Genomic DNA, 132,449 nt, shown 5'->3' on the forward strand with positions numbered 1-132,449 from the left:
CCTTCCTTGGAGCCCATCTAGGCCCCAGGTCACCCTGGGGAGGGCGTGAGTCCGGTTGAGACATCATGGCTGGACAGTGAGAGGGCACTTCCCCGCCACAGCTTTTCCAGCCTCAGCTGGCCTCTGGCCCCTGCCACCATGTCTGGTCCCCTCTGCTGCTGCCTGGTCTCCTGCAGAGTGTGGATGATGACAGTCCACTGCAGAGAGCGGCAGGTGATGCTCTGCTTCCCCAGTCCTGGCTGAGATGGCACAGGAAGCCACCTGGCAGCCCAGGGGGGCTGAGGGGGCCTGGCTCTGGGGCCAGGGGACGAAGCCTGCCTGCCAGCCGCTGCGTTCTGGCCCAGCACTGCCCGAGGCCTTCCTCAGTCCCACCAGCTCAGAGGCTCCTTGTGGGCGTGTCCCCGCCCCGCACTCCAGGCTTGGCCTCTAGTCCTGGCCTAGTACAGCGGCAGCCTCTGCCCCAGCGCACTCCTGGGCGGGCTGGTCCCCACAGCCCTCCTGTTCTCCCTGTGCAGCTCTGAGCATTCCCAGCTCTCCTGAGCCCTGCTGGGGGCCTGCTCCACACTTCCTGGGGGGGCCCCTCCACTCACAGTCCTCCAGACACTCTCACCTGCAGCTCTCAGTGCCGGGGGCTCCCCTCAGTCCTGCTGGGCCCAAGCGAGGCTGTCCTCACCTGGAGCAGCCTTCTGGGTTCCGGCTGTCCTTCAATCCCCCTGTCAAGCTGGTGCCTGGTCCTGGGGCTCCCTGGGTCCCAGCCAGGCCCCCAGGCACAGAGGTCTCTGCTGCCCTGGTGCGCTGCACCAGACGAGGCAGGTGAGTGCCCAGCCTGCAAGAAACGCCCTGTCCCCTAGTTCTGCTGGCTCTCATTTCTCCCCTGGCCCCCACAGCCCTTTTCCACTCAGAGGCCAGACAGAGCCTCCAGCCCTTCTCTAGTGGTCACTGGTCTTGTTCATGTCCAGCCTGCTCAGGCCTCTGTCCCTTCTTCCTTGGCCTGGAACCTTGTTCCATGTCCTCTGGTGGGTGTCCACCTGATCTAGCCCGACCGTGAGCTCTCACCAGACCTCAGAGCTCTGTGCACCTTGTGACCTTTGACCCCAGAAGCTGACACACTTTCTTCCTGGATTTCTCCTCCTCCGGTGACCGGGGCTCAGCGTGGTTCACTCCCCAGGGTACCCGGAGCTGTCACACTTGTATCATAGCCCCCCAGAACCTCAGCCCAGAGTGCCCCAAAGCCAGGGGACAGAGGTCACAACCTTCCTGCCCCTGCCAGGGAAGCTTCTCTTGAAGGGCCATGGCCCTGGCCAGGCCAGAATCAAGGGTGCAAGGACAGTGGCCAGGCCCTGGCTGTGAGGCTGTGAGGCCCAGGGATGGGCTGAGCACCCTCCTCAGCTGGAGGGAAGGGCTGGGCCTTGCTCAACCTTCCGGTGGCCTGGAACCACAGCCGGCTCCCTGTGACTCAGCATGAGAACTTGGGGAACTGCTGGGGCACGCGGGCATGGTGGTGGCCAGGGGGCTGGGGGCCTCTGATAGCAACACCAGCTGGTGGGCTGACGTCTCCAGCTGGGGGGCAAAGTCCAGTCCTGGTTCTGCAAGGGGCCCTGCTGAGCCCCTCAGCTCCCCGACCTGTTTTCTCATCTTTACCTGAAGAGGGTGGGCTTCACGGTCTCCAGGGATATGACTGCAGTGCGAGAAGGCCACAGGTCCCTCGAGATGCCCCTCATCACAAGTCATCTACTGCTCAGGCTGCTCTCTGTGTACTGGACAGGACAGCAGAGGAAGGTGGATGCCACCACCATGGTCATTCTCTTTCTAGAACAAGATGGCCAGCTTCTCAGAGAGCACTGGGCACCTGGCTCTGCTTTCAGCTCCTGACCTCTGGGAAGTAGCCCACTGCCCAAGGCTCCTACTGGGCTGCTTCTGATGCTGCATCGGGCTACCCAGTTCCCTCTGCCTAAGACCAGTCCTCCTTGTCCTTTCCAGGGCCTCTTCCTTAGGCCCCCAGCCTCCAGGCCAGTAGACCCAGGCTGAGGGCCCTGTTCCTGGGCAGCCCTGGCCCTTAGGAGGCAAGATACCATTTGGCTGGCCATCTGGAGACTGGCACATGTTGGAGGCATGTGGCAGACATCTTCCCCTGACCCCTCACCTAATCTACATCTTTGTCCCCGTCTGTAAAGTGCAGGTGACAGTATGTACCGGAATGAGATTATGGCTCTTCCACTACGTTCCCCTTGCCCTGGGACTCAGCAGGGAATTTGCCCAAGTGTCTGTGCCCACTCCTTGTTCCTTCTGGAATGGCCCCAGGGAACAGGGGACAGCCTGACCACACATCCCCTTTCCTCTCTCAGCTTGCCTCCTGCCCCCAGGGCCTGGGAGGCCAGCAGATGGAGCAGTTGCCCAGATGCCTGTCTCAGGCCTTTCCCAAATCCTTGCAGGTTGGTGTCCAGGCAGGGCCCCCACCCAACCTTCTGAGCAGATCACTATGGTTTTTGGACCTTAGGTGAGGCCTGGAGCCTGAAGCTAACAACCTTCGGGGAGCCTGGGGGTGAGGTCAGCCTATAGCAAAAATCAGAGGAAGGTGCTGAGTCCTAGTGGTCAGTTAGGATCAGGCCTCCTTGAGCAACCCCCCTGGTGCAGCTGCACCCCAGGGGCATTCTCTGATAAGTGTCCAGTAAGCAGCTTGTATTTGGGGATCTGAGAGCCCTGGCCCATGCCTGGTTTTTTGGCCTGCCTCTTGCTCTCCCTTGTTTATGCCGCCTGGCAACTAAGGCCTGCCTTTCGTGTGTTCTGCCTCTGTGCTGGGCTGGACAGGGCCCTGGAGCCAGGGACACTGCCAGGAGCAGGACAGCCAGCCCCCACCAGGACCTGCCCCACGAGCTGTGCACAGGAGTGTGGGGAGGGGCGGGTCCCAGCTGCACCACTCACTGGGCCAGGCAGCGTCCCTCAGTCTGAGCCACTCTGCTTTGGCCTCTGTGATGAGGGCAATGGAGGGGGGCCTCTAGTCCCAGTGTCACCTCAGGGAAAGCAGTCACAAGTCAGGCACAAATCCTCAAATGTGACCTTACTTGGGAACAGGATCATAATGGTGTAGGATGGTCCAGCGTAACTGGTGTCCTGAGCAGAGCAGAGTGTGAAGAGGACCACGGAGGCCACGTAGTAGCCACCGCAGAGGTTAGAGTGAGGTGGCCGCAGCTGAGGACACAAGGATAGCCACGACCCAGGAGCTAGAAGAGACAGAGGACCCTCTCCTGGACCCCTTGGAGGGAGCCTGGCCTGCTGGCATTCTGAACTCTGCAAAAATAAATACCCATTAAAAATGGTTCAGGGGGCCAGGCCCAATGGCACACACCTGTAATCCCAGCGGCTCAGGAGGCTGAGACAGGAGGGTTGCAGTTCAAAGCCAGCCTCAGCAATGGCAAGGCACGAAGCAAACTCAGTGAGACCCTGTCTCTAAAAAAAATTCAAAACAGGGCTGGGATGTGGCTCAGTGGTCGAGTGCTGAATTCAATCCCTGGTACAAAAAAAAAGGTTCAGGGCCTTGTTATGGCGGTCCCAGGACCCCAGTGCATGTCCTGTCCCTTTCTTCTTGGACCCTGATGGTGCTGGGCTCCAGATGACATAAATGCAGTCTTTGTCAACCAGATCCTGGCCACTAGCACCAAGAGCTGTGTTCAGGGAGAGTGCAGCTGGGGAGGGAGGTGTGGGTGTGTGAGGGCTGAAGAAGGACCTCTTCAGGCCGAGGTGTCCAGGACAAAGAACAGCCTCAGCCAGGTGTGGTGGCTCACGCCTATAATCCCAGTGGCTCGGGAGGCTGAGGCAGGAGGGTCACAGATTCAAAGCCAGCCCCGGCAACTTATCAAGGTGCTAAGTAACTCAGTAAGACCCTGTCTCTAAATAAAATATAAAAAGGGGCCTGGGGATGTGGCTCAGTGGCACCCCTGGGTTTAATCCTAGGTACCAATAAATGAATGAATGAATAAATAAGTGAAGAACAGTCTCTGCCTTGAAGAGGTGCTGACAGGCAGAGGCTTGGTGTCCCTGGAGGCTACAGGGTGTGGGCAGGTGAGTGCCACATACCCTCAAGCTGGTATTGGAAGGAACTTGGGTGCAGGGGTTGCCTAGGTGGGGAGTATGGCTGAGGGAGGCCTGGCCTTAGCCCAAGCTGTCCTGGCTGAGTTGCTCTGGGATTAGAACTTAGGCTGTGGGCCCCACGGCTCCCTACTCCTGACCCTGGAAGAACAATGATGCTGAAATTGTCCACCATACAGTTCCAAGCATGGTTGCCTATGATGTACTGTCTCAGCGCAGGCTGCCATGGCCACATGCTGCATGTGACAGACACTTCCCAGTCCTGGAGCTGGGCCTCTGAGAGCAGGGGCAGGCAGTGCTGCTTTGTCTGGAGGCCTCTCTGCTCTGCTTGCAGATGGCACCTTCTCCCTGAGCCTCATCTGTCCTTCCTGTGTCCCTCCTGTGGCCTCTTCCTCTTCTTGTAAGGAGGCCTGTCCTATCCTCCTGGATCAGGGTCTCTCCCTGTGACCCCACCTCCTGATACAGTCCCACTGGGGTTATGGCTTCAACTTGTAACATTCTTAAAAAAATTGATGTGGGAGGCCATCACACTGACTGACCAGCATTTTCCTTCCCTGATCAGTTGAGGCTCTGTTGGTCACTTCCAAGTGATCTGGCCACATCAACGTGGCCTTAGTTTTGGCTGCCCCAATCTTGGAAGTCGCAAAATGTCACAAAAAGTGTCTTAATGCATGGGTGTGCCTTCCTGCAGCCTATGGGTCGAGCTGTGCTCACCTGTTCCTTTGTGACATTAACCCTTTGCCCTGTTTGGGATAGAATGTTCCATGGAAACCCCCTTTGTGTGTCCCCTTCTCTTGCTCTGCCTTTGGGTGTGGCCTACCTAGATGTCAGTCAACCTGCTGACAGCAGACTTCAGGAAGCTAGACTCAGCCCCCTGAAACCTGACCCCTTGCCTCATTTGAATAGCTTCTCCTCAATAAAAGGGGTCAGCACCTGCTTGCTCTCTCTTTCTGCAGATTCTTAAAGTCAGAGGACCCCCAAAGAAAAAGGTATCTCTGTCTCTTGTGTGGTTATTTCGCGCAGCCCAGTTCCCCTGGAGTGACCCTGAGTGTTTTTGTCGCCGAGAATGTGACAATTTTAGTTGTTAAAATTTTAGTTAAATAAATTTTATTTTCATGTGGTGCTGAGGATCAAACCCAGTGCCTCACACATGCTAGGCAAGTGCTCTGCCACTGAGCCACAACTCCATCCCCTTCAACATATAACTTTTGGGGGACACAATGTGGTCCATGGCACATGGTTTCTGGTAGATGCCCACTTTATAGGTGAGGAAGCCGAGACACGCACACCACCTCCTGAGGCACCCAGCTCAGGCAGGCTCCCCTCAACTTTCATGGACTTGGAGGCTCCAACTCAACCTGCCACCCCCAACGGAAGCACCCAGGAGCAGGGCTAGATCGGGCAGAGGCAGGGGGTGTGGGCATCTTTGTGGATGCTGGAGCTGACCCCTGGGACGCACAACCCCTGCAGGGCCCTGCCTCCCAACAGAACAAGCTCTAATCCAGCCAGAGACAGACCCAGGGAGAAGCAGAGGGTAAGGGCAGAGGATAAGGGTTAGAGCAGAGGAGCCAGAGAGGGGTCCCAGCTAGGGCCCCATGTATGAGCCCAGAGAATGGGGACAGCAAGGAGGGAAAGCACCTAATGGAGGGTGGGGGGAGGGCTACGGGATGCAGGTGCGATTTAGGGATGACACCATGTTGCCCTATGCAAAAGAGCTGGCTCTGTCTCAGGGCCAGGACTCGGTGTACCCATCTGCAGAAGGATAAGAACAGATACACCTTTGGAGGATTTGAATGATTGGGGAAGACGAAACCTGGGGTGACAGGAGCCTGCCACGAGCCCTTGGTCTGGGCTCTTCCCACTAACCCAACCCCTACTCCATCCCCAGTTCTCCAACCCAGCCCACAGGCACCAAGAACCTGGGGGACATTCTCCCCATACCTGGGGCATCTGGCTGAACCCGTGGCAGTGTGGGATCCCAGGCAGCCCTTCGGGGAGGGCTTGGTGTGGCTCCTGCCCCCAGGCAGGAGGAGAACAGGGCCTTAACCAGCCCTCTTTCCGCAGGTCCCCACGCGCAGCCTCCCACACCCCCCATGGGCAGTCCTGGCTCCCGACAGCCCTGTCCCGTGCTGCCGCCCTGGCCCTCCACGGGAGCCCAAGGCTCCCTACCCCACTACGTGCAGTCCCCGTGTGCAGCCCGAGGCTCCCCACCGCCCCTCCTGTGTCACCGGCAGCCCCGGCCGCCCAAGCCACCCAAGCAGGCTAAAATCCACACTTCGGGACCCTCGACCCCTGGCGGGAGAGGCGGCTCTGGCGGTCCTCAGACGCGCCCTGCTGGGTGAGGAAGCCGGGGACTACGCGTGCGAGCCCTGGCGCACTGATCCCCCCACCTGGGGGTCGCGTCCACTGTCGCCGCCGAGGCTCGGCTCCCCTCTGCGCCCGCGAGGAGGGCCGAGCGAATGAAGACCGGAACCCGGCGCCGCGGCTCCCGTTTCCGGCCGGCGGGACCCGAGCGCCGCATCCAGCGCACCCGGACCGCGGCGGACGGACTCGGGTCGCTATGGCGACGCAGCCCGCCCGGAAGACGCCGAGCGGGAGATCAGGAGCGCGGGTCCCGGGGTGCGGCGGAGTGCGGCGGCCTGGACGAAGCGCGGCGAGGGCGGGCGAGCCCGGCGTAAGTTGCTGCCGGCCGGCAGGAGAGCGGCGCGGGGCCCGCCGGGTTTTCCCTGGTGGAGCTCGGGCCGCGCTGGGGCGAGACTCTCCCCACCGGGTGGTGCGTCCGCGCAGGGGTGGCGGGTTCCTCCCTGCAGGGGCGCGAGGTCCCCGCAGGGCTGGTAGGTTCCCCGCCTCCGGGGGTGCCCAGCGGCAGCCCGTGGTGCCCGGGCTGCCCCGTTCCTCGTGTGCCGGGACTTCCTGGGTTGTCAGTGCCTCCTGTGGGGACGCTGCGAGCTGTGTGTCCTGCTTCTTCCCGGGCCGCTGACCTCAGCACCTGCGAGTGTTTCCTGGAGTGACTGGTGTCCTTTACCCTTTGCATTCTGCTACTTCGGGCAGGGAAAGCAGCGCCTCGGGAGTTCACAGAATCACACTGCTCCGCTTCTTTCCGACAGAATTCCGAGCAGTGGCCACGCGTCTTTATGTGGGATCGGGATCACAGTGGGGAGACATTGATCACGGCCACCGGTGTTAGGGCACCTGGACTTGCCGTCCCCCACCCACAGGGTTCGTGTAGGCACTTGAGGGTCCTCCCTGAGGACCACAGGTGGAGGGACCTCAGCATGTCCTCCGGAGGACCTCAGCGGCAGGCGGGGACTGATCCTGGGGAGGTGGGAGGCCAGTGGCATCCACACAGGGATGGCCCTAGAGTCTTCTTTCTTACCCTGAGGTACACTTCACATCCAAGAAATTTCTGTTAAACTCTGCAGGAAACGCTGGGTTTCCTGGTCGTTCTGAAGAGCCACTGTTATTCCAGAGTTCTCCCTGGGATTTCTTCACTGCAGCTTCAGGGTCCCTGATCCAAGATGGCAGAGATGGAGTACCTGCCCACACTGCCCTCCTGGAGCTGGGGAGAGTCAGGAGTGTAGAAATGTGTTTGCGCTTCTACTTCTGGCAGCCTCAGACCTGAAATAATTATTAATGTGGCATTTGAAAAATAATTAAAAAAATTTAAGTCCTACATGGACACAATATGTTTTTTTTTTTTTTTTATGTGATGCTGAGAACGGAACCCAGTACCTCACATGTGCTAGGCAAGCGCTCTACCACTGAGCCAACAACTTCAGTCTGACAATTAATTTTTTAATTTCTTGCTTCTGCATTTATTAGTTGAAATTCTATAAGAAAGAAACTTCCCTTTTTGTATTTTTCTGTTTATTTCACTATTTTTGATGTTAGGATGGATGTTTTTATTTTTTGTTTCATGGATTATAATCTATTGCTGGCATTTATTCTAGATTGAGGCTTTAGAACCCCTTCTGTGGTTTCTGTGTCCATAGAGCATGTCCCCAAATCTTGGAGCACTTCCTGACTTTCTGGCATCACAGTCTGTCTCAGGCTCATCCTGTGTCCTTGATGTAGCTCAGAGTGCATGATTTCTGTAGGGATCCCTGGCTCCATTTGGTATATGCATGGGTCTCTGTGTGTACTGAGAACTGAGTTCACGCTGAAGCTGGTCTGTTACCACATGACTCATTCTGCTTCTCCTTACCTCTCACAGTTTGGTTCCTATTTTCTTAATATACTTACTGATTTATTCAGTCCTGGGATATACATAAAGTAGTTTCAGAATTTCTAATCCATATTCCTGTGAAAACCAGAGCTACTTACTATAGAATATAACATTTGTGTGCAGTTTTCATTTTTATGAAATGTATAGCCAAAATATAGAAGATATAATCAAAATATTTTTTCCAAAGTTGTTTTACAGTTTGCATTATTTAATTTTAATAATGTTAGATTCGGTTGTTTCTATTTCATTTAAAATCTATACAGATTTTAAGTTTCATGTTTTTTTTTTTTACCTGAAATATTTATGTGGTTCTAAAAGCCCATATAGTATTAAGTTCTTAACTCCAAGATTCAACTTCTTCTACCTCTTCTCCTCCTCCTCCTCCTCCTCCTCCTTCTTGTTTTATACAGCATATCTTTATTTTTATGTGGTGCTGAGGATGGAACCCAGTGCCTCACACCTTCTAGGAAAGTGCTCTGCCGCTGAGCCCCAGCCCCAGCCCCTTCTTTTTCATTTTATTTCTCATTTACTCACTTTTTCTTTTCTGGCAAATATAGATTCAAAGAAAACAGTGCAGCATGCCCCTCACAGGGGTGGTAATCCCTCCTCTAGTAGGTGCAGGGAGAAGAAGGGACTGGGAACCAAGTATCCCCCTGAAGGGCACATCCTCAGCCCCAGGGACCTAATTCCTCCAACTGGACCCTACTTCCCAGTTTCTTCCACTTCCCAGCAGCCTGTTGATCTATGAATCCATCAGTGGATTAATCCAGTGATGGGAGCCTCATGATCCAGTGCCTCCCCAATCCCCACCTCTGAACACTGCTGCACTGGGGACCCAGCCTTCATCACGGCAGCCTCTGCAGCCTTCCAGATTCCTCCACAGTGAGCACTTGGCAGCCAGGTGTGGTGGTCGCACCTGCAGTCCCAGCAGCTTGGAGGATCTTGAGTTCAAAGCCATCCTTGGTGACTTAGCAACACCTTGTCTCCAAATGAAATTTTTAAAAAGGCTGGGGATGTAGCTCATTGGTAGAGCAAATGTAATGCCCTGGATTTCATCTCTAGTGCTGCAAAAATAAATAGAAGAGGCGCTCGGCCCTGGGTCCCACTCCCTGCCCTGGTGATGATTTTGGCCCTGTGATGACTTACATGGCGCTATCCCGTAGACTCTTGCTACCTGGAAGAGCCAACCACCAAGCCTCTTCCTGGGTTGCTCCCATGCGCTGTGTTGGCTCTCCTGATGAAACTCCAGGCTCAGGGACAGCCCACCTGGCCCTGCCAGGGACCTCCCTGGGTTGGAGAGTTCTGGGGCTATTGCACATGCCACTCCACAGTGGCATCATCTTGGTGCTAGGGCATGTGCCAGCCTAGGGGTGACTGGACTGAGATTTTCTTTGCTGTATTTGCTAAGGAGGCTTATCTTTCAAATGGGGCCTCTGTTGCCTACACATCATTTTGGGGCCTGCAAGTTTCCCATGTGTGAGAAGTCATGGTTTTCACAAAGAATCATTTCCATCTTCCTAAAGCCAGAAATTTCTAAGAGCTTTTCAGACTCAACAGGAATACTTACAACATTCCAATTAAATTAAAGAGGGTTCAGAAGCACATTTGTTTTAGGCCGGGCGCTATGGAGGTTCGCAAGATCCAGGCCAGCCTCTGCAACTTAGTGAGGCCCTGTCTCAAAATGTAATAAGATTTTAAAAGGATTGGGGATGTAGCTCAGTGGTCGAGCACTTCTGGATTCAATCTCAGTACAGAAAGAAAAAGGCTTAGTGTTTTAAAAATGAGAAAAACCAGAGCGATGAGATGCAGGTCCTGTGTGTTTGCCTCTGACCCTGCTGGTTCTAAGACCATGTGCACCACTGGTGAAGTCCAGTTGACAGGGGTTCCCCGTCTCTGGAGGTTTCTTCTCTAGTTCCCCAGAAAACTCTGTGTAGTCCCTATTGAAAACCAAGTGCTTTCTGGGAACATCTGCTGGTTGGTTGACAGATTGGATCCAAACTGAATGGGTGATGTTTAAAGCCAGTTCATTTCAGCCTAGGCTTAGGGCTCTCCTTTGGAGATGTCTGCACAGAAGCAGGGCAGGCTGTCTGATGGGTAAGGAGGAAGAAGCACGGCACATCGGCTTCTTGCACTTGGGCCCTGAGCTCAGGGGGTCTCAAGCAGCTGGTTGATGGGGCTGGCAGAAGCTGGCTTCTTACCGGTGGATTGCACTCTCCTGTGGCCTGCAGACGCCCAGGGTCAAGATGATGCCACTGGCAGTACTTATTTTTTTTTAAATATTTTATTAGTTGTTGATGGACCTTGATTTATTTATATGTGGTGCTGAGGATCGGACCCAGTGCCTCACACATGCCAGGCCAGCGCTCTACCGCTGAGCCCCAGGCCAGTCCCTGGCAGTACTTATTGAGCTGCTCCTTCCTCTGTGTGGGTCACAGAGTCCTGGAGACAACACAGGGCAGAGGGAAGAATGGGCCTGGCCCCAGCGAGTTGAGGAGACCTCAGGGGAAGGAGTATCCCCAGTAAGAGGACCCAGGGCCTTTTAGTCAGAGCAACCTGTGTACAGAATAAAAATGTAAGCCCCGGGCTTGCTGGGAGCAGAGCTGACCGGGCAGGCAGGACTGCCCTCGGGTCTTTGTATGCTGTACCAAGGAGATTGGACTTGGTCAGAAGACAGCCAGGAGCAGAGGCCCAGCAGAACTGGATACCATGACCTGGTGTCCATACTGGAGGAGTGGCTTCTGTGGGTGGCCACCTGCATGTTGAATCGAGGAGCCTGACAGGAGCCTGGCGCAGGACAGGGCGCCTCGGGTGGTCCTCAGGAGGTGAGGCCTCAATCTGAGTCGTGGTGCTGTGGGATGACTCGGGAGACTGCCATGCCAGCCGCTCCTGTGCCTGTGCTGCTGGACTCCTGCACTGGCCCTGCACACGTGCTCCGCAGAGCGGTCACCAGGCGGAGCTGGGCAGACTGGCCAGCCAGGGCTGCTGCGCTACACTGGTCTGGGTTGGAAGGCCATGCGGCTGAGGGCAGCTGCAGCTCGGATGCAGTGGGGGCTTTCCTGGCTCTGCCTAGGCTCTGAGGGAGTGCGGTAGTGTGGGCAGAGCCCCGGGGTGGGTGGGAAGCCCTGGGCAGGTGTGTTTTAAAAAGATCCCTTTGGTAGCCACAAAAAGGTGAATGGCTCGTTCAGGTCTGAGCAAGAAGAGTGGGGGCTGAGGTGTGGGTGTGGTAAGTGCGGCAGGATGACCAAGCCCTTGGACAGGCCAGGGGAACTGAGAGGCGGAGGAAGGCGGAGGGTGGGTGCTGCTCAGGGGGTTGGTAGGGTCCCAGGAGCTGCGCTGGGCGGGCGTCTGGCAGCTCTGCAGCCCAGGGAGGCTGTGCCTGTGAGCGAGAGCTGCCCTGGCTGCCCAGCCTGGGTGGGAAAGTGCCTCTCCAGACCCCTGAGGCGCCCTGGCACCTCTGGTGATCATGGCCTGCTGACCTGCGCCTTCTGGGGGGCCTGTGTGTCTGCGGCCCCTCCCGCCCTCCTTACGGTCCGTGTCGCCAGCACTCGGCCTTCCTGGGCCCTGGGCCCTCTCCTTCTGCACAGCTGGCTCGCTCTCCTGCAGAGGGGCCCTAGATGGGCTGGGCCCTCGTTTTGCTCCCACAGCGACACCCTGTCCACATCCCACCAGGCCGGAAGTGCCCGTGCCTGTCCTCCACTGGACTGGAAGCACTTGGAGGCCATGCAGGCCCCTGTGCGCACACCAGAAAAGAGTGCCACTGGGTGTTTGTGTCCAGACAGAGTTCTCTCTGCTCAGGACCCCTGAAGGTTTGGAGCCACTAGTACCAGTTGTGAGAAACTGTCCTGTCTGCCACACGGGTGCCAGGGACCCCTATCTAGGAGGACAGTGAGGATGCTGTGCAGCCCCCACATCCCTGACCACTCCACTGCTGCCACCCAGGTTGAGCTGTCACTGCAGGGACCCCGGGCTCAAAGCCCTAAATAGTCCCTTACTATGTCCTCTCCAGGGAAATCTGTTCAGCTGCCCTTTGTGGCTCTTTGGTTACAAGGGGGACCTCCACAAAAAGTCTCCAGTTCTGATCGCGTTGCGGAGAATTGCCCTTCTTCTTTCTCATGACAGGTGCAGGAGGACAGTAGGTGGTCTCCACAGCCTTCAGAGGGTGGCTTTCTGGCTCCTGGGTCTCCGCGAGGTGTTCCCTTTCTGACTTGCTGCTCTAAACACTGTGGTCTGAGCTCGGAGAAGCCCAGGTGTTCCCACTGTCCACGGGGCACCCCCATTTCCTCGGTGAAATTGATAAAGCCCTTGTTTGATCAGTCCTGATGGTGGCGAAGGAAAGGACATGTGAGGACACAGGGAGATGGCGACTGTCTGCAAGCCAGAAAGAGAGGACTCACTCTGCCAGCACCTGATCATGGATCTCTAGCCTCAGAAATGTGACAGTAAAGTTCTGTTGTTTAAGCCCAAAAAAAAAAAATCGTGATGGTGGGTGCGGGCGAGTCTCCAGGTGCCCTGCCACCCTCAGGCCCTCAGGGTGAATGTGGTAGCAGGTCCTTGGCAGGTACAGAGACGAGAGGAAGAGGGTTTTAGAGACTTGGTGGCAGTTTGGCAAAATAGTTTTATGTTGTTGAATCTAATATTTTAAAAAATCGGACGCTAGCCAGATGTGTTACTGATTTTTGTTGTTTGTTCTTGTTACCTGTCACCTCAGGAGTGAAATGAACTTCGTGTCTCTAAAAGTCGTCTTTGTGCTGATTTCCAGGTCCCTTCTGGCCGAGTGCTGGAGTCCGTGTCCACACACACCACCCTGAGGTTCTCTGTGGCTGTTTGGCTGTTTGTTTGTTTGTTTTAATCTCCTTTAGATGTATGGACCTTTATTCTATTCGTTTATTTGCATGCGGGGCTGAGGCTCGAGCCCAGTGCCTCACACATGCTAGGCGAGCGCTCCACCCCGAGCCCCAGCCCGTTGGGGTTTGTGTCTGAGTGTCAGCTTTACTCGACCGGGCAGCGGGAGGCACTGGCCTGGGTTGCCAGCTCTCCGACTCTCCTGGGCTCCTCTGGCTCGCTGCCCGCCTGACCAGGAAGGCCTTCTGTGAATATGTCCTCATCACTTAGCTGAGAGGACCCGAGGCAGTGTTTTTAAGAAGCTGGCCCTTGCACTCTTTGAGACTGCCAGTCACCTTGCTCTGCTGGCCCTTCTGCAGTGAGAGGTCCATCAAATCAGGCGCTGTCACCGCCGTGTGCACCAGAGCTCTGCACCCTGCCTGCACACCCAGCCATGGTACCCAGGTGGGGTGCTGAGGACCTGTGTCCTGAGTCCTTTCCTTTAAGTGGCCTCAGGCCAGCAATGGGAGTCAAACCAGGAAGTCCCCAGCTCAGCAGGTTGGTGTGTCAGAAGCCACCCCTGTCTGTTGGGTGCGGGCGAGTCTCCAGGTGCTCTGCCAAGGAGCAGGCCCTCAGGGTGAATGTGGTAGCAGGTCCTTGGCAGGTACAGAGACGAGAGGAAGAGGGTTTTACAGACTTGGTAGCAGTTTGGCAAAATAGTTTTATGTTGTTGAATCTAGTATTTTAAAAAATCGGATGTTACCTGCTAGGCCAGGTAACCTAGCAAGACCTTGTCACAAAAACAAAGTGGACTTCTATAGCATGAACGTTTTTATTGTATTTTTTTGGTACCGGGGATTGAACCCAGGGGCACTTAGCCACTGAGCCACATGCCCAGCCCTTTTTAAATTTTTTATTTAGATATAGTGTCTCACTACACTTAACTGTCATGTATATCTAAAAGCAACAACAACAACAAAATGATATGCTATTCGTGTGTGTAAAAGAAAAAAAGAAATAGGGCCTCATTGAGGCTGACTTGGAACCTTCGATCCTCCTGCCTCAGCCTCCTGAGCCCCTGGGATTACAGGTGCCACCACACCTGGCCTCTTTTCTTTCTTTGCATCATTTTTTCCCCAGCATTTTATTTCTTGTTTTACCAAAATGTCAGGCCACATTGGATAGGAAATAAAAGAACAGAGATTCACTACCCTGCAGCTCAGGCCCCCAGCAACAGAGCACAGGTCGGGCAGGGAGCTGGTGCTCAGAGTCGCTGCAGCCCGGTTTCTCCACAGACAAGTGAAGTGCACACTTCACAGAGCTCCTAAGAGCCCTGCTCTCAGGGGTGTGCAAACCTTGAGATTCCCAACTTTCCTCCCTCTTCCTCTTCTGGGTTCACTGCCTCACCCCTGTTATAGGGAGGGGAGGATGGAAGCCCAGGCTGCAGGACACACCGGTCCTTGATGTCTAAGTCCAGCGCTGACAATGGCCTTGGGGCTCCCGTGCTTCAGAACCTGTGCATGACCAGACAGCTAATACCTGACCCAGAGCTTCGTCTGGCTGTGCTGACCGGGGCTCGGGGAGCACAGAGGGCATCGGGGAAGGAAAGCTGGGTCCCTTATGGCTCGCGGGCCCTGCTCCTTCTCTTTGCTGCAGCTGCTGTCATGCTGCCGTTGTGCTCAGAGAAGACCCTGAGCGAGATGCTGAGCCGCAAGGAGGAGGAGTGGCGGGTGCTGCAGGCCCGTCACTCCCAGATGCAGGAGGCAGCTCTGCAGGGTGCACAGAAGCAGCTGGAAGAGGCCCAGGGGAAGCTGCGTCGCCTGCAGGAGGACTTCCTTTACAACCTGCGGGTGCTGGAGGAGCGGGACCTGGAGCTGCAGCACTATGACGCTGCGCTTGCCCAGGCCAGGGGCCAGGAGGAGGCCCGGCAGGCAGAGGTGAGCGCGCTGAAGGTGCAGGTGGCCAGGCTGGAGCAGGAGCTGGCCAGAGAGGCCAGGCGCGCGCAGGAGCTGCAGCAGCAGCAGCAGCGGAGGGCGCAGGAGCACCGCCAGGAGCTGGAGCGCGTCCACAGGTGAGCCCCGCTGCGCCCGCCCGCACCCCGCCCCGAGCTGAGACCCCGGTTCAGGGCTCGGGCCTCAGTGGCCAGTGCCTGATGCGCAAAGGCAGGTAGGACAGGGCCTGGAAGGCCTCTTTCTGGGTTTTCACGCGGCTCTGAAGTTACCCAGGATCTGGTTCAGATACTCAGAACTTGATTCACTAACTAGAGGTCAGTGCTATTTTAATGAATCATTTAAGTCTATGATTAATGTGAAATAGATATTAATTTCGAAACTCAAGGAGCTGCTGGGCGTGGTGGCACACGCTGTGACCCCGGCAACTCCGGAGGCTGAGGCAGGAGGCTCCCAGGCTTGAAGCCACCTGGGCAACTTAGCAAGACCCTGTCTCAGAAGGAAAAATAGAAAAAAAAAAAAGCTGGGGTGTGGCCCGGGCTGAAGTGCCCCTCGGTTTAATTCTCACACCAAAAACGAATTGAACGAATGGGTAGAAGTGCTCTGCTCTTCTGTGACGTGTCCCTCCAGAGCTGGGATTCCAGGCCCAGTCCCACGCTGCCCTTCCCACCCTGGTGTCCCACTAGCATGAGTGGTAGGCCTTGTCACTGTCCCGCAGGTCCCTAGGCCTCTACTCGTTTTGTTTCTTCAAGTTTATTTTCTTTCCTTTGTTGAGATGAGGTGATTCCAAGTTCACTCGTTCTGTCCTCTGTCATATTCATTCTGCTCCTGAACTCACCCAGGGAATCATTTATCTTGGTCGTTGTACTTTTTGGTTGTCAAATTTCCATTGAATTCTTTTGTTATATCTGTTTCTCTGCTGAGATTTTCTGTGTTTTTCTTTTTTTTTTTTTTTTGATTGCTTGTTCACACCGGTGTCATCTTGGTGTTGGCCACTGGGTTTTTTTTAGGGGGGGGCGGTTTTGGTATCAGGGATTGAGCTCAGGGGCACCGGACCACCTAGCCACACCCCCAGCCCTGTTTTGTGTTTTATTTACAGGCAGGTCTCACTGAGTTGCTTAGCGCCTCGCTTTTGCTGAGGCTGGCTTTGAGCTTATAACCCTCCTGCCTCAGCCTCCCGAGCCACTGGGATTGCAGGCGTGGCCACCGTGCCTGGCGGTGTCCGCCACCGTGCCTGGCAGTGTTGGCCACTGTTGACAAAGACTTTGCCTGAGTCCTGGAAGTCAAGGGATTTGGGGTTTCCATGTTTTGCTTTCTCTCTTGCTGGCGGTCACCTGGCCAGGTGGAGTAGAGGTCCTGCTACCTCTGCCCACTGTATCCCTGTGCAAATGTGAAGCACCAGCTGCATGCGCAGGGGTGCCTGTGAGCACGTGTGGTGTGGTCTCTCAGTGCTGTGTCTGGTTACCACAGTGACAAGAACGGCGAGATCAGCCACCAGCGGGAGCAGTATGAGAATCTCAAGTGGAGGCTGGAGAGGAAGCTCGAGGAACTGGACGGCGAGCTTGCTCTGCAGAGACAGGTAGTGCCTGCTGCCCCGCTGCCCACTGCAAACCTGGGCTGCACAGGGTTCCCAGGCAGAGAGCCTGGTTCTGCCCACCGGAGGACTTCCCTTGACCACTGTCCTTCACGGACATCCCAGAGATGTCCTTATGCTGTGGCTGTCCACTTTCAGGTCATGCAGACCATCTATTGACCAGGTGCAAGCCATCCTTTTCTGGGTCGAGGGCTGATAGAGACGCCCCTGAGCCAGAGGTGCAGGCTGGGAGAGAGAAGGCAGGGCTCAGACGTGGGAGCGATGGGCATTTGGGCCGCTCCTTCCCATAACTGCCCTGTGTCTTCAGCTTGCTGGGGCCTGACCATGTGGACACCATTTCTGTTTGATGATGGTCTGTTAGTGCACGGGCCAAGCTTTCTGGCTCAGAAGGTCAGTTCGAGTGTTCGGCTCTGTGAGTCCCAGTAGCAAGCCAAGAGCTCTCTCGGAAGGAGAGCCTTTGTCTGTGGATGGCAGCAGGCCCCACTCCCCAGCCCTCAAGGCAGAGGCTGCCAAAGCCCCTGGCAGCACCCGTGTCTGCCACTCCCCTCAGGCCCCAGTGCGAGGGCTGGACACTAGGCCCAGGTGGCAGAGCCACCTCTCTTGTTCAGAGCCTTCTCCTGCTCTGGCCTCACTCAAAATGGTGACTTCAGGCTGCTCAGTAAGTGGGCAGAGTGACACTTCCAGTGGGGAGTAGGTGGCCTCAGATCTGAAGAGGTGCACTGGGCCTTCTGCCTCTTCCTTGGATGTGGGGGAAGCAGACGCAGCGACACAGCCTCCACCTGGGAAGGGGCAGCTTGGCGTGCCCCCAGGCCCCCGCAGTTCAGAGGTGCAGGCCCTGGAACTCCACTCTTCTGCCTCCCACTGGGTCCTGCAGCACAGTGCCGCCAGGGGGATGGGCCAGTGCGTCTTCAGGGAGGGGACGGTTGCCAGTTTCTGTTCTCGAGACTGAAAGGCTCAGGGGTCACTCTAGTTAAACTGGGCTCACTGGGCTGCACGAAATAACCACACAAGAGACACAAAGACCTTTTTCTTTGGGGTTGCTGTGATGGCTCCTCTGACCTTAAGGGTCCGCAGAAAGAGAGAGAGAGAGAGAGAGAGAGAGAGAGAGAGAGAGAGAGCATATACTGACCCCTTTTATTGAGGAGAAGCTATTCAAATGAGGCAAGGGGTCAGGTTTCAGGGGGCACAGTCTATCTTCATGATGTCCACTGTCAGCAGGTTGACTGACACCTGGGTAGGCCACACCCAAGGGCACAGTAAGAGGAGGGGACACACACAAGGCACTTCCATGGAAGATTCTATCCTAAACAGGGCAAGGGGTTATATTACAAAGGAACAGGTGAGTGTAGCTCCACCCATGGGGCTCTAGCAAGACACACCCATTTCTGTGACCGAGCGCCTCAGCACCCAGCTGGGGAGTGTAACTCAGTCACCGGTAAGGTTGGCCTCCCACAGACGGTGGCTGAGCGCTCTGGAGAGCCACATGCCCTCAGGTAGGAGGCCTGAAATGTGTGGTTAAGAGAAGACGGGTTGTGACTTGTGAGTTACAGGGTTCCTCAGTGGTGCCACGGTCACCTCCAAAGAAGCTCCATCCAGGGCTGGTTCCCACTGGCAGGCGGGCAGGCAGGCAGGCGCTGCCCCCTGGCATTTGGCTTCCCAGGCTGCCCACCTGCAGAAGAAACGCTTAGGCCAAGCAGGCACATTCTGGTGGTCTCTTACAGACCCCTACATAGTTCCTATCCCTTGAGGTGGCAGCCCGTCCCTGGAAGCAGGAAAAGGGGACGCGCTGACACATGCAGGGGGTCTCTCCTGGGTAGTGTCAGCCCAGGGCGGCTCTGGGGTGGCCTGTGATGACGCCCCACCGTCAGTCTCCACTATCAAGTGGGGGTCTCCCATGCTGGCCAGCCTGCCATGCTGTCTCTGACCTCAGAAGCTCTTGGTGTGGTCATGGGTGGGTCAGGGTGGAATTTATCCAGTGAGGATGACGGTTCTTGTCCTCAACTCTGAAGTGAGGTGGTGGTACTGGGAGGTCTGTCACCTTGGTCATACATGCAAGCTGCGGTCTCTGGAGGAAGGAAGTCTTTGCCCGTTGGTCAGTCGCAGGCGAGGAGCCACTGGAGGAGGCACCAGATGATTACTGATTTATTCATTCATATAACAAGCTTTTTTTGCTTTTTAAACACAAACTACATGCCTGGAGGTCTCCCATGTTCTGGAGTTGAGTGTGAACCCCTGGACGTGCCTGGACTCACCTGTCTTCACAGAGCAGGCTGACACTGAAGTGTAGGTGACCCCCTGAGCCTCTGCAGCATCTGTCGCCCTGGCCTGGCCAACGGCATTGCCTTCTGCGGACACAGGGAAGGCTCAGGAGTGCCAAGGTGGGGTGGCACACAACTTCTGAACAGGGCAGTCAGAAAGGCCCCCTGAGAGCTGCAGGGTGGCTCAGGGGGAGGGAGGCAGGCGCTTCCAAGCTGGGACCTCGAAGGGAGCCGTCAAGCCCAGGAGCACGGAGGTGGAGGCAGGCCTGCAGGCCTCAGGCCTTTGTGAGGATGACCTGAGAAGTTGCTGGTTTGAGCAGAGCAGTGTGAGTCGCCCAGCTCAAGGACAGCAGGCTGCGGCAGAAGTAGCTGGTGGGGTGCTGGGAGGGCCCAGGGGATGGGGCCGTGCTGGCAAGGACAGGGTGCACCAACAGGGGAAACCAGGGGACGTCGCACAAGTTGGGCTGAGTGGCGGTGCCAGAGCCTGGTCAGACAGGCTGGTGTGGCGTCCCAGGAGAGGACCGTGCAGGGAGCAGCTTGAGGTGGGCTGGGATGGCCCACAAGGGGAGCCTGGCTGTGGTTCTGTCTGGGCCGGGGAGGCACAGTGGTGTGGGTCTCCTGCACCCTAGTGGCCACAGCCTGTCTGTCCAGATGTGGCCCCTGTGTGTGGGCCCTTGCAGGAGCTAGGACTGTTTCCTGCCCGTTTCACTTGGCTCAGGTACACTCAGGGTGTACTGCTGCTGGCGCAGGGTTGCCCCTGCGTTGCCAGGTGGTCATGTGCATCCTGCCTGCCAGGGCAGAGGGTACTTAGCACGGTGGGAGCAGACAGAAGCCTCCCTCCAGGGCACTGAGTTTGGTGGGAGTGGGAGGTCCTCAGGGAGGCTCGGTGGGCAAGCTCTTGAGGGTCCCTGTGCTCTCAGTCTCAGTCCTTGAGCAGCGAGTGCTCCATCTACACCCAGGGCCTTCCCTCTGCGCCGAGCAAAACCCAGCGAAAGGGCACAGTAGCCATGTCGCAGTGTCTGAGTCCCTGCTCTGATGTCCTAAGGGTGCCTGGCGCTGGGTAATGTGTGAGGAAATGAGGTTCCCTTGGCTCACGATTGACGTGGCTGGAGGCTCCACAGCCTGACACTGGCATCTGGAGAAGCCCTCTGGCTGGTCACAACATGTTGGCAAAATCAACAGGGGACATGAGCAGAAGGGGCATGTGGTCAACCGGGAAGCAAGAGACCAGGGCAGGCCAGGCTTGTCCTCTACAAAGGACCTGTAGGAGCCAGTCCCTGCCTGTGAGAGCTGTGGCAGCCCTCTGAGGGCCCCAGGCACTCATCATCCAGAGGCCACCCCAGTGCTGCCGCAGTGCGGCTCAGGCTTCCAGCACATGGGTGAGTGGGGGCAGGCCACATTCAGACTGTACACCCTCCCGGCACTGGCCTTTGAGTTGTTCGTGCAAACACTTGTGTCCCAGTGCGCTGTGGCAGGAGGTCCAGGCGGTGGCCATGGCCCACCAGTGCTCCCCCATGGGCCCCTGACTTCTCAGTGGCAGCTGAGGGCTGTGTCCACCTACCCTGACCTAGATGTGCTGGCCCCGCTGTCCTTTCAGTGTGAGTCCTTTTTGTTTCAGGAACTGCTGCTGGAATTCGAGTCTGAAATGCAGAAGAGGGAGCATGAGTTCCGACTGCAGGCTGATGGCATGAGCAGTGTGGTGTTGTCCCATGAGCTCAAGGTACTGCACCTCTGCCTGGGAAAGCTGTCCTCATCAGCAGGGATACCTCTTCCTGAGTGGCGGGCGACTTCTGCCCTGCGAGCCAGACAGCTCACTCAAAGACTGCAGCAGGCTCTGTGGTGCCGCCTCCGTCAGTCTCTCCATCTCAGTCCAGCAACCTGAAGCCTTGAGAGGGTGCCCTCCCTCCACTGTCAGCTCCCAGCCTCCTGCAGCCTGCCCTGCTGTCGGCCTTCTCAACGTGGGCTGGTGGGGGTCTCCCCACTTTACCGCAAGCCTTGGAAGCCAAGGCTCAGGGGGTCAGGGCCTGCCTGGAGCTAGCAACTGATGCATGGCCCAGCTGCAGCCATAGCCTTGCTTGGGGGCAGAGTGCGGCTGCCACTGTGTGCACACAGACTAAGCACCCCGGACAGTGCCAGGACACAGCTCACCTCGAGGAGTGAACACAAGGGCCAGCTTGAGTGCCCCTGCTGCGGGAACAGTAGGTGGCTCTTGGCCTGGCCCCTGCTGCTCAGGCACAGGGCCTATCCCCAAGTCTCCCAGACCCCCACTCCCACCCCGGAGGCTCAGTACCAAGTTCTCAGCCAGAGCCCAGAGCTGTCTGGGGCTTGAGGCCAGGGCTGCCACACAGGGATCCTCACGAGGCTGCTTTGGGGGTCTCTAAGCCTAAAGAGAGAAGAGGTAGGCCGTATGGATGTCCTGGGTGCTATGATGGGGCCGGGCTCACAGGTGAGGACCCTGAGGTGCCTGCTCTCAGCTCTGTCTGCTGCATAAGGTAGCACACCTCAAGTACCTGCCACATAAGAGGGTTGCCTATGTGGACACTGCTGCCCCGGCCTGGCAGCCACCCTGGCCCAACAGCTGCCCTCACACTCGTCTTGTACAGGTGGGAGGGAGGCCAGGGCTCATCTGAGCAGCACTCAGAGGGGCCCGAGGGTGGACTGTGAGCAGCACTGACTTCCTTGCTCTGTGTTCGATTTCAGTATCTGAATGAGGATCAAGTTCTGTGTTGAGAAATGAGTAGTCTCAGTTGGTCAGGTGCAGGTGGGCAGGGGAGGGGGCCCTCAGAGGTCCTGGGTGTCTCTGTGTTCTCGTCGGGATGGCATGAGGACCTTCTTCCTGTTTGCTGCTGCCCTCTCCTGGTGAAGCAGCCGTTTACCTCTGGAGTCTCGGTTTATTCCAGTTGCATCCTCCTTTTGAGTGTTCACATGTTTCGTTGACACACGGTGTAGTGTGACGTGTGTGGTCACACAGGGAGGTTGGCACGTCTCCACCTCAGGCGCCTGTTGCCTCCAGTGGTGGGGACCTTCAGGCCCGCTGCGTTCACTGCTCTGAAACGTCCAGGTGGCGGTTATCAGCACAGCCACGCAGCACTGGAGAGAGTGCAGTCCTTCCTCCTCCTGTCCCGCTGCCCGCCTCTGAACTTGTGAAGTCTTCCTCAGGTTAAGCTACTGAGCAAAGAGCTGGGGGCTCTGAAGGAAGCAGGGGCCCAGGCAGCAGAGTGTCTGCAGAGAGCCGAGACGGCCAACGCCGAGCTGGAGAAGCAGTTGCAGGGCCGCGCCTGGGAGCTGCGGGACCTGGAAGCCCTGAAGGACGCCCGGTGGGTGGCCCTCCTCCTCCCGGGCAGCGGGCAGCGGGCAGCGTGCCTGCTGGGCTGGACCCCTGGGTCTGCCCTTCGCTGGCTCCAGGCCAGGTCCTGCTAGCTCCTTACCTGTTCTTGCTGTCACCTCTGTTTAGGATAAAGGACTTGGAGGATAAGCTTCACTCTGTGCAGCTGACCAGGAAGAAAGAAGAGGAGATCTTCGAGAGGAAGTGAGCCTCTCTGCGTGTCGGAGCCAGGTCACACAGCTGAGCCAGCCCTCCGGGAGCAGGCCACAGCAGAGCACGTGTCCCCCGTGGAGTGGCTGCCGGGGCCTGGCTCAGCGTAGAGATGCCCTGAGCATGCTGGAGGTCCAGGGCTTGACCCCAGCACTGGAGACACTTCAGAACACTTGCAAAGCCTCAGTTGAAAGTTAGCTTTTGAAACCTGGAAATTTTACTGACCAGCTCATCAGTTTTAGTTTATAGCTACAGATGACCTTTTTTTTTTTTTGTGGTGCTGGGGATTGAACCCAGGGCCTTGTGCATACAAGGCAAGCACTCTACCAACTGAGCTATATCCCCAGCCCCAGTATCTCAAAATGTAAAAGGGAACAGGTCACTGTGAGCCACACCTGTAATCCCAGATGCTTAGGAGGCTGAGGCAGGAGGATTTACATTCAAGCACAACCTGGGCAACTTAATGAAAAATTGGAAAAGGATGGGGTGCAAGCTCAGTGGTAGAGCGCTTGCCTAGCACATGTGAGGCCCTGATTTCAGTCTCCAGAACCACAATAAAAGAAAGAAACCTTGTTTGGTTACTCTTCCAAATGCACCTAGGGACATCTAAACACACGGTGACCTGGCACCTGCCTCGCTGATTCAGAAAGCACCCACGGCTTTCCTCTTGCACCCTACACCATGCCCTTCATCCTTGGACCCCCGCTCCCAATCCTTGGACCCATGCTCCCAATCCTCATAGGAATTACTTGAATATATTTTTTATGCTGGTAAAAATTTGTAATCAATCACCCTAATAATATTTAAAGTAAAACTCAAACTTGCTGGGGTCACCAGGTGCTGACCTTGTGAAGGGTTTCTAAATTAAGGTATAATTATTAGTCTGCAGTCCACAAGACCACACCGTTCATCATAAGATCAGTAACTACTAAGTGGGATGCACAGCACCGTGGGAGCGCCTTCCTACTGAGGTGCGTGGACTCCCCAGCCAGCCTGCGTGCCTGGCTGAGGCCTGGTCCCTGCAGGGCTGGCAGAGCCGAGTGGGTCCCACCTCCTTCCAGGTTATGCACCAGACACCTAGTGACCTCCAGCAAGAATGGTGGCAGACGACCCGTCTGCTGATGAGTTGAGGGGCTCCTCACCTTGGTGACTGCAGAGAGCAGGTGGGGACCTGCTCACCAAGGGTTAGCAGGACCCTTCACTGGCCAGTTAGGAGATTGTGTGAGAAGCCCCAGCCAGACTCCGCCCGGCCCCTCGCCCCCATGCTGCTGCTGCTGCTGCTGCTCTGCTGGGAGGCACCTGGAATGCCCAGGGGCTGGTGGGGGGGAGGGCCAAAGCCTGCTGCCCGAGGGCACCAGCCGAGCTCTGGGGAGACGGAGTGCCTTTGCCTCCTCAGGAATTATGCCATCGCCGACCTCAGACTGGCAGACTGGGTCTCAGAGTAGGGAACACATCCCCAGTCGGCAAACTGGCAAAGCATGTCCTTGCTGGGACACAGGGTCCTGCCAGGCGTGTGCTGCAGGCCGCCCCTCGCCAGTGCCTTTATGGCATTTGGGGTGATGTCGAGGGGCCTCCAAATCGCCAGACGGAGCTTGCAGCCTGTTAGGAAAGCAGGCTTTCCTAACGACGGACTCTCAGGGCCACTGAGCAGCAGGGCACCGCAGCGCTGGCGGCTAATGTCTGCGCTTTGCCCCCGGTGGTCCCGGAGCTGTGGTGGTGGAGCCAGGTGTGTGCTTTACGCCTCTGACCTGGGGCGCTCAGGAGTGTCTGTGCCATGTGGGAGGAGTGGTAACGAATGTCCCCAGCAGCAGTCACCACCTCAGGGACAAGGTGCAGCCGTGACCGTGGTCTGGGGAAGGCTGCTGAGTGCAGCTCTGGGTGACACACGGTGGGCCCTTCCCTGTGGTTCAGGCACGAGGAGCTTGACCGTTTGGCCAGGGAGAGGGACGCGATGCTGGTGGCTGTGAAGGGCACACATGCGGAGCAGCTGCGGGCACTGGAGGCCAGGGTACTAGAGCTGCAGGCCCATGGTGAAGCCCTGGAGGTGCAGCTGCGCAGGGCGGAGTGGACTCAGGCTGACGCCGCCAGGGAGAAGGACGCTGTCATTGACAGGTGAGCTTACAGCTTGCTGCTGCCTCCACCCAAGGGGTGCTGGGGCCCTGGGGTGTTGGGCTCCCGGGTGGGCTCCTGCCACCTCACACAGAGGGAGGTGGGCCTGCAGCTGGTGGGTGACTTCTGTAGCTGCCAGGTCATTTTTCTTAATGATTCTTCTGTCATTTCTGTTTGCTTGTTTGATTGATGGATTGCAGTACTGGGGATTGAACCCAGGAATGCTCTACTACAGAGCTTCATCCCAGGAACACCCCCACCACCGCTGATGTTTAGTTACGGATGGACACAATACCTTTATTTTATTTATTTATTTTTATGCAACGCTGAGGATCAAATCCAGTGCCTCGTACATGCTAGGCAAGCGCTCTACCATGGAGCTAAAACCCCAGCCCCATCCTAGCCCTCCTTGCTAAGTTGCTTAGGACTTGGCTAAGTTGCTGAGGCTGGCCTTGAACTTGCGATCCTCCTGCCTCAGCCTTCTAAGTTGCTGGGGTGACAGGCACGTGCCACTGTGCAGGGCTCAGTTTTTTCCCATATGTAGTTTCTGTGTGCATAAGTGTGCATTTATCATTTGTGGTAAAGTATGCACAATAAAATTTGTCATTTAAGAAAATTTACAGGCTGGGGATGTGGCTCAAGTGGTAGCACGCTCGCCTAGCATGCGTGAGGCACTGGGTTCGATTCTCAGCACCACATAAAAACAAAATAAAGATATTGTATCCAACTAAAAAATAAATATTAAAAAAATAAATGAAAAATTAAAAAACTTATTATTTTCAGCCAGGTGTGGTGGTGCACACTTGTAATCCCAGCTACTCAGGAGGCTGAGGCAGCGGATCAAGAGTCTGAGGTTATGTGGCTGGAGTTGTGGCTCAGCGGTAGAGCGCTCGCCTAGCTTGTGCGAGGCCCTGGGCCCTGGGTTCCATCCTCAGCACCATATAAAAATCATGAATAGAATAAAGGTATTTAAAAAAGAGAGAGAGTTTGAGGTCAGCCTGGGTAACTTGGTGATGCCTGGACTCAAAATAAAGAAGGCTGTGGATATGGCTCAGTGGTAGAGCACCCCTGGGTTCAGTCCCCAGGATCAAAAAAAAAAAATAGACATACAACATGAACCATCTTAGTGACTTGAGGGTCACAGCTCGTGGTCAGTAAGGCGGGCTTGTCCTCTGTATGGCAGCACCGCGTGTCATCCACCTGTTGCTTAACATGTGGGTCCTTTCCACCTTTAGCTCTGTGTCTTTCTGGGACTCTGCCCAGGTGTGCAGCTGCAGCTCGCGTGACCCTGCGCTTACCTTTGGAGTCACCCCTTTCGGTTTCCACAGGGCTGTCTTCTCCCCACCAGCGTGCACATTGTTTCCACTGAGCCCAGTTCCTTTCTGATATTCAAGCCAAGCCGTGGCAGGTTAGCAGCTCTGTCCAGTTGTGCCCAGTTTCCAGGGAGAGGTGTCTCCAAGGAAGCCATTGCGGTGACCCTTGGACACCATGTTCACAGAGACATTGAGGACCCATAAGGCATTCGCTGATGCTTAGAACCTCTTGGGACTTCTCTTTTGTGCCGAGCATTCTCTGCTCAGTTGTATTCTTAGTTGAGAGGAAGATGCCTCTTGGGACTGTGAGACGCAGGGTGGGGGCTGCGCAGGAGAACCTCCCCGGGTGTGCCTCTCCCTGTTCCCAGTCAAGTTCAAGCAGCAGTCAGGGGGACGCCTGGCACTGAACCCAGCAACCTGGGACTATGCTGTGTGCTCCTGCAAGGTGTCCTATGGAGCCTTGTCTTAGGCTCAGTCTGAAATTGTGTGTCGCATGTCCTCGTGTGTGAGCTGCTGTGCTGGGCATAGCTAGGGCTGCAGAAATGCGGTGGCTGGACAGGGCCACCTCCAGCGGGTGGCCTTGCAGGACACATCCCTATGTACTATGTTCAGCAATGTCTGGTAGCTGGGCTGGCTGGCTGGCAGTCCTTCTGGGTAGAACCGTCGCCTGGGTCCAGGTGGGGACGTGGGCTCTGGTGTTCCTGAAGAGCTGATGTGCAGAAGTGCTGAGGGGTGGAGGGGGACAAGTGGCAAGCACACCGCATCCCCGGGCCTTCCGTCCAGGCTCCGTGAAGACGCAGCTGCTCTCAAAGCCAGCTGGGACGCCCAGGTCACTCAGATGTCCAAGGAGGCCATCGCCAAAGACCTTCAGGTTCAGACACTGCGGGAAGAGGAGGTGAAGCTCAAGGCACAGTTGGCCCGACGCCAGCAGGATGTGGCCAGGTAATGTCCCCAGGGCAGCCATTTCTGTGAGCGCCTGCTGCAGGCAGGAACCACTCCAGTCCTGAGGAGTCCAGCTGCACAGCCCAGTCCTGGCCTGGCCTTCTTTGAGGAGAAACGAGAAAGCAGAAAACAGTGTGGTAGTGAGGGGCTGAGGAGGGTGGCAGGGCGTGCCCAGGGCCACGCGGGGGCCTCCTCCAGCAGCAGAGCCGAGCAGGCCTGAGCCCAGGGTTCTGTGCGGGCCTTGCCTGTGTCCTTGGCGTGCTGGTTAGGGTCCTGGGGTTCCTCCAGCTTTCCACTGGGTGCTCTTCTCTGTAGTTTGTAAGGTCAGCTTCACAGAGAGCAACTCGGATGTAGTGGACGTGCCCACTCCAACTGCACAGCTGTGTGGCCTGTCACCGCCACACAGCCACCCCAGGCTCCTCAGCCCCCACGGTGGGCTCTGTCTGCAGAGGAGCAGCCTGGTCCGAGTTCCCGGCGCTGGAGTCCACGGCGCTGGGCTTGTATCTGGCTTCTTTGACTTAGCACCCTCTTTTGAGAGGAGTGGGTGTTGCAGGCACAGGCTGTGCTTCTCTCTGCGGAAGTGTCCGAGGCACACGATTCGCTTCCCCTTTTCCCTTTTCTGTTTTTCCGACGTCCACTTGGTGACTTGTGTCCGTCCATTTCACCTGGCTGTTACCTTGAAGGCACAAGACTGCCCATGGTGGCCCTTTATTATGCTTTGAATACATGGGAGGTGAGTGTCAGCCGCGCTCGTCTGGGTACCGGTTTCCAGTTTCTCTTTCCTCTCCCTCAGCCTACTCGAGGGCTGCTGATCTGTCAGTCTTTGTTTTTGTCTTAACCTTCTCACTGTTGTTCTCTTTCCAGTTTCATGGCGCTCGCTCTGTCCGTTTCCTTGGGTTCGTTTGGCTTGCTGTGTTTCCCATGGACCCTGATGGCAGGAGCCGACGGCAGTTCTGAGCACCCTCTGGGGCTGGAGTAGAGCTCAGCTGCACCCCACGGTTCTGACGCCGCGCAGACGCGGTGTGGTGGCTCGCATTCTGTGTCTCCGCAGTTCAGGAAGGGTGGCCTCCTTTCCCATCACTCTGAGGTTTCTGAGCGCCCTTTTCTTCTGTTTCTAGTCTGATCTGCTTGCTCCCCTCTGCTCCTCGGTCTTGTGGCTTTGAAACCTGCTCCGGCCCAGTGACTAGCCCCTTGGAGAAGGCTCAGTCCTTGTAGGTTCAGGCAGAGAACTGCACACAGGCCCTGGGGCGGGGGCGCCTTCTGTCTCTGGTGTCCTCATGGCCATCTTCTGGCCAGCAGCTGAGAGAGGCCCGGAAATCTGTAGCTGTGACTGGATCCCCTTTCCACCGTCGCCGCAGCCACTGGAGTAAAGTTCTTGGCCAAGCGAGGGCACTCGGCGTCGTCCTGGCTTCTCGACAGCTGGCCTTTCTCTGGTAGAACCAGCTCCTCACCTGGACGGTGGTCTCTGCCCTGCACACTGCCGGCGTCCGGCGCAGGCCCCCCTCGTGCCACACAGGCCTGTCTCTGCTCTGCCGCGCTGGCGGCAGCTGGGGCTCGGTCCTGCTGCTGCTCGCCTGCTGCCCTCACAGGGTCCGGACAGCGCAGCTTTTTGTCTGTTAGGGTCACCCCTTCTCTTCCTGTATACCTGGAACTTGTCTCCTGAGTGTGACCACCCTTCGCGGCGTTGGGTTTTCTCAGTGTTGGGTGATCTTTGACATCTGCCCATCTGCCATCTGCAGACATGTTGTTGGCCATCTGCAGATGCCGTTTCTCCTCCGAGTCTTGAAGCCCGTGGCGGGTGCAGTGGAGCCCTACAGGAGGCACCCCACCTCTGCTCTTCATGTGGAAGGAACCTCAAGCCACGCTAATGTGGGCGTTTGGATGTGCCACAGGTACAAGCAGGAACTGTCCCTGGCAGTGGAAAGGGAGAGGAACCTGGGGCGCGAGCAGGTGCAGCTGAACCTGGACTGGCAGCGCCGCTGCGACAGCATCGAGAGGGAACAGATCCAGAGGTCTGAGGCCTTGACCCAGGGCCTGCTGGAGGCCAGAGATCAGGTGTGTGTGGTGCTGCGGGGCGCAGGCTTCCCCAGGAGGGGCTTCTGGAGGAGGAGGGCCGGGAGCACGGGCAGTGCCTGGCAGAGGCCTCACTGAGCAGCTATGACCGTGCCCTGCCGCCCCTGCAGCCCCTGCAGCCCCTGCAGCGGGTCATCGCGTTGCGGTGTGCACTGGTACAGGGTGGGACTGGTCCTGCCTCCTGTGGGCTGCCCTCCTGGCGAGGGCACCCTGGTGGCCAGGCCTGGAAGGTGGAAGTCCGCTGCCTGCCTCCGCAGACATGGCCGTGAGTTCTGAGTGCCAGGTGGCACCGGCCCTCAGGACTTTTCTCACCTGCACCTGCCATTTGCCTCTTAAGTGGAAAGCGGAGGCTGGTCTCAGGAACTGTGGCCAGTGCTGCCCGTCTCCACCAGGGATGTCTTCCCAGGTCACTGCCAAACTCCAGGAGACTGAGCGGGCCCTGCGTGAGCAGGAGGCGGTGCTGAGGGCCGTGACCCTGGAGCGGGACCAGGCTGTGGAGGCGCTGCAGGCACAGGGACTCCTCCCTGTGCAGGAGGTGAGCACACTTCCTCCCAGCTTCCTGCTCAGCAGGTACCGCGAATAGTGGGCCTTTCAGTCCTGTCCCTTCAGTGACTGGCTGTCAAACAAGCCTGAGTGTGGGACTTTGGAGAGTTCAAGTGGAGCCAGCGGGTGGCTGAGGCAGGAGGATTGCAAGCTCCTCTGCAATTTAGCCAGACCCATCTCAAAAACTAAACAGAGCACTTGCCTGGCATGTAGGAGCCGCTGGGGTCGATTCCCAGCACTGAAAAAAAAGAGTTAGAATAGGTACCTACACTGCTCAGCGCTCTTCAGAATCTTCTTTGTGTCTTTGCCTTTTTGTTTTTTTTTGGTGCTGGACATTTAACCCAGGGGAGCTCTACCGCTGAGTGACACCCCCAGCCCCCTCCCCCTCTATTTAAACTTTAAGACAGAATTACTTAAGACAGGTTACTGAGGCTGGCCTTGAACTTGCCAGCCTCCTGCCTTAGCCTCCTGGTCACTGGGATCACAGATGGGGGCTTTTAGTGCTTTAGCATTTGAAAGCACTAAAAGCCCCGAATTCAAATGCAACTTGAGGCTGGAGGTGTAGCCCAGGGATAGGTCACAGGCGTAGGCTTAGCTTGAGGAGAACCCTGGGTTCCGTCCCCAGTGCTGAAAAAGAACAAAATCCCAAATATGACTGGACAGAGGATGTTGATGCAGAATTATCATCCCAGTCTTTTCCTCATACCACATAGCGGGTCATTTCATGCCGTGTTGTCCTTGAAGCTCCTGGTGTTGATTGGCAGGGACAATAGTGGTCAATACTTGTTGAGCACCAAGCCTGTGCCACTGTGGTCAGTGACACACATCTGTCAGCCTGCTTCATCCTGCTCGGGCAATCTGTGTCCCCAGGCAGGGGCAGGGGCAGGGTCCCCAGGCAGGGGTCAGGGATCTGGTTTGGGAACAAGGCTCAGAAGCCACCTTCACCTGCATCCACTGGAGGGTGAGGCTGCACTTAGCATGACCCTTCTTAGAACATGTTGAGGCCACTAATGTCCCTTGAGGGACAGCCACTCCCCCTGTTGCCTGAGGTAGCAGAGGACTGAGTGCTTCGGGGGACCTTTCTGGGTGGGGCCTAGACCTGCCTCCTAGGTCTTCCCTCCCCTGCTGCCCACGGTCAGCCAGGGAGGCTGAGGGCAGGCAGGAGCCTTGCACTCCAGCGTGGCTCTTCCTCGAGCTCTTGGTAGCAGGCCGTCCTCCTGGCAGGGCAGCCCTGGGCCGGCTCCGGCCTCTCGGCTCCTGGTGCTGGGTGCTCGCCTGTGGCCCTGCTGTGGGCAGCGAGGTGCATGGGAGCTCAGCAGCAGAAGGCAGGGCCAGGCTGGCCGCCAGGGCCTCTTCCCTCCCCTGTGGGCAGATGCTGTCCCCACACTCAGTCAGAGTCCCAGGAGAGCATGTTGGACACACGCCGTGGGCAGCGAGCCCCAGGGGTAGAGTCAGACACCATGGCCAGGCTCAGGCCCCTTCCAGGGTGACCAGGGGCAGACGAGGGGGCATCTTCCTCTCGCCACACAGTGCCTGGGGGCTGGCAGCAGCAGCAGCCTGCGCCTCACTGCCCCGGGGAGGAAACGGAGGCTTTCGTTTTTGTCAGTGTTCTCCCGCCCCTGGCTGGCCACCAGAAGGAGACGCCGGTGCCTGGTCGGGGTCTGTCTCTGGCTTGGTCTTAGTGAAAAAGCGAGACCTGGAAGTGGGCTGGGATCAGAAACAGTCACGTCACACCTGTGAAACACCCTTCGTCTCGGACCCAGGCCCAGCTGAGACCCCGCGGCTGCAGCGTGGAAGCTCCCACTGAGCCCGAGCTGCCCTGGAGACAGACGGTGCCCAGAGGCCCTCTGCAGACTGTCCAGCTCTGATGGAGCCTGGCTTCAGGGCCAGGGTGCAGTGGGGAGAGGCCGTGGCAGCTCCTGGCTGACAGCACTGCATGAGGTGACGACAGAAGCCTGCTCCGACAGACAGCAGCGCGGGAGCAGTGGCTGCCGCCAGGTGCTGAGGAGGTCGGGGAGCAGGGGGCATGGAGTTGGGTTCTGGAGGCTTCTCTGAGGCCAGTGCAGAGGCAACCCCCGCGGAGCAGCAGGTGCTGCCTGTGTGCGGCAGGCAGGAGAGTGGGGAGGCAGGCAGCCAGGCGGCCAGGACGTCTGCTGCACGGGCTGCCTTTCGGCCTGCCTGACACCGGCTTCCAACGCAGCGCTTCACGATGGGGTGCTGTCCACCTTTACTTACAGCCCAGGGTGGACCGCGGTAGGGTGCTTCTGGTTCAGAGGTTCACGAACGCTCCCAGAGGGAGAGGATGCCACCAGCCTGAGACCAGAATAGGTATCCTGTTACTAGAGTCCTGGCCACAGCTAGGGACCTGGGAGGTCCCAACAGATGAGGCCCAGCCATTCGCACAAAGGAGAACTAGGCAGAAGGGGCTGGGGAAGGAGGCAGGAGTCTGTTCTCAGTGTGTCCCACTGGGAAGGCAGGTCTGAGGCTGTTCTCTGGGTGCCAGCTTTAAGGCCACACAGGGAAGGTACAGAGGCGAGGGTCGGTGGGCATGGCTAGCAATCTAGGTCAGTGGGCCTGGTCCCCTGGAGCTGGCCATGCAGAGTCATGGGTGCCAAGGACATCACCACTGCTGATGGGGGCAGTGCTGATTTCCACGGCAGGAGGTTGTGTGTCAGACCAGTGGTCCTGGAATCAGATAACTCAGCAGCTCAGAGAGGCAGAGGGGTTGGTCGGGCAGCGAAGGTCCTGCTGCACCCCAGCCGACTCGGCATAGATCCTCCTAAGTTCCCAGGCTGGTCTGATCCTCTGCCTCAGCCTCCACACTGCTGGGAGCACAGGGTGTACCATCGTGCCTGGCTATTCCCCACCCTTTTTAAGTGTTTACTTCAGTCCTATTTCTGGGGGACACTGTGGTGACAGCAGTGAAATTATATTATTTTCAAAGGAGTTTGTGCCTTTCAATTTTCTGTAGCTTCTGAGAGATAGTGATTTGTAAATTTTGAAAATATTGAAACATGCACTTTTAGCCTGAAAAAAGTTTGTTTGTTTTTTTTTTAACTTTAAAACAGGGTCTTGCTAAGTTGCTGGCCCCAAACCTGTTTTCCTCCTGTCTTAGCCTCCCAAGTAGCTAGAATCACAGGCCACTTTGCCACTGCACCTGGCAGATTGGGGACCGTTGTGACCCTGTTTTGAGATGCGTGTTCTGAGCTCCCTGGTTCTTGTGGGTCTTTCTGTCTCAGGCTGCTTCATGTCACCCCACAGGCCTCTGAAGCTCTGCTCACCTTTTTTCTTTTTGATTTCTTTCCCTCCAACTTAATTTTGGATACTTTCTACTAATATGCATTTATAGTAGATTTTTCCCCGCGCTTTCAAATCTGCTCTTTACTCCACTTCATCCAGAGAATTGTTCATTGTGCTGAAAATCCACCGTCTTTGCCATTCTTAGAGCGCAGCTTCACAGTGGTCCTGCGGACTCTGCCAGCCATCGCCGGGACTTCCCTGTCTTGTCTTCCCGGTCCCCACTGGAGCTCTGGCCCACTGAGCACTGACTCCCGCCCCTCAGCCCTCGGCTCCCACACTCGACTGCCCAAGGGACCCAACCCCCTGAACACTGCACAAATTCTAGTGCTTTCAAATTCTCAGTTTGGGAAGGGCCCTCACAGCCTGGAGGAGAGGTGGAGGGCCAGCAGGGGCAGGAAGGACACAGGGAGTGGGAGACTATTTCTTTCCCCGCCCCTTCCCCCCCTGCCTCCCTGCCTCCCTGCCTGGGATCACACCCACGACGCTCCCTCGCTCCCTCGTGCATGCTAGGGAGTGCTTTACCCCAGAGCTACCCCCAGTACTGGGGCCTGAGCCGGGGACACTCTTGCCCCGAGCTGTGTCCCCGACCCTTTTTAGTTCTCATTCACTTTTTACCTTATGATGTGGATGTTTCCTTGGTGCATGACGGCTGTGCGAGCCGGGGTCAATGTGGGCGCGCTGGTGCCTGTTGAGGCCAGGGCTCTGCCCCTCTGCTCCCCGTCTCTACTGCACAGCCTCCCTGTTTCCATGGGGTCCCTTTTCACTCCCTTACCTCTCTCTAGCTTCCCCGTGTTAGAGAAGACATCCCACCTGTGACGTCGGAGTCTGCTAGTCTCACCTGGCCCTCCGCTCCACCCCTTTACCAGCAATGCCACTAGTTCACCACTCTACACCACCGAGTAGGCCGCCGTGTGTCTATACGGCACGGCACGTTCTCCTCATCCACCCACCTCTTGATGAGCTAGCGCCTGGGCTGGTTCCCTAACCTGACTATTATGAATTGTGCTGCTCTAAACATTGATATGCCTGTAATGTTGCTGAATGCTGATTTTGGTTCTTTTGGATAATATCAAGGAGTGGATTAGCTGGTGGTTCCATTCCTAGTCTTTTGAGGATTTTCCGTATTGCTTTCCAAAGGTGTACAAATTTGCAGTCTCACCAACAACATATCATTGTGCCTTTTCCCCTACACCCTTGCCAGCATATTTATTTATTTATTATTTGGTACCAGAGATTGAATGCAGGGGTGCTTAACACTGAGATAAATCCTCAGCCTTTTTAAAATTTCTTTTTTACAAATTTTTTAGTTGTAGATGAACACAATACCTTTATTCCATTTATTTATTTTTATTTGGTACTGAGGATTAAACCCAGGGCCTCATCTGTATGAGGCAAGCGCTACACCACTAAGCTACAACCCCAGCCCTAAATTTATTTTTTATTTTGAAACAGGGTCTCGTTAGGTTGCTTAGGGCCTCACAAAGTTGCCAAGGCTGGCCTTGAACTTGTGATCCTCCTGCTTAGCGTCCCAAGTCACTAGGATTCAGGTGTGTGCCCTCTGCCTGGCCAACATTTATTATCATTTGTATTCTTTTTTAAAATTTTTTTTTAATTGTGGTTGGACATAATACCTTTATTTCACTTATTTATTTATTTATTTTTTAAAGAGAGAGAGAGAGAGAGAATTTTTTAATATTTATTTCCTTTAGTTTTCGGCGGACACAACATCTTTGTTTGTATGTGGTGCTGAGGATCGAACCCGGGCCGCACGCATGCCAGGCGAGTGCGCTACTGCTTGAGCCACATCCCCAGCCCCACTTATTTATTTTTATGTGGTGCTGAGGATCGAACCCAGGGTCTCACACATGCAAAGTGAGCGCTCTACCACTGAGCCCCAGCCCCAGCCCCAGCCCTACTTATCTGTATTCTTGATGGCTGCCATTCTGACTGGCATGAGATGAAATCTCAATGTAGTTTCAGTTTGCATTTCCCTGATTGCTAGGAATGTTAAATATTTTTTAATATATTTGTTGGCCAATTTGTATTTCTTCTTTTGAGAAATGTCTCTTTAGTTCTTTAGTCTATTCATTGATGGGTGTATTTTGTTGTTGTTGTTGAGTCTTTTGAGTTCTTTATGTGTTCTGGATATTAATGCCCCGTCAGAGGAGTGGGCCCCATTCCCTAGTCTTTCTCTTCATGGTCTTTTTTTTTTTAATATTTATTTTTTAGTTCTCGGCTGACATAACATCTTTGTTTGTATGTGGTGCTGAGGATGGAACCCGGGCCGCACGCATGCCAGGCGAGCGCGCTGCCGCTTGAGCCACATCCCCAGCCCTCTCTTCATGGTCTTAATCATTTATTTTGCTGTGCAAAGGCTCTTTAATTTGTTGTCATCCCACTGACTGGTTCTTGGTTTTATTTCTTGAGTTTTAGGGGTTTTATTAAGGAAGTCAGTACCTGTGCCAAGATGTCAGAGTGTTGACCCTCTGTGTTCTTCTAACTGTTGCAAAGCTTTTGATCTAATTCCTAAGCCTTTGATCCACTTTGAGTTGATGTTTGTGCATCTAGTTTAGGCATCTAGTTTCATTTTCTATGTATGTATATCCAGTTTTCCAAGCACAATTCATTAAAAAGACCATCTCTTTTCTCCGACATATTTTTCTATTTTTTTTTTTTTGTTGTTGTTGTTGTTGTTTTTTATACCAGGGATTGAACTCGGGGGCACCACTGAGCCACATCCCCAGCTCTTTTTTTTTTGTATTTTATTTAGAGACAGGGTCTCCCTCAGTTACTTAGCACCTCGCTAAGTTACTGAGGCTGGCTTTGAACTCGTGATCCTCCTGCCAAGCCGCATTCTCCACTGGGCCTGGCTCTCCAACATGTTTTTGGCGCCTTTACCAAGCATCAGTTGGCTGTGTACCAGGTACACATGTGTGTATGTGTATATCAGATGCCTAAGTACCGGACACTCGGTGGATCGTCTCTGCCCGTTCCTCTGGTTTCAGGCCAATGCCATGCTGTGCTTACTGCCTGTGAATTGTCTGCTGCAGGTGTTGGTGCCCCACACTGCTCTCTTGCTCAGTATTGCTTTGGCTATTGTCCCGTCCGGCAGGACACATCAACGTGGGCAGTGAACCTAGATGGGGAGGAATGAAGGGACAAGAGACACAGAAGGATGACAGCAAGACAGGAGTTCTGATCAAGCTGCCAACTTTTATTGTTCACACAGGGGTATTTATATGCTGGGGATGGGGAAGCTCTCTTATCGGCAGTTGCTGGATGTCTGCACAAGGTGAGATAACCGCAGGATGTTTCAGGAAGATAGGTTTCAGGAAGATAGGTGGCCGCAGGATGTCTCAGGTGAGATAAGTAGCTGCAGGATGCCTCCCAGGCAGGATGTCTCCCAGGGGGCTGTCAGGCTAATCTTTGAAGGAGAATTTCCTTCTAGTCCCTGACAGGCTATTCTCAGTCTTTTAGTCTTCCGTGTGAATTTCAGGACTATTTTTTCTATTTCTGTGAAAAATGTCACTGGTACTTTGTTGGGGACTGCATTGCGTCTGCGTGACACTTTAGTGGTGTGGCCGTTTTAACAGTGTGGACTCTGCCTCTTTCTGTCTTCTGGGACCTTCTTCGCTTCTCTCTTCAGTGTTGCACAGTTCTTGTTGTAAAGACCTTTGACCTCAGTTAGGTTCATTCCCAAGCACTTTATTTTATTGTGAGGTCATTGTGAGCAGGATAGGTTTCTTATTTATTTCTCAGCAGGTTCATTATTGGAGTATAGAAAAGGGACTGATTTATGGGTGTTGATTTAAGTCTGCATTTACTTTTACTAAAATTACACCAATCAAGCCATGTGTCCTGCTTCCAGCGTGGGCCGTGTCTCGTCCTCAGGTGGTGATCTCAGAGTTCCTGCAACTAAACTTCATTTTTTTTCAATCACCATACATCAAGTCTTTTTAAAATAGCTTTTTAAAATTAAGTTATTTATTTATTCTAATTTGTTACATAGGACAGCAGAATACAATTCATTTCATATCACACATATAGAGTTCAACTTCTCAAGTCACACCATTCGTGTCTTCATATATGTACTTAGGGTAAGATGTCTGACTCATTCCACCGTCTTTCCTACCCTCTTGCCCCCTCCCCTCCCCTCCCCTCCCTCCCCTTTGCCCAATCTAGAGTTCGTCCATTCCTCCCATGCTCTCCCCACATCGCCATTATGAGTCAGAATCCTCACATCAAAGAAAGCATTCAGCCTTTGGTTTTTTGGGGATTGGTCAACTTCACTTAACATTATACTCTCCATCTCCATCCATTTACCTGCAAATGCCATGATTTTATTCTCTTTTAATGCTGAGTAATATTCCATTGTGTATATACACCACAGTTTCCCTACCCATTCATCTACTGAAGGGCATCTGGGTTGGTTACACAATTTAGCTACTATTAATTGTGCTGCTATAAACATTGAAGTGGCTGTATCCCTGTAGAATGCTGTTTTTAGGTCCTTTGGGAATAAACTAAGGGTGGGATAGCTGGGTCAAATGGTTGCGTGTTGGTCTTTTGTCCTGCTACTTGGCTGAACTTGTTCATCAGCTCTAGAAGTCTTCTAGTAGAGTTAGTTGTGTTTGGTTTGGTTTATCTTCTCATATAGGATCATGTCATCAGCAAATACATAATTTAACTTCTTTTCCTACTTGTGAAATCCCTTTAATTTCCTTTTCTTGCCTGATTGCTCTGGCCAGAGTTTCAAGAACTGTATTGAATACGAGTGGCAAGAGTGGACATCCTTGTCCTGTTCCTGATTTTAGAGGAAACACTTTCAGTTTTCCCCTCTCACTATGATGTTGCTTCTGTCCCTAGCGTCTCTGGTGTTTTTTTAATATGAAAGATGCTACATTTTGTTGAATGTGTTTTCTGCATCTATTGAGATAATCATGTTTTTATTTTTATTTCTATTTGTGTGGTGAATCACACTTACTGACTTTCATATGTTGAGCCAATCCCCGGGATGAAATCTGCTTGTTCATGGTATACTGTTTTTTTTTTTTTTTAATATGTGCTTGAATGTAGTTTGCTAATATTTTTTAAATATTTTGCTTTAGTTGTAGATGAGCAGGATGCTCTTATTCACCTATTTTCTGTGGTGCTGAGGATTGAACCCAGTGCCTCACATGAGTGAGGCAAATGCTCTCCCACTGAGCGCAGCCGCAGCGCTGTTTCCTAGTATGTCATTGAGGATTTTTGCCTCTGTTTATCAGGGAGGGCAGTCTGGAGTTTTCTTTCTTTGATATGTGTCTTTGTCTGGTTTTGGTTCCAGGGTGATATTGGCTTTATGGAATGCATTTGGGAGTGTTCCCTCCCTTTCTATTTCATAGAATAATTTGAGGTTAGTTCTTTAAAGACTGAGTAGAATTCCACTGAGAATCCATCTGGTTTGGGGCTTTTCATTGTTAGAAGGCTTTTAATTACTATGTCAATGGTATTGCTTGGTATTGTTCAGTTTAGGTTTTCTATATCTTCCTGGTTCAATTTGGACAGATAATGTGTGTCTAGAAAATCGTCCATGATTTGTTTAGATTCTCCCATTTATTGGAGTTTGAGCTTTCCTCACGACCCTCTGGATTTCAGAAGTGTCTGTGGTGATATAGCCTCTTTCATCTCTGATTTTGTTGATTTAGGTCTTATTTTTTTAATTTGCTCTAATTAGTTCTACCTGACAGCAGAATGTATTTTGACACATTGATCACAAATGGCTCTTCTTTGTCTTTCCTTTGTTCGGTTTGGGTAAAGGTTCATCATCTTGGGCTGGGACACAGCTCAGTTGGCAGAGGGCTGGCCTCACATACACAGGCCCTGGGTTCAATCCCCAGCACCACAAAAAAATTTTTAAAAAGTTTATTAACTTAATATATCTTTTCAAAGAACCAACTCTTCATTGCACTGATCCTTTTTATTGTATTTTATTTTTTAATTTTTTAAAAATATTTATTTTTTAGTTTTCGGCGGACACAGCATCTTTGTCTGTATGTGGTGCCGAGGGTCGAACCCGGGCTGCCCGCATGCCAGGCGAGCGCGCTACCGCTTGAGCCACATCCCCAGCCCCCTTTTTATTTTATTTATTTTATCCCAGTTTCATTAATTTCAACTCTGATCTTAGTTATTTTCTGTCTTCTACAGATTTTAGAATTAGTTGGTTCTTGCTTTTTTGGGGACTTTGAGAGTATTTATTTGGGATCTTTCTTTTTTTTTAATATTTTTTAGACATTGCTGGGCCTTTATTTTGTTCATTCATTTATATGCGGTGCTGAGAATCAAACCCAGTGCCTCACACCTGCCAGGCGAGTGCTCTGCCCCTGAGCCCCGCCCAGCTCTTGGGGGCTTTTCTTTTTGTATGTAGGAACTCAATGCTGTAAATTTTCCTCTTTAACTGCCTTCATGGGGTTTCAGAGATTTTGATACATTATGTCTCTGTTCTCACTTGTTTCTGAGAATTTTTTAAATTTCTCCTTTGATTTCTTACAGGACCCATTCCTCATTGGAAAGCATATTATTCAATCTCCACATGTTAAAATGGTGTCTGTTTGGGCTGGGGTTGTAGCCCAGAGCACCTGCCTTGCATGTGTGAGGCCCTGGGCTGGATCCTCAGCACCACATAAAAATAAATAAATAAAAACAAAGATATTGTGTCCATCTACAACTAAAAAAAGTTTTTGAAAAATGGTTTCTGTTTTTTATCTTGTTATTGATTTCTAATTTTATCCTATTATGAGCTGATAGGATGTAAGAAATTATCTCTATTTTTTAATATTTTCTTAGACTTGCTTTGTGCCCTAAAATATGGTTTATTTTAGAGAAAATTCCTTGTTAGTGGGAAGAAAGTAAATTTGGTTGTTGATGGATGAAATATTCCATAGATGCCTGTTAGTTTCACTTGATTAATGATATTTTCATTCCTGAGAGCCTTGGTTAGTTCATGTCTGGATCACCTATCTACTGGTAAGAGCGTTGCTGGACTCGCCCAGTGTTGTCCGGTTGTGGTCTGTGTGACTCTTGTGTGCAGATACACTGACAGTCGTGGTGCAGACATCTGCAGTCGTCGTATCCTGCGGTTGGATGATGCCTTGCCCAGTATGGGTGGCCTTTGTTTCTTGGTCTACCTTGTCTGAGATAAGAGTAGTCATCTCTGCTTGCTTTCAGTCTCCATTTGCATGGTACATATCTTTTTCTCTTCTTCACATTTGGCCTATGGATGTTTTTGCCTGAAAGGTGAGTCTCTGTCAACAACACATGGTCGGGTCTTGTTTTTTAATCCTGTGTGCCAATCTATGTCTTTTAGTTTAGACCATTTACATTCTGTGTTACTATAGAGAGATGATTTTTATTTCCTGCCGTTTCAACTTATTTCTAATGCTTAATTAAGAGAGGATTCTCCCCTGATTGATATTATTCCAGTGGGACTCATGCATTCACTGGCTCTGGTGTTTATTTCATCTGTATGAGATTCTTCATTGAGCTCGTTCTGTAGTGCAGGCTTAGTGGTCATGAATTTCTTTCTAGTTTCTGCTTGTCACGGAAGATTTTTATTTCAACTTGAGTTCTGAAGGGTAGCTTCGATGGATACTGCAGTCTTGTCTGCACCTGTGATTTATCAGGGCTTGGTGCACGTGAGTCCAAGCACTTCTGGCTTTTACAGTCTGGCTGAGAGAACAACAGCAAGTTTAATTGGCTTATCTGTAAATGTGACCTTCATTTTTCTCCTGCGACTTAGAATTCTACCCTCGTTCTGTTTAGGTACCGTCATTATAATGTGTGTTGGAGAGGATCTTTTTTGATCTTATCTATTTGGGTTCTAAATGCCTCCTATATTTGGATTTTCATTGTTATAAGGGTTGGAGATTTTTCTGATATTATTTCATTAAAAAATTTGTGCATCAATTTGTATTTGGGGTAAAAATGGGAGTTCATAACCCACTTGAATAAAATGTATGATATGTCATGAGCTTTGTAATGTTTTGAACAACTAATAAAACAAAAAAAAAAAAAAACTTAAATAAAAGAGAAGAAGCTCGAGGAAAAAAAAATTGTGCATTCCTTTGGTTTTAATCAAGTGCCTTCTTCTACACCAGTGATTCTTATATTTGGCCTCTTAAGTTATCCCATATTTCTTTGACTATTCTAGTCGTGATTTCCTAACATCTTTTCTTTACTTGTTGACCTAATTATCAAGTTTATATTCTTTGTCTTTGAGGTCTGAGAATCTGAGAATCTGTTTTCTTTCTTTTTTTTTTTTTTTCTTAAGAAAGAGGAGGGGGGGGGAGAGAGAGAGAGAATTTTTTTTAATATTTATTTTTAGTTCTCGGCGGACACAGCATCTCTGTCTGTACGTGGTGCCGAGGGTTGAACCCGGGCCGCCCGCCTGCCAGGGAGTGCGCTACCGCCTGAGCCCCATCCCAGCCCCTGTTTTCTTTCTTTTTTCTTTAGTTATTTTTTTTCAGATTATTTTTTAGTTGTCGATGAACCTTTACTTTTATTTATTTATTTATTTATTTATTTATTTATTTGTGGTGCTGAGAATGGAACCCAGGGCCTCACACCTGCTAGGGAAGTGCTCTGCCGCTGAGCTGTAGCCCCAGCCCTGAGAGTCTGTTTTCAGCGTGGTCTAATCTATGGGTGATGCTTCCAACTGAATTTTAAATTTGTTTTATTGAATCTCTCATTTCCAGTATTTCTCTGGTTCTTTTTCAGAATCTCTTTGAAAAAGAAATGTTCTTTCATTTCCTGCATTTTCTCTCTAGTTTCATTTCTTAATCTTCTTTTAGCTTATAGAACATTCTACCAGAACTTCCTCCACGGTGGTGCTTATGGACACAGCGGTTGAAGTGTTGTGAGCTCTCTCGGGTGGCCCATTCCCTTGTTTGTGTGTCTTCCCGTCTGTGGGGACGATTACCTCTTCTTAGGGGAGGGGACACTAGTGACCCCCTTCTTAGGAGCCCAGGCTGTGTGAATGTGACACTCCCACTGAGCATGTGCCTCTGCTGCTGACCCAGACCAACTGCAGTCACTTCAGGGAGGAGCCAGATACTAGCTAACCTCAGGGGGAGAGGTACTGAGGGTGTTCCCTGGACTTCCTCCAATCCAAGCATAAAACTGGAGCAACGTTTTTGAATAGATCGAGAAATTGATTATTAAAGATTACAAAATACTATTTAACTACATAGGAATTCAAAGGCGGAAGAGAGAAAAAAAAATACAAACTAAGATGAAAAAGAAGAACATTTGGGGGTGATTTGAGACAGGGGCAGGTAATGCAAGAAGGGAAAGAAATTAGGAGAAACAGTGAAACCCTGTTCTGGGAAGCAAAGAGAAGGAATGATTCCAGTTACTAGTTTTTATCTTGAGACAGGGTTTTGCTAAATTGCCCGAGCTGGCCTTGAACTTGGGGTCCTCCTGCTCAGCCTCCTGAGTTACTGGGATTACAGGTGTGTGCCACTCCACCCAGCTATCCCCAGCCCTTTTTAAAATTTTATTTAATTTGGTTTTTTTCTTTCTGTTTTTGTTTGTTGCTTTGTGATGCTGGGAGTTCAACCCAGGGGTGCTCCACAAGCCCTTTTAGTTCTTTATTTTGAGACAGGGTCTTTCCAAGGTGCCCAGGCTACCCTTGAACTTGTGTTCCTCCTGCCTTGGCCTCATGAGCCTCTGGGTCCCAGTGCAGTCGCCGCGCCCCACTTTTCTCTTGTGTGTGTTTGACAGTTCCCAAGGCAGCACAGAGGGGAAATCAGTTCGGCTTTTCCATCCAGTGAAATCCAGCGGCTGCAAGACCAGAACACGAGCTTGCGGAATGCTGTCGCTCAGATGAGGAGGGAAATGGAGGCGCTGAGTGGGGAGACTCTTCCTTCTGCACAGTCGGGAGAGAACGCATGCACACACCTGCCCGAGGCTGAGGCTGCGGGGGACACGGCCCCTCCTCGTGAGTGGAGGTGGGGAGGGTTAGACTTGCCCACTGGGTCGCCTTGGATGGTTCGTGTCCGAGTCTTGTTTAAGTTTACGTGCCCTTCAACAAATCATTCCAAAGCTGGAAGGCTGCTGTTCCCCCAAGAGACGGTCCTGAGCTTTGTGTTTAAGTCTTTTTCTTGGTGAAGGGGAGGGAAATGTACAGGGTGCATGCCTGATGCACTTAGAAGCTGGAACAGGCTGGGCCAGGCAGGACGCTGTGCCGTCCCGAGTAGCTGGCAGTGGGAGCCACCTGGCAGGGCCCTGCTCCCGAGAAGTACCCTGTGGTGGGGCTGAGATGGTGGCCCCTCCCGGGCCGGGCTCATAGTGGGCACCAGAGCAGCTGTGTGACCAGTGCCTGAGGTAGGGACTGTTTCCTGTTGTCACAGAGGCCTGTGGGAAAAGGCCGGTAGAATCTGTCCCCGTCTCTGATCCCTGCTCAGAGGACGTGGAGGCTGGGCGGGTCTCTCCACGTGCACTCTGGGGGAGGAGGGGAGAGAAGGCCCTAGTGGGCAGGAGGGAGCAGAGGACGTTTGCTGGTGTTTTGGGCAGGTTACGTTCTGGCCTTGGCAGCAGAAGTGCAGAACTTGAAGCACAAGCTCAGCGCCCTGGAAGGAGAGCTGGCCAGCTCGCCGGGGCCTCTGGAGACATCCTCGGGGGACGCCAAGCTGCACCCCAGCACCCTGGAAGGAGAGCTGGCCAGCTCGCCAGGGCCTCCAGAGAAATCCTCGGGGGACGCCAAGCTGCACCCTAGCGCTCTGGAAGGAGAGCTGGCCAGCCTGCTGGGGCCCCCCGACCTGCACCCCAGTGCCCCCACCTTCACAGAGACTGGTGAGGGTCCCTGGGTGGCTGTGTCACAGACTGTCTGCCCCAATGAAGTGAAAATGACCCCCACGGGAAGTCTTCCAAATGCAGGTGCAACCGTGGGGGTCCAGATCCAGGAGCCTTGCCCCTGCTCGCTGCCGCTGACCCCTTACCCTTCTCAACTTGGCGTTGTGTGGTGCACATGCTCCCGCCCGGCTCCTTTTGCTTCCTGTGTAGTCCACACAGCCAGCTGTTTCGCAAGGTCTTTGTGCTGACCACAGCGCCTCAGCCCTCCAGGAGAGCTCGCCCACTTGCAGGGCTGCCACTGTGAAGAAACCACAGTTGGCCTTAACAGACCCTGCCACCAGCTGGGGCCTCAGAGGGCTGCCCCAGTCCTGGGCAGTGCTTACTGGATGAGGGACTTGGCCGGTTGCTATCTTGGTTCTAGCTGGCCTCCTTGGTGGAAACCCATATCCTCTCCCCAGAAGGGTGCTGTCCCTGGTGCAGGGCAGGACACAGCCAACTGGTAGGAGCGGAAGAGGGCAGGTGGCTCCTGCTGGTCCTGGGGCTCCCCCTGGTCCCGGGGCTCCCGTGGTCCTGGGGCTCCCCCTGGTCCTGGGGCTCCCTGGTCCTGGGGCTCCCCTGGTCCTGGGGTTCCCCCTGATCCTGGGGCTCCCCCTGATCCTGGGGCTCCCCCTGGTCCTGGGGCTCCCTGGTCCTGGGGCTCCCTGGTCCTGGGGCTCCTGCAGTTCTGGGGCTCCCCCTGGTCCTGGGGCTCCCCCTGGTCCTGGGGCTCCCTGGTCCTGGAGCTCCCTGGTCCTGGGGCTCCTGCAGTTCTGGGGCTCCCCCTGATCCTGGGGCTCCCCCTGGTCCTGGGGCTCCCCCTGATCCTGGGGCTCCCCCTGGTCCTGGGGCTCCCCCTGGTCCTGGGGCTCCTGCAGTTCTGGGGCTCCCCCTGGTCCTGGGGCTCCTGCAGTTCTGGGGCTCCCCCTGATCCTGGGGCTCCCCCTGGTCCTGGGGTTCCCCCTGATCCTGGGGCTCCCCCTGATCCTGGGGCTCCCCCTGGTCCTGGGGCTCCCTGGTCCTGGGGCTCCCTGGTCCTGGGGCTCCTGCAGTTCTGGGGCTCCCCCTGGTCCTGGGGCTCCCCCTGGTCCTGGGGCTCCCTGGTCCTGGGGCTCCCTGGTCCTGGGGCTCTCCCTGGTCCTGGGGCTCCCTGGTCCTGGGGCTCCTGCAGTTCTGGGGCTCCCCCTGATCCTGGGGCTCCCCCTGGTCCTGGGGCTCCCCCTGATCCTGGGGCTCCCCCTGGTCCTGGGGCTCCCCCTGGTCCTGGGGCTCCTGCAGTTCTGGGGCTCCCCCTGATCCTGGGGCTCCCCCTGGTCCTGGGGCTCCCTGGTCCTGGGGCTCCTGCAGTTCTGGGGCTCCCCCTGGTCCTGGGGCTCCCCCTGGTCCTGGGGCTCTGGGAGCTGGCTTCCCTTGAGCCTCTTGTTCTTGCTCATCGGTGTTTCTGGGGTGCGGGCTCCTCTGACACCTGAGCCAGGAGTAGAGGGAGAAGAAAGGACAGGGACTCCCGGGAGTCCTCCTGGGTGCCCGCCGCCCCTTCCCAGGGACAGCCCTCAGTAGGGGCTGCTCGTGTCCTGGCCCCGCTGTTCGTCATGCCCAGTGGTGGGCCGGCGGCCCCGCTCACCTCCTCACACAGCCTGCCGCCTGGACGGCTCTAGAGAGGCCTGGTGCTCAGGGTCCCTCCTTCCGAGTGTGGCCGGCTGGATTTGCCCTTGGTTGTCCGGGGCGTCCTGCCACGGGCAGCCCCTGTCCTTCCTTTATCATTTTTTCTTTTGCCTCCAACTTGTGTCCTCCTGCCTTGGCCTGTGCCACCACTCCTACGTCATTTCTTGGACCATGTGTCACAGGGGCATCTTTTTGCTTAATTCCCAAATGAACATTCCTCCGTCTAGGAGAAGCAGCGGCCGCTGGCCTCTCAGCCGCTACGTGGTGAGGTGTGTCTGTCCTGCAGAGGCTCCTGCCCTTTACGTGAGGACTCTTCTGCTCCTTGCAGGGGCTCACACCCCTCACTTCAGGGAAGGGCCTCCTCTCCCCGAGTCCACTCAGCAGCCTCCCTGGCTCCCCCTGGTCCTGGGGCTCGTGAGAGATGGCGTTCTTGATTTTCCAGATCTGAGCCTCACAGAAGTTGCTATTCTCTGCAGGAGAATCTGTCACAGATGGTCACACATCCACTGGATTGGCACTGGCACTCCGGAAGCTCAGAGACAGAGTGCATCTCTTGAACTTGCTGGTGACGCGTCTCGGAAAGAAGGTGAGGTGGTCCTTTGATGGGCACGGCAGTGCAGCTCTTCCTACGAGAGAGCCATTCAGGGGTGCAGGCCTGCTGACCCTGGAAGTCCACTTGCCCTTTCTGTGCCTGTTTGCTTCTCAGCAAAGGGCTGGGGTGAGCAGCAGTGGCTTATCTCGTGTGTGGCTGTGGAAGGTGCCCAGGTGCGGTGGCACAGGCCTGTGATCCCAGCAACTGGGGAGGCTGAGGCAGGAGGATCGCAGTTCTAGGCCAGCCTCAGCCACCTAGCGAGACCCTATCTCAAAATAAAAAATGAAAAGGTCTGAGGACAGAGCTCAGTGGCACAGCAGCCCTGGACTCCATACCAGTGCCAAAAAGAAAAGGAAGAGCCGGGAGAGGGGGGAAGAGGTCTCAGCAGTGCGGCCAGAGGGACGCGCGGGCCCTGTGTGGGGTGGCCCTGGGTGAGGGCACTGCGGTCCTGCTTTGCACACTCACCACAGGGTCCTCAAGGCCGCCTGCCCGAGGCACAGGCCAGCGCCTCCTTCCTCCCCGACTGCGTCCACTCGTGGTGTGGTGCGTCACCTCCTGTCCACCTCTTCTCAGCAGAGGCCTGAGTAGTGCTGCCATGTTGGTCGCGTGTGGGCTTCTCTGGGGACGAGCATTTGGGGCTGGGGTATGCCTGAGTGGAGCTGTGGGGTCCGGGGCAGCTCCGTGCTCAGCACTTGCAGGACCCCCAGCCTTGCCCCCGCACAGTCCAGCCCAGCAGTGCGGCTGCTTTCTGTCTTTTCACTCCAGTCACCTGGTGGGTGTGAAGTGGCGTCTAGTGAGGTGGTCACTCACATTTTCCTGGTGATGATGATGCTGACCACCTCTTCGTGGGGTCCCTGGCCATTTGTACACCTTCAGTGGAGAAATGTCTGTTTAGATCCGTGGCTGTTATTAACTGGGTTATTCGTCTTCACTGTCGAGAGGTCAGAGTCCCCCTCAGACACACGATCTGCTGCATCTCCCCCATTCTGTCTTTTCACCTTTCATGGTGTCCAAAGCAGAAACGGTTTAGTTTTGATCAGGTCCAGGAGGTCCCGCCAGCCTGTGTCACCTGCAGCTCTTGCTGTGGCCTGTGACTTCATTTGAACCTCCCGCCTACCTCTGCTGCTTTGACTGACTGCTGGGGGAGGCCCACTGCTCTCAGCTGCTCGCAGTGTTGTACAGGTGTTTGCTTCTCCCTGGGGCTGGGATTGGGAGGAGGTTCCAGTGCGTCACCACACAGACTCTCCCCAGCAGCACCGGGGCCAGCCCAGGGCAGGTGCGCTGGTGGTCATGTCCGCCTGCAGAGAGACTCCTCGCTCCTCTCTGCTCCCCTGCTGCCTTTTTAAAAACGTTTTTTTGTTGGCTCTTTTTAGTTGTCCGTGAGCGCAGAGTGTATTTTGACGTATCTCACACACGTGGGCTATGGCTTCCCATTCTGTGGTTGTGTGGAGTCGCAGGGAGCCATGTCCAGTTCACCCCACTGTCTTCCCATTCCCCTCCCCTGCCTTCTCTTCCTTCCCCCTTGTCTAGTCCAGTGAACTTCGGTTCTTCCCACCCACTTACTGTGGGTCACAGCCACACAGCAGGAGAGCCCCCGGCCTTTGGTTTTGGGGGATGGGCTTATTTAACTTACATGACGGTCCCCACTTTCCCCAGGTGCCTCTGAGGGTCCTTCTTCCTGTCCTTCTCCAGCCCCGGCACCCCCTGCCTTGTTCCTCACATTGCTTTGTGAAATGGCCTTCTAGGTGCAGCAGAAGCCCCTGGAGCCGGACACCCTGCACCTCGAGCTTCCCCGGGAGGTGGGCCAGGTGCATGTGGAGGTGCAGGAGCTGCAGCAGCAGGTGGCTGAGCTGGAGAAGCATCTTGGGAGCGCCCAGCGGGAAGGAGAGCAGCCTCTAGGCAGGGAGCAGCTCAGGAGAGAGGTGGGTCCCTTCCGGCCTCCCACAAGCTGCCCCGCGCTCCTGCCGCACTGCTGCCAAGGGCCCTGCCCTGCGGGCGCTCGGCCACCTCGCTGCTCGGCCGTGCAGGCTGCCTCTGTCCTTCCACCTTCTCCTCCTCCGCCTCCCTCTGTGACCTTGCTCCTGCCTCTGGTCCTCTCTGACTAGCTGCAGTGCCACCGCGGCACAGCCCACACCGCCTCCCACAGAGAGCTGCCCGCGTCCTCTGACAGGCCTGGGCTGTCTGCTGAGAGGCGCACGTTGTGTGGACTGGCTCGGCCTGCCCATGGGAGGAGGCCTCTGCGGCACGCAGCACAGCATGCAGAGCCTGGGTGGCGGTCAGGCCTTTGCACCAAGTGCCTGCCCAGCCTGTGATGGGTCACCTTACAGAGGACCTCGGGTCCTGACTCTGGCTGAGCAGTGACAGGCAGGCCCTTTTTTCTTACCTAAAGCTCTGAGGGACTAGTGGGGACAGTCAGACAGTCCAGCCTCCTCAGGTGTCCTCAGGCCCTGCCAGTAACCTGCAGTGCTGCCCCACAGTGACCTGCCATGACTGGTGACCTTCAGTGGCCAGGCACGATGACACACACCTGTAATCCCAGCTACTTGGAAGGCTGGGCAGGAGGATTGTGAGTTTGGGGTAACCCTGGACAATTTAGCAAGACCCTGTCTCAAAATTAAAAAAAAAAAAAAAAAATTTCAAGGCTGGGGATATTGCTCAGTTGTAGAGATCCCTGCGTTCAGTCCCCAGTACTGCCCCCCAAAAATCTGGTCACTTATCTGCTGCGACTGTTGTGGTGACTTGTGGTCATCTTTAGTGACCTGGATGGCCTGTGGTTATCAAAGGTGACCTGTCAATCAACAGAAGGTTTTAGGGACATGAAGTAGTGTCTGGAAGGTACTCAGAGTCTTCTGGTAGAAGCAGAGGAGGTGAAGACAGTGGAGGTGTCCCCTTAGCACCAGGGACCCGAGAGGGCCGCCTAGGAATGGCCCGGAGAAGCCCAGCAGGGCTGAGCAGCAGACCACCCAGGGCCCAGCACCCAGGGCCCAGCCCTGCCTGGCATCCCTGCCTCCACAGTGCAGCAACACCGGGTTGACCCCCAGCCGCCGGGCACTTCGGGCCTTTGCCCCAGCCTGCCACGGCCCCTCCCAGGACAGCGCCTGCAGCCAGGCCTTAGCCGCCTTTATACCTGCTCCTCCTTCCTGTTTGCCCAGCGCAGAGGGGCAGAAAGCACATGCAGAAGCTGAACTGAGAGCCAAGGTACTAATCCATGGTAGCAGCGGGCTGGAAGGCCCTGCCCCGCTCTTCCAGGGCAGGTGGCCTCAGAGTCGTGTACATAGCCGTGCAGGCAGACCCTGTGTGACAACGAAAGGCTTAGGAAGCACGGTGACCAGCACCCCCACAGATGCTGCTCGCTGCCCACAGCACACCTGGGTGCCAGGCTCCCGATGCCAGGAGAGGGGAGGCAGGGAGGCAGTTCCTGGGCGCCACACAGGGCTGGAGTCACCTCCAACAGGCAGAGGAGCAGTGGGAGGGGCCCCTGCTCCCAGGACCAAGGCTGCAGGGACAGTGCCCCCTGGCACCCAGCACAGACTGAGGCAGGGGGCCACGGCACCCTCCATAAGGGGCTTCCTGCCACATCTGGCCCCATAATGACAGGACAGACTACAGTTCACTGAACCAGCAGGCAGTCACCGGGCCACACGGGGCAGGCGAACAGGTGCGTCATGAGAGAGGAGCTGGCACCTCAAATCAGAACGTCGCCAGCAAACGTGAAGGACCACGCAGCCGGGTGAACCAGAGGGAGGCCAAGCCCACTGGGAATCCCGTCACCGCGTCTGGAGGCCAGGGACAGGACGCGTCTCCAGTGGAGAGGCCTCAGGGCCTCCCCAGGGTCAGCACACAACACCTCCCACCTCAGGCAGGAGGCCCTGGGCTCACAGCGGAGCCTAGGCGCAAGGTGTCCTGGGCACCCAGGGAGGGATGGCCTGCACTCCAGGTGTCAGTGTCACCAGGGGCCAGCCCTCCAACGCTGCGAGTGTTCTGGGTCCCACAGGAGAATCAAGCTGGGAAGGGCCTGGTGGGAACACCGGGTGGAGTCACGCGTCCCCGTCCCTGTCAGAGAGCAGGGGCCGCGTGAGGTGGTGGGAGGGCTCCGTGTGCTCTCAGAGTGCTGGGGGGGGCTCACGTGGAGAGTTAGGGTTGGGGTCAGGGTTAGGGCAGCACACAGCCGCCACCTGCCCCCAGGCGGGGAGCTGTCCTTGCGGCTCCTCTCTCCAAGGCAGGTTCCCGCCAGCCGCGGCACGAGGGGTCTCAAGCTGGCCACACTTGTCCCCCCTAGGACTCAAGTCGGCTTGCTTCCTGCCACAGGCTGTCCCACCCTGTTCCCGTGTCCAGGGCAGCTCCAGGGTCTGTCCCTGGGTCCACTGGGGGGCAGTGTTGGCCACCTGGAGGCTCTGGTAAGCAGCCGGCTTGAAGGCCCTGCCACAGCTGGCCCCTGGGGGAAGGGCCTGCTGGTCTGCCTGCTGGTGCTTCCTGGGGCCTGGAGCCCGCACTCGGCAGCCTCCCCAGGACTGCTTGGTCAGTGTCTGGTGGAGGTCATTGAGTCGTCTCAGTGGGGCAGACCCTTCCATTTCCTCCCAAGATGCTGACGCCAGTACCCAGGCAGGGCAGTATCCCCACCCTGGGGTGAGTACAGGGGTGGGACTGCCACTGCACCTGTTTAAAAAAAAGTCCCCCTGAATACGTCTCAGGTTGTGTGATCTTTATGTTGGGGAAAGACTTCACAGAGTCATCAAAATAATTTTTTTCTTTTTCCCCTCAGCAGGGATTGAACCCAGGATTGCTTAAACACTGAACTACACCCCTTGTTTGTTTGTGTGTTTACAGACAGGGTCTTGCTAAGTTGCTTAGGGCCTCACTTGATTGCTGGGACTGATTTTGGATTTGCAGTCCTCCTGCCGCAGCCTCCCAAGCTGTCAGGATCATGGATGTGTGCCACCAAACCTGGTCAAAATAAACATAGCAGATAGAGTTTTACCAGCAACTGACCCAGGGAGGTCCACTCTACATCTCCTAGGTCAGTGTTGAGCCTGGAACAGGGACAAGGCTGCGGCCATTCCTCTCTCTGTGCACTTATGACAGTTGAAGGGCCAGGGCACCACCAGGCTGCTGGGTCGCGTGGACGTCATCTCTGGGTCAAGGGGCCTGCATCTGGAGGGCAAATTTTCCCTCAGACTCTAGATGTCTGAAGCCAGGTGCAGTGGGCCCCCATATTCACAGAACTCTGGAGGCGGAGGCAGGAAGATCTCAAGTTCAAGGTTAGCCTGGCAACTTAATGAGACCCTGTCCCAAAAATAAAAATGAGGACTGGGGTTGTGGCTCAGCAGTAGAGTGCTCACCTAGCACATGTGAGGCGCTGAGTTTGATCCTCAGTGCCACATTAAAATAAAATAAAGGTATTGTGTTCAGCTACAACTAAAACAAAATATTTAAAAAATAAGTAAATTAAAATGAAAGGACTGGGAGTGTGGCTCCGCAGCAGAGCGCTCGCCAGCGTGTGCAGGCCCGGGCTCGTCCCAGCCCTGAGAACAGGCCCGCCAGCCTGCAGCCGCCTTCATGCAGGAGGCAGACTCTAGAGGCTGGAACCTGAGGTGACTCAGCAAAGGAGACAGATCAGTGGGGGGCTTTTAGTTGCCCACTGGACATTCGCAGGCCGAGGGAGGAGTCTGCAGTCCTTGTTACAGATGGAGAAGCAGCGCCCACACAGGGTGCAGTCCTCTTGGGTCTGGGGGCTTGCCCTGGGGGAGCCACTGTGCCGGTTGGGTGTATGAATTCTCATTGTCCCCTCTCAAGGACACAAGGGCCAACGCCCTGCAGGGCTGTGGGGGAGGAACTCTCAGAGACTCTGAGTTGGGGGTTGCCAAGGCCTGTGGCCAGCAGAGAAAGGACTAGAGACCTGGGCAGGCCGCCGCCTGGAGAGGAGGCATCACAGGCCAGGCTGAGCGCAGGGAGCGGCCACCAGCCAGGCAGGCAGCAGTGCCCAAACTGGGAGGGCCATCTGCACCTGGCCCCTCGTCCTCCACCATGCAGGGCCCTGTGGTCTGGGGTCTTACAGGGTGTCTGCGTGTGGGTTTTATTTACAGGGCCTTGCAGATGAGAGGCCCGTGGGGACGAAGGACCAGCTGGGGGCACAGCCCCCACAGGCCTTATCCGTGCCCCACCTGCAGAGGAAACTGAAGGCAGCAGCTAAGAAGATCCTGCGCCTCCGCCTGGAGAAGGAGCAGCTCATGGAGATGGGGAACCGGCTCCGGGCAGAGCAGGGACACCCCAAAGGTGAGTCCCTGGGAACAGGACTGGCCAGGGCGAGGACTGCCAGGACGACTCCCTGCACACCTGTCGGGAGCCTGGGGTCAGCAGGGGGCCTGGCCTGGGCCTCGCGGGGAGGGAGAGGACCACAGAGTGGAGCGGTTAGATGCCTCTGGCCAGGCAGGACCCCGCCTCTCAGGATGGCCCAGCAGCAGATCCCCGATGGAGGTGAAGGCCGGGGAGGCTGGGACTACAGGACTCTGACACGGATTTGTGGCACAAGGCCGGCTGCCGCAGAGGGCCAGAGGGCCAGAGGGCCGGGAGAAGCAGGGTCCCAGTCCAGGGTCTCCCGGCCTGAGTGGGAGTCTCGCCCTGTGCGGGCTCACCACTGTCCTCAAGGGCTGCAGAGAGGGGTGCAGCGCAGCGCCCACTGCAGCCTCCTCACTCACCTGCCCACTGCCCTCGTGCGCATTTCTGCAAGATGACAATTGTCAAGCTTTAAGCATCTGTGGTGGCCCCAAAGGCGAGCTCTGGAGCGTCCACCATCTGGCCATGCCTTCTATCCATTGCCTGCACACTACCAGCAGCTGGGGCCGGGACTGGGTTGACATAAACCTGCTGCAGACATGAAACTCCAGTCTGTGTGCCCTTAACAGCTGGGAGCAGTGGGGCATGGTGCCTTGCAATTCAGGAGGCCAAGGCAGGAGGATCCCAAGTTCTCAGCCAGCCTCAACAACTTAGCGATGCCCAGCCTTAGAATAATATAAAGGGCTGGGGACGTGGCTCAGTGGTGAAGTGCCCCGGGTTCAATCCCCAATACAAATCGCCCCCCCCCAAAACCTGGGAGCCGCAAGCACGGTAAAGGGTCTAGCAGGAGTAGCACTTCGCCTGCCCCAGTTGGAGAGCTCTTCAGATGGCGCCATCGGGCTGGGGCGCAGCCGAGTGGCAGAGAACTTGCCTAGTGTCCCTGAGGCCCTGGGTTCCGTCTCCAGCACCACAATGGGAGGAAGAGAAGAAGGAAGGTAGGAAGACGGGTCACCATCTAAGGGAAAGGGGTCAGGGTGCTGTGCCTCGTCCTCCAGCCTCTGCCTGGGGCTGGCTGCAGGGTGACAGTTGTGGTTTTAGCATGTCCTTCTGTGGCTTCTGAAGAAACCTGGCAGAGGGGGAAGGAGAAGTAGCCCCGGGCGCAGGGCCGCAGAGCTCCAGGGAGCCTTGGCTCCTTGAGGAAGTCTGAGTGGAGCAGAGGGGCGTTCACACTTCCACACCCAGAGCACACTTGGGAGGTGAGACACCAGACAGGAGGCCAGGCAAGCGTCTCACCTGTAATCAGCCCCGTTGTTCTGAGACCAGGTTAGCCTTCCCCTTTGGGGTGTTTGAAAGTCATTATCGCAGTGGCTTTGTCCTGAGAGCCCAGCCCCTGAAAGAGGAGCAGTACACAGACCTTAGCGGCAGGGGTTGGGAGGTGTTGGTGTGTGCACTGGTGGACACTGACCATTGTCCACCCTCACTGCCCCCTTGGGGCACCTAGGAGTGCAGGGCGTAGGCTGGGGACAGGGTGGGCAGGAGGCTCTCCCCCGACACCAACGCCTTCCCCTCAGGGGCACTTTCTGCAGTTCACACAGGACTGGCTTCTCTTTGCCCGCGGGGATGGAACCCAGGCCTCGCGCAGGCCCGAGGAGCACTTGACCGGCGCTGCGTCCCAGCCCCTTTTCATTTTATCTTGAGAGAGGATTCTGTAAGCTTCCCGGCCTGGCCTCAGACTTGCCTCCTGAGGGCTGGGCTGGCAGGGTGGACGCACCCTGGCTCCTCCTGTCTGTCACCGTTGCAAGCCGTGGGTTTAGCAGTTAGAGCTCCTCGCCTCTTGCTCAATTCCATTCTGCGCTGTCCTCTTCGGAACTGAGACGGCCCTCCCCCTGTCAGGTGTGATGCCCCTCGCCCTGGCCTCGGCGCCAGCCCCTGCCAGCTTGGCCACATTGTCTTGGTTGGTAGCCATGCCCCCTTCTCCCTCTGGCCATCCCTTCCAGTGAACCTGTCTTCCTGCTCTCGTGGCTTCCTACAGCCCGCTGAGCCTGACAGCCTGTGTTTGAGCAAGTACCTGTTCTGCTCTCCGTCCGCCCATCCACCTGCCCACACCCCATGGTGCAGTCCCTGCGTGGAGCCAGAGTCTGCATGAAAGGTCTGCCCCCGCTGCAGAGCCCAGGGCAGTGCGCACCTCTGCGCCTCCTCCGCGGGCTGCAGGCCTCTGCCTCTGGACCGTGCCCGCGTGTGGCTTCTGTGTGTTCTTCTGTGGTGGTTCGGTTTGGCCGTTCTCACTCCACTGGAAGACCACCCCCACCCTCAGGACTTGGAGAACCGCGGCAGGCAGCGCCCACAGCCTGTGCTCCTTCCCTTCCTTCTGGGCTGTGGCTCCCTCCGTCACCTGTGGGCCTCTCCCTGCGTTTCTCTTCTCATGTTTAATGAGCCGGAATTCACTTCAGCAGGTGCTGTGAGGGCACTCGGCTCAAACCGGGCCCCCGCCCCGGGCTGGGAGCGCATTCACTGGTTTCTCTCTGCCGCGGGAGCTCATTTGAGAACGGCCACTCATGGGAAAGCCAGTGTCCGCAGACCAGGGGCCATTTCATCTGAGTGTCTCTAAGGAAGAGGCATCAGAGATGAAGATCCCAGACTGGGAACACTCCCACACCTGACCTAAAAGGAGTCCATGACTGTCGGGCGGCTGGAAGCCCAGCCGAGGGCTGGGAGGTGCCCAGGAGTCCCTGTGGCTGAGGAGGAGTGCTCCGCCCTGCTTGAGCCCAGGAGTGCCACTTCCCTTGCTTCTCAGATCAGAAAGCTGAGGCTGGCCTGTAGCACAGGTCAGCACTCACCCAGCACCTGAGGCCTGGCCCATCCCCAGCACCACCGGGAGAAGGGGTCCCAACTGGAGAGGCCTTTCCAGAGGGCCGTTTAGGACTCCGACTCCCGTCTGGTGCTTCTGGAACACTGCTTAGAGACCTTGAGTCTGGGGTGGGCACAGAGCACCTGCCTGGCGCGGGCCGGGCCCGAGCTCCCTCCCAGTGCTGCTGCCTGGGGAGGAGGGAGGGGCTGTGTGCTCACAGGAACCCCTGCCCCAGGTGTCCTGCCGGCCCTGCAAGGCCCCTTCCCACCAGGCACCGCCGGCCGTGAGCTGAGGCTTTTGCTGGGCCTGTGGGTGTCATGGCAGCTCCTCCTCCTCACTGCTGCCCCCAGGCAGCATGTCTCTGCGCAGGCAGGCCTGTGTGTCAGGGTCCATGGGCACACAGGAGCCACGGGAGGGCTGGGCAGGAGTGGCCAGTTCTTGGGTTTGGAGGGAGACAGTGGGCAGAGAACAGAGGACGTTTGACTCTGCTCATCCCACGCCCCTTGCCCCCCCAGCCCAGCGCCTGGTCCTGGCAGCGGGGCTGGGCGAGGCTGGTCTCTGCATCTCCACTGGTTCCTACGCCGTAGGGCCACAGTCATTAAGTGGAATGGAGTGACCAGCTGTGACAAATTCCTGGTCATTGTTCACCGCTTGCTTTCAGAATGAGACCTGTCCTGCCCGCAGCCGAGCACGCCTGCTGTCGGCAGCTGTCCACAGGCACCCCAGCCACCTCCCCGGTGGCCCCCACGTGTGACCTGCAGCCCCGCCAGTCTGCCCACAGGAGGGGGCTGACTGCCTCCCGCTGGCGGCCGTGCGCCTTCAACCCGAGGGCCTCGCCGGCTCTGTGGAGCTCACGTCTGCCCAGTGCTCCCCGTCAGGCCAAAAAGACTTTGCTTTTCTCATCCAAAAAAGGATGATTTCTCATTGTAAAGATTTAAAACAGCGCTGGGTATGATGGTACACGCTCGGGAGGCCGAAGCAGCAGGATCACAAGTTCAAGCCCAGCCTAGGCAATTCAGCATGACCCTGTCTCAAAGTCAAGGGGCTGGGGTCATGGCTCAGTGGGAGAGCGCTTGCCTAGCGTACGTAGGCACCGGGTTCAGGTCTCAGCACCACATACAAAAATAAATACAGATAAAAAAGGCTGGGATATGGCTTTGTGGTAGAGCACCCCTGGGTTTAATCCCCAGTGCCAAAAAAACCATTAATTTTTTTAAACAGTGCTGAAAAGTACACAGAAAAACAAAAATTGCTAATTAGAGTTAGTTCACACTTTTGTGAAAAGGCTCAGCACTTCTGTCCTTTGACTGTGTTCACACTCACGCACGTGCCCTGGCCCGTGCACCCAGGTGTGTGTGCGTGCCTGCTCACACACCTCCACGGCCATGTGCACAGCCTCCATCTCAGGTCCAGCCGACAGACGGGCCACGCATCCGTGAGCTCTTCTCCCTTGGCCCACAGGTGCCGTCTCCTGCAGGTGTTTAGAGATGCTTATGGCAGTGAATAAAAATGCCTCTGATCACAGCCTCACAATAACTAAGTAGCATATAAAGTGTCATTTTTGCCCAATCAAGATAGGTAAAAAGCCTGGGCACAGTGTGCGCATACCTGTGAACCCCAGCAAAGCTGAAGAGGAGGATCTCAAGTTCAAGGCCAGGCTCAGCAACTTAATTCAGTGGTATAGCGCCCCTGAGTTCAGTCCCCAGTCCTGTAAAAGTTTTTTAAAAAATCCCTCTGCTTTAGTTTCCAGTGTGATAAATAGCTGTAATTATAATTCTCCCCCCCCCCCGCAATGAAAATAAGAACAAGAACTTCTTGGAGTCCTGAATTGATTCCTTGCTCTAGAAATGTCATTTCAATAGTGATCATGCAGTATGTCAGCTCAAAGAGAACTCCTGGAGATATCGGCTCAGGGAAAGATGTCCATGTTGTGCCAGGATCCAGGCAGGTGGGATGCCAAGCACTCACCACAGCTGTCGTTTTTAAGCATATGATTCACACTTTTGCTGCTGCTGCTTGTTTTTTGTTTTTTGACAGAGTTGTGCAGTGTCGCCCAAACTGGCCCCGAACTGGGGGCTCCACGGTCCTCCTGCCTCAGCCACCCACGCGGCTGGCCCACAGGTGCACGGCGCCACTCTGCTCTCCCTGAGTGCTGCAGAGCAGGCCTGCCTTGGGTGCTCTTAACAGGCCCAGTCGGCTCTGCTGCCCGGAGGGAGCCCTGTGGTGCAGGGAGCCCGCCGGGGGCTGTGTGTGACAGTCACACTGGCCCCTGCCCAGGTTCTCTGGTGTAGAAGTGACTTGGCTTTGAAGAGGAACATGCTGTCCTTGAGTGTTTGTGTTCAGCAGGAAAGCCGTCCAGGAGTGACTGAAGCACAGAGCACAGACCCTTTCCTGGTCTCGTTTCCAGGGAGACTGCCCTGTCCTCCCCGGCCTCCCACCCCCCAGGACCAGGACCAGGACCAGGGCAAGGCACGGGAGGCGCTTTGGGACCACAGCCCACCTCTGGGACAGGTGAAGACCCACGCCACCTTTCAGGTAACTCTTCCAGTCCTGCTGCCTGCTGGAGGACTAAGTGGGACATGAGAAGCCTCTGTTCCCAGCAGGCACACACAGCTGCCAAAGGCACGTCGATATAAGTTAAAAAATATGTATGTCTTTAGAGCTGGGAAATGTTCTTAGTTTTTAGCGGCCTTCAATGTCTCTAACATTTATTGGCCTTTATATTTCTTCTGAGTTATTTATGCATGTTTGAATTTTTCTACTGGTGTGTTTATTCTTGTTGGTTTGTAAGACTTCTTTATATATTAAGGCAATTGTTGCTTGTCTGTTACAACTCTTTCCAAATTTGTCATTTGTTTTCTTTGTTGTTGTTGTTTTGTTTTTTTTTTTGTGTGTGTGTATAAGGAATTTCATCTTATTTTTATTTTTTTTTAAAGACAGAGAGAGAGAGAGAATTTTAATATTTATTATTTTTTAGTTTTCGGCGGACACAACATCTTTGTTTGTGTGTGGTGCTGAGGATCGAACCCGGGCCGCACGCATGCCAGGCGAGCGCGCTACCGCTTGAGCCGCATCCCCAGCCCATTGTCATTTGTTTTTTAATTTCCTTTTTTTAAAAAAAAAAAAATCCTCAGATAAACCAGACACTGTGGGGCATACCTGTAATTCCTCTGGAGTCTTGGGCAGGAAAATCAAAAGTTCAAGACCAGCCTGGGCCATTTAGCAAGGCCCTGTCTCCAAACAAAAAGTAGAAAAGACTGGGGGTGTGGCTCAGTGGTAAAGCACCCTGGGTTCAAGCCCCAGTTTAGAAAAAAAAAAAAAAATCCTTAAATAACTTGAAAACGTTTTTTTCAATCTAATGAACTCACAGTCTAATGGTTTATTTAACTGTTTTTCAACTTGGAAGGTTTGTTTCTATTCGAGTGCAGGCAGATAGTCACCATTTTTCCCGGGCGTTTTATTTTGTTAACTATCATAGTACCCTGTAAATAATTACCCTCCTTTTTTTCCCCTTTTTGCAGTACCATGAACTACACCCGGGGGGGGGGGGGGGCTCTACTGCTGATCTGCACCCCCAATCCTAGTTATGTTTTATTTTGAGATAGGGTCTTGCTAAGTTGCCCAGGATGGACTTGAGCTTGTGACCCTCTTGCCTCAGCTCCCGAGTCACTGGGGTCACAGGTGTGTGCCACTGCACCTGACTCATGTCCATCTTCCTAGGACATGGCCAAATGACAGTCTGGAGCTACTGGGCCGGCTTACACCCCCAAAGCACAGGGAGATCCTTCAGTTTGTTGCATGTGGGTAACTTTGAAGGTCAACAGGATAACATCTGTATTTTCTGCTCTTTTCAATATTATTATTTAAATATTAAATGTTTAAAAGAATTAATAGACTATTTCTCAGAGCAGTTTTAGATTTATGGAAAAATTGGGTGAAAAGTGCCAAGTTCCCATAGCCCCCTTTCCTGTTGTGGGTCTTGCTTGGTGTGAGCTTGGTGTGGTTCTTGGTGTGAGCTTGGTGTGAGCTTGGTGTGGTTCTTGGTGTGGTTCTTGGTGTGGTTCTTGGTGTGAGCTTGGTGTGAGCTTGGTGTGGTTCTTGGTGTGAGCTTGGTGTGGTTCTTGGTGTGAGCTTGGGGTGAGCTTGGTGTGGTTGTTGGTGTGAGCTTGGTGTGGTTGTTGGTGTGAGCTTGGTGTGAGCTTGGTGTGGTTCTTGGTGTGGTTCTTGGTGTGGTTCTTGGTGTGAGCTTGGTGTGGTTCTTGGTGTGGTTCTTGGTGTGGTTCTTGGTGTGAGCTTGGTGTGAGCTTGGTGTGGTTCTTGGTGTGAGCTTGGTGTGGTTCTTTTTGTGGTTCTTGGTGTGAGCTTGGTGTGGTTCTTGGTGTGAGCTTGGTGTGAGCTTGGTGTGGTTCTTGGTGTGAGCTTGGTGTGGTTCTTGGTGTGAGCTTGGTGTGAGCTTGGTGTGAGCTTGGTGTGGTTCTTGGTTTTAGCTTGGTGTGGTTCTTGGTGTGAGCTTGGTGTGGTTCTTGGTGTGGTTCTTGGTGTGAGCTTGGTGTGAGCGTGGTATGAGCTTGGTGTGGTTCTTGGTGTGAGCTTGGTGTGAGCTTGGTGTGACCTTGGTTTGGTTCTTGGTGTGAGCTTGGTGTGGTTCTTGGTGTGAGCTTGGTGTGGTTCTTGGTGTGAGCTTGGTGTGAGCTTGGTGTGGTTCTTGGTGTGAGCTTGGTTTGGTTCTTGGTGTGAGCTTGGTGTGGTTCTTGGTATTGTTCTTGGTGTGGTTCTTGGTGTGAGCTTGGTGTGATCTTGGTGTGGGCTTGGTGTGGTTCTTGGTGTGAGCTTGGTGTGGTACTTGTGTGGTGTTTGGTGTGGTGCTTGGTGTGGTTCTTGGTGTGAGCTTGGTGTGAGCTTGGTGTGGTGCTTGGTATGGTGCTTGGTATGTCGCTTGGTTTGGTACTTGGTGTGGTGTTTGGAGTAGTGCTTGTGTGGTACTTGTGTGGTGCTTGGTGTGAGCTTGGTGTGGTACTTGGTGTAGTACTTGTGTGGTACTTGTGTGGTGCTTGGTGTGGGCTTGGGGTGGTGCTTGTGTGGTGTTTGGTGTGGTACTTGTGTGGTGCTTGGTGTGGGCTTGGTGTGGTGCTTGGTGTGGGCTTGGTGTGGTGCTTGTGTGGTACTTGGTGTGGTGCTTGTGTGGTGCTTGGTGTGGGCTTGGTATGAGCTTGGTGTGGTTCTTGGTGTGGTTCTTGGTGTGAGCTTGGTGTGGTTCTTGGTGTGGTTCTTGGTGTGGTTCTTGGTGTGAGCTTGGTGTGATCTTGGTGTGGTTCTTTCTGTGGTTCTTGGTGTGGTTCTTGGTGTGAGCTTGGTGTGGTTCTTGGTGTGGTTCTTGGTGTGAGCTTGGTGTGAGCTTGGTGTGGTTCTTGGTGTGAGCTTGGTGTGGTTCTTGGTGTGAGCTTGGTGTGGTTGTTGGTGTGAGCTTGGTGTGAGCTTGGTGTGGTTCTTGGTGTGAGCTTGGTGTGGTTCTTGGTGTGAGCTTGGTGTGAGCTTGGTGTGGTTCTTGGTGTGAGCTTGGTGTGGTTCTTGGTGTGAGCTTGGTGTGGTTCTTGGTGTGGTGCTTGTGTGGTTCTTGGTGTGGTTCTTGGTGTGGTTCTTGGTGTGAGCTTGGTGTGAGCTTGGTGTGGTACTTGTGTGGTGTTTGGTGTGGTGCTTGTGTGGTGCTTGGTGTGGTGCTTGGTGTGGTTCTTGGTGTGATCTTGGTGTGGGCTTGGTGTGGTGCTTGGTGTGGGCTTGGTGTGGTGCTTGTGTGGTACTTGGTGTGGTGCTTGTGTGGTGCTTGGTGTGGGCTTGGTATGAGCTTGGTGTGGTTCTTGGTGTGAGCTTGGTGTGGTTCTTGGTGTGGTTCTTGGTGTGGTTCTTGGTGTGAGCTTGGTGTGATCTTGGTGTGGTTCTTTCTGTGGTTCTTGGTGTGGTTCTTGGTGTGAGCTTGGTGTGGTTCTTGGTGTGATCTTGGTGTGAGCTTGGTGTGGTTCTTGGTGTGAGCTTGGTGTGAGCTTGGTGTGAGCTTGGTGTGGTTCTTGGTGTGAGCTTGGTGTGGTTCTTGGTGTGAGCTTGGTGTGAGCTTGGTGTGAGCTTGGTGTGAGCTTGGTGTGGTTCTTGGTGTGAGCTTGGTGTGGTTCTTGGTGTGGTTCTTGGTGTGGTTCTTGGTGTGAGCTTGGTGTGGTACTTGTGTAGTGTTTGGTGTGGTGCTTGTGTGGTGCTTGGTGTGGTGCTTGGTGTGGTTCTTGGTGTGATCTTGGTGTGAGCTTGGTGTGGTGCTTGGTATGGTGCTTGGTATGTCGCTTGGTGTGGTACTTGGTGTGGTGTTTGGAGTAGTGCTTGTGTGGTACTTGTGTGGTGCTTGGTGTGAGCTTGGTGTGGTACTTGTGTGGTACTTGTGTGGTGCTTGGTGTGGGCTTGGGGTGGTGCTTGTGTGGTGTTTGGTGTGGTGCTTGTGTGGTGCTTGGTGTGGGCTTGGTGTGGTGCTTGTGTGGTACTTGGTGTGGTGCTTGTGTGGTGCTTGGTGTGGGCTTGGGGTGGTGCTTGTGTGGTGCTTGGTGTGGTGCTTGTGTGGTGTTTGGTGTGGTACTTGTGTGGTGCTTGGTGTGGGCTTGGGGTGGTGCTTGTGTGGTGCTTGGTGTGGTGCTTGTGTGGTGTTTGGTGTGGTACTTGTGTGGTGCTTGGTGTGGGCTTGGTGTGGTGCTTGTGTGGTACTTGGTGTGGTGCTTGTGTGGTGCTTGGTGTGGGCTTGGGGTGGTGCTTGTGTGGTGCTTGGTGTGGTGCTTGTGTGGTGTGGGTGTGGTCTTGTGTGGTGCTTGGTGTGGGCTTGGGTGGTCTTGTGTGGTGCTTGGTGTGGTGCTTGTGTGGTGTTGGGTGTGGTGCTTGTGTGGTGCTTGGTGTGGGCTTGGGGTGGTGCTTGTGTGGTGCTTGGTGTGGTGCTTGTGTGGTGTTTGGTGTGGTGCTTGTGTGGTGCTTGGTGTGGTGCTTGTGTGGTGCTTGGTGTGGGCTTGGGGTGGTGCTTGTGTGGTGCTTGGTGTGGTGCTTGTGTGGTGGTTTGTGTGGGCTTGGTGTGGTGCTTGGTGTGGGCTTGGGGTGGTGCTTGTGTGGTGTTGGGTGTGGTGCTTGTGTGGTGCTGTGGTGTGGGCTTGTGGGTGGTGTTGTGTGGTGTTTGGTGTGGTGCTTGTGTGGTGCTTGGTGTGGGCTTGGGGTGGTGCTTGTGTGGTGCTTGGTGTGGTGCTTGTGTGGTGTTGGGTGTGGTGCTTGTGTGGTACTTGTGTGGTGCTTGGTGTGGTGCTTGGTGTGGGCTTGGGGTGGTGCTTGTGTGGTGCTTGGTGTGGTGCTTGTGTGGTGCTTGGTGTGGGCTTGGGGTGGTGCTTGTGTGGTGCTTGTGTGGTGCTTGGTGTGTGCGCTGTCTGGAGGAGCCCACACTGGAACGCAGTCTTCTGTAGGTTTGGGCAGGTGGGTCAAGAGGTGTCCGCCTCTGCCGCGCCCTCCCTCCTTCCCCTGGCCATGCTGACCCTCCTGTCTCCCTGGTTCTGCCCTCCTACCCAGGGAGCTGGAGCCGCACAACCTGCAGCCTTCTCACCGGCTTCTTAGGCTTAGCCGTGTGCAGCTGAGGGGTCTGTCTGTCTGTCCGTGGTGACAGCTCGTTGCCTTTTAGTGTTGAATAATATTCCATTTGGTGGACGCTGCCTGCGGGGCAGCACTGCTGGCTCACACCTTGGGCAGAGGCTTGCAGCTGGTCACCGTGAGCATGGACCATGTGCCCTGCCCTGGGCAGCCTTCTCCTGCCTTGGTGTGCGCTGCCACGCAGCCGCAGTTCCACTCGATGGCTGCACCTTGGCATTGTGTGTGCATGCGTGTGTGTCTTAAACTGCTCAAAACCGGGGATGCAGCTCAGTGGTGCACACGTGCCCGCCCTGTGTGAGGCCCTGGGTTGGGTCCCCAGCATTGCTCAATAATCAAACTGCTAATAATTGGCTTCTTTAAAGGATATCATTGAGGCTGAGCACGGTGGCCTCGCCTGTGACCCCAGCAACTCAGGAGGCAGAGGAACAAAAGTCCCAGCCCAGCCTGGGCAGCCTAGTGAGGCCCTGTCTCCACATAAAAATGAAAAGGGCTGGGTTGCAGCTCAGTGGTAGAGCACCCCTAGATTCAATCCTAATCACTGCAAAAGAGAGAGAAAAACAAACAAAACAAAAAATCAGAATTTTACACAGTCTTGATAGGGATCCATGTTTGCTGGATGTGCTGTGAATATATTCTCCCAGAGCACATTGCCTTTTCTGTTTATCCAAAATAAGAGAGCGGGGCTGGGGATGTGGCTCAAGCGGTAGCGCGCTCGCCTGGCATGCATGTGGCCCGGGTTCGATCCTCAGCACCACATACCAACAAAGATGTTGTGTCCGCCAAAAACTAAAAATAAATAAATAAATAAATATATTAAAAAAAATAATAAGAGAGCTTGGGGCTGGGGACCAGCTCAGCGGTAGAGCGCTTGCCTCGCAGGCACACGGCCCTGGTCCAATCCCCAGCCCCACAAACACCAAAAAGAGCCAGTAGAGAGGGACTGGCTGTTCTGCCCTGACGTGACGCCACTCTGAGTTTGTCCCAGCCAGGAGGAAGTCACGCTCTGCCCTGAGGTGACGCCACTCTGAGTTTGTCCCAGCCAGGAGGGAGTCAGGCTCCGCCTGGGGAGCTGAGAGCCCACTTCAGGGGCCGGGGGGCTGGAGGGCAGAGACAGGTGGGCTGTGGGACGTGAGAGGAGAAGTCACAGCTGCCGCCCAGGCGGCTGGGGGGGAGGGTCGGGCGTGGTCCATCTGAGGTGCCTCCACAGCCAAGGCCACACACACAGCCCAGTCCAGGGGCAACCTGAGCTTCGGCCGAGGGCAGGGTTCTGGACGGAGGGATGGGGCAGGCTCACCCAGGAGCTTGCCCTGGGAAGAAGCAGAGGGTCAGCCTGACAGGAAGCCGGTGGCCACTGGGACCCAGGGAACTGTGAATTAAGTGATGGGCAGATGGACATGGCCAAGCAAGGCCACAGACCTCCCGCACATGCGTTGATGTGCTGGTGTCCTGCCGCTGTGCCCAGGAGAGAATGGGGGTCCTGGCCCCCTGGCCACCATGCCCTCAGCTCCACGCAGCTGCGTCTGCCGTGGGACTTCTCTCTGGCTTCTTGGGCATTTCCCTCCATGCCTCTGGGGCTGTCCTTCCTGGTCTTCCTTCTGCCTGCTTTTCTGCGCCCTTCCCCAGAGGCAGGGTGTGATCAAGCCCTGGGACAGGAGTGGGCAGGGTGGCCTGGTTGGCGACACACCCACAGGTCCTGGGCCTGTTCATGTCCATCGCAGGCCGAGTTCCACCCCAGGCCAAGGCCAGCACCTTCGGGGGTCCCATTTGTCCTCTCTAGGCCAGAACCCTGTGGGCTTCTGCTTGGTGTCCAGGGGCACAGTGCTTGCTGCCCCCTCCCCAGAAGATAGGCAGGCACATAGCTGGACTGCAGGAAGCCTGCCTTGTCCTGGCTGGTGGACTAAGCCTGCCCCATCCTGGCCATGCCTCGGGTCACCAAATGAAGTGAGTCCATAATGCCAGAGTTCTGGGGACGAGTGTCGTCTGCCGTTGGACAGCTGGTGGACATCACCTGAGCCCTTCTTATCACATTGCCACAGCAGGACCCCCAGCACACCGAGAAAGAGCGTCTTTCTGAATGCGTGGGGAACAGCCAGCTCGGCTCGGCACACCCCGTCGGCAGGAGCCAGGGCCTGCGAGGCTGGAGGGCAGGCGCAGCGGCCCAGGTGCAGGAGGTGAGGGCAGGCGCAGCGGCCCAGGTGCAGGAGGTGGGGCAGGCGCAGCGGCCCAGGTGCAGGAGGTGAGGGCAGGCGCAGCGGCCCAGGTGCAGGAGGTGGGGCAGGCGCAGCGGCCCAGGTGCAGGAGGTGAGGGCAGGCGCAGCGGCCCAGGTGCAGGAGGTGAGGGCAGGCGCAGCGGCCCAGGTGCAGGAGGTGGGGCAGGCGCAGCGGCCCAGGTGCAGGAGGTGGGGCAGGCGCAGCGGCCCAGGTGCAGGAGGTGAGGGCAGGCGCAGCGGCCCAGGTGCAGGAGGTGAGGGCAGGCGCAGCGGCCCGGGTGCAGGAGGTGAGGGCAGGCGCAGCGGCCCAGGTGCAGGAGGTGAGGGCAGGCGCAGCGGCCCAGGTGCAGGAGGTGGGGCAGGCGCAGCGGCCCAGGTGCAGGAGGTGAGGGCAGGCGCAGCGGCCCAGGTGCAGGAGGTGAGGGCAGGCGCAGCGGCCCAGGTGCAGCAGGTGAGGGCAGGCGCAGCGGCCCAGGTGCAGCAGGTGAGGGCAGGCGCAGCGGCCCAGGTGCAGGAGGTGGGGCAGGCGCAGCGGCCCAGGTGCAGCAGGTGAGGGCAGGCGCAGCGGCCCAGGTGCAGGAGGTGAGGGCAGGCGCAGCGGCCCAGGTGCAGGAGGTGAGGGCAGGCGCAGCGGCCCAGGTGCAGGAGGTGAGGGCAGGCGCAGCGGCCCAGGTGCAGCAGGTGAGGGCAGGCGCAGCGGCCCAGGTGCAGGAGGTGAGGGCAGGCGCAGCGGCCCAGGTGCAGCAGGTGAGGGCAGGCGCAGCGGCCCAGGTGCAGCAGGTGAGGGCAGGCGCAGCGGCCCAGGTGCAGGAGGTGGGGCAGGCGCAGCGGCCCAGGTGCAGCAGGTGAGGGCAGGCGCAGCGGCCCAGGTGCAGGAGGTGAGGGCAGGCGCAGCGGCCCAGGTGCAGGAGGTGAGGGCAGGCGCAGCGGCCCAGGTGCAGGAGGTGAGGGCAGGCGCAGCGGCCCAGGTGCAGCAGGTGAGGGCAGGCGCAGCGGCCCAGGTGCAGGAGGTGAGGGCAGGCGCAGCGGCCCAGGTGCAGGAGGTGAGGGCAGGCGCAGCGGCCCAGGTGCAGGAGGTGAGGGCAGGCGCAGCGGCCCAGGTGCAGGAGGTGAGGGCAGGCGCAGCGGCCCAGGTGCAGCAGGTGAGGGCAGGCGCAGCGGCCCAGGTGCAGGAGGTGGGGCAGGCGCAGCGGCCCAGGTGCAGGAGGTGGGGCAGGCGCAGCGGCCCAGGTGCAGGAGGTGAGGGCAGGCGCAGCGGCCCAGGTGCAGGAGGTGAGGGCAGGCGCAGCGGCCCAGGTGCAGGAGGTGGGGCAGGCGCAGCGGCCCAGGTGCAGGAGGTGGGGCAGGCGCAGCGGCCCAGGTGCAGGAGGTGAGGGCAGGCGCAGCGGCCCAGGTGCAGCAGGTGAGGGCAGGCGCAGCGGCCCAGGTGCAGGAGGTGAGGGCAGGCGCAGCGGCCCAGGTGCAGGAGGTGAGGGCAGGCGCAGCGGCCCAGGTGCAGCAGGTGAGGGCAGGCGCAGCGGCCCAGGTGCAGGAGGTGAGGGCAGGCGCAGCGGCCCAGGTGCAGCAGGTGAGGGCAGGCGCAGCGGCCCAGGTGCAGGAGGTGAGGGCAGGCGCAGCGGCCCAGGTGCAGCAGGTGAGGGCAGGCGCAGCGGCCCAGGTGCAGCAGGTGAGGGCAGGCGCAGCGGCCCAGGTGCAGGAGGTGGGGCAGGCGCAGCGGCCCAGGTGCAGGAGGTGGGGCAGGCGCAGCGGCCCAGGTGCAGGAGGTGAGGGCAGGCGCAGCGGCCCAGGTGCAGCAGGTGAGGGCAGGCGCAGCGGCCCAGGTGCAGCAGGTGAGGGCAGGCGCAGCGGCCCAGGTGCAGCAGGTGAGGGCAGGCGCAGCGGCCCAGGTGCAGGAGGTGAGGGCAGGCGCAGCGGCCCAGGTGCAGGAGGTGAGGGCAGGCGCAGCGGCCCAGGTGCAGGAGGTGAGGGCAGGCGCAGCGGCCCAGGTGCAGGAGGTGGGGCAGGCGCAGCGGCCCAGGTGCAGGAGGTGAGGGCAGGCGCAGCGGCCCAGGTGCAGGAGGTGGGGCAGGCGCAGCGGCCCAGGTGCAGCAGGTGAGGGCAGGCGCAGCGGCCCAGGTGCAGGAGGTGAGGGCAGGCGCAGCGGCCCAGGTGCAGGAGGTGAGGGCAGGCGCAGCGGCCCAGGTGCAGGAGGTGAGGGCAGGCGCAGCGGCCCAGGTGCAGGAGGTGAGGGCAGGCGCAGCGGCCCAGGTGCAGCAGGTGAGGGCAGGCGCAGCGGCCCAGGTGCAGGAGGTGAGGGCAGGCGCAGCGGCCCAGGTGCAGGAGGTGGGGCAGGCGCAGCGGCCCAGGTGCAGGAGGTGAGGGCAGGCGCAGCGGCCCAGGTGCAGGAGGTGAGGGCAGGCGCAGCGGCCCAGGTGCAGCAGGTGAGGGCAGGCGCAGCGGCCCAGGTGCAGGAGGTGGGGCAGGCGCAGCGGCCCAGGTGCAGGAGGTGAGGGCAGGCGCAGCGGCCCAGGTGCAGGAGGTGAGGGCAGGCGCAGCGGCCCAGGTGCAGCAGGTGAGGGCAGGCGCAGCGGCCCAGGTGCAGCAGGTGAGGGCAGGCGCAGCGGCCCAGGTGCAGGAGGTGAGGGCAGGCGCAGCGGCCCAGGTGCAGGAGGTGAGGGCAGGCGCAGCGGCCCAGGTGCAGCAGGTGGGGCAGGCGCAGCGGCCCAGGTGCAGGAGGTGGGGCAGGCGCAGCGGCCCAGGTGCAGCAGGTGAGGGCAGGCGCAGCGGCCCAGGTGCAGGAGGTGAGGGCAGGCGCAGCGGCCCAGGTGCAGGAGGTGGGGCAGGCGCAGCGGCCCAGGTGCAGGAGGTGAGGGCAGGCGCAGCGGCCCAGGTGCAGGAGGTGGGGCAGGCGCAGCGGCCCAGGTGCAGGAGGTGGGGCAGGCGCAGCGGCCCAGGTGCAGGAGGTGAGGGCAGGCGCAGCGGCCCAGGTGCAGGAGGTGGGGCAGGCGCAGCGGCCCAGGTGCAGCAGGTGAGGGCAGGCGCAGCGGCCCAGGTGCAGGAGGTGGGGCAGGCGCAGCGGCCCAGGTGCAGCAGGTGAGGGCAGGCGCAGCGGCCCAGGTGCAGGAGGTGAGGGCAGGCGCAGCGGCCCAGGTGCAGGAGGTGGGGCAGGCGCAGCGGCCCAGGTGCAGGAGGTGAGGGCAGGCGCAGCGGCCCAGGTGCAGGAGGTGAGGGCAGGCGCAGCGGCCCAGGTGCAGCAGGTGAGGGCAGGCGCAGCGGCCCAGGTGCAGGAGGTGGGGCAGGCGCAGCGGCCCAGGTGCAGGAGGTGAGGGCAGGCGCAGCGGCCCAGGTGCAGGAGGTGGGGCAGGCGCAGCGGCCCAGGTGCAGCAGGTGAGGGCAGGCGCAGCGGCCCAGGTGCAGGAGGTGAGGGCAGGCGCAGCGGCCCAGGTGCAGGAGGTGGGGCAGGCGCAGCGGCCCAGGTGCAGGAGGTGGGGCAGGCGCAGCGGCCCAGGTGCAGCAGGTGAGGGCAGGCGCAGCGGCCCAGGTGCAGGAGGTGAGGTGCAGCGTCCCAGGTGCAGCAGGTGCGGGCAGGCGCAGCGGCCCAGGTGCAGGAGGTGGGGCAGGCGCAGTGGCCCAGGTGCAGGAGGTGAGGGCAGGTGCAGTGGCCCAGGTGCAGCAGGTGAGGGCAGGCGCAGCGGCCCAGGTGCAGGAGGTGAGGGCAGGCGCAGCGGCCCAGGTGCAGCAGGTGAGGGCAGGTGCAGTGGCCCAGGTGCAGCAGGTGAGGGTGAGCCGGGCAGAGGGGGCAGCAGGTGCTGGGGCTTACTGCACCTGGAACCTGTGCTGGGAGCAAGTGCCCTTGGGTCCCAGGGTGGGCCACAAGGGGAGCCAGTGGCCAGGAGGGCGTGGAGGCTGGGGGGACACCGGCACCCCGGGCAGCTCCGCTCTATGCTGGACAGGCGGCTCCTTCCTTCTAAAGGGTCTCTTTGACCTGAAAGTGGTCAGAGCAGCCCTGCCCTCAGGACTGCCAGTGCTGGTGTCCCAGAGCGTTCAGACCCCCTCCTCCCACTGTCCTCCCCCGCTGCCTCTCCCTGCCTCAGCGCCACGGCTGCTCTACTCCACTAGGCCGAGGGAGCAGGGCAGAGAAAGGGGCTTTCAAGACAACCGTGTCTTTTCTCACTTCTACAGAGGACACACGAAGCCCCCTGGGTGACCTGCAGACCACCCCAGAATGAGAACAGGCCCAGGAAGCCTCTGCAGGCTCCTCCGGTCCCTGAGGAGAACAGCTGCCACACCCGCGGGTCGTCCTCGCTGGCCAGCAGCTCCCTCCAGGACACCTGGAGGTTGCTAGACCTGGGCTCCAGCCCTTCAGGCCTCCCCTCCCAGGACGACTCGGCTCCAGGTAGGAGAGTTCCTGCCCGGCTGACGTGTGCCCGCCACTCCCTGAGGCTGACGCCGGGCGGGCGCTGCCTTGAGGCCTTGGCCTCCTGGCTCTCCTTCAGGTGCTCCATGAGCCCGCAGCCCCTCGCCCTACCCCGCAGCCCGTCCCCCTACCCCGCAGCGCGGGGCCCTGTGGGAAGCAGCCCTGCCAGCACGGCGCCCCTCGGGTGTGCTCTCTGGAGGAGGCCTGCGGCTCCCCACGTCTGCTCCGTCTCTGGTGCCAGGGGAAGTCACAGGCCCCTCCCGTGCCCCATTCCTGTGGGGACAGGCTGTGCTCTGGGCAGGTGGAGTTTTCAGGAAAACCCATGTGACGGCTCTGCTCTGGGCCAGTGCAGGCGGCAGCTCCTGCAGGAGGTGGAGGGAGGAAAGGCCTGTGGGGGCCGCAGGGTGGGGTGTGGCTGGCGTGAGAGCCCCTGCCCAGACGCACCTCCTCTGGCCTCACAGCTGAGCACATCACCCACCTGCCATCCCAGCCACCTGGGAGGCGGAGCAGGAGGCAGAAGTTCCAGGGCAGCCTCAGCAACCTAGCAAAACCCTGTTTCAGAATGACAAATAAAAAGGTAGAAGGCCTCTGGTCCCACCCCAGTCTAGGGCCGGGCCGCAGCCTAGCGCCCTCGCCCGCCCGAACGCTCAGCCCTGGCGCACAAGCCAAAGGCACTGCATCTGGCAGGTGGTGTCGGCGGGCCAGCCCACCCGGCAGCATCCAGGGCAGCTTCCTGCACACTGTCACCAGTCTTCCCAGCATCCATCTTTGCTAGACTGTTGAAATTCTTTGGAAATGAGGTTATTTCTGAGACAAAAGTTATAAATATCTACAGCCAGTTTTTCATGTGTTTGGCTTTTTTTTTTTTTGGTCCTGGGGATTGCACCTAGCAGTGCTCCACCACTGAGCCACATCCCCAGCCCTGTTTATTTTTTTAGTGTGAGAGTCTTGCTAAGTTGCCCAGGCTGGCCTTAAACTTGGGATCCTCCTGCCTCAGCCTCCGAGTCCCTGGGATTCCAGGAGTGGCACCAAGCCCAGCTTTTCACTTTTCTTACGGTGCTTTTTTTTTTTTTTGGTATATTTTAGTTGCAGATGGACACACTATCTGTATTTATTTTTATGGTGCTGAGGATGGAACCCGGTGCTTTCCACTTGCAAGGCCAGCGCTCCACCACGGAGCCCCGGCCCCAGCCCTTTCCGTGGTGCTTTTGTTATGCACCTATTTCTCACTTTTATGTAGCTAATGTCCTTGTATATGACCCTTTCTAGCTTTGGGGGCCCACGTAGGCCACTCCGACCTTATTGTCCATATCTTCTAGGGCAGCTCTGGTTTCCCTGCTTTAGTGTGAGTCCACGCCCGCCCGCCCGCCCGCACACTTACCGTGCTGTGTTGTGAGGTGGTGCTGCAGGTGCCGGCACCAGGCTGCTCCTGCGTGGAGAGCCCCTCCCCGGCCCTCTGCGGTCCGCCTGCCTGCGTGCAGTGCAGTGGTGTCGGAGGGCCAGTCGGGTCTTCCCTGGTGTTTCTTCCTCAGAATCTTGCTGGTTGCTCCCTTTCCTTCTCTGTGCAGCCCCGAGGCCCAGCCCCCGAGGTTCCCGTGCCCCCGACTCTCTTCTCGTTTTCTGAGGATTCATTATATTCGGGCTTTTCAGTTTAAAGATCTCTGGCTCCACGTTCGTCCTGGAAGGGGACCACACTGTGTCCAGTGAAATGGAGTGTCGGCAGGCTGGGCAGGGTGGGTTCCCCACACAGGGGCCAGGAAGGCTGCTGTCTCTTTGAGGCCGGCCAGTGAGTGTGGCAGGTTCCGGGGAGGTGGGGTCAGCGGCTGCGCTCCAGGCTGCAGGCGGAGCGTGGCCTGGTCTGCTGGCCCAGTGGCCTCAGCAGTGTGGCTCCTGCTCCCGGCAGTCGTGGCTCTGAGGACAGCCTCCTGGTGCTCGGCGGGCGGCCGGGTGGGCGTCTCTTCCTGCTGTACTGTGCTGTCCCTGTCCCAGCTCCGCCGCTGAGTCCTGCTCCAGGCCCCTCTCCTCTCCCGGCACTGAGCCGCGCCGCTCTGCGGGTCCTGGCTCTGCACTGGGCGTCTCTGCACACAGAGGGCTGCCTGGGGGTTCTTGGTGAAGGTCGGTTGGGTTTGCTCCTTCCTATGGAGGCAGGGGCTCCCTGTGCCGCCCACGGCCTCCAGCTCCTGGCCTCAAGCCATCCTTCCCCCTCGGCCCCCCAGAAGCTGACGCTACCCGCTGAGCCACTGAACCAACTCCTCCTTTTTTCTTTCCTCCTCCTCCTCCTCCCTCCTTCTTCCTTCTTCCTTCTTCCTTCTTCCTTCTTCCTTCTTCTTCTTCTTCTTCTTCTTCTGGTGTGTCTGTGTTACTGGGGGCTGGACCCCTGCTGCTCCACCACAGCTACACCCCGGCCCTTTAATTGATTCATTATTTTGAAACAGTTGTCTGGGTTGCCCCGGCTGGCCTAGTCTTGGGATCCTCCTGCCTTGGCCTCCAGAGTCGCTGGGTGACCAGCGTGGCCACTGTGCTGGCCCTGCTCTTAGCTTTAATGAAAGGCATTTTCTGTTTGCTGTGATCTTGCTGGGAATGACTTACAGGAGGAGCAGGAGGAATGCTAGCTTTGCATTGGCTTCTTTAAATCAAAAATGTGTTCTCACAAATGTGGCCAAAGAGACCCTGGCTGCCGGGCCATGTGGCCCCTGCCCCACACAGCTTGGGCAGAGAAGGCTGCCTTGTCACTCACTCCCTGTGGCACTGACTTTCAATTCATGTTTGCTTTTCAAATTAAATTGAATTTTTCCCTGGTGCTGAGGACTGAACCCGGGGTGCTCTACCACTGAGCTGCACCCAGGGCTTTTTATTTTTATTTTGAAACAGGGCCTCACTAAGTTGCCCAGGCTGGCCTCCAACTTGTGGTCCTCCTGCCTCAGCCCCTAGGTCTCTGGGATCACAGGTGTAAATAAATATCTAGAGTAAATATGATCAAATTCCTTGTTACTTATCCATTTTTACTTTCTAAATCTCCCATGATAACTTCTTGGATAGGTTTTTCTTCCAGTAACAGAGATTGTTTTATTCGGGAAACCTTTTGAGGCCTGTGGCTTGGTATCTGAGTGCACTTAGGTAGAGGTGCCCGCTGGCCCTGTCAGCCTAAGTCCTGAGAGTGACGGCCCCTGGACGAGCTCGCACGGGAGGGGATGCCAGGAGCCAGGAAGGCAGCCTGGCCCCAGCCAGGGGCTCCCGTGAAGAGAGGGCTGAAGCTGGCTGCCACCCACCAGCTTGGTCACACCCGTGAACTTGAAATCTGGTGTCTCTGCCTCCCAGAGTCCAGAAAGCAGGTGAGGGAAGCCAGGCCCTGCAGGGTGGGTGCTGAAGGGTGCGTGCCCCCCAAGAAGCTGGAGCTCGGAGAACCACCAGCCCAGGCATAAAGGGCAGTCCTCAGGGCCAGCCTCCCTCCCATCCACTCGAGCAGCTGTGTCTGCAACACTGCCACCCAGGTCCTAGAGGTCAGAGCCAGCCATTCCCACGCGGAGCCCAGGAGGGTCGCCTGTGCACCTGGGAGTGGGGCGGCAACACCGTGACAGGCACAACCCAGCGGCCTGGGGGGACCAGGCAGGAGGAGCAAGCTCAGGCCAGACCCTACCTCAAAACTGAGAGAGCTGGGCGCAGCTCAGGTGGAGCGCTTGCCTAGTGTGTGCCTAGTGGGCCTGGTCCAATGGCCAGCACCACAAAAGATAGATTCCGTACTTACAGGGAGAAAACGCAGCCAGAAAGCCGACCCAGACACGAGGAGCCACCAGGAAAGCCCAGGCAGGCTGAGGGACCAGCGGGGCCGAGGGGCAGCTCAGGCGGGCGGTGCTCAGCATGCCCCAGGCTCTGGGTTCAACCTCCAGGACCACAGCAGAGGAAGGGGAGCAGGAGGGAGGGAACAGTTGGCATGGGCCCAGGGCCTCCTAGAAATGTCATTCACCCGAAGCCACTCCTCAATCCGGGAGGCCTGCAAGGCCCAAACAGAACAGAGGTCCTAAGAAGAAACCCAGAAATGACAGTGGAGTGTGACGGACATCGCTATCCAGGTACACGGATGAAGACACGAATCGGTGCGAATGTGCTTTATATACAACCAGAGACATGGAAAACGGGCTCTCCGGGTGTAACATGAACCGTGATGCATCCTGCTGTCCTCTATTTTAAAATTCAATAAATTAAAAAAAAAAAGAAGAAGAAGAAACCCAGGCTGGGCGTGGGGGCCACACCTGTGATCCCAGCTCCTTGGGAGGCAAAGGCAGGAAGAGCACAAGTTCCAGGCCAGCCCAGGCAACTGAGCCAGACTCTGCCTCAACCGGAAGTAAATAAAAAGGGCTGGGATATAGCTCAGGGGAGGATCGCCTCCCTGCCTGCATGAGGTCATGGGTTCAGTCCCCAACACCAAAAAATATGACCCTCGGGTGAAAAAGGTGTGACAGAGCTCAGGCCACCAAGGGTAATACAGTGGTTCCAAGAGCTGTACAAGAAGCTGGGCGCGGTGGCACACGCCTGTGATCCCAGCAGCTCAGGAGGCTGAGGCAGGAGGATCGTGAGTTCAAAGCCAGCCTCAGTAATGGTGAAGGACAAAGCAACTCTGTGAGACCTCTAAATAAAACACAAAATAGGGCCGGGGATGTGGCTCAGGGGTCAAGTGGCCCTGAGTTCAATCCCTGGTATCCCCGCCGCCACCCAAACAAAGAAAAGAGCTGTTCGAGAGAGTAGATGTCACAGTGAGGCTGGACTGGTCACTGGCTTCTCATCGATGCAGAGAAGGAAGGCAGCGCAGTGAGACGTCCACGTGCTGAGAGCCAGGGTGTCCACTGACGGGCTTCCAGAGGGGCAGGCTGTAGCCCCGGGCCACCTGTCATCCCTCACTGAGAGTCCTCTCAGAGCAGAGGCCAGCACACTTCTGTGGAGGCCAAAGAGAGATGCCTTGGACTTGGCAGCCACCTAGCCTCCCTTGCCACTGGGCACAGCAGCGGCTCAGGCAGGGTGAGTGCACACCTGTGACCCCAGGGACTCGGGACTGGGGGTGTAACTGAGAGGTTCAACCCCATCCCCAAAACAGTGAACCCCGTGTGTGTTGCATATGCTCGACGTAGTGTGGGGGGCTTCATGATGAAGACTTCAGAGCGAGGAAGTGGTCTACGTGGAATGTTGCAGGGGGTCAGTTAAGGTCAGGGTAAAGTGACTCCTGCTTTCTCAAGGTGAAGGACACTGGCAGTCGAAGGATGACGTCAGTGAGCTTGTCACTCTATCATCCCTGGCCGAGTGACTTGAGCAGACCGTGGCGGGAGGACAGCGTACTCAGGAAGCTTTGCAGGAGGCAGTACTGAGGGAGCGGTGAGCCTGGGTGGAAGCTGGAGGTGGGGAGCCTGTGGTGTGCAGTGGGCATTGACTGGGCAGCAGAGGAGAGGCTAGTGTCCTGTGGGCAGGAGCAGAAGCAGGTGGCAGATGGGCAACTAGAGCCCTGGATGCTGGGCCTGGAGCTGACAGGTGGGTACTGCAGGAGGTGGGAGACCCCCGGGTCAGAGCAAATGGGGGAGCAGCCCTCAGGGCAAGGCAGGTGGCCCGAGGAGCTGCGTGAGCCTGGGAGGAGCCTTCAGGGCCTGTGTCCCGCTTAGTCTTCGTGTGTGTCTGCCTGGTGCTGGGCGTAGTGCTGGGCGCTGGACGGACGCAGGGTGCTCTGCACTGAGTTGCAACCCGGCTCTTTTATTTCTTTATTTTTTAATTTTTGAGATGTCTTCCTAAATGGTTCAAACTTTGAGCCCTCCTGCCTTGGCTTTCCAAGTCCCTGGGGTCACAGGCATGCCACAAACCTGGCACTTCTTCAGTTCGTGTCATTAAATGTGGCTGCCACTGTTGCCGCTGCCATCTCCCCTGGTTGCTGCTGTCACCTGCCCACGACTGTGTGACACTTGCAGTTGGCTGCTCGGCAGGCTCTGAGGGTATGAGCACAGCAGAGGAAACCCGGTCCCCGGGCAGCATGATGTCCCCAGAACCGCCCTCCCAGCCTGCTCCCCTGGGGTCAGGAGCACCCAGACCTGACCCGGCTCCCTCCCTGGAGGGACAGCACCGTGGGGTCTCCCAGCCCTTCCCACCCTCGGGGTCCACCCCAGGCCAGGCCTTCTCGCGGCAGCCTCCACAAGTCTCCGAGGAGCAGCTGAGGGTGTGCAGCCGCTGGCCCAGCCCTGACCCACCTCCCTGCTGCCTGCCCTGCAGCCCACTCTCTCCTGGACACCTCCACACCTGCAGCACTTTGCCCACCCCCCAGTGCTGCCCCCCTCCCAGATGCTCCCCTGGCCTGTCCAGCAGTCACCCCGCCCAGCTTTCTTCCCCGGCACAGAGGTCTGGTTTTACTTAGTTATCTTGTTTTCCTTCTATCTGCTCCAAGAATGTCCCTGTGGGTGGGGACATCTGAGAGGCTTTGTCCTAATCCCTGACCTCTCTGCCAGAACCAGTCAACCTGTGCAGAGATAAGGGGAGAATGGGAATCTGAGCCTAGAGATCCAGAAAGATTCTAAAGAACAAAGTGGTGAATCTGATTAGAGACTAATCAGCGTTGTTTAAAAAATGCACGCCTTGAAAAGCAGGCACCTCCCAGATGAAGCATCAGATGTGATAAACCCAAGGCACAAGCCACAATTTTAATCAAAATACCAACAATTTCTCTTGGAGCTGAGCAGGTGGATTTTCAAGTTCTGTAGCAATAAAATGCATGAGAAGAGGTAATCAGCAAGCTCCGGATTCCTCGCACACCCCACAAGTGTGTGCGCCCACACACTGTGACCCCAGCCTGGGACCAGTGGAGCCTGCTGGATCAGAACCCCCACACACACTGCACCCAGTGGAGCCAGCTGGATCAGAACCCCCCACACACACTGCGTCCAGTGGAACCTGCTGGATCAGAACCCCCACACACACTGCGTCCAGTGGAGCCAGCTGGATCAGAACCCCACACACACTGCGTCCAGTGGAGCCTGCTGGATCAGAACCCCACACACACTGCGTCCAGTGGAGCCTGCTGGATCAGAACCCCCCCAGGGCGCCCAGTGGAGCCTGCTGGATCAGAACCCCCCCAGGGCGCCCAGTGGAGCCTGCTGGATCAGAACCCCCCCAGGGCGCCCAGTGGAGCCTGCTGGATCAGAACCCCCCAGGGCGCCCAGTGGACCCTGCTGGATCAGAACCCCCCCAGGGCGCCCAGGGGAGCCTGCTGGATCAGAACCCCCCCAGGGCGCCCAGGGGAGCCTGCTGGATCAGAACCCCCCCAGGGCGCCCAGGGGAGCCTGCTGGATCAGAACCCCCCAGGGCGCCCAGTGGAGCCTGCTGGATCAGAACCCCCCAGGGCGCCCAGGGGAGCCTGCTGGATCAGAACCCCACACACACACTGCGTCCAGGGGAGCCTGCTGGATCAGAACCCCCCCAGGGCGCCCAGTGGAGCCTGCTGGATCAGAACCCCCCCAGGCGCCCAGGGGAGCCTGCTGGATCAGAACCCCCCCAGGGCGCCCAGTGGAGCCTGCTGGATCAGAACCCCCCCAGGATGCCCAGGGGAGCCTGCTGGATCAGAACCCCCCAGGGCGCCCAGTGGACCCTGCTGGATCAGAACCCCCCAGGGCGCCCAGGGGAGCCTGCTGGATCAGAACCCCCCCAGGGCGCCCAGTGGACCCTGCTGGATCAGAACCCCCCAGGATGCCCAGGGAAGCCTGCTGGATCAGAACCCCCCCAGGGCGCCCAGTGGAGCCTGCTGGATCAGAACCCCCCCAGGGCGCCCAGGGGAGCCTGCTGGATCAGAACCCCCCAGGGCGCCCAGTGGAGCCTGCTGGATCAGAACCCCCCCAGGATGCCCAGTGGAGCCTGCTGGATCAGAACCCCCCCAGGATGCCCAGGGGAGCCTGCTGGATCAGAACCCCCCCAGGGCGCCCAGTGGAGCCTGCTGGATCAGAACCCCCCCAGGATGCCCAGGGGAGCCTGCTGGATCAGAACCCCCCCAGGGCGCCCAGTGGAGCCTGCTGCATCAGAACCCCCCCAGGATGCCCAGTGGAGCCTGCTGGATCAGAACCCCCCAGGGCGCCCAGTGGAGCCTGCTGGATCAGAACCCCCCCAGGATGCCCAGGGAAGCCTGCTGGATCAGAACCCCCCCAGGGCGCCCAGTGGAGCCTGCTGGATCAGAACCCCCCCAGGGCGCCCAGGGGAGCTGCTGGATCAGAACCCCCCCAGGGCGCCCAGGGGAGCCTGCTGGATCAGAACCCCCCCAGGGCGCCCAGGGGAGCCTGCTGGATCAGAACCCCCCAGGGTGCCCAGTGGAGCCTGCTGGATCAGAACCCCCCCAGGGCGCCCAGGGGAGCCTGCTAGATCAGAACCCCACACACACTGCGCCCAGTGGAGCCTGCTGGATCAGAACCCCCCAGGGCGCCCAGTGGAGCCTGCTGGATCAGAACCCCCACACACACTGCGTCCAGTGGAGCCTGCTGGATCAGAACCCCCCAGGGTGCCCAGTGGAGCCTGCTGGATCAGAACCCCCCCAGGGCGCCCAGGGGAGCCTGCTGGATCAGAACCCCACACACACTGCGCCCAGTGGAGCCTGCTGGATCAGAACCCCACACACACTGCGTCCAGTGGAGCCTGCTGGATCAGAACCCCCCAGGGCGCCCAGTGGAGCCTGCTGGATCAGAACCCCCCCAGGATGCCCAGGGAAGCCTGCTGGATCAGAACCCCCCCAGGGCGCCCAGTGGAGCCTGCTGGATCAGAACCCCCACACACACTGCGTCCAGTGGAGCCTGCTGGATCAGAACCCCCCCAGGGCGCCCAGGGGAGCCTGCTGGATAAGGCGATTGTTCCCCAGGAGCCTGGAGAAGAAAGAGCGATTCAGCCACTGGCAGGCGGGGGAGGGTCCAGCCTCAGCAGCCCCAGGGAGCATTCCAGGCAGAGCGGGAGGCTCAGAAGTGGAGGCAGGGTGTCTGGAAGCAGCCGTGGAGGTGGCTGGGAGTTAGGAGCCTGACCTCACAGGGCAAGCAGACCTGCAGAGCCCAGCAGCAGCACCCTCGCTGGCTGCCCCAGGCCAGGGCTCAGCCCCAGCACCAGGCAGGGTACAGGCCTCCTAGAGGGTGTGGCAAAGGCCAGCCAGTCCACAGCTGTCCCCTGGCCAGAGGCACCTGAGGACCAGAGCCCTCCACCACCTCGTGGGGAGCAGCTCAGGACCCTGAATGTCTGTTCCAGGAGTGGGACGTGAGGAGACCCCAGAGTCTGTCCACATGCAGCCAGATGCCAGGACCCTTGGGAGCCAAGGGGGCTCCACACACAGCTGCAGCTGGTAGCCCTCTCTTCCCCATTCCCGCGGCCCGCCAGCCACCCGGCGGGAGGCACCCTCTGCGCACCAGTGGTTCATGGCCTCTCCTTCTGGCTGCCTGAGGGGTGGGGGCTCCCCGCGCCCTGCCTGCCCGCGCTTGGCTGGAGGCTCTTGTCCTTCACAAGCCCTGCGGCCCCTCCTGTCTGGCAGCTGAGGATCCTTTTCCCTTCGTGGTTCAGGGGAAGAACCCAGGGCCCTCACATGGCAGATCTGCCACCCACCTCTTCCCGTCCCTCCTCTGTAGTGCCTGAACTCTCTGGCTGCGGGACAGGTCTCCAGAAGGAACGTGGCTCTCAGAACCCACCGGTGGCCCTCGGGCTGGGGGTGCTGCGCGCCTCCCTTGGCTCTGGCAGACTTCTCAGATATGGTTTGGGGCTTTTTCTTCTGATAAATGAAACCTGGTATTCAGCATTGTTTTATTCGCAGTTCTTAAGTTTCCAAGGAGGCTGGCCCTGTCCCTAGCTGGGGGCCATTTCAGATCTGGCTCTCTGCTACTGAGGACTTGCATCTTGCTCAGGGAGACCAGGAGAGCTAGGCATGAGGGTGCAGCTGAAAGGCACCTCTTCCCTGGGAAGGGCAGGAAGCTGCAGGGCAGAAGTGGCCTTGCGGGAGGGCCGTGGAGCACTCCTGCTCTCCCCGCAGCTGTGCAGAGGAAGGCCAGGCCGGAGAGAGGGTGTGGCCGGAGTGCAAAGGTCAAACCCCAGGAATGTGGCTGCTGGAGACAGGGCAGGCAGGAGGGTTGGGGTCTCTCCCACTCGGCCCTACAGGTCCCACCTGGTCAGAGCAGGGAGGGCTTTCCTGCAGGTTCTCACTCCTCATCTCATCCTCCAGCAGAGGCCACAGCTTAGAAAGAAATGCTGAAGTCATTTTTAAATGTTTTTTTAGTTGTAGACGGACACAATGTCTTTATTTATTTATTTTTATGTGGTGCTGAGATTCGAATCCAGTGCCTCACACATGCAAGGCAAGTGATCCACTGCTGAGCCACAACCCCAGTCTCCTAATGTTTAGTTTTGTTCTTTGGAAAATCACACTAGTCGGGCAGCAGGATCACACGCCTGTGATCCCAGTGTAGATCACACTAGTCGGGCAGCAGGATCACATGCCTGTGATCCCAGTGTAGATCACACTAGTCGGGCAGCAGGATTACACGCCTGTGATCCCAGTGTTTGGGGAGGCTGAAGCCAAAAAGTTGCAGATTCAAGGCTCCTGGGCGATTTAGTGAGATCCTGTCTTGTCTCTGAACAATAAAGAGGGTTGGGTGTAGCTCAGTGGTAGAGCACCCCAGGTCCAATCCCCAGTACCAAGAAAAGGGGGGGGGGGAGTATTAGCTTTTCCATGAAGAAAAACTTATTTTAAAAAGGTTGCACAAGCTGAGGGTGGTCTGGTGGTGCAGGCCTGTAATCCCAGCGATTTGGGAGGCAGACGCAGGAGGATCACGGGTTTCAAGGCCAGCCCCGCTGGGGTGTAGCTCAGTGATGGAGCACCCCTAGAGAGAGAGAAGATAAAGACTTGGGGTGCCCTCCGAGGACCGTTGGTGGTGCTATTAAGGCACCCAGAGCGCAGTGCCTGCGCCGCCTGCACACACCCCCCCCCACCCCCCCACCCCCGGCACTGGCCACAGGATTCCCCTCAGCCTGAGGCGCTGGAGCTAGAAGCTGACACTGGGCTCCCAGGGCCAGGGGAGATGGGCGGCAAGAAAAGCCTTAGCCTCGGGAGGGAGAGGGGGGCTCAGCGGGCCCTCCTCGTGTGGACCCAGGGCAGCTCTCCCGGCTGTCCTCCCAGCAGCCCCGCAGGCGAGGCTGTCCTGCTCTGACTCCCAGAGTCACTCACCTCTCATCTGTGACCTCCGAAGCCGTGGGCACAGCTGACCGCAGCTGGGGAAATGAGGGAACAGCGTGGTGGTCATCGCCCTGGCTGGGGTGGGCGACCTCCGTCTGCCGGTGCCTTGCTGACTCATCTTTCTCTGTGGCAGCTTCTCTGCCACTGAGCTGCACCCAGTGCTCTTAACTTTTTGAGACAGGCTCTTGGCAAGTTGCTGAGTCTGGCCTCAAACTCACAGTGCTCCTGCCGTGGCTTCCCAAGTCACTGGGGTACAGGTGTGGCCTCCCCAGTTGGCCTGACTCGCCCTAACAAGTGCCGAGGACCCTTTAAGGTTCAGGAATCGGGAAACGGATGCCCAAGTAGCTCTTTCGAAATTGTTACTCCACTCAGGAAAGTAACCCACGTTGAAGTGACTTTTAAAGCAAAGCAAATAGGTGAAGAACCCCCCACCCCCGCGGCCTGCTTTCTAGTGGTGTTTGTCCTGGGAACATGGACGGGCTCCACGCCTTTCTGCTTCTGCCAGGCTGTGGTTCCCCATGTGCAACTAAAAAGCTGGACACAGGTAGCATAGGCCTGCCGTCCTCGGTGGGAGGGAAGATGGGTGGACTGCAGGAGCCCGGCTCCAGGATGCAGGCCAGCAGAGGGACAGGTGCCCAGCAGCATCTAGACCACAGAAGACCCAGAGGGCAGGAAATGCAGTCTCGAAAGGCAAGAGGTGATCATTGGTGACAGAAACAGGAGAAAGAACTGTGTGTTAATGTATTTAGAAGAAAATGAGGGGCTGGGGATGTGGCTCAAGCAGTAGGGCGCTCGCCTGGCATGCGTGCGGCCCGGGTTCGATCCTCAGCACCACATACAAACAAAGATGTTGTGTCTGCTGAAAACTAAAAAATAAATAAATAATAAATATTAAAAAAAAAAAAAGAAGAAAATGAACGTGAGTGACGAGAAGAGCGTTGACCGTGCTGTCAGACGAGCAATCAAGGACGGCATGCGGTGCACTCCTGGAATCCCGCGGGTCGGCCAGAGCAGGAGAATCACACCTTCAAGGTCAGCCCCAGCAACTTGTGAGAGCCTGGGATGCAGCTCAGTGGCAGAGCACCCAGTACGCCAAAAAAATAACTTCTAGTGACTTTTTTTTGAGGCGGGGGAGGTACCAGGGATTCAACTCAGGGGCACTCGACCACTGAGCCACGTCCCAGCCCTGTTTTGTATTTTTTTAGAGACAGGGTCTCACTGAGGTGCTTAGCATCTCACTAAATTACTGAGGCTGGCTTTGAACTTGCGATCCTCCTGCCTCCGCCTCCTGAGCCACTGGGATTACAGGTGTGCGCCACGGTGCACCAACTCTAGAGGTTTGTGGGGTTTTGTTGTTGTTGTTGTTTTAGTAAATTTTTTTTGGTTGTAGATTGACACAGTATCTTTATTTATTTTTATGTGGTGCTGAGGATCAAACCCAATGGCTCACACGTGCGAGGCAGGTGCTCTATCAATGAGCTACAGCCCCAGCCCTAGAGATTTTTTTAAAATGTGATATTTGATAAGAAAAACTCATTGGGTGGTATTAACAAAAGAAAGAAGAAAAAACAGGAAACCCGGATGATAAGGAGGGGGAGCCCGGGAGGGTCCTGGGGTGGTACTGGTGGTTTTTGTATCTTCGTGAGAGAGGGCCCAGCACCGGGGGAGACTCAGAGTCCATCAGGAGGGAAGGAAGGGAGCCTTCTCAGGAGAAAGGCCAAGCTCTCAGGGGGAGATTGTCAGGAGGTCTCTCCCAGTGTCCCCTCTGGACTTGGGCTGACCGTCTACACTAGCCGACTACCTGAGGGCTTCTCATGGCCGTCTTGGCCTGGCAGCAGACCCCCAGCGGAGCTGGCTTCCCAGGGTCTGTGGTGGTGGGCTCTGGTCTCAGCCCTCCTGCTTCCCTGGTCTGGGGATCTCGGTCTGGGTCGTTTGGTGGGGTCTTGCCTAACATGGTGTGGCAGCCCGGCCCGCTTGAGCAGACACATCCTTGGCCTCCCTTGAATTTATCTGTCTTCTTCCTGCTGAGCAGTCTACAGGACTAAGACAGGCAGGGTCCCAAAGCAGCTGTCCTCAGTTCCTCTGTGAACGACCCTGAGGCGGGGCTACTCTTTACTGATGTGCTCTGCACTGAATGTGTCGATGGACACAACACCTTTATTTATTTATTTATTCTATGTGGTGCTGAGGATGGAACCCAGGGCCTCACATGTGCTAGGTGAGCGCTCTACTGCTCAGCCACAGCCACAGCCCTGCACTGAGTATTTCTTGAGCCCCTGGCCCACAAACATCTGACTGCCACCTGATGTTGAGGACAGCATAGAACCTGGCCAGTGGTTCTGTGGATGTAGCTCAGGGGCACAGCACTTGCCAGCGATCCCAGCGGCTTGCAAGGCTGAGGCAGGAGGATCATAAGACCAGCCCAGGCAATTCACCAGACCTGCGAAGGAAGGGAGGGAGGGAGGGAGGGAGGGAGGGAGGGAGGCGGAGTCAGGAATGCCGCAAGTTCAAAGCCAACCTCAGCAAATGAAGCCTGTACAACTTAGCGAGATCCTGTCTCAAAATAAAATGGGCTCAGTGGGTAAGTGTTCCTGGTTCAATCCCTAGAACCAAAAAAATGATTGATTTAAAAACTAAAAAATAAAAAGAGCTGGGGATATGCTCAGGTTAGAGCATCCTGGGTTCAATCCCCAGTACTGCAGATAAATAAGAAATTAAGTACAATAAGCATCATGGCCACTCGTTAGCAGACTGGAAGAAAAAGGCAAGACTCAACCGTGTCCTGGGCTCAAGAGCACGCTTGGGCCAGGCCGAGCTAGGGGCTGAAGCTGGCCCAGCGTGCCGCGCGCCCTGGGCTCCACCCCAGCACTGCAGCACTATAGCCCCTTCAGGTCTGAGAGGGATGCGGCACACACCTGTGTCCGGGCCCGAGGCTGAGGCGGGAGGGAGGTTCCTGCTCAGGAGTGGGAGGCCACAGCAGCACAGCGGGGTCCTGACAACCGGGCCAGGAGCACGGGAAGTAAACACTCAGAACCGCAGGGAGGCGGAGACCTCCATTCTCGTCCATCTCCAGGTGACAGACAAGCAGACAGGTCTGTGGGAGATTTGGGCACCGCTGGTTTCTGTTCAGATGCACTGGGCCAATCAGAACAGGCTGAGCATCAAAACGGGTAGCTCCTGCTGAAGTTCCAAGTCCAGCCTAAACCTGAGCAGGAGGCTGGCCTGACCTTCACACAGAACCACAATCAGCCCGCAGCAGCCCAGTTTCCCACACGGGCAGCTGGGAGGGGCATGACCCTTTCACGTAGAAGTCAACCCAAAGTAGCCCAACGTTCACAATCAGTTATTTTCTGTTGTTGTGGCTCCTCACCAGGAAGGTAACTGTGAGATGCTCGTTTTGCTTTTTGTTTCCACTTTCCTTGGCTTTTTCCTGTCTGTAGAGCCAACTTCTGCTGTGTCCTTGGAACACTTACTCTATTTTATGGAACTATGTGTGGCCTGAAAGCAAACCCAGTTGGGATCTGAAGTGGACCAGCTGACCGTAGTCTTGCTTTCTGACGCTCTTGGCCACCTCGCCCTGCCTGAGGAGCACTGAGCCCCGAGTTCCGCAGCAGCAGAACACATGTTCTTCCCAGGTGCCCCGGGACACTGGGCCACACACAGCTCTTGGTAAATTCCAAAGAGCTGAAATTGCAAGAAGAGACGGCCAGGCAGTGGTGCAAACTGTGGTCCCCCAGGCTTGGAGGCTGAGCAGGGGATCAACAGTTCAAGGCCAGCCTCAGCAACTTAGCGAGGCCCCAAGCAAGTTAGTGAGACCCTGTCTCAAAATGAGAAATAAATGAAGGAATGGGATGTGGCTCAGTGATGGAGCAACACCCTTGGGTCTAATCCCTGGTTCCCCCCACCAAGAAAATCAAGAGATGACATTAATGCCACAGAGATTCATTTTTAAAAACGGAAGGATGGAAAGATGTTGTAACTCATTTTCTGAGGCCGGCATGACCCTGACCAGGACCAAACAAAAACATCACAAGAAAACTGTGAACCAGTGTCTCTCATGGGCAGAGACCCACAAAATCCATGAACTATTGAGACCTCAGGGCTCGGAGGTGGCTCAGCAGGGGACCTGGCCTGCCACATCCCCCGCACACAAATGCAGACAGGTGAGGAGACCAGAGCCAGCACTGTGAAGGGGACAGTTCCTCAGGGCCTGTGACACCAGAGTGGAGGTTGGGGGCACCAGCAGGAGGAGGACACCACACGGGAGTCCTCAGGACCGAGCTCGGCAGGGGCACAGGCGGTCTCCCACTCTGCTCCCACTGCCCTGCGCCAGCTGCAGGGGCGCCCGGCACCTCTCTGCAGCGACCCCACTCCCCTCCCTCACCCAGGCATACGGCCTTGTTATGGTGCTGGGGATGGGACCCCAGGCCTCATACACGCCAGGTGAGCACTGTGCCCCTGAGCCACGCCCCAGGCCCTCGGTGTGCATTTCCCACCCCAAGCAGGCCTTGATTCTCGGAGGACACAGCCGGTCCCACAGTTCCACTCCGTTTGGATGCCAGCTTCCTGTAGAAGGACTGAGCCCGCAGGCTGGGGGCTCCGTCCTCCTCAGACACCACGCCACGTCCTGGTGGTCGCTGTGCCGCTAGCCACCCACCCTGACTCAAAGGGCTCCCAGAACCCCCTTACCTTACTGCCCTTTTATCACAAAGGACGCATCTCAGGAGGGCCAGATGGAAGGAGGCCCAGGTCCAGGTGTGGGGAGGGCTGCGGCTTCTGGCCTGGGCAGCCCACTCAGCCCAGCGCCCCAGGTTCCAGCCCCTTCCTCCTGGGTTGCCTCGGAGGCTCCCTGAGGAGCAGTGTTGACTAGGGCTATCCCTGGGTTGCGGTCCCCTCACTGACATGCAGGTGTGGTGGAAAAGGGGCTCCCTGTGAAGAACAAGAGGCTCCTCCCTGTCCCCTCCACACCCTGTGCTGAGTTCTGCATCTCTGAATTCAGCCAACTGGGGATCAGAAGTTTGTTCTTTGTTTTTTTTTTAATATTTATTTATTTTTTAGTTTTTGGCGGACACAACATCCTTGTTTGTACGTGGCGCTGAGGATCGAACCCCGGCCGCACGCATGCCAGGCGAGCGCGCTACCGCTTGAGCCACATCCCCAGCCCTTGTTCTTTGTTTTGTTTTTGTTTTTTTGGTACCAGAGATTGAACTCGGGGGCACTCAACCACTGAGCCACATCCCCACCCTATTTTGTATTTTATTTAGAGACAGGGTCTCACTGAGTTGCTTAGCGCCTCACAGTTGCTGAGGCTGGGTTTGAACTTGCGATCCTCCTGCCTCAGCCTCCCAAGCAGCTGGAATACAGGCGTGTGCCACTAGAAGTTGGTTGTTGATGGCATCTATGTACTGAATGTGTAGACTTCTCCCCTCGACAGTGTGGTGTAATTACTGTCTGTGGACACAGCATTTGTATGAGTACTGAACCAATCTAGAAATGATTTACAGTCCCCAGAGAGGATTGCCTAAATCATGTGCAAATGTAAGGACTTGCAGCTCATTTGGCCTGGGGACACAGCAGGGGTGTCCTGAAACCGACCCCTGTAGACACTGGGGGACAGTTGAACTTGAACGGGCAGTAGCGATTATATGGCAGGAAATAGGGGCAAAGATCAATCTATATATTTATTATGTATCACATCACAGGCATTCATGATTTAAACAAAAACCAAAACAACTCCCAGAAAATCAGGACTAGAAGGGATCTTTTCCTTATTTCTTTTAAAAATATTCTTAGTTATAGACAGACACATGCCTTTATTTTTATTTATTTTTGTTTGGTGCTGAGGATCGAACCCAGGGCCTCATGTGTTCGAGGCGAGCGCTCCACCACTGAGCCCCGCCCCAGCCCTAGAAGGGAGCTTTGAACAGGCAGAGGGCACTCGGTGGCACCTGCAGCGCACATCCTGGCCACGGAAGGCTGGTGCCTACTGGACAGCTTCCACCCCACCTTCCCCGCCACTTCCATAAAGTAAAGCAAACAAAAGAGGGGGAGTCGCAGGGTGGCAGGACTGCGATCCCAGCTCAGGAGGCAGAGGCAGGAGGCTGCGAGGTCAGGCTGCAGAGACTGAGCCAGGCCCTGTCTCAAAATGAAAAAAAAAAGGGGGGGGGGCTGGGGGTGTGGCCCAGTGGTGGAGGCCAGCTGCCTGGGTTCAATTCCCAGTGCGGAAAACAAAGATAAAAAGAAGTTAAAGCTCTCCCTAGAAATGATGCGTCCAGGAGAGGAGAAGACAAGCCACCGTCTAAGGGGAACTGTCTGAATGCACACTAGGTTCTTGTGCTCAGACTAAATAAGAAATGCACACCTCAAAACACCCAAGAAGTAGCGCGAAGCTCTGCACAGGCACTCTCTAAGCCAGCGGAGGGAAAGTACTCCTCAGCAAAGTGTCCTTAAAGGCACAGGTGCTTGGCGGCCCCTGACGCTCCCCGAGCAGCAGTCCTAGTCCAGGCTTTGCCCAGGCGGTCCCCTGGGCTCACCCACTGGCAGTTCTCAGTGGGAGGTCTGGGTCCATCACAGATCCTCTCAGGTCCCGGGAGGCCTCTTAATTCTTCTGCCCTGTGGCACTTAGGGAAGCCCAAGGGAAGTCATGACTGCAGAGGGAGTCTTCCCGGGAGTGCCTGGGCAGCCCCAGGGGCCGTGTGCAGGGACAGTGCCGCCTCCCAGCTGCCTCCATTTCAGGTCTGCACAGGAGACCCACACCTGCGATCCCAGTGACTCTGCAGGCTGAGGCTGGAGAACCCCAGGTTCAAGGCCAACCTGGACCACTTAGTTGTGGGCGTAGTAGAGCACTTGCCTAGCATGTGAGAAGCCCTGAGTTCAACCTCCTGCACCAGACAGGGAGCGAGAGAAAGACAGATGGGACATGAGCTCTTTAAATCAGTGTGGGGGACAAACCCACTTGGTTTCTTCCTGAGAGGCTGCTGGTCTTGGAGGCCTACTACCTGAGGAAGCACGGCCTGCAGGTGGCTGGTGGCCCGAGCCTCCCTTGAAACCAGGTGTCTCCATCCAGGCCTGGGCGCCACAGTACGCACTGGTGTGGCTTCTGTCCCCACACACTGGGCCACACTGGGCCACAGGCTGGTTTGGAGTCTCTTGCTGTCTCTGGTGTCTCTGGGTACCCTGCAGTTAGAGACTGTCGCTCACCTTGCTGAGCTTCCGTATCACCGTCAGCAGTCTGTCCTTGCTTCTTGTCATGCTGAGCAGATGGTTGTTACCGCCATGTATTTCTTCTTCTAAGCCTTAACTCACTTCTTTCTCTTTCCTTTTGGAGTGACCTGGACCCCTAGAACCTCCACAATAGGAGTGATCACAGTGGCCATCTTGTCTCCTTCCCTAACTCGAAGGGGATGAGGCTGAAGTTTCTTCACTAAATATGATGAACTGTGTGCTTTCTCAATGGGGCATTTATCCAGTTAGGAGAGTCTCTTGGTGGGGTATGTAGCTCAGTGTTAGAGCTTGTGCTTAGCATGCACAGGACCATGGGTTCCAACCCTAGAACCAAAAGAAAATAGAAAAATTCTTTTATAGCCCTGAATTACCAAAAGTTCATTATAGACATGTGTTAAACCTTATATACTATTTTTCTGCATTAAAATAACGTGATTTGTTTGTTACTTCTCATTTATCAACACAGTGAATCCTAGTACGTGCTGTTGAACCAGCCTTGCGTTACTGGGGTGAAGTTTACTTGCTAATGATGTGTTTTTAAAATACCATTTGATTTGATTCGCTCTTGCTTTATACATGGTTTCAGCTACCTATAATTAGGTAGGCTTGTAATTCTCTCTTCTTGTGTTCTTGTCTGGTTTGGGAAGCAAAATTGCTTCATGAAGTTAACTGGCCAGTTTCTACCCTTGTACCTTTCTGGATAACAGGAACAGAGAGGAATGGACAGTCCCTTGAAAACTCCTTTCCTAGCTTCAAGGCTTCCTGCTGAGTATGTTCAGTGTGGCCCTGAAACCAACCTAGAGCTTCCATCTTGGTCCAAGACACTGTGCTGGTCCGACAGGTACTGGGAGGCCCCCGCCCAACACAGCTCAGTGTGAAGGTATAGACGGGTTTGGGTTGAGACCACCATCTGCCCTGAAAGAGGCAGAGTGCAAACAGGAGGAAGCACACCTACTTTGCACACCCCTGGCACGCCTGCTGCTCAGGGCAGAGCCTCCCCAATCCTCTGTCATGTACAGTCAGGAAACAGGAGCCCACTATTCTCAGGGGCCCCTGGACACATTGGTGGGGGCCTCCAGTGAGGCATCTTACTCTTTTGGTTATAGAAACAGGGGATTTCTTTTTTTGGTGGGGGGTACCAGGGATTGAGCTCAGGGGCACTTGACTCCTGAACCGCATCCCCAGCCCTATTTTGTATTTTATTTAGAGACAGGGTCTCACTGAGTTGCTTAGCACCTCGCCATTGCTAAGGCTGGCTTTAAACTTGTGATCCTCCTGTCTCGGCCTCCAGAGCCACTGGGGTTAAGGCATGCGCCACCGGGCCTAACGAGATTAGGGAATTTCAACTGTCCCAACTGAGTTTCAGAGCTACTTGGCCTAGTGGGGATGGTGCCATGTTTGCATAGTCATGGCCCAGTCAGAACTGACACTGGGGGCTCGAGGGAGGGGCGTGTTTCTGGCACCTTCTGAATGTTTGTGTTTGGCCCTTGTGGATGGAAGGTGCTACCCTCGCCCCCCTGGGATGCCGTCCACTCTGACACTCTGCATTAACCCGGGGAGATGGCACACCTGGGGCTCACACTGTTGCCATAGCTCCTGCTGAAAGCTGCACAGTCCAGGCGCCAGCTGGGACCAGGGCCGAACCTCCCTGCTGGCAGCAAAGACCCTTCGGATAAGCAGGAGCAGCCCAGCTATCCGCCATAGGATGCCCCGTGTGGGTGCGTGGGGCCACGTCAGAAGGCCGGCAGGTGTGGTCCCTTTCAGGGCCCAGGGGCCTGACCAAGGGCCTTAACACCTGCCAAAGGGGCTGCAGCTGCTTCTCTTGGCCCTGTGCTCCCTCAGTGTCCCAAAGTCGAGGAATTTGGCTAGGAAAGTGGCCTCTGACTTAGAACATGGAAATGGCTCCCTGCTGTAGCATGCTGTGTCCCAAACCAATAAGGACAGAAGCCAGGAGGCTCATGGGGGGAGGGCTGCAGGTCAGACTGGCCTTCCCCAGGAATAGCTGGGCTCCCCAGGGGACACAGAAGCCTTTTCTGATGTGACCCTCATCCCTGAAATGCAGGCATTGACCCTTCCCAGACCTGAAGAAGTCTCAGTGACTCAGTGACTCAGGTCCCACAGCCAACTCCTGCTCTGTAGGGGTGCGTATTGGAAGCGTCCATCCTGAGCACCTGTCTGGTGCAGCAGGAGGTGAGAGGGCTGACCTCCAGCCCAGGCCTGGCTCCAGACAGATATGCTGGCTGACGTAGAACCCAAGTGTTGGTTCCCATATCTTCTCCAAGCCACTGGAAGGCGGTATCAAACACTGTCCACCTCCACCCAGACCTGGGCCTCAGGGCCCAGCCTCCCAACTATCCCAGCAGGGCCCACTGGCCCTGGAACTTGCAGAACAACTCCATCCACCCCTTCCTATAGGCCGCACTGAGTGCTGAGCACCAGGCTGGGTCAGCGTGGGCTTTCTGGGCCACGTCTGCGCATCCACTGAACTCACCTGTACTTGGTGTTCGTGGGGTCTCTGCCCCTCCCAGCCCGCCTGTGCGCTGAGACTGCAGTCAGACTAGAAGAGGCAGCAGGGAGGTCGCAGAGAGCTAGGAGCCTCACCCCCAGCCGGGTGTCCCGTGGGCAGCCCTCAGTGCTGGCTGCAGGCCTGGCCTTGCCAACCTGCCCTGCGCATGCTTCCCGCATGCCACCCCTGACCTCTCCTTCCAGAGAGACAGACAGCAGCCTTGGGGTCCAAGGGCCATCAGCCACATCTCCAGAGCATTCCAGGGGAGGCCTTTGGCCTGGTCCATGACCCACAGTGTCTTGAGCAACTGGGCAGCCTGTGACAGCATGGCCAGTGGGCAGCTCCCCAACAGTGGCCACATACCAGTAGATAAGGACAGTTGACCCTGGTCAGGAGAGCAGAGCGAGCTCTCCCACGATGCCACAGCAGGGGCAAGAGGCAGGCAGTGAGGGCCTGGCTCTTTGTGTAGCCTTCACTGAGGCCCCACGGCCCCTGGCCAGCCAGGCTGTGTGGTCTGTGGCTCAGGGTATCAGGGAGCCTAGTGGGAGCCATGATCTGGCAGGTAGACCCTGTGGAAGTTCCTCTTCTTGAGTTTAATCTAGAAGCATCGCCCATACCCGCTGGCTCACTGGGGCACTAGGCGCCATGGACCACCTGAACAGAGCCCAGCACCTGGGCCCCTGGTTCAGAGTCCTGGCGTGAAGCCAGAGCCACTGTCTAGGATTCCGAAGCCAGTTCACAGGCCTCTGAAGGGCAAGCAACAGCTCCTGCCTGCCTTGACCCCAGCCTGGCCTCTGCGCCTTGCTCCCCTCCAGAGCCACAGGCCTCCTTGCCCGCTGCCACCTTTGCCCTCCTAGGGGGGTCCAGAGGCTGTCCGGCTCTCAGACCACCTCTTGGGCCCACTTCTCTGACAGCTCTCACCATCTGCCTTGGTCCTGCCGACCCTCACCCTGGTGCTGAGTTAGAGAAAGGCCAGGCTGGGCTGCCTCCCTTGGGCCCATCACCAGGAAGGCACCAGTCAAGCTTCTGTCCTGCTTCTGGTGTCCAGCAGGCCTGGAGTGCAGCCCCAGGCCATGGGCTACTCGTGGGCTATCTCGGGCAGAGCTCCCCGGGCCGGTGGCTGAGGAAGAGCAGGGATGCTGGGCTCTTGCTGCCTTCGATCACCACAGTGTGGGGTCCTGTGCCTTCAGCTTCTGGAGACACAGGGCCAGGGGTGGAGGAGCAGGGTCGCAATCACCGTCCACATCCACCAGTCAGCCCACACTGAGGTCCTGCAAAGCTTTGAAGCAGGCATAACCTGAGGCAGATTAACCTGCCGCACCAGCCTTAATGGAATAGCAGGTTGGGACAAGCTGCCAGGAGGCTTGGTGTCCAGCTTGGGTATGAAAGGGTGCCCATGGGAACAGGAGAGGCCTCAGCACACAGGTCAGCAGCTAAGCCCACAGAAACCTGACTGGTCAGACCAGCTGAGGCTACTGTGAGTTAGAAAGGCTTCTGTGACCTGTGCCCAGGGCCACAACTTGGTCTGACTCCTGAACTACAGGGCCCCTCCCCAGCCCTGAGGCTAGCTCTGGAGAGCTGGACAGGCAGCACTGTCCAGCCCTTCTCAGTAGCCCAGGTAGCATGTGCCCGGTGTCACCAAGACCATCAGGGACAGGAGCTCATGCCTACAGCCAGGCAGCCTTGGAGGGAGGCTCTGTGCAGAGAAACCCACCCAGGGCCAGAAAGCTGGGTAGGTGCTGCACCTAGGTGCTCAGAGACCCCTGGTGTCCCAGGGTGACAGGAGGCAGGCCCCACTGCACTCCAGATGTGACCAACCCTCCTCCACAGATCCCTGTAGGCGCCAACCTCAGTGCAGCCTGGAGACAGGGATCCTCTCACTGCAGTCTCACCCTGCACGCATGAGACCCTAAGGACTGAAGCCCAGGAGGCTCCAATCTCATTCTCAGTCGAGGCTGAGGGCTCCCAGCCTCTCCAGAAGCCGTATGCAGGTCCTGGGCCCAACATGTATGAGTCCAGATAAGTCTCAAAGACCTACTCCGGCCACTGCGGAAAGAGTCCCCAGTGTGCTGGGTGGGGTAAGGAGCAAGCCAAGGGCTGGCAGAGACCAGGTCAGCATCAGGGTTGCAGGACACAGGCCTTGGGAGGGTACAGGCTGAGGCTGTCCCCGCTCTGGAGTCCTGAGAGCCCCGGTTCCCTGCCTTGCTCCCATACGGAGGGCTCTGCAAAGAGAGGTCCAGGACAGACCCCGAGACCACGAGGCAGGTCCCTCTAGCCAGGCCGGCTCAGGGGTGGGTCAGCGTCCACCTGCCTGACCTTGGGTTTGACTGTGACCAGCTCCTGCTATTGCCACCAGTTACACTCAGCTGTTCCCCGCCCTGTCACCTGCCCCTGCCTGTCCCACGTGGGCAGCAAGAGTCCTGGGTGGGCAGGACGAGTTCTCTTGCCCTTCGGCATCAGCTGGGCCCCACGTGGAGGGGCTGGTGGCCTGGGTTGGCTGGTCTCCCTAAAGCTCACTCTCAGAACTCTAACCAGATGTTGTCTCACAAGGGCTGGCCAGATAAAGCCCACAGAATCCCTGGGAGGACCAGTCCCTGTGTCACAGGGAAGGACAACCAAGGCTACTGAGTATGAGGAGACCCCCAGAGTCACACCCCTGCACTCCAGATGTGACCAACCCTCCTCCAGGCTGCTGCTTCTAGGAGGCTCTGTGGGCAGAGGGCAGGGCAGGGCCAGAGGACAGCTGGTCTGCTGTAGGAGACATGGGGGTGGCAGTGTCTTCGTGTCAAGGAGGGTTGTGCTGGGGTGGGGAAACCAAAGGTGGGCAGTGTCGTTCTCGGTGGCCTTCTGCTGACAAGATGCAGCGGCGGCAGTGGGAGGGCGCCAGGCCCCCCCGGGCTCTGTAGGCCCCGGAGGCACAGGAGGGCAGAGCTAGGGGCCAGAGGGTGTGTCCCCATGAGGTCAGGGAGGCCGAATGAGCCCAGGATGAGAGGAGGCCAGGCAGGGGCGGGACGGCTCCCATGCATCAGCTTCACTGGGACCAGAGCTCGCACACCACTCCAGTCGCGGTCTCACCTCAGCCTGCACAGGCAGGGACTTCAGCTGGAGGCTGTGCAGCTGCTGCTGGCCCTCACCCAGTGCCCACTGGTGCCTCCCTCAGTGAATGCTGGGTTCTCCAGACCCCTGTCCCCAGCAGCCACAGAGGAGGTGGACCCGCAGTGGACAGACCCTGCAAGTTACCCCAAGCCACTGCACATGCTGAGGCGCTGAGTGGAGGCTGGTGGGCATGACCCCAAACTGCACAATCATGCTTTAAAATGCAGCAGCCTCCGCCTCTGCTAGCCCTCCAGGGAGGGGTCCCGTCCTGCACTCACCTGACCACAGGCTTTTAACAACATTGTGGTTGATGATATACAAAAGAAAAAAAAAAAAATCTGGAACTGTGGATTGAACCCAGGAACTTTACCACTGAGCTACATTCCCAGCCCTGTTTTAACTTTTTTTTTTTTTTTATTTTGAGATAGGGTCTCCCTAAGTGTCTCAGGCCAGCCTGGAACTTGCAGTCCTCCTGCCTCAGCCTCCCAAGTAGCTGGGATTATAGGCGTCCACCACCATGCCTGCTAAGAAATATATATATTTTTTTTTATTCAAAAACTAAGAAAATACAGAAAAACTGCAAAGATAAAGTTGACCTGTGAGTGCTAGCTGGTAGACAGCTTGCCCAGTATGTGACAGGTCCTAGGTTCTATCTCCTGTTACCACCAAAAAAAAAAAAGACGACCACTACCTGTATGTGCCTGAGGAAGGGATGCCATTGCGTATGTGTGTGATGAGGCTCCCAGGCCCTTGGTCTCTGCCTGGCCTCCTGTTTTGGGGCTGCTGGGTGGTCAGAAGTGCCCAGTGAGCATAGCCTCTCTGCAGGCTTACCAGGGAGGCACAGGGCAGAGCATGTGCCTCGGAGGGTGGTGGGGCTAAGAACCAGCATTAATCCCCCAATCCTCCCTCTCAGGAGCTTGTCACCACAGAACAGTACCTTTGTCAGAGCTACATATCCTGGCGCCCAGTGGAGGGGCAGGCCCAGACCCTGTGGAGATCCTGTCCACACAGACCTGTGTTTGCACCAGCCAGAACCCCAGAACATGCTACCACTGAGCATGGCAAGGTCACTCAGAAGGGCAACCTGGCTTGCACAAGCACCTTCAAAAAGAGCCAGGGTGAGGGGTGGCCCAGACCTGCAGACCAGCGAGCAGAACGACTCCCTCTGCACTCGGAGGCTGGCTCTGGGTACTGGCTCTGGGTACTGGCTCTGGGCAGGCTCATGTCTCTGCCCCCTTTCTGCACTCCTGACCTGGGCCTGTTTGCTCCTCTTTACCTGTAGAGCTGCCTGCATCGCCAGCTGCCCACAGTCCCCAGGAAGGTGACAGGAGCCCTGCCAAGATGCAGGTGGCCTTTACCATCAAAGGGATGAAGACGGCAGCTCAGTCAAAGGCCAAGCCCACCAGACTCTCCAAGTCTCATCCTGCAAGATCTAAAAGCTGCCAGCAGCCCCCCAGGATCCGCAACTACAACTGGAAAGACTGACTTCCTCGGCCCCCTACAAAGTGGGCCCCACCACAGCCTCCCTGTGGGTGCTTGGGGCCTGCCCATTCACCTACATGTCACGTGGGTGCTGCAGGTGGCACGTGGTGGAGGAGCTGTGAGCTACAAGGTGGGCTTCCTAGGACCACCGAGTTGGCCTCTGAGCCATTAAAGCTCCCGTGCCTCCCTCCCACACTGCTCCGCTGGCAGAGTTGTCTGTCTGTCCTCCTTGAGAAATATTAGTGCACGTGCCAGAGTCTGGCCTGGCCTCTGTCACCTGCATGTGTCACGCACGACCCACAGCCACCAGTACGCTGGCCATGTCGCAGACCATGGGGCCCTCCCCAAAGCCCAGTGGGGTGCAGAGCAGAACACTCACCAGAAAAGCAAGCCAGCCCCCAGTGAGTGCCATGCCAGGGGCCCCCCTGAAAGGACCCCTCCAAAGGGGTTTGGAGAACACCCAAGTGAGCCTGAACCTGGGGCCCAGATGGTCCCCTTTCATGAATGCTGGGGTGTTCACTCGGCATACTGCTGGGTGGGGGAGGTACCCCAAACACAGTGGGTTACCCCACATTGGACAGTAGCAAAGCCTTCTGTCCAGTGGGATGTTTGGATCTGGCCATGGCCAAGGATGAGACACTCGTGTCCACTCTATTACTCCAAGAGCCATAGGAACACACACTCCCACCAAACACCCTGGCCCAGCATCACTCCGGCCTGCTGCCACGCAGACTCATTCTGTGGCCAGGACAGTGGCCACAACCATGCAGAGTGTTAGGGGCCTGTCCCACTCCCACTCTCCCAGATCCCTTGGCCCTTTCTCCCCTGGTGTCTGGGCCTGGCCATGCCCTACCCATAGCAGAGCTCATGAGGCTGTGGCCTCATCCTGGGCCTCGCGGGGTGCTCTTCAGCAGCCTTGCCCCTTCTGAACCAAGCAGGCAGCTTCTGTGGGAGGTCCATGGGCAAGGCTGCACCCAGCCTCAACTTACTGTGTGATTTGGCAAACCATGTGATCTTTGTAGCCTCGCACCCATGTAAACTATGGATAGTGACCTCTCCCTGTCTGGCACACAGGTGTATGGGTTGGACAAGCAGCCATACACAGGAGAGCCCACACTGGCAGCGTGGTCCACAATGCAGGCTGAGAGGTCAAAGACCAAGTCAGAATGACTGGCAGATCACTGCTGCTCCACCACTGCTCCATCACTGTGTGCTCACTGTTGGCTTCATCCCTTTCTTCAGGTGCACACAGCAAGGATCCCCCTGCACACACTGCTTCCTGGAGCCACAGCAATGCAGGCTGTCCCAGGGTTCCAAGAAGCAGCAAACTGCCAGGAGCAATGTGCACACTGATCCCACAGCTCCAGAGGCTGAGGGTGGAAGATTGCAAGTTTGAGGCCAGCCTCAGCAACTTAACAGCAAGACCCTGTCTCAAAAATAAAAAGGGCTGGGGATGTAGCTCAGTAGAGGAGCACCTCTGAGTTCAATCCCCAGTACTAAATAAATAAAAATAAAAGGGCTGGGGATGTGGGTTAGTGGTAGAGCGCTTGCCGGGCACCTGTGAGGCCCTGGGTCTCGGGTACCTCCAGTAAAAAAGCAGCAGCAGCAGCTATGCTGCCCTCTCACAGGCCAGATGCAATGCAGCTTTGCCTGGGGCAGGTGGGGTTTGGGTCCTGAGCTCCCACTTAAGGGCACACATGCCTGAGGTGAGGCTTTGCCTCTTACTCGCTGTGACTGAAAACGTGGCCAGTAATGCTGCCTTTCAGAGATTTGAGTCCCCAGTGGCCCTCTTCTGAGGACAAGCCCAGGCTCAGGTTCAGTGTGACCATACTGAGGTCATAGCCCCATCACCTGAGCACCTGCAGGCTGAGAGGCAGAGCCCTGCTGACCACTGGATGGCCAGCACGCAGCCAGGGAGGCATGAGTCTGACAGTCTCCAATGTACCCACAGCTGGGGTTTTCAGGGCTCCAGATGGCCCCCAAATTAGAAGAGAATCAGGGGAGGGGCCACGTGAAGCCCCTGAAGTGAGGACAGAAATCCGCATGGGACCTGGGGTTCTATGCCCTGCTATACATAGGAAGTGGGGGTTCTGAGTAGTTAGGCACCTTGTGGACCCTGGGAGGCTCAACGTGTGGATTAAGTGCAGGAGTCAGAGCCCTTGGAGGTGCCTGGGGAGCCACCTGCATACAGCTCCCGGGTGCCCACATAGAGGATGAAAGGCTCCAGGGGTTGCCAGGGCGCACTGGCGACGAAAGTGATTTCGGGAAAGTGAGGCAGCTGTCCCGGCAAGGGCCAACACAGCCAGGGACTGCCAGGGCTCCCTGGCCCCTGGGACCCCTGCTCTACCCAGGCCGGCCGCGGCCTTCCTGGACTCTCAGGAGACCCCAATCCTGGGGCCATCTCTTTTTTGTTTTGGTTTTTCCCAAAAATTCCGTAACACTTTGAGAAGTCACTAGGGAGTGAGAGAGGGTGCCGGAAGCGCGCGGCCTCCCGGGAGACGGGCCGCGGCTCCTTTGTTCCCACCACTCCTGTTGGGGTCCGGCGGGCCGCTCGCCAGCCTGCCGCGCCCCGCCCCCGCGCTGGCTCCGGGGCCGGGAGTACGCCCGAGCCTCCGTGCCCCGGGCGGCCTCCTGGGAGAATGATGGGTGCCCCGGGGCGGCCTGCGCTGCGATGACCGGCAGTAACCCCGCCCGCGGCGCTCTGGGCCGGGGTCAACGACCGCGCTCGCGCTGTGGCCCGCGCCGCGTTGCGCGGCCAGCCGCGGGTCCATCACCCTATCACCTAGCAACGCCCACTCGCGCACCACTATTGGACAGACGCGAGCGGCTCCGGCGTCCGATTGGCCGTCGCGGCGGCACAGGCCACGCCCCCCAGCTCCGCGCGCGCACGGCTGTGGCGGGGTCTCGGCGGCGCGAGTTCCGGGGACGCGGGCTGGTTCCTTGGGTTGGGCTGTCTGCGCTTGCCCGGCGCGGTCCAGGCGTGGCCCCGGTTAGTCCCAGTGTGAACCAAGCACGCTGTCCCACCTAGCGCGCGTGCCGCACACGCGGCGGGAGGAGCGGGGCGCTGGGGTGGGCGCCGGCCTGACCCGCGCGCTGTGCCCCGCGCGGGGAGGGAGCCAGGGCGGAAGCGGAGGGGAGCGCGCCCGCACAGGCCGGGCGGGGGGTGGCGCGCGCGGGCATCACCCCACCGACGGCGGCGCGCCGGGTCCCGGGGCGCAGCCCTGACGCTCATTGGCCTGGGCGGCGCAGCCAAGCTGTCAGCCCATGTGGCGTGGCCGCGCGGGGATGGCCGCGGTTTAAATAGCGCCGGCGCGGCCTAGAGGGAGCCAGAGAGACCGCAGCGGCACCCGCTCCGCTCCTCCCGCCGTGCTCACCGTCCGCCGCCTGCCGCTCGCCGCCGCCGCCGCCTGGTCCAGGTACGCGGCGCTCCGCGGGGCTCGGAGTCGGGCGGCCGGGCAGGGACCGCGCGGCTGGCGACGGCAGCGGCCCTCTCCTGGGCCCCTGGCGGCCTGGAGGGCGCCGACCGCGGGCCTCCGCGCCCACAAAGACACAGCCCGGCCGGCACGCGCTCCCACCGGCCGCGGCCCGGGGCAGCCCGCCGGGTCGGGCCTCTGGACCGGGAGGGTGCGGACGGGGCGGCGGCCAGCCCATCGGCCGGCTGGCTACCGTCACGTGGCCCGCGGGTTGCGGGAGGTAGGGCGCCGCGGGCCTGCAGGCGGCCCGCGTGGACGGGGCGAGGGCGGGCGCCGGAGCCTTCACTCCCGCCGGGGGCCCAATGCGGTGCGCGGGGCGCAGGCTGAAAGAGGCTGGGGGAGGCCCTGGGAGTGCACGAGGCCTCGGCGGAAGTTGCCGGACCAGCCGGCCTGCCTCCTTACCTTGGGCCCGGCCCCTCGCCTTCAAGGCGGCAGAAATCCTCCGCGCTGGACCCCTGGCTTCGGGCTCCTGGGCAGATGTTTCAGGAACTTAGATTCTTGGCAAAGCCCACTGCTGCCTCGCCTGGGCACAGAATCCTGAGGCCTCACCTGCCCAGCGTCTGGCAGGAGTGGTGCTCCAGGTTGGATCCTGCTGGGAGACCCGTCCTACTGGCAGAGGCCACCTTCACCCCATTTCCTCAAGGTCTTGGCACCCATAGTGCCCAGGCTTGTCCCCCCTGGGTCCCTCCCAGTCCTGACATCTTCTATGCTGCCCTGGGATGAGCATCCTTGCTGGCTGACCAGACAGACGCTGGTTTCCTGCTGGCTCTCTGGAGAGCCACCTTTTTCTGCCCTGGCTGGCCCTCCCTGGGTGGAGCTTGCACAGCTCCTGCTGACTGCAGAGGGTGGGGAATCAGGGCCGCACAGCCTGGGGGGGGTCAACCCAGGTCAGGCCTCTGCACAGAAAGGGTCAGAGCTCCTGAGGTGGCAGGCCAGAAGTAAGACCCAGGAACACCAGTCCACCCAGTGAGAGGGGAGGGTGGGAGGGTGGGGCCTGGATCAAGGTCTCCACGTGGGGCTTTCTAAGCGCCTGTCCTCAGGCAAGCCCCTAGGAAGGGTGAGGAGCAGCTCAGGCCAGCACTCCACACCACCAGTGGATCAGGGCGGTCCTCACCAAGGCCGGTTATGCCCCTGAGGCAGTGGTGGTGTGTGTGTTGAAGCAGGGACTGACCTACCTTGGGCTCTCCACAGAGAGGAACCATGGAGGAGGTTGTGATTGCTGGAATGTCGGGGAAGTTGCCCGAGTCGGAGAATCTGCAGGAGTTCTGGGCCAACCTCATTGGTGGTGTGGACATGGTCACGGACAATGACCGGCAGTGGAAGGCAGGTGAGTGGCTGCAGGCCCCAGCTGGAGGGTGCTCCAGGCTATGCCTCAGGCTCCTCCAGCCTGCAGAGCAGGGCTTGTGAACTTTGCCCTTCCTGGGCCAGCTGGACTCTTAAGAGGACAGGTGTGCTGCTGGAGTCCTGCGTCCAGGGTGCTGGAGACAGGCCCTTCTGGCGTGCTGCCTCCTCCTGTGCCCTGCACTAACAGACACCAGGTGCTCAGGGAGGCTGGCTCAACTCTTTCATGCCCAGTGGGTTCTTCGACAAAGCAGTGCTACCTGATGGACGGGTGTGAGTCAGCATGGTGGGTCTGGCCTGGCCTGGACACCTTAGGATAGGCAGAGGGTCTCCCTGCTGGGGTCGAGTGAGCAGCAGGGACAACTCCTGGCTTCCTGCAGCAGTCTCTGCTCTGGAGGGTTCCTTCTTAGAGGTGGGGCTGGGCGTGGCAGACCTGCCTTGGTGGCTCCCCAGAGCCACTGAAGAGCAGGGTTTCATTATCTCCTCTAGCTCCGGGCCCCTTGTGACACCCAGGGACACCTCTATGGAGACGAAAGCTGTCTCTGTGTCCACAGGGCTCTATGGTCTGCCCAGGCGGTCTGGCAAGCTGAAGGACCTGTCCAAGTTTGATGCCTCCTTCTTTGGAGTCCACCCCAAGCAGGCGCACACAATGGATCCCCAGCTTCGGCTGCTGCTGGAGGTCACCTATGAGGCCATTGTGGATGGAGGTGGGTGGAGGGGTGCTGCTGGCCACCCTGGGGGCCTGCAGTTAAAGAAGCTTCCTCCAGGCTTCTCACTGCCTCTGCAGTGGCCAGGGCTGGGGCTGCTCAGCTGGCACTGGCCAGCATGCACGAGGCCCCAACACCACAGAAAAAGTGCCAGCCACGTCTGTTTTGTCTCTGAGAGTGCCTGGAGTGTCGAGGAGAGTGGCGTGAGCCACCTTCTCCTGCCGACCCTGACTGGGGGCCAATGGCTTGGGAGGCGGGCCCTGGGCAGATCGAAGTTTCACAACCGCACACCAGCAGTGTCCCAGGTGTGCCCTGTTGCCCCAGTTTCCTCACTCCTGATGCCTGGCTGGTTGGCTGGTCTTGGGGCAAGGGTGCGGCTGACAGCAGAGCAGGTAGCTCTGGCCAAGGGGGGCTTGGTCTCCTGCCAGGGCCATAGCCCCTGTGCTTCTACACCGCGCGCCCCCCCCCCCCCCCCGCCTCAGCTTGGCTTCAACTTTGAGAGGCCCTGCCCTGCTGATGTGCAGGGTGCCTCCAGCAGCTGTCTCTGGTCCCTGGGTCCTACTACTTGTGGCATGGACTCGTCCCCAGCAGGCAGACCTTGTAAGGTGGTTGGGGTGAGCCTCAGGTCACTGGATGCTGAGCAGCCCAGAGCTGCTGTTGCAGGCAGTGTGGCTCACTTGTACCCACCCTTAGATGAGGGTCAGCTGGCAGGGTAGGACCCTGGTGGCTCTGCAGTGGGAGCAGCAATGGGAGGAGCACCCTTGCCTTAGGCCTTCCCACTGCGCAGGCCCATCCTGGATAGCGTGCACAGCTCCCTGGGGACTGACTGTCCAGTGTCCCTCTTTCCAGTCTGGACACTTGGCCTTCGTCTCCCTGCTGCTCCTTATCTCAGCCTGTCCCAGGGCAGGCTGCCCTTGGAGCTGAGGTGCTCATTGGCCAGTGGGTTTCCAGACTTACCAGTGACACCAAGGGCCAAGGGAGTTGCCTGGGGACAATACTGTCCACTGTCCTTGTGGCTGCCTATGGCTGCCGCCTGACCTAGTTGGGGATCCGTCTGCCCCACTGATGCCCCATTTCCTCTGTGACCTGGTCTTCCACGCGACCAGCGCTGGCTTCATGAAAGAAGTTTCCATTCCTGAGTAAATGCTAGGGAGCTTTAAATCAAAAAGACTCTTATGACCTTTGATACCAGCTACGGGACGGCTCCTCCTAGCTCCAGCCTCCAGCCACCTAATGTGGTAGCGAGGTTTACAGAAGAGACGAGAGAGAGAGAGAGAGAGAGAGAGAGGGAACACGCCAGGGAGTGGGCTTTTATTGGGGAACAAAAAATTCCAGGGAAAATCACATCCAATGAAGGTTAAGGGGGGCAGCATCCCAAGGTCAGGGGCAACGATTGGGTCTTAGGGGCAGTGGCCAGACACGCCTCTGCATGGACAAGCCCTCGGACCTGGAGAAGGGTGGGGAATAGCTCTGACACAGTTGTGTTTAAGCGCATCTCGCCCAGCCAGGGAGGTAACTCAAATCATGTGCGAGGATGGCCTCCCACAACCTGGTTCTTATTTTCCCCCAACCTGGGCTGGCTGCCGGCCCCAAGTAGCTCCCACCTCCTCTGCAGGACACCTCGCCTCACTCAGGCCCCTCGTAGAGTGCTGAGAGGGCGTCCCCTCGCTCTGAGGCACAGGCCAAGGGCTGTGCCTCCACCCACAGAGTTGGACGGGGAGGGCTGGGCCTGACTGCTGCTTCTGACAGGCATCAACCCGGCGTCGCTGAGAGGGACACACACAGGTGTCTGGGTGGGTGTGAGTGGCTCCGAGGCATCGGAGGCCCTGAGCCGGGACCCTGAGACGCTCCTGGGCTACAGCATGGTGGGCTGCCAGCGAGCCATGATGGCCAACAGGCTCTCCTTCTTCTTTGACTTCAAAGGTGGGTTTAACCCAGGTGGCATAACCCGGTTCTGGGTCTCTGGCCCCCTCGCGTGTTGTTCAGAAACCCAGTGGGGCCCAGGAAGGCAGGCTTCTGCTCCGGAATGCCCACATCTGTCTCGTGCCGCTGCTTACAGGGCCCAGCATTGCCCTGGACACAGCCTGCTCCTCCAGCCTGATGGCGCTGCACAACGCCTACCAGGCTGTCCGCAGTGGGGAGTGCCCCGCTGCCATTGTGGGTGGCATCAACGTGCTGCTGAAGCCCAACACTTCCGTGCAGTTCATGAAGCTGGGCATGCTCAGCCCAGAGGGCACCTGCAAGTCCTTCGATGACTCAGGTAGGGATAGCAGGAAGGCCCAGCTGGGGGTCTCCCTGGTCACTTTGGCCAGCTGAGCCCTTGAAGTCTTAAGGGTCAGGCAGGGCAGTGGGACAGGACAGCTTTCCTTCTGAGCCTCTCCTGTCATCTGCCAGCCTATCCCAGTAACCCCTCCCCAGAGCAGCCATCTGCCAAGCAGATGCTCCCTGTGGAGCCTGGGCTGAACCAGACCTCAATTCGGGTACCACTTTGTCCCAGGAAACGGGTATTGCCGCTCGGAGGCTGTGGTAGCAGTTCTGCTGACCAAGAAGTCTCTGGCCAGGCGGGTATACGCCACCATCCTGAATTCTGGCACCAACACAGATGGCTACAAGGAACAAGGTGGGTATGGGGGCGCTGAACTACCAGACTAGAGAATACTCTTAGAGGTGAAGGCCGTGTACCCCTGATAGATGGGCCCCTGGCGGTGTGCACACCATCCCTGCCTCTCAACCTATCAGCAGAAGCCCCAGGAGCTTGAAAGCTGGCCCTGCACGTGAAGCTAGCATGCTGGTCCTGAGGTCTATGGGCTTTTGGCCTCAGGCCTGGCTGAAGAGTTTGTGTCCAGGCCTCCGGCCCGTCAGTTTGGAGGCCTGGAAGCTGCTGAGATCTAATGCACGTCTCCACACAGGTGTGACCTTCCCCTCTGGAGAGGCCCAGGAGCAGCTCCTCCACTCCCTGTACCAGATGGCTGGGGTGGCCCCCGAGTCCCTCGAGTACATTGAGGCCCATGGCACAGGCACCAAGGTGAAGGCCCCACCGAGCCCCACCCCCACTGCAGGGCCCCCTGGCCGCAACCTTGACTCTCTGTGTCCCCACAGGTGGGAGACCCCCAGGAGCTGAATGGAATCGTCCGAGCCTTGTGCACCACCCGCCAGGAGCCTTTGCTGATTGGGTCCACCAAGTCCAACATGGGACACCCCGAGCCTGCCTCTGGGCTTGCAGCCCTGGCCAAGGTCAGTGGTTGAGCTTTGTGGGTTGGGCCCCCGTTCCCAAGGCATCTATGCACTGTGGCCTCCATTCCTACCTTGCACCCCTGTTCCCAAGGCTGCGCTGCAGACTGGGCATGACAGGAGAGCTTGGGCCTGGCCTGCTGCTGCTGCAGGGTCCCTGACTGAGGGCCAGGAGCGGTTGTGCCAGAGCAGGTGGGCATCTGCTCTGGGGCACCCACACCTGCATTGCAGTCCTGCATGCTTGTCCATCCCCACTTCTTGACCAATCAGCAGAGTCCTGGGGCACCTTAAGGCTGTCCCTCAGTGGAGAGCAGGCATGCCAGCCTGGAGGACCACGGTCCCTGGGCTTCCAGCCTATCAGGCTGGGAGACAGCAGGGGCTCCAGAGAGGACACTGACTTAAAGAGGTGGAGGGTCTTGTACCCTGTATTGCAGCCCATGCGGCCACATGGAAGTCCCCGGACCCCTGTACAGAGGCAGGCCTGAGTCCATGAGTAGATAACCTGCATTTTTTAAAAATTTGGTACAGAGGATTGAACGAACCAGGGGTTCTGGATTCAAAGCCAGCCTTAGCAATTTAGTGAGGCTATAAGCAACTTAGCAAGACCTTGTTTCTAAGTAAAATGCATAAAAAAAAAAGAGGACTGGGAGCTGGGTGTGATGGCCCTTGGGTTCAATCCCTAGCACCCCCCACCCCCAAATGTGAACCCAGGGGCACTTGACCTCTGAGGCATACCCAGCCCTTTTTTTAAAAAAAAAATATTTATTTTTTAGTTTTTGGCAAACATAGCATCTTTGTCTGTATGTGGTGCTGAGGATCAAACCCGGGCCGCACGCATGCCAGGCGAGCGCGCTACCGCTTGAGCCACATCCCCAGCCCCTACCCAGCCCTTTTTGTTTTTTATTTTGAGACAGGGCCTCGCTAAGTAGTTTAGGGTCTCCCTATGTTGCTGAGGTTGACTTAGAACTTGCAGTTCTCCAGCCTTAGCCTCACAAGTTGCTGGGGTCATCTGTCCACCAACCACATTCTCTGGTTACAGGTGCTGCTATCCCTGGAGCATGGGCTTTGGGCCCCCAACCTGCACTTCCACAACCCCAACCCTGAGATCCCCGCTCTGCAAGATGGGCGGCTACAGGTGGTAGACCAGCCCCTGCCCATCCGCGGTGGCATCGTGGGCATAAACTCCTTTGGCTTTGGAGGCTCCAATGTACATGTCATTCTCCAACCCAACACGTACCTGCCCCCAGTGCCCGCTCCCCATGCCCCTCTGCCCCGCCTGCTGCAGGCCAGTGGGCGCACTGCAGAGGCTGTGCGAAGCCTGCTGGATGAGGGCTGCCAGCATGGCCAGGACATGGCCTTTGTGAGCATGCTCAACAGCATCGCACACACCCCTGTGGCCACCATGCCCTTCAGGGGCTATGCTGTGCTGGGTGTCGAGGATGGAGGCCAGGAAGTGCAGCAGGTCCCCCCTGGTCGGCGCCCACTCTGGTTCATCTGCACAGGTGAGACCCCCCCCAAGCCCCCATTAGCCCCGTGGGGTTTGGCCTCTTTCTGGAGGGGCAGTGGAGGACAGGGTACATGGCTATATCTGTGACCCTGTGTGCTCTCTGGACAGGGATGGGCGCACAGTGGTGCAGGATGGGGCTGAGCCTCATGCGCCTGGGCCGCTTCCGTGACTCCATCCTGCGCTCTGATGAGGCAGTGAAGCCATTTGGATTGAAGGTATCAGACCTGCTCCTGAGCACAGATGAAAAGGTCTTTGATGACATCGTCCACGCCTTTGTGAGCCTTACTGCCATCCAGGTAGGGCATCTGTCCCATGCCAGGTCCCAGGGATGTTCCCAGATTGCAAAGCCTCCCAGAGAGCTGGAGTCACCAGGGTCAGATGTCCCAGCCTGTCCAGTAATGGGCTCTTTGCTAGGCAGATCCTTTTGCCGGACTCAGTGTCTTGTGGGTGAGAGGTGCTTCTGGGGGTCCTGACATCAGGCAGAGGATACCTAGGGAAGCCTGGCATGCTGGGGCTTCCAGGACCAGATGTGCTTCTTACGAGGTGGTCTGGGACAGTCAATAGGTGGGCATGGCCTAATGGGGCCAGGGGGCTGTTCATACCCAGCCACTGTCTCAGATCAACCCAATGGCCCAGGGGCTGGTATGACATGGCCTGTCCCTACCCCAGATTGCTCTTGTGGACCTGCTGACCTCCATGGGCCTGAGACCGGACGGCATTGTGGGACACTCCCTGGGGGAGGTGGCCTGTGGCTATGCCGATGGATGCCTCTCTCAGGAGGAGGCTGTGCTCTCTGCGTACTGGAGAGGCCAGTGCATCAAGGAGGCCCACCTACCGGCGGGCTCTATGGCAGCTGTGGGTAGGTGTCAGCTGTGGGTCCCTCCTCCGTGGGCCCCAGGACCTTCCAGGGAGGGATTTTGGTCTCCTGGCACCTCTGAAAAAGGAGGCTGTCTTGCAGGGAGAGGGCCACACTGCCCGGACACATCTGTGCAGCAGTCCCTGGGTGCCCCCAGAGACCCTGAGCCTGAGCTACACCCCCACAGGACGGCCTGTGGGCTCCAGGTGGCCTCACCCTGGCCCCTCTGCCACCCAGCCTCCCTCCTACGTCATCCCCATAATGACGCCTTGGCCTGAGAGCAGGCGCAGCGGGGGTGCGGGGCGGGGTGCAGGTGCCTTGGGAAGGTGTAGCTGTCATTGTGCCCTCTCCTGCCGTCATGGAAACACCCAGCTGTGCCTGTGTGACCTCTGGTCAGGCAGGGCTGGGGGCTGCCATCTTAGGTCAGCTGTGTTCACAGGCCTATCCTGGGAGGAGTCCAAACAGCGTTGCCCCGTTGGCATAGTGCCCGCCTGCCACAACTCTGAGGACACAGTGACCATCTCGGGACCTCAGGTAGGCCGTGCGGCTATGGGACAGAACTCTGCCCCACAGTGTCGTGTGTCCAGCAAGGTCTGGCTGGCCTGAGGATGAAGGCCTCTGGGACCCACCAGCCTTTGAAGGGCATTTTCCAAAAACCCCTCCCCACCACCTACTCCGAGCCCAAGCTGGGGAGACAGCATGGGAAGGTGCTGCCCGGGAGAGCTGGTCCAGGGGCCCCTGTGACCTGCGCCCTGACCACCCCAGGCTGCCGTGAGCGAGTTTGTGGAGCAGCTGAAGCAGGGGGGTGTGTTTGCCAAGGAGGTGCGGACGGGCGGCTTCGCGTTCCACTCCTACTACATGGAGGCCATTGCCCCGTCACTGCTGCAGGCCCTCAAGCAGGTGTGTGCTGGGCTGTGTGGGCCCCAGGGGACGGTGCCCGAGCTCCTGCTGACCTTGCTCTCTGGCAGGTGATCCGGGAGCCGAAGCCCCGCTCCACCCGCTGGCTCAGCACCTCCATCCCCGAGGCCCAGTGGCAGGGCAGCCTGGCCCGCACCTTCTCCCCCGAGTACAGCGTCAACAACCTGGTGAGCCCCGTGCTGTTCCAGGAGGCGCTGTGGCACGTGCCCGAGAACGCCGTGGTGCTGGAGATCGCACCCCACGCCCTGCTGCAGGTGCGCCTTGGGCTGGCCTTGGACGGGTGGCACCACTGGCCAACAGTCCCGGGGGAGGGGGACGGGTACAGCCAACAAGCCATTCGGGAGTCCCAGCCGTGGTGCCCTGCCCCCAGGCTGTGCTGAAGCGGGGCCTGAAGCCCAGCTGCACCATCATCCCCCTGATGAAGAAGGGCCATGAGGACAACCTGCAGTACTTCCTCACCAACATCGGCAAACTGCACCTGGCAGGGTGGGTCTCCCTCCCGTCCCACTCCCCAGGGACTGGGCACCATGCTGTCTCCAGATGGCCCCTAGGCTGTGGCCTTTGTTGCCCGCAGCTTGGCCAGCTCAGGGCTTGGGGGTGGTTGGAAGTGGGCCACGGGTCTGAGAGCCCCAGGAGCTGAGGCACTCACTCCTCCCTCCCCTCTTGCCAGCATCAATGTCAGCCCTGATGCCCTGTTCCCGCCTGTGGACTTCCCGGCTCCCCGGGGAACCCCCCTCATCTCCCCCCTCATCAAATGGGACCACAGCCAGACCTGGGATGTCCCGGCCACAGAGCACTTCCCCAATGGGTCCAGCTCCGCCTCTGCTACCGTCTATGCCATTGGTGAGCTGGGAGCTGGGCTGGGCAGTGGGCTCCTCCCTGGCTGTGCATGCAAGCACTGAGACTGGTGCCCCCTGCAGACACCAGTCCCGAGTCTCCCGACCACTACCTGCTGGACCACTGCATTGATGGCCGCGCCCTCTTCCCTGCCACTGGCTACTTGTGCCTGGTCTGGAGGACGCTGGCCCACCGCCTGGGCCTATCTCTGGAGCAGGTACCAGTGGTATTTGAGGATGTGACACTGCACCAGGCCACCATCCTGCCCCGGACAGGTGAGGAGGCTCCAGGCAGGGTGCCCCTGGGGAGGAGGGTCCCGCCCAGTCTGACCAGCTGCTCCACAGGGACGGTGCCCCTGGAGGTGCAGCTGCTGGAGGCGTCCCGTGCCTTCGAGATCTCTCAGAACGGCAGCCTGATAGTGAGCGGTGAGTGGGGCCTGGCTGAGCCTAGGGCCTGGGGCTGAGGACTGGTTTGCTGCACCCTGGCTCAGGCCCGCTGCTTCTCCTGTCCATAGGGAAGGTCTATCAATGGGAGGACCCTGACCCCAAGCTCTTTGAGCACCCAGAAGACCTAGGCCCTGCTGAGGCCTTGCCCACCTCCTGCCTGACCCAGGCAGACATCTATAAGGACCTGCGGCTGCGTGGCTATGACTACGGCCCCCACTTCCAGGGCATCCTCGAGGCCACTCTTGAAGGTGGGCACTGGCATTCCAGTTATTCAGATGGCCACCAGGGAGCCCTTCTCGACAGCTGGGGCAGCAGAGCCGAGAGGGAATGGAGGGCCTGTGGGTTCAGGAGGTGGCCCCAAGGCAGGCAAGGCCCAGCCTGCTGACCACCTTCTCTGTACAGGCAATTCAGGCAAGCTGCTCTGGAAGGACAACTGGGTGACCTTCCTGGACACAATACTACAGATGTCCATCTTGAGCTCAGGCCACCACAGCCTGCACCTGCCCACCCGCATCACTGCCGTGCACATTGACCCTGCCAGCCACCTGCAGAAAGTGTATGCGCTGCAGGGGGAGACCCAAGGTAGCACTGCTTACAGCCCCTGCTTCATGCCCTGCGTGTCCCCAGCCTGCCCTGCCTGTCCTCACTGGCCTGTCCTGCAGGGGCTGACATGGTGGTGGATCACCATCTGAAGACGGTGGTTGCTGGCGGCGTCCATATCATGCAGCTGCACACCACGGCGGCCCCACGGCGGCAGCACGAGCAGCTGACCCCCATCCTGGAGAAGTTCTGTTTCTCTCCCCACCTGGAAACGGGGTGCCTGTCCCAGAGAGCCGAGCTTCAGGAGGAGATGCAGCTGTGCAAAGGTGAGGCCCCGGGAGCTGCGAGTGCCTCTGGGGACAGGGAGGTGCCCTAGGAAGGCCTGCTACCAGGCTTGACCTGGCAGCCCCTCACCTGTGGTCCCCAAGCCTGCCTCTCCCCCCTGCTCAGGGGAGCACAGATCCCAGACCAGGCCCCTCCCGCCGTGCCACGATGAGCCGGGTCATGTCCTAAGCCACTGGACTGGGGGCTGGGACACTGAACCCACCCTCCTGGGCGGGCCACACAACTAGCCTGCCTACCGTCTGCCGGCCGGGTCCTGCTCCTTCCATCTGTTCCTCCTGTGGCAGGTCAGGCAGTGGGCCTAAGGGGTGGCTGGAGGCTCAGAGAACACTGGCCTCTCTTCTCTCCAGGACTGGCACAGGCACTACAGGCCAGGGCAGCCCAGCCAGGGCTGAAGACGTCGGTGCTTGGGCTGGATGGGGCCCGGGAGCCCCCACAGCAGGGACTGTCTCGGCTGTTGGCCGCTGCCTGCCATTTGCAGCTCAACGGCAACCTGCAGCAGGAGCTGGGCCAGGCACTGGTGCAGGAGAAGGCCCTGCTGCCCGAGGACGCCCTGCTCAGTGGCCTCCTCGACTCCGTAGCACTGAAGGCCTGTGTGGACACAGCCCTGGAGAACTTGCCCAGCCTCAAGATGAAGGTGGTGGAGGTAGGCGCTGGGCAAGGCAGCCAAGGCGCTCCTCTGGGTCCAGCACTTGGTTCTATTTGAGACGGGGGAAAATCCAACCCCACTAGCAGAACAGAAGGAAGTGGTGTTGGGAGAGGGGGACGCTCCTGGGGCAGGGCCCAATGCCAGTCTGCAAGTGGCTAATCCACTTCATGCGGCTGCCCTGGGAGACTCTGGACTCCAAGCCAGGAGCACCACAGACGGGCCTCTGGTAAAAGACAGGCAGCTGCCTGTGTGTGCCCCTGGCTGGCAGTGCCCACAGAGCTGGCTGGCCCCTGGACATTGGTTTCCACTGTGGCCTGGGTACCCCTGCCCCGGGTGGCTGATCTGAGAAGCTGCCCCCTCCCCCCAGGTGCTGGCTGGTGACGGACACCTGTACTCCCGCGTCCCGGCTCTGCTCAACACCCAGCCCATGCTGCAGCTGGATTACACGGCCACAGACCGCCAGGCCCAGGTGCTGGAGGCTGCCGCCTCCTTACTGCAGCAGTACGAAGTGGCACGGGGCAAGTGGGACCCCGCGGACCCTGCCCCTAGCAGCCTGGGCATGGCCGATCTGCTGGTGTGCAACTGTGCTGTGGCCTCCCTGGGGGACCCAGCCTTGGCCCTGGGCAACATGGCAGCTGCCCTCAAGGAGGGAGGCTTCTTGCTACTTCATGCCGTGCTCAGGGGGCATGCTCTTGGAGACATCCTGGCCTTACTCAGCTCAGAGCCACAGCACGGGCCCAGCCTCCTGAGCCAGGTACCTCTGCTGGGTGCTTAGGGCTGGGTAGGGTGGGGGCGGGCTGGGCAGGCTGGGCACTGACCCCCATGCACACTCCCAGGATGAGTGGGAGAGTCTGTTCTCCAAGACTGCACTGCACCTTGTCGGCCTCAAGAAGTCCTTCTACGGCTCTGTGCTCTTCCTGTGCCGCCGGCCTGCCCCACAGGACAGCCCCATCTTCCTGCCCGTGGAGGACAGCAGCTTCCAATGGGTGGACTCCCTGAAGGTCAGCTCTGGGACTGGACCCTGCACGGCACGGCGCGGCACGGCACGGCACGGCACGGCACGGCACGGCGCGGCTGGGACCTTCCTGGAGGCTAACTCTCTCGTTCTGCAGGGCGTTCTGGCAGAGTCCTCCTCCCAACCTGTGTGGCTGACCGCCACTAGCTGCCCCACCTCAGGCGTGGTGGGCTTGGTGAACTGTCTCCGCAGAGAGCCTGGTGGGCACCGGATCCGGTAGGAGAGGTGCCCTCTAGCTGTGCCCGCCCCATCCCACCCTGCCCCGCCCTCAGTTTTCTAAACCACCTCTGTCCACCCGTAGGTGCATCCTGCTGTCCAACCTCAGCAGCACGTCCCCCATCCCCAAGGTGGACCTTGGATCCACAGAACTGCAGAGGGTGCTACAGGGTGACCTGGTGATGAACGTATACCGCGACGGAGCCTGGGGTGCTTTCCGCCACTTCCCACTGGAGCAGGGTGAGCCCAGGCCACCGTGCCCCTGCCCCTGCCTGCTGGGCCAAGGAGGAGGGTGAGGACCCCGGCCAGCGAGGCCCTGTTTCAGCCCTGCTTCTGGTGCCCAGACAAGCCCGAGGAGCAGACGAGGCACGCCTTTGTGAACGTCCTCACCCGGGGGGACCTCTCCTCCATCCGCTGGGTGTGCTCGCCCCTGAGGCACGTGCAGCCCAGCAGCCCTGGGATGCAGCTCTGCACCATCTACTACGCCTCGCTCAACTTCCGAGACATCATGCTGGCCACGGGCAAGCTTTCCCCCGACGCCATCCCAGGTACCCGGGAGCTGGCCTGGGGTGGGCTGGGCAGGACCGCTGCGGGCCCAAGAGGAGAGCGCTCCTCTCAGCCTTGCAGGTAGGGCAGGCCTGCTGACAGGAGTTGTGTTCTCTGTCCCCAGGGAAGTGGGCCAACCGGGACTGCATGCTGGGCATGGAATTCTCGGGCCGCGATGCCTGTGGCCAGCGTGTGATGGGGCTGGTGCCTGCCGAAGGCCTGGCCACCTCCATCCTGGTGTCCTCCCAATTCCTCTGGGATGTGCCTTCTGGCTGGTGAGTGGGCGGGCCGGATGCTGGAGGCCCCACAACATGGCGGCTGCCGGCTGGCCCCGCTGACCCTGCACTGCGCCCTCAGGACCCTGGAGGAGGCAGCCTCCGTGCCCGTCGTCTACTCCACGGCCTACTACGCCCTGGTGGTGCGCGGGCGCATGCAGCGCGGAGAGACGGTGCTCGTCCACTCGGGCTCTGGCGGCGTGGGCCAGGCAGCCATCGCCATCGCGCTCAGCATGGGATGCCGCGTCTTCACCACCGTGGGTAAGGCACAGTCCTCTGCGAGCACCTGGCCCGCGAGGACCTCCCAGCAAGGCTCACTGACGTCTCTGCCCAGGCTCGGCGGAGAAGCGGGCGTACCTCCAGGCCAGGTTCCCCCAGCTGGAGGACTCCAGCTTTGCCAACTCCCGGGACACGTCGTTTGAACAGCACGTGCTGCGGCACACCGCTGGGAGAGGTGAGCAGCCCGCCTCGCCTCGCCTCCTTCCAGCCGGGCTGGGGAGGAGCCACCCGCCTCTTCGGGTGCCTGACCTGGCCCTTTGCAGGCGTCGACCTGGTCCTGAACTCCCTGGCGGAGGAGAAGCTGCAAGCCAGCGTGCGCTGCCTGGCTCAACACGGCCGCTTCCTGGAAATTGGCAAATTCGACCTTTCTAACAACCACCCTCTGGGTGAGGCTGGCAGCCGCGGGAGGGCTGCGGGTGGCGGGCTCCAGGAGACAGTGTCCATGAAGAGCATGTCCCCCCAGGCATGGCCATCTTTCTGAAGAACGTCACCTTCCACGGCATCCTGTTGGACGCGCTCTTTGAGGACGCGGGCGCCAGCTGGCGGGAAGTGGCAGGCCTTCTGCAGGCAGGCATCCGCGACGGCGTAGTGCAGCCCCTCAAGCGCACCGTGTTCTCCAAGGCCCACGTGGAGCAGGCCTTCCGCTATATGGCCCAGGGGAAGCACATTGGCAAGGTCCTCGTGCAGGTGAGGGCAGCGCCCCGCCCGGCCCCCAGCTCAGGCCTCAGGAGGCGTCTGACCAACTGCTGCTTGTGCCTCAGGTGCACGAGGAGGACCAGGAGCCTGTGCCTCAGCGGCCACAGCCCACCCTGATGGCAGCCGTCTCCAAGACCTTCTGCCCGGCCCACAAGAGCTACGTCATCGCAGGGGGCCTGGGTGGCTTTGGCCTTGAGCTGGCCCAGTGGCTGGTGACGCGGGGGGCCCGGAAGCTTGTGCTGACCTCGCGCTCTGGGATCCGCACAGGTGAGAAGCCAGCCCCAGCAGGGTTACACACCATCCCTCCAGGGCCTCTGTGGCCCCGGGGAGGCACACTGGAAGGGGTTGGGTGTCTCCCCTTCTACTGCACTCGGCCCGTGTCCCACAGGCTTCCAGGCCAAGCGGGTCAGTGAGTGGAGGCGCCAGGGCATCCAGGTGCTGGTGTCCTCCAGCGATGCCAGCTCACTGGAGGGGGCCAGAGCCCTTGTCACGGAGGCTGTACAGCTGGGACCCATCGGAGGTGTCTTCAACCTGGCCATGGTGAGGAGAGGTGCCTGGGCAGCCACAGGGTTGGGGGCTGGCCCTCGAGCAGCAGTAGGTGCTGAGGGCATCTCCCCCCAGGTCTTGAGGGACGCCATGCTGGAGAACCAGACCCCAGGGCTCTTCCAGGATGTCAGCAAACCCAAGTATAGCGGCACCCTGAACCTGGACAGGTGCGCTGGCCTCCTCTGTTCTGTCCTGGGGGAGGCCGGGTGGGGATCCTGGATGTGATGGCTGGTGGAGAATGACGGGAGTGTCCGCAGGGTGACCCGGGAAGCCTGCCCTGAGCTGGACTACTTCGTGGCCTTCTCTTCAGTGAGCTGTGGCCGCGGCAACGCTGGCCAGAGCAACTACGGCTTCGCCAACTCCACCATGGAGCGCATCTGTGAGCAGCGCCGTCACGATGGCCTCCCAGGTGCGCCGCTGCCCGCAGCCTGACCCACAGCCCCGACCCCACAGCCCTGCCCAGCCCCTGCCCTCAGCCCTCGCCCACCAACCCCTACCCACAGGCCTCGCCGTGCAGTGGGGTGCCATTGGAGATGTGGGCATTGTCCTGGAGGCCATGGGCACCAATGACACCGTCATCGGCGGCACGCTGCCCCAGCGCATCACCTCCTGCATGGAGGTGCTGGACCTCTTCCTGAGCCAGCCACACGCCGTCCTGAGCAGCTTTGTGCTGGCTGAAAAGAAGACCCTGGCCCGCAGCAGTGCCGAGGGCCAGCAGGACTTGGTGAACGCCGTGGCACACATTCTGGGTGAGCACTGCCAGCAGAAACCTTGCTTTGCTGCGCCCTGCCCAGGGGAGGCTGCTCCCTGATCCTGCGTCCCCCGTCTGGAAGGGCGTCACCGAGGGTCGGGCACGGCAGTCTGCAGGGCCAGGGGCAGAGTTAGCTGGAGCTGCTGTGGCCCTGTGGCAGGGGCAGGGAGCCACACAGACCCAGGTGCAAGCCTCTGCACCCCTGGCCGTAGCCCGGCACCACCAGGCCATCCCCACTCCAACTGGCCCCTGGGTCCCTCCCTCCACAGGCATTCGAGATCTGGCTGGGGTCAACCTGGACAGCTCCCTGGCAGACCTGGGGCTGGACTCGCTCATGGGCGTGGAGGTACGGCAGACCCTGGAGCGGGAGCACGACCTGGTGCTCTCCATGCGTGAGGTGCGGCAGCTCACGCTGAGGAAGCTACAGGAGCTGTCCTCCCAGGCCCACGCGTCCCCCGGTACGTACGGGGGGAGGGTCCTCAGTCACCAGAGCTGCACTGGAGCAAGGCAGCTCTCTTCCTGAGGGCACTGTGTGCGCGGGAGCCCTGGGCCAGGCCAGGCCAGGCTGGCATCTGCCTCTGTCTTTGCAGAGGTGGCATCCTCCAAATCCAAGGTGGTCAGCCCAGCCCGGCAGCAGGCCCAGCTGAACGTGAGCACTCTACTGGTGAACCCCGAGGGCCCCACCTTAACACGGCTCAACTCGGTGCAGAGCTCCGAGCGGCCCCTGTTCTTGGTGCACCCCATAGAGGGCTCCACCACTGTGTTCCACAGCCTGGCCGCTAAGCTCAGCGTGCCCACCTATGGCCTGCAGTGTACCCGAGGTAAGCCCCCTAGACCTCCCGTGGACAGGCCCAGCAGTGCTCACTGCTGTGACCCTTGGCTGCTCTGCCCCTACTGAGTGCTTGCTGCTGCCCTTCCAGCTGCTCCACTGGACAGCATCCAGAGTCTAGCTGCCTACTACATCGACTGCATCAAGCAGGTGCAGCCCGAGGGCCCCTACCGGGTGGCCGGCTACTCCTATGGGGCCTGTGTGGCCTTCGAGATGTGCTCCCAACTGCAGGCCCAGCAGGGCCCGGCCCACCACAGCCTCTTCCTGTTTGACGGCTCACATGCTTACGTGGTGGCCTACACCCAGGTGAGAGCCAGGCCAGCCAGGCTGGCTGCCCCACCCAGAGCCCTGGCTTCACATGGGCCAACTCCCTGCAGAGTCCTGGACGCTGCAGAGTGCCCACTGCAGCAGCCCCTCCTGCCCCACAGAGCTATCGAGCAAAGATGACCCCTGGCTGCGAGGCGGAGGCGGAGGCGGAGGCCATGTGCTTCTTCGTGCAGCAGTTCACTGATGCTGAGCACAGCAAGGTGGGCGGAACCCAGAGCAGGGGGAGGAGCATGCTAAGGGGCGGGGCCCAGAGCTGGGGGAGGAGCATGCTAAGGGGCGGGGCCCAGCGCTGGGGGAGGCTTAGAAGGCAAGGGGCGGCGCCCAGAGTAGGAGAGGAGCTTGGCAAGGGATGGGGCCCAAGGCAGGGGAGGAGCACTGCAAGGTGGGCGGTGCCCAGGTGCCGTGGACAGTGGGTTGAGATGTGGGGCTGTGAGGGGGCCTCAGAGCCACTGGTCCACGCACACTCAGAGCCGGTTCCCTCAGGTGCTGGAGGCCTTGCTGCCACTGAAGGGCCTGGAGGAGCGCGTGGCTGCCGCCGTGGACCTCATCACCAGGAGCCACCAGGGCCTGGACCGGCAGGAACTGAGCTTCGCAGCCCTGTCCTTCTACCACAAGCTCCGGGCAGCAGAGAAGTACACGCCCAAGGCCAAGTACCATGGCAACGTGACCCTGCTACGGGCCAAGACGGGCGGCGCCTACGGGGAGGACCTGGGCTCAGATTACAACCTCTCCCAGGTGAGCGGGGACCCGCGCTGGGGCGGCACCTGAGTGGTGGGGCAGGACAGTCGCTTGACAGCCGCCACCCCCAGGTGTGTGACGGGAAGGTGTCGGTGCACATCATCGAGGGCGACCACCGCACGCTGCTAGAGGGCAGCGGGCTGGAGTCCATCATCAGCATCATCCACAGCTCCCTGGCCGAACCACGCGTGAGTGTGCGGGAGGGCTAGGTCCTGCCCCTGTCCTCGCCCTCACGGAGACCACCACACCCCCACCACACCTGGTGCACAGGGGCTGCTGGAGAGGGTCCTGCTGGTGGGACCCCGCCTGTGACCCAGCACCACCGCCTCCCCTAGCGGCTGCTAGGAGTAGGACCATCACACATGCCCCACCTGCCCACCCCCTCCAGGGTGGGCAAGGGGACCCAGAGCCGCTGACTCGGAGACACCTGATCTGTGAAGAGCCAGCGGGCCGGCAGGAGCCGGGCTGAGCCTTTTTGTATCTGTGTGGGGTTTGCCACGCTGGTTGGATAGTTGTTTCTCCATTTAAATTCTCATATTTATTGTATTGCTGGGAAAGACCCCTGAGGGCTCACCCCAATTCTGAATATGGCAGGAGGCACCTTGGGCAAACTTCCAGGGAGCACCAGACCTGCTCTGTGTCTCCCATGCACAGGGGTGGCTGCCCAGGCCCACTGGCTGGAGCCCCCGTGCCAGTCCCTGCTCCTTCTGCTCACCGCAGGGGAGGGCGGGACCCCTAGGACCCCCAGGGAACAAGGTCTCCAGCAGGTGCAGTAGCCTGTGGCCCCTGGGTCCCCAGCACCCCCGGCTGCACCCATGATGCAGGGCCTACCTCATGGCCCTGCGGACCGCGCCGGGCACCAGCTCTTCACTTTCCAAGAAATGACTCAGATGGCTGCTTGGGTTTTGAAATTGTAACTGTCAGTGTACGGAACCATGTCTGGATTTTGTTCCATTTTTACACCAACTTGGTAAATGCTGCTCTTGACCTCCTGTTACCCAAGCCTCCCCACAATTAAACCGCACATGAACGCCGACCTGGTCAGATCTCTCTCCTCCCTGACCTGTCCTGCATCTCAACCCCATCCTGCCAAGGGTGTGCCCCCACTGCCTGGCAGTCCACCAGCACGGTCCACACACGACCTGCACCCATCGGGGGAAGCAGGAGAGGGTGGGGTGCAGCCGGGCTCTGCCAGAGGAGCGGAGCCCTGCAGGCACCTTTCCAGGACCAGGCTCACTCAGCTGCCTGTGATGGGGAGGAGTCTGCTTGGGCTGGACCTACCAATGACAGATACTGGCCCCACCTACAGAGCACCTTCAGCAACACCCAGGCCACACTTACCTGAGCTGATGCACTGAACACACACAGTAGGGCGGCACTGAGTGCACACAGTAGGGCAAAGCAGTCTTGGCTGGGCGGGAGTGGGTGGGGAGGCCCCAGAGCCTGGGCGGTGTGCAGGGAAAGCCAAGCCAGCCCCGCAGGTGTGGATGTGGGTGGAGGCAGCCAGGGCCAGGACCTTGGCGCTGAGATGCAGGTGACCACGGAGAGAGCAACCAGTCAGCAGTGCCGGCCAGCCTCTCGCCCTATGATGCGACACGTCTGCCCAAAGCAAGGGGGGGGAGATGTGTCTGGCCTTAGTTCCAGAGGTCCAGCCCATGGGGGCCAGCTCGACCACTTCTGGAAGAGCTGCTTGACCAAGCAGAGGGAAAGCCAGCAAGCAGCAAGACACTGGTTCCCAGAAGCATAGCCCTAAGGGACCAGCTCCCTAAGCCAGGGCCCTCCTGGAGTTCCACCACTGCCCGGGTCCGACAGTGCACCCTTAGTGCACTGACCCACTGGCAGAGCCTCATGACCCAGCCACCTCCCAGGGCCTCTCAAGCTCGGCTGCATGGGGACAGGTCTTCAATATGGGAGCCTCGCAACTCCAGGCCCAGCTGCAAAGACGGAATGTGGCTCAGAGGAAGAGCACCCCTGGGTTCAACCCCACTACTCACAGGGGTATGGAAGAGGAGAAAGTCTTGCCAGATGCAGCCCCCCCCCAATCTTAGACTTCCCAGCTTTCAGAATCAAGAGTCTAATAAACCTCTATTGCTTATAATGTACCCAGTCTCTGGTATTCTGTTAGAGCAGTAGAAAATGGACCAAGACAGCGCTCTCCATGGCCATCAGAGGACTTAGAGACAGTAACATTTCTTTTTAATTAAAGATTTAAAGAAACTGGAACATTTTTTTCTCCCCTCCCCCATTTAGAACCAGACATTTAAGAAAATCATTGTCAAGTCTTGCTGACTGTAGAGATGATGAAACAGACTTGGCTCGCCACACAAGGAACGCACACTTTTCAAAAATCAGTCAGAAAAGTCACAGCTACAGCCTTAACAAGCAATCCTTGAGCAGTGGGGGGATCTCTGACTTTCACTCACCATGCTGTAATGCAGAAATGCCAGCTCTCACCAAGACGCACTCTGCACAGAGTCATCTGCATGCAGGGGAAAGGATGGGAGAGAATCTGACTCTCAAACTCAGTGAGTTCAGGCTCAATGAGATGAAATGGGACCAAGAGCAAAGGAAATTCGGAGAGTGATCTATGATTACAATGAGAATATCAGTAAATAGAAGCTATCAAAACCACCAAAAACTGTGGAGTAAAAGTTACAGTAATTGAAATGAAAAATTTACTAGTGGGGTTCAATCACAGATTTGAACAGGCAAAAGAAAGGATATATCTAAAGATCAGGAGGTTCAGATCATTCATCCTGAGGAACAGAAAAGAAAACTATATGGACACCATCAAACAGACCAGCATATGCCTCAGAGAAAGCACAAGTACTTGAAGTTATTTTTGAAATCTCTTATAATATTAAGCATTTATTAATAATAAACATTCAAAAATAATGACTGAAAACCTCCCAACTCCAGTGAAAGGCGTGATTATGTCTGTCCAAGAAGCTAACAAACTCCAAGAAGATTCTATAGTGGAAACCAAAAGACAAAAGAGAATTTTGAAAGTAGCAAGCAAGAGAAGTGAGTTATTGTGTACAGGGATCCTTGATGTGATTTAGAGCTGATTTCTCATCAGAAACAAGACCAGAGAGCAGTGGGGTGACACAGTTAAAGTTCTGAAAGAGAAACTCTTCAACCAAGAAGTGTACCCAGCAGCTGATCTTTCCATAGTGAAGGAGAAGGCCTCCAGACAGATGCAGCTGGAGGAGGGCACACCGGCAGCCCTGTCTTCCCACAAGAGGACCTTAGGGGTCCCGCTGGAATGGGAGGACAGGGGACGTCAGTGGGGCCCAGTCACGAGCAGATAAGGAATACTACTCAAGGGACTACACAGGTAAGTGCCAAAGGTGGTGGTGCCCACCTGTGATGCAGCCACTTCAGAGGCTGAGGCAAGAAGAGGGTGTGAAGCCGCCCTGCCACCAGGGCAACCCAGCAAAACCCTGCCCCAAAACAAAACGGTAAACAGGGCTGGGCTGAGGCTCGGTGGTGGAACACCCTGGGTCCAGTCCCTAGTACCAGAAAAAAATGATCCAGGTTAACATAAAGGTGTGCCCTGGGGTCAGCATGAAGGCCAGATGTATATTGGAGCAGCATTATCATATTCTTTCAAAACTGTCAGTAGTACTTAAGCTAGGTTGTTATTAAGATGTGAACTATAATCCCCAAGGTGACCACAAAGAATTCAACTAAAAATATATAGAAGTGGAAAGAAGGGAGAAAAGACTCTATAAAAATCAAGTATATAAAAAGGGCCATTGTGAAATATTTAGAAACAAAATATATATGAGACATGCAGGAAACACATAGCTTAGTGTAAGAAGTGACTCTTTCCTCACCAATACTTACTCTAAATGGAAGCCCATTAAACTCCAATTAATGGGGCTGGGGATGTGGCTCAAGCGGTAGCGTGCTCGCCTGGCATGCGTGCGGCCCGGGTTCGATCCTCAGCACCACATACAGACAAAGATGTTGTGTCCGCCAAATACTAAAAAATAAATATTTAAAAAAAAAAAAAAAAAAAACTCCAATTAAAAATCAGAGGGCGAGGGCGGGGGCGGGGGCTCAGTGGCAGAGCGCTTGCCTAGCACATGCAAGGAAGGCCCTGGGTTCAGTCCTCAGCACCACATTAAAAATAAATAAGGGGCTGGAGCTGTGGCGCATTTTCCTGACAGGTGTGAGGCCCTGGGTTCGACCCTCAGTACCACATATAAATAGATAAAATAAAGGTTTATCAACAAATTAAAAAATAAATAAAAGATATTGTGTTTAGCTACAGTTAAAAAAAAATCAGAGGTCAGTGTGATGGATCTTAAAAGGAGCCACCTATATGCTATCTACAAAAGAGTGACTTTAGATATAGACACAATAAGGTGGGGAAAGAGTGGGGAATCACATTCCGTAAAACAACAGCCCAAGCCGGGCGCAGTGGCCTGTGATCCCAGTGGCTCTGGAAGCTGAGGCAGGAGGGTAGAAAGTTCAAAACCTCAGGGGCACTGAGCAGCTCAGTGAGACCCTGTTCCTAAATAAAATACAAAATAGGGCTGGGGTGTGGCTCCGTGGTCGAGTGCCCCTGAGTTCAATCCCCAGTGCTCCCCTGACCAAAAAAACCCAGTAACCCAGGCTGGGGTGCAGTTCAGGCAGAGAGCTGCCCAGCCTGCAGGAAGCTGGGTCGATGCCTCCCGCACCCACGTAGACACATGCAGGAACAGAAAAGGCTGGGCTGGCGCCACGTCACTCGCCAGGCAAAATAGATGCTAAGTCAAAACAGTTTGCAAGAGATAGATACGGGCTTCATGTACTGATGAGTGCTCCCATTCATCTTGATGGTAACAGTCACACACAGCTAGGAACAGGTCCCCCAACGTGACACAGTCTGGGACACTAATACTGCACTTGTTTTTTTCAGTGCTGGGGTTTAAGCCCAAGGCCTCGTGTGTGCTGGACGAGCACTGTGCTTCATCTCCAGCCGTTTTACTTTTTTCTTTTTTTTGCGGGGGGGGGGGGGGGTACTGGGAATTAACCCAGGGCCTCTCAACCATTGAGCCACATCCCCAGCACTTTTTATATCCTATTTAGGGACAGGGTCTAGCCTAGTTGCTTAGGGTCTCTCTCACTTGCTGAAGCTGGCTCTGAATTTGTGATCCTCCTACCTTAGCCTCGCAAGCCACTAGGATTACCAGTGTGTGCCACTGCGCTTGGCCCTTTTTACTTTTTATTTATTTTTTATATTTTTAGTTATAAATGGACACAATACCCTCAATTTATTTTATTTTTTAATTTTTTTTTACGTCGAGCTGAGGATTGAACCCAATGCCTCATATGTGCTAGACAAGCACTCTAACACTGAGCTACAACCACAGCCCCCTGTACTTTTTATTTTGAGGTAGGTACTAAGCTGCTGAGGCTGGCCTTGAACTTGCCAACCTGCCACCTCGGCCTCCCGAGTCACTGAGATTACTTACAGGTATGAGCCATCACACCCAGCACAAAGTGTCTTTTCCAATTACGGTGAAACTAGAAATCTATAAAAGAAAGAAAACTGGAAAATTCACAAATACGTGGTGATTGAAAAGCACTCTCAAACAACCAATGAGTCAAAGAAGAAAATCAGAAAATACCTTAAAATGAGTGGAATATCAGTCACAGAGTGGGATGTGGCTCAGTGGCAGAGCACTTGCCTAGCGTGCACAAAGCCCTGGGTTTGACCCCAATACAGTGCGCGTACACACACACACACACACACAAACCCTGCATATAAAAGGCACAGTGACAGCCACCTGTAATCCCAGTCACTCAGGAGGCTGAGGCAGTAGGATCACAAGTTCAAGGCCAGCTTCAGCCACTTAGCAAGCCCCTGAATAAGAAATAAAAGGGGCTTGGGATGCAGCTCATTGGTGGAGCATCCCCAGGTTCAATTCCCAGTATGAAGAAGGAAGAAAAAGAAACGATCTTCTCGACCCCTGCAGAAAGTTGAAGAGATGGGAATACTTCCAACTAATTCTACCCAGCCAGGGAGAAAGGGTCCAGACCACTGTATCCTACAGATGTGAATGCAAACCCTCAACAGACCACTGCCAAGCTGGCTCACCACCTTAAAGGGCCACGCAGCAGGACTCAGTGGTGGCTGTCACTGGAGAGCCACACAGTGGAGATGGCAACAGCATTTGTGAAAACCCCCTCCCTCCCACAACAAAACCGTCACTAGGAGAGCCCGGGAAGGGGCCTCGTCACTGTGGTGGGGCCCACGTGGCAAGAGCCGCAGCTGACATCATGCTCAGTGGGGAGGAGGAGAGTCCCCTGAGGACCAGGTGAGGAAGTTCTTGTGCCCGTTATTAGGCAAGAAGAAAGAAATGAAAGGCAGCTCGTTGTGAAGGAAGTAGCGGATCACCCCTAGATGGCATGGTCTTACAGGAAGAAATCTAGCAAATCCACCAAAACCCCATTGCTTCAACAAAGTACCAGCCCACAGAATCAGAACACCGAATTCAGCGTATTTCTACACACTAGTGATGAATGATCTAGAAGGAAGTTAAGAAAACAATTCCATCCAAAATAGTGTCCCCCAAAGCTCATGTGTGGGTCGATGCAAAAAAGGTGGGAGGTCAATGAGTGCACTAATGCCTGACAGGGATTGACTGGGGGTGTGGCTGGGGGGTGACCCCTGGGTGTGAGCTCTCTGCTTCCTGGTGGCCTTTCTGCACCACACTCTTCCACCATGACACTCTGCCCTGCTTCAAGCCCTGAGGAATGGAATGGGTCATCTGTGGACTGAGACCTCTGAAACCATGAACTCCAAATAAACCTTTCCTCCTCTCTCTTGTTCTTGTAAAGTCCTTGGGTCACAGCAGAAATTGGTGTCACAAGTGGGATCATCACAGTGACTAACCTGACCATGTGGTTCAGAAGCTTTTTCAACTTTTTGGAATGTGTGGGAAGAATTTTTGAAAACTTTAGAGATACAAGCTGGAAAGATTTTAGATTGTTGTAAGTGGAGCTTAAAGGGCAATTCTGGTGGGAGCTCCGAAGTCCAGAATACCCAGAGGGCTGCAGACGGGAGACAGGGCTCATGAGGTCTTAGAGGGAAGAGAGGGCTTGGAAACTGGGAACTGGACTAGAGGCACCAGGTCATGTTCTGGCTAAGAAGCTGTCTACATGCTGCCCATGTCCTGAGACTTTCTGCGGGAGTCTGAATTGAAGGTGATGGATTTCCTAATCTGGCAGAGAAAATGTCCAGACAGCACAGCATGTGTGCAGTGGCATGGACATTGCTGGCAGCTTTTAGCCAGGTATACTGTGACGTTTGGGAGCAGAAAAATCTTAAAAACTTGCACTTTGGCCAGAAAACTGTGAGTAAAACTGGGGCTAAGGAAAATATGGTTATAGCCATGAAAGAAACGCTCAAGACTTTACCCATAGGCCACGGGCAGGCGGCCAAGGGCCTCTCAGGCACTGGCAAGACCACACCCGTCTCAGGCTCAAGGGGGTACAACTAAAAATTCCTTTGAGAAGAGACCAGTGGGGCATGCTGCTTCTAAAAAGTTGTTTCACCGTGCTCAGTCACCAGACCCGCAGAGGCTGCGGCAGCCAGGGTGTGGTGCCGTTCTGCTGAAAGGCGGGATGCGGAGGGAGGGGTCACAGAGACTCCACCGAGATTTCAGAGGAAGGCGGGGAGGCCAGGCAGAGTGCCTGAGGGTCAGAGTCCCGTGGGGAGCCCTGGGGGCAAAGCATGGAGATGTGAGGAGGGAGATTGAGAAATGCCAGGAACTGGGTCATGGCCCTAGGAAAGCTGCAGGGGTCAAGCAGAGACAAGCCAACAGGAAGCCACTAGGGCTGCCACCAGAAGGGCCACAGGGACAGCTACACAAGCCCTCGGGAGAGGACGTCTCCAGCCGTGTCCCCCAGATGCTGGACATGGAGCTCGGGACTTGTTTGCCCAGTTGGGTTCTGGTCTTGCTTTGCTCCCAGTCATCCTTCTTTTGATGGGATGGAAATGTTTACTCGGCGTCTTTTTTTTTTTGAGGTGGGGGATGAGGCATTGAACCCAGGGTTGCTCAACCACTGAGCCACATCCACAGCCCTTTTGTGTTTTATTTAGAGACAGGGTCTTGCTGAGTTGCTTAGGGCCTCCCTAGGTTGCTGAGCCTGGCCTCAGATTTGTGATCCTCCTGCTTCAGCCTCCTGAGCTGCTGGGATCACAGGCGTCCACCACTGCACCCAGCTGAAGGGACCACTTCACACCCCATAAGACGGCTACAGTTTTCACACAGCAGGAAGTAAGCACTGAGAGGACCTGGAGGAGTCCCTACCCTCCTGCTGGCCAGTGATCTGCTGTGGAAACCACTGGTGCCTTGGAAGACCCCACTTGGAATCAATTCCAGTCCTGGGTGTGTGGAACCCAGACAGGCACCGTGTTCACAGCGTGGACATTCGGAATAGCCAAAAGGTGGAACAGCCCCGCGCCCACCACAGACGCGGCAGGCAGCACGGTCCTCTGCACATGGCAGCACCAGCCACAGAAGGGGAATGAGACTCTGGCACAGGCCCGGGAAGGCTGATTCCAAAGAGAGCTGTTACCAGGGATGCAGAGGATCCTTTAGTAATGAAACAAGTGTCAATGGACCCAAAGGTACAGCCTCCCTGCTCCTATCCCACTCTATCGGAACTTCCAGTCACAAGGAGCAGAATCTGTAGGTGTGAAGGAGAAACAGACATTCTTCTCGGTCATAAAAGCAGTCTCAGTAAGTTAAAAATGATCTACCTTAAATATTTTCACCCAATTGAATAAAGCAAAAAGGTGTCTGGAATAGCCTCAAGTATTTAGAAACACATGCGCTTTGAATAACCGTGAGTCACAGAGGAGATCAAAAGATTCTTGAAAATGTCTCGGTCAGGCTCTGTGGCGCACACCTCAGCTCAGGAGCCTGAGGCAGGAGGACCGCAGGTCCAAAGCCAGCCTCAGCAAAAGCAAGGCGCTAAGCAACTCAGTGAGACCTGTCTCTAATAAGGCTCAATGTCGAGTGCCGCTGAGTTCAATTCCTGGTACCCCCCCCCCAAAAAAAAAAAAAGAAAAAGAGAAAAGAAGATGTCTTGAGATGAATGGAAATTAAAACAAAAACACGACACACCAAAATTTGTGGGATACAGCTAAAGCACATTTGGGGGATTTTGTAGCACTAAAGGCCCATATAGAAAAAGAAATATCTCAAATTAATGAGCACAGATTCTCCCTTAGGAAACTGAAAAGAAGAACAAATGAACCCAAAGTAAGCAGAAAGGGGGTAGTCTAGGTCAGAGTGGAAAGCAATTACATAAAGGACAGAAAAACACCAGGAGACCAACAGAACTTTAAAATGTGTCTTGGAGAAGTGAGTAATTCATGATTCTTCAGACTGAACTCGGTAGAAGAGAAGATAGGAGGACATTACGGGGAGGTCATGAACGACTCAAATGATGGGGAGCGCGGAGGGTCGGTGCACTCCATCCCCAAAAAGCTACCAAGCGAGGAAGAAACAGAAACCCAAGTACCCTGCGTCCACTAAAGGAAAGAAAGGTGCAGTTCAGACCCTCCCAGAGAGACGCCAGGCGGGCTGCAGTCCAGCAGGCACTCGGGGGAAGTGCTGCCCAGGCTCCACCGGCCGGGCTCCTGCTGCAGCACGCCAGAGCTGGGCAGCTTGGGGTCTCTGCTGACAGCGCTCCTGGTGGGACTCTCCCCACTTGCAGTGGCCACCTTCTTGTCATGTGCCCGCTGGGTGGACGGAGAGCAAAGCCTGCCCTTGTCCACTGTGGTTTTGAGATGGGATCTGGCTGTGCTGCCCAGGCTGGCCTTGCGCCCCCGGGCTGGGCCGCTCTCCTGCATCAGCTCTGCTGGCCCACCCTGCGAGCGCGTGCACAGGCACCGGGGCCCTGCTTTGGTTTTCTGGGTATGCATCCTCAAACAGAACTGCTAGGAGGACAGTAAGGGGAGGTCCTGGGCTGGACTCCCCCACCTCTCTGGGGACTGCAGGCTGTGTCGCACAGCAGCGGCACCCCTTCACACCCCCTTTTCTTCTGGGGGCCTGGAATTTAAACCCAGAGGAGGTCTACTACTGAGCTGTGACCCCAGTCCTCCCATGTCTCATTTTGAAAGAGGGTCACTAAATTGCGCAGGCTGGCCTGGAACTCTCGATCCTCCTGCCTCAGCCTGCCAAGTAGCTGGGACCACAAACAAGTGCCACTGTGCCCGGCTTATTCCTCTTCTTATAAGGACATCAATCCTTTCAGACTGGGGCCTACCATAACCTTGTTATCTTATTATCTCCTTATAAACCCTGTCTCCAAATATGGTCATGTCGGAGTTAGAGTTCCAACAAGCAAATTTGGAAAAGGACACAATTTACTTCACAGTAAGGAAATAATTCGCCACCCTATGAGGCCAGCATTACCATGACACCAAGACCTGACAAATTCTGTTATCATTGTCACCATCATCATCAGTCGGGTCATGTTTCACTACAGGGCACTCCACACTGAGCCAACCTCCAGCACTTTTTATGTTTTATTATGAGACAGGGCCTCACTAAGTTTCCCAGGCTGACCTCGAACTCCCAAGTCACTGGAATTACAGGCATGTGCCACTGAACAGAGCTCAAGTGGAAATTAATATTTATTTTATTTTATTTTTTAAAGAGAGAGTGAGAGAGGAGAGAGAGAGAGAGAGAATTTTTAATATTTTTATTTTTTAGTTATCGGCAGACACAACATCTTTGTTTGTATGTGGTGCTGAGGATCGAACCCGGGCCGCATGCATGCCATGCGAGCGCGCTACCGCTTGAGCCACATCCCCAGCCCTGGAAATTGATATTTAAAAAGCAACCTCAGTTGGATTTTGAAGCCAGTCAGGGCAATACAGTGAAACCCATCTCAAAGGAAAAAAAAAATTGCAACACCATTTACATTAGCATAAAAATTTAAGAACTAGCTGGGCACCATGGCATGGGCCTATAATCCCAGCTACTGGGGAGGCTGAGGCAGGAGGATTGCAAGTTCAAGGTCAGCCTCAGCAAGCTAGAGAGGCCCTGTTAATTAAATAATAAACTAAAGGGCTGGAGATGTAGCCCAGAGGGAGAGCACCCTGGGTACCACACGAGCACCAGAAAAGAAAAGGGAAAAAGAAGCAAGATGTCAAGTCTATGGGCACAGCCCCGATTAAAATGCCCCCCTCCACAGCTGCGGCCTCTGGAGAGGCAGCACAGTGGACCCTCTACTGCCCCCCAGCAGTGCACTCCCGGTACCCGCCAGGCGGATGGACACCTGTGCCCACAGGCCCATCTGACGTCAGCGTCCAGCCTGTGGACTGGGTGGGCGGCCTTTGTGGGCCTGCGCAGGGGCACACACAGCTCCAGCGACGCTCAGAATAATCATTCTAAGCAGCCAGGCCAGACGGGAAGGCTGTCCCAGGGAGGCCCGATGCGGCGGGGGAGGGCGTCCACGGTGCAGACAGCCCACAAGCCCGAGCCATCGGACCCTGCACGCCAAGGGTGTGGCCTCTCATGACAAGGGGCTGGCCATCACAGCCCCAGCCCAGCACGGGCTGCCACAGTTCCAGGTCCCCAGGTCCCCACCTCCTCCGGGGAGGCGAGGGGCAGGCACTGAGGCTTTGCTGGTGGCCAGTCTGCCAGGGGACAAGCGATGGCGGGCTGGCGTGCACCCCCAGCCACAGCTCCAAGCAGAAAGCGCTTCCACTGCGGCACTGACGTGGGCGGCGAAGGCCTGCACGCGGCCCAGTGGGTCCTGCAGACCCTAGCAAACCCCTAACGTGCTGAGTGGAAGTGCCTTGGGTTTGGAGGGGGAGGAGCTGCACACGCGTGCACCTGCTCCCCAGGTCCAAGAGTGAAGGAGGGCCTGGGCGTGCTGGGCAGGAAGGACAGGCGGAGTCCCTGGGAGGAAGGAGGGAGGACGAGGACGCAGGAGCCGAGCGCAGCTTCAGCGAGGGTTAAACTGAGGAATTAGGGGTACCGCGCACGTGCCCCAACACACACGCGCCCACACACGCGCCCACACACACTGAAGCACATGCTTACACACATGCTCACACACTTACACACGGACACATGCTCATACACTTTCACATGCTCATAAACGCTTACACACATGCCCATTCGTGCGTACACACTTACACTCATGCTCATACACACATGCTCACGCACACTCACACACAAATACTCATGCTCATACTCACACACATGCTCACACACTTACACACACTGAAGCACATGCTTACACACATGCTCACATGCTCGCACACTTACACATGCTCACTCACACACATGCTTACACAAGGCCCACACACTCAGGCACACATACTTATACACTTACACATGCTCAAACACACATACATTCACACACTCACACGTGCACCCACACACTCACACGTGCACCCACACCCACACTCACAAACTCACATGCTCACACACTCATACACTCACACATGCTTATACACACGCTGACACACTCATGTGTTCACACATGCTTGCACATGCACCCACACACGCTCACTCACACATGCTCACACGCTCACACATGCTTACACACGTTCACAAAAGCTCATACGTGCCACACACTCATGCTCACACACATGCTTATAAACACATGCACCCACATTAACACACATGTCCCACATGCTCACACGCTCCCACACTCACACATGCACATGCTCACAAGCACACGCTCACACACGTGCTCAAACACACATGCTCACACATGCTTACTCTTTCACATGCACACTCACATTCTCACACACATGAACACACACATGCACACACCCACGCTCACCCATGCTCACACACACTCACATGCACCCACGCTCACACTCACAGTTCACACACATGCTCACACACTTGCTCACTTGCTTACACACATGCTCACACATGCTCATGCTCACACACGATCACAAATTTACAATCACACACACGTTCACATGTGCTCATACACACACTCACGCACCCTCACACACAAGCTCACACACTCTTGCTCACAAACTCACACAAACACTAGCTCATACACATGCTCACACATTCATACACATGCTCATATGCTTACACATGCTCCACACACATGCAGTCACATACTCACATGTCCACAAACTCGAACAAAGCAGCCCCCACAGAGATCCCCTAAGGCCTTGTGCAGGCAAGGCACCTGCTCCATCACGGTCAGCCCCAGCCCAAAGCCAGTTTAGCTGGAAGGGTCTCTGGAAGGTATCTACGGGCACACAACTAAAGGAGAAACCTTGTCCAGGAAAGTCTACCTGATCCCGGCAGAGCAGAGTCTGGGCATTTGTTCTGGATCACTCCCTTGCGCCTGCCCAGCTGGCAGAAGCCCAGGGCCCGGTGGGGCAGAGAAAATGGCCACCTCCTCAAGGCTGCCCAAGGGCCACAGCGGCTCCCACAGCGCATTTCCTGCTCTGGTTCTGTGTCGCAGGAGATCCATGCAGAGCCAGAGCAGCTGAGAGGCCTGAGGTTCCTCCCGCCTTGTCCCCTCTGGGGAGAGGGTGCAGCTCAGCCCCAGAACTCCAGCCCCAGGCCCAGGCTTGCAGACAGGGTGGCCAGCCCCTGCCAGGAGAGGCAGGCAGAGAAGACCACAGGCTGCCCCCATCCCCAGCCTGTGCCAGCCTTAGCTCAGAAGCAGTGCAGGCCTGCTATGCCCGGGAGGGCCAGACCTCATGACAGGAAGCTCCTGTTCTCCCCAGGGGGACGGGGGACCGAGGGAACATCGTTCCCAGAGCACTGTCAAAAGCAACAGACATCATTCAGACTTGTCGCGCTCCTCACAACTAAACCAGGTCACTCCAGGCGAACGAACGGGGCTGCCTGAAATAACCACACAAGAGACACCTTTTCCTTTGGGTCCTGTGATGGCTCCTCTGACCTTAGGGGTCTGGAGAGAGAGAGAGAGAGAGAGAGAGAGAGAGAGAGAGAGAGAGAGAGAGAGAGAACACGCGCTGAACACTTTTATTGGGGAGAAGCCATTCAAATGAGGCAGGGGGTCAGGTTTGGGGGGGCTGAGTCTAGCTTCCTGATGTCTGCTGTCAGCAGATTGACTGACATCTAGGAAGGCCACACCCAAGGGCAGAGCAAGAGAAGGGGACACACAAAGGGAGTTTCCATGGAACATTCTATCCCAAACAGGGCAAAGGGGAGGATTACGAAAGAACAGGTGAGTGTAGCTCTACCCCAGGGTGTGCCTACTCAGACAACTGGCCTTGCTGTCCGAGTGGGGGAAAAGACCGAGTCCCCAGTCACGGCACTAATGGCACTACCGCGCCAGACTGCAGTGATCTTTCAGATCCCTGGTGCATCAGGACTGGAAGGTGTGGTCTCAGTGTGGCCCCCACAGGCTAAAAATGAGAATGAGGTAGGAAATGAACACATAATAGCTGTTGCTAAACACACAGAAAAACATTGCATTGTAGCTGGTGCAGTGGGGCACACCTGTTATCCCAGCAGTCGGGGAGGCTGAGGCAGGAGGACTGCAAGTTCAAAACCAGCCTCAGCAACTTAGGGAGGCCCTAAGCAATTCAGTAAGACCCTGTCTCAAAACAAAATATGTAAAAAGGGTTGGGAATGTGGCTCAGTGTTTGAGTGCCCCCGCATTCAATTCCCTGTGCCAAAAAAGGAAAAAGAAAAACATTGCATTATAGATGCAAAAAACTCAGCAAACCCAAAAAAGACGAATATAAAGAAAACCAGTCAGACGCATCACTGAAAACCAAAGACAAGGAAAAAATCTTGCCAGATGCCGACCTGCAATCCCAGAAAATCAGGAGGCTGAGTCAGGAGGATCGCCGGTTTGAGGACAGCCTGGGCAACTTAGTGAGACCCTGTCTCAAAATAAAATAAAAAGGGTGGGGATGTGGCTCCGTGGGAAAGCACCCCAGGTTGCATCTTCCATCTCCAGAGCCAAGAGCTACCACAGGCTGTTTCCTGGGGGACACTAAGCTGGGCTCCCTGTCCCAGAGCCATGGCCAGGCACGTACAGGCTAGGCCTGGGTCAGACAGGAGCCATTAGGGCGACTGCCAGTATAGGCAGATCTCCTCCTAAACAAGAACAGCTGAGGGAAGCCTTCTCCATCAAGGAGAACGTCGTCAGATGGCACCTGCGTCTCTACACAGTAACGCAGGTCGTCACACATCTTAAAAACGTCTTTGGGGGGCTGGGGTTGTGGCTCAGTGGTAGTGAATTCCGCCTGGCACATGTGAGGTTCAATCCTCAGCACCACATAAAAATAAATTAATTAATTAAATGAAGATATTGGGCCCATCTACAGTTAAAAATATTTTTTTAAACAAAGACTTCTTTAGGGGCGGGGTTGTAGCTCAGCAGTAGAGTGCTTGCCTGGCCAGTGCAGGACCCTGGGTTCTATCCCCAGTCCTGAAAATAATGATTCTTTAAATGTGGTTTTAGTTTTTGAGCATATTTATAACTGCTGCTCTGAACTGTCTGCTCAGGGCAGTGTCGGGCCCCTCAGAGACGGCTTCTGGGCCCGAGCTTGGTCTATATCTTTTCCTTTCTTTACATGTTTCATGATTTATTGATTGAATTTTTTCCCCTGTGGTGCTAGAAATGGAACCCAGGGCCTCAGGCACACCAAGCATGTGGTCTATCACTGAGTTACATCTCAGCCCTGATTTTTTGTGGGGAGGGTACCAGGGATTGAACTCAGGGGCACTGAGCCACACCCCAGCCCTATTTTTTATTTTATTAGAGACAGGGTCTCACTGAGTTGCTTAGCGCCTCACTAAACTGCTGAGGCTGGCTGTGAACTGGAGATCCTCCTGCCTCCGCCTGCCAAGCCCTGGGATCACAGGTGTGGGCCACAGCGCCTGGCCCCCAGCCCTGATTTTTTTAAAGAAACCTTTTTTTGCCATTGTTACCCATGGCAATAGCGTGTGCTTTGATGTATCATGTATGCATGGAGAGCGACTTGACATTCTTTTGGTTGTACGAGATGTGGGTCACACTGGTCACAGGTTCATACCTGAACACGGGAGAGTGACGTCCACTTCCTTCTGCTGTCTTCCTGTTCCCATCCCCCTCCCTTCCTCCCATTCCTCCAGTCCAACCTGGCAACCACCACTCCCCTCCCCACCCCACCCCAACTCGCATCAGCATATCAGGGGAGCATTCAGCCTTTGGTTTGGGGGATTGACTTATTTCACTTAGCAAGATAGTCTCCAATTCCTTCCATTTATCAGCAAATGCCATGATTTTATTCTTCTTTACAGTTGAGTACTATTCCATTATGTACGTGTACCACATTTTCTTTATCCATTTATCTATTAAAGGCCTCCTAGATTAGATTGGTTCAGTAGTTTAGCTACTGTGCATTGAGCTGCTATAAACATTGATGTGCCTGCATCACTGTAGTATGCTGATTTTAAATCTTTTAGGTATGGAATAAGGAGTGGAATAACTAGGTCGAATGGTGGTTCCATTCTAAGTTTTCTTTTTTTTTAACATTTATTTTTTTAGTTATAGGTGGACACAAATCTTTTATTTTTTTATGTGGTGCTGAGGATCGAACCCAGTGCCTCATGTATGCTAGGTAAGTGCTCTACCTCTGAGCCACAACCCCAGCCCCC

General features: G+C 57.2%; 2 protein-coding genes and 2 long non-coding RNA genes across 9 annotated transcripts; 2 read left to right on the top strand and 2 right to left on the bottom strand.

The window, feature by feature from the left end:
• The first annotated feature begins 6,620 nt into the window (after window positions 1-6,620).
• Window positions 6,621-94,955, top strand: Ccdc57 (coiled-coil domain containing 57). Of its 6 annotated transcripts, none has more exons than XM_046463219.2 (19): window positions 6,621-6,760; window positions 14,789-15,203; window positions 16,552-16,660; window positions 20,552-20,653; window positions 22,093-22,250; window positions 22,388-22,462; window positions 24,380-24,580; window positions 26,674-26,832; window positions 28,725-28,887; window positions 29,312-29,440; window positions 42,505-42,721; window positions 43,297-43,575; window positions 45,750-45,859; window positions 47,611-47,787; window positions 51,949-52,138; window positions 57,394-57,521; window positions 64,417-64,580; window positions 64,676-64,810; window positions 69,011-69,160. In XM_046463219.2, exons 2-19 carry the CDS (start codon window positions 14,797-14,799, stop codon window positions 69,033-69,035), a joined length of 2,928 nt encoding a protein of 975 aa, XP_046319175.1. In that variant the 5' UTR covers window positions 6,621-6,760; window positions 14,789-14,796; the 3' UTR covers window positions 69,036-69,160. The 6 variants fall into 6 exon arrangements, with proteins under 6 accessions (XP_046319175.1, XP_046319176.1, XP_046319174.1 ...); XM_046463220.2 differs by having other exon boundaries at window positions 64,679-64,810; XM_046463218.2 differs by lacking the exon at window positions 64,417-64,580 and adding an exon at window positions 94,563-94,955 and having other exon boundaries at window positions 6,622-6,760; window positions 69,011-69,224.
• Window positions 79,012-82,076, bottom strand: LOC124105896 (uncharacterized). The gene is made up of 2 exons (XR_006855906.2): window positions 80,446-82,076; window positions 79,012-80,101 (listed from the first exon to the last, which is right to left on the bottom strand). It is a non-coding gene; the product is annotated as an uncharacterized LOC124105896 (long non-coding RNA).
• LOC124105889 (uncharacterized) lies at window positions 86,123-91,882 on the bottom strand. Its single transcript, XR_006855898.2, has 2 exons — window positions 90,170-91,882; window positions 86,123-88,002 (listed from the first exon to the last, which is right to left on the bottom strand). It is a non-coding gene; the product is annotated as an uncharacterized LOC124105889 (long non-coding RNA).
• A 3,069-nt stretch (window positions 94,956-98,024) lies between the features above and the next one.
• Window positions 98,025-116,863, top strand: Fasn (fatty acid synthase). Its single transcript, XM_046463214.2, has 43 exons — window positions 98,025-98,178; window positions 99,427-99,562; window positions 100,131-100,283; window positions 102,033-102,206; window positions 102,343-102,543; window positions 102,781-102,903; window positions 103,193-103,308; window positions 103,383-103,517; window positions 104,554-105,016; window positions 105,130-105,317; window positions 105,691-105,880; window positions 106,317-106,411; window positions 106,643-106,777; window positions 106,846-107,049; window positions 107,166-107,281; window positions 107,466-107,638; window positions 107,716-107,907; window positions 107,977-108,057; window positions 108,147-108,326; window positions 108,481-108,660; window positions 108,741-108,944; window positions 109,311-109,606; window positions 109,977-110,363; window positions 110,446-110,610; window positions 110,722-110,840; window positions 110,926-111,080; window positions 111,185-111,388; window positions 111,511-111,661; window positions 111,744-111,922; window positions 111,996-112,115; window positions 112,204-112,326; window positions 112,404-112,627; window positions 112,702-112,903; window positions 113,025-113,176; window positions 113,258-113,349; window positions 113,440-113,591; window positions 113,686-113,931; window positions 114,203-114,391; window positions 114,524-114,754; window positions 114,854-115,068; window positions 115,191-115,289; window positions 115,573-115,824; window positions 115,899-116,863. The coding sequence occupies exons 2-43, from the start codon at window positions 99,436-99,438 to the stop codon at window positions 116,034-116,036; spliced, it is 7,521 nt and encodes a 2,506-aa protein (XP_046319170.1). The 5' UTR covers window positions 98,025-98,178; window positions 99,427-99,435; the 3' UTR covers window positions 116,037-116,863.
• Window positions 116,864-132,449: the final 15,586 nt, after the last annotated feature.

The sequence above is a fragment of the Marmota monax genome, unplaced genomic scaffold, assembly GCF_021218885.2.
Source record: "Marmota monax isolate L192 unplaced genomic scaffold, Marmota_monax_Labrador192_F-V1.1 WCK01_AAM20220418_F8-fsc00220, whole genome shotgun sequence".
Taxonomy (NCBI): Eukaryota; Metazoa; Chordata; class Mammalia; order Rodentia; family Sciuridae; genus Marmota; species Marmota monax.

Bases quoted from the DNA above. Each gene is read 5' to 3' on its own strand.
- Ccdc57 (XM_046463218.2), top strand. From the start codon at position 14,797: ATGCTGCCGTTGTGCTCAGAGAAGACCCTGAGCGAGATGCTGAGCCGC. The intron at 45,860-47,610 runs GTGAGGTGGTCC...ATGGCCTTCTAG, and splicing joins TGACGCGTCTCGGAAAGAAG to GTGCAGCAGAAGCCCCTGGA. The intron at 47,788-51,948 runs GTGGGTCCCTTC...TTTTATTTACAG, and splicing joins GGGAGCAGCTCAGGAGAGAG to GGCCTTGCAGATGAGAGGCC.
- Fasn (XM_046463214.2), top strand. From the start codon at position 99,436: ATGGAGGAGGTTGTGATTGCTGGAATGTCGGGGAAGTTGCCCGAGTCG. The intron at 110,611-110,721 runs GTCAGCTCTGGG...CTCGTTCTGCAG, and splicing joins AATGGGTGGACTCCCTGAAG to GGCGTTCTGGCAGAGTCCTC. The intron at 112,904-113,024 runs GTGAGAAGCCAG...CGTGTCCCACAG, and splicing joins GCGCTCTGGGATCCGCACAG to GCTTCCAGGCCAAGCGGGTC.